Below are 104,680 nucleotides of genomic sequence, written 5' to 3'. Positions count from 1 at the left end.
CAATGACGGATGAAGTTTGTGTCAACCGCTTATACAATGTATTTTGTGTCAATATCGGCTGCCGATTGTGTCAATATCGGCTGCCGATTGTTTCAATTTCGGCTGTTGTTTGTGTCAATATCGGATGTAGTTTGTGTCAATATCTGATGTCGTTTGTGTCAATATCGGCTGTCGTTTGTGTCGATATCGGATGTAGTTTTCGTCACTATCGGATCTCGTTTGCGTCAATATCGGATATCGTTTGTGTCAATATCGGCTGCCGTTTGTGTCAATAACGGATGTCGTTTGTGTATATATCGGATGACGTTTGTGTCAATATCGGATGTCGTTTGTGTCAAAATCTGCAATATCTGCTGCCGATTGTGTCAATATCGGCTGTCGTTTGTGTCAATATCGGATGTCGTTTGTGTCAATATTTGATGTCGTTTGTGTCAATATCGGACATGTCGTTTGTGTCAATATTTGATGTTGTTTGTGTAAATATCGGCTGTCGTTTGTGTCAATATCGGATGTCGTTTGTGTAAATATCGGCTGTCGTTTGTGTCAATATCGGATATCGTTTGTGTCCAGTCCATGGCGGCTGTCGTTTGTGTCAATATCGGACATGTCGTTTGTTTCAATATCGGATGTCGTTTGTGTCAGTATATGATGTTGTTTATGTCAATATATGATGTCGTTTGTGTCAGTATATGATGTTGTTTATGTCAATATATGATGTTGTTTTGTGTCAATATATGGGGTCGTTTGTGTCAATATATGATGTCGTTTGTGTCAATATATGGGGTCGTTTGTGTTAATATATGGGGTCGTTTGTGTCAATATATGATGTCGTTTGTGTTAATATATGATGTTGTTTGTGTTAATATATGATGTTGTTTGTGTCAATATATGGGGTCGTTTGTGTTAATATATGATGTTGTTTGTGTCAATATATGGGGTCGTTTGTGTAAATATATGATGTCGTTTGTGTCAATATATGGGGTCGTTTGTGTCAATATATGAATTCGTTTATGTCAATATGTGATGTCGTTTTCGTCAATATATGGGGTCGTTTGTGTCAATATATGGGGTCGTTTGTGTCAATATATGATGTCGTTTTCGTCAATATATGATGTCGTTTGTGTCAATATATGGGGTCGTTTGTGTCAATATATGATGTCGTTTGTGTCAATATATGATGTCGTTTGTGTTAATATATGATGTCGTTTGTGTCAATATATGGGGTCGTTTGTGTCAATATATGATGTCGTTTGTGTCAATATATGATGTCGTTTGTGTTAATAGATGATGTTGTTTGTGTCAGTATATGGGGTCGTTTGTGTTATTATATGATGTCGTTTGTGTCAATATATGATGTCGTTTGTGTCAATATATGATGTCGTTTGTGTCAATATATGATGTCGTTTGTGTCAATGTCTAGTCCCGTTTTCTGTCAATATCGGTATCGTTTATGTCAATGACGGATGAAGTTTGTGTCAACCGCTTATACAATGTATTTTGTGTCAATATCGGCTGCCGATTGTGTCAATATCGGCTGCCGATTGTTTCAATTTCGGCTGTTGTTTGTGTCAATATCGGATGTAGTTTGTGTCAATATCTGATGTCGTTTGTGTCAATATCGGCTGTCGTTTGTGTCGATATCGGATGTAGTTTTCGTCACTATCGGATCTCGTTTGCGTCAATATCGGATATCGTTTGTGTCAATATCGGCTGCCGTTTGTGTCAATAACGGATGTCGTTTGTGTATATATCGGATGACGTTTGTGTCAATATCGGATGTCGTTTGTGTCAAAATCTGCAATATCTGCTGCCGATTGTGTCAATATCGGCTGTCGTTTGTGTCAATATCGGATGTCGTTTGTGTCAATATTTGATGTCGTTTGTGTCAATATCGGACATGTCGTTTGTGTCAATATTTGATGTTGTTTGTGTAAATATCGGCTGTCGTTTGTGTCAATATCGGATGTCGTTTGTGTAAATATCGGCTGTCGTTTGTGTCAATATCGGATATCGTTTGTGTCCAGTCCATGGCGGCTGTCGTTTGTGTCAATATCGGACATGTCGTTTGTTTCAATATCGGATGTCGTTTGTGTCAGTATATGATGTTGTTTATGTCAATATATGATGTCGTTTGTGTCAGTATATGATGTTGTTTATGTCAATATATGATGTTGTTTTGTGTCAATATATGGGGTCGTTTGTGTCAATATATGATGTCGTTTGTGTCAATATATGGGGTCGTTTGTGTTAATATATGGGGTCGTTTGTGTCAATATATGATGTCGTTTGTGTTAATATATGATGTTGTTTGTGTTAATATATGATGTTGTTTGTGTCAATATATGGGGTCGTTTGTGTTATTATATGATGTTGTTTGTGTCAATATATGGGGTCGTTTGTGTAAATATATGATGTCGTTTGTGTCAATATATGGGGTCGTTTGTGTCAATATATGAATTCGTTTATGTCAATATGTGATGTCGTTTTCGTCAATATATGGGGTCGTTTGTGTCAATATATGGGGTCGTTTGTGTCAATATATGATGTCGTTTTCGTCAATATATGATGTCGTTTGTGTCAATATATGGGGTCGTTTGTGTCAATATATGATGTCGTTTGTGTCAATATATGATGTCGTTTGTGTTAATATATGATGTCGTTTGTGTCAATATATGGGGTCGTTTGTGTCAATATATGATGTCGTTTGTGTCAATATATGATGTCGTTTGTGTTAATAGATGATGTTGTTTGTGTCAGTATATGGGGTCGTTTGTGTTATTATATGATGTCGTTTGTGTCAATATATGATGTCGTTTGTGTCAATATATGATGTCGTTTGTGTCAATATATGATGTCGTTTGTGTCAATATATGGGGTCGTTTGTGTTAATATATGGGGTCGTTTGTGTTAATATATGATGTCGTTTGTGTTAATATATGATGTCGTTTGTGTTAATATATGATGTCGTTTGTGTTAATATGTGATGTCGTTTGTGTTAATATGTGATGTCGTTTGTGTTAATATATAGGGTCGTTTGTGTTAATATATGGGGTCGTTTGTGTTAATATATGGGGTCGTTTGTGATAATATATGATGTCGTTTGTGTCAATATATGATGTCGTTTGTGTTAAGATATGATGTCGTTTGTGTTAATATATGATGTCGTTTGTGTCAATATATGATGTCGTTTGTGTTAATATATGATGTCGTTTGTGTCAATATATGGGGTCGTTTGTGTCAATATATGATGTCGTTTGTGTTAATATATGATGTCGTTTGTGTTAATATATGATGTCGTTTGTGTTAATATATGATGTCGTTTGTGTTAATATATGGGGTCGTTTGTGATAATATATGATGTCGTTTGTGTCAATATATGATGTCGTTTGTGTTAAGATATGATGTCGTTTGTGTTAATATATGATGTCGTTTGTGTCAATATATGATGTCGTTTGTGTTAATATATGATGTCGTTTGTGTCAATATATGATGTCGTTTGTGTTAATATATGGGGTCGTTTGTGTTAATATATGATGTCGTTTGTGTTAATATATGATGTCGTTTGTGTTAATATGTGATGTCGTTTATGTCAATATGTGATGTCGTTTGTGTCAATATATGATGTCGTTTGTGTCAATATATGGGGTCGTTTGTGTCAATATATGATGTCGTTTGTGTTAATATATGATGTCGTTTGTGTTAATATATGATGTCGTTTGTGTCAATATATGGGGTCGTTTGGGTCGTTGGTGTCAATATCTGATGTTGTTTTTGTCAATATATGATGTCGTTTGCATGAATATCTTATATGGTTAGTGTCAATTTAAGATGTATATATATTACACTTCCTGTTGTATTTCGATGATTTCATAATGTAACTAAATCTATCTGGCGTCGAATCGTTTGGTTTCAATTAATTAAGTTTATTCTCGATTGTCATGTCGGTTTTGGGATCTTTCTATAAAGAGTTTTATTTTCCATGTAAATAACAGAAATGCAATGACGTAAGCGGGCTGGTAAAAATGATAAATCGTCATTTCAGTAAAACAATTAATGTGTTTATCCTGGTGAACAATGGGTTGTTAAAACAGTCAAATTTTCAATCATCTTTCTGCGTGTCCGTGTGAAGTAAGGACATCGCGCGCCATTAAAGAAACGTTGACCCCACGTAACGTTAGAATAAACGCATATTTATTAGACAAGTTAATAAGTTTATAAGTTTTAGGTGTGGACAATGGCTAATATTATATGAGAAAAAATGAAACGTCTGCTATCAAACGCAAATAACTATATAAAAACAACAACAAAAACATTAACAACAGATTGTAGATAGCTACAAGAGCAATTTCTTTGGACTACTATAATTTTTCAGAGTTTAAAACAAGAAAAAAACAACATACGTACGGCTTGCACTTAAGCGGGAACTTAGAACATGTCCCTTGAGAATTCCCTTAATTGTTTAGGTTTCTTTTAAGTTCTAAGGCTATGTTGTGGATTGATCCATGACGAGTTAATACAGATGTTTTTCCTACTTCTAAATCTTTGCATGTAATTTGTAAGTTTTTTATACCTTTTTTTCTGCTATTTTTCATTAACAAAAAAAATGTCATTGACACCATCAGTAGCTTGTTGATCTATCGCGGCTTCAGGCTTCAAACGGCTTATTTGAAAGTCATTAAAGGCAACGAATGCAGACCATATAATAAAGTGCTGTGAAGAGTTAATTATTCATATTTTAAAATAGTTTTGATATTGAACTCGCATCCCCGCGGTGATAGATAAGCCCTTTTCTGTATTTATAATTCATGGTCGGGTGTATTGAGTTTCCGAAAGTGCCCCGCTGAGATTTAAACCTGAAATTAGCACTATACCTGTTATGGATTTAATCTTTTACGCTGTAATTCATATTTTTATACATCAACATATCATAAATAATAGTATTTTAAGCGAAAATACCTTGACATAAACAACAGTTCTTTGAAATATAATCAATTTTCCGTAATGAACAGACAAAACAACACGATGGTGATTTGATTTTATGGTGAAATGTTACTTTTCTATTATTTATATGAAACCCTCTCGTAATGTCGACATAGTCAAGGCGACAGAGTGTTCAACTTGTTTGTTGTTGTTGTTTTTCAAGAAAAAAAACGCATTCTCAGTTAAAAAGTGAACAGGTCGACACAATTTTGACATTTGATGTGGAATACATCGTCAAAACGGCATAGAAATTAAACAAGAATACATGATCACGCCATCGGTATAAACGATATACGCTTCCGTTACAAGTGGACAATAATACATGGTCACACAATACATGGTCACACCATCAGTATATACGATAAACGCTTCCGTAACAAGTGGACAAGAATACATGGTCACACCATCAGTATATACGATATACGCTTTCGTAACAAGTGGACAATAATACATGATCACAGCATCAGTATATACGATATACGCTTCCATAGCCTTGAACTACAATGACGTCATAAATAGTGTGCATCTCATGGACTTCACAGTTAAACAATTGCGCAGAAGATCGCTTGAATGCAATCAAAATAAATTGCAATCCTTAAAAATTGAAGTGCAATGTTGTTTTACTATCTGGTGTAGTTCATGGACATACCAGTTTAACAATCGCGCTCAAGATTGCATGAATGCATCAAAATTAAATTCCATCCTTGAAGTGCAATGATGTTACGATATCTTGTGTAGGTCGTTGACTTACCGGTTCCATAATTGCGCTCAAATCACATGAATGCAATCAAATTAAACGTAATAATATCTGGTTTAGCTCATGGACCGAACACTTCATTAATTGCGCTCACGAACACATTTAAAATAAATTCCAACCTTGGAAGTGATGTAGTACTATATTGTGTAGTTCATGGACTTGAATGCAGTTTATTTCATGGAAGCATCAGTTTAACAACTGCGCGTAAGGGTGCATGAATGCAATCAATATGAATTTCTATTTTTGTATAATTCAAATTGTGTCACTCAAACCGAAACAGTAAATAAACCTACGAGAATGTTGCTTTGAACTGTTGGCGTCACGTTAGGACATTGCGATCATCCACCAATAGTACTAGATAGGTTCAAGCAGCTAAAACGTATCGATGGATTGATTTCACGATACCGTCACATAACAAGCCCAAATACACGAATACACAGCATAAACACTTCCTACGAACACGCAGACTTGTCCGGACATTCTCTGACGCTATGTGTGTGGATGTCGAGAACTAAACGACCAGTTTTGCAATTTAAATGAAGTATGCCCGTTACCCGAGTTGCCAATGTAAACCTCGAAAGATACATGCACTAATTTTGTGAGTGATTTAGTAAGTCTGCATGCACTTGTCCGTGTGACATGATAAGGAATACAACTTTGACTCAAAGAAAGCTCGTGTAATCAACGTATTGCTACCAGTGCAATCTTGACTTTAATTCACTAATTTGTTTTCCTGTTCACCATATCAACCTCCTTAACCCATCCCTGGTTGGTACCAGACGACAATTTGAACGTTTTAATAGTGATGTGACCGTTCTGTTACCTGTCGTCTGCTCCCCGTACCCGACCAAACGACAATCTCTCACGAGACCTTTTCACCCTTCAAGCGTCTGATCCGGGTAGTCGAGGTGTTTAAAGGTCATCAGGAAATACGGAAGGTCACACAGGTCAAGGCGTAAATTGTGCCGTTAATGAGGAACGTATTGAAGATGTAGGGGACGATATCTCATTTGCCAGTTTTGGGCTTTGTAAAGTCAATGAAAACACTATTAAACTCGAAACAAGATTAAATTTGCAGTCCAAAGGTTATTATTAGAAACAATATTTAAGGAAAATATTCATTCTATATATGGAAGATTTTGGTGGCGTATAGTTTGAATTACACAATGTTCGTTATTGTTTAAAACTTGCATGGTTGAATATATTTGAGCCAGATCCAAATAAAGGGTTTAAGTCAGAATTTCAAAGAACAGCGTGGGACAGGGACAAGATTCTAAAGGCAAAAAATGCACAATTGAGCGGGCTGTGAAGAACTTGAACAAGAATTTTTCATGATTATGTATTAGATTTAAACTTCTGAATTTTAAGGTTTGGATGTATTTACAATCATACTATAACATTTAATCAAAACAAAAGAAATATGTTACAGTCTTAAGTAGAATGTCCATATTGGTCACCATGAGAGCAGAAGAGTGCTACCAAAAACGGACAGGCACCTTCCTATAACTCCAAGGCCAAAACCCTAAAATAAAAATAATGCATGATACATGTGTTAGCACATTTTGTGCATATAAAGTCATTAAAAGAGGTGATATATAGGCGAAAACTTCATAGCAGTCCATTGTTTATATATTTTGAAAAATAACCAAGTCAGATTCATGTAAATTTGAGAAAACAACAACAACAACAAGAACAACATCAGATTAATGAACATATTAATATGGAATGAGGAAAAGAGCTTCTTATGACATGAGCCTAACGGAACGAACAGAGACTGAGTTAGAACGCGTTAGTCAGCCTGCATAATAGCTGATGTATACCTCACCTGTGGTTCATAAATATTGCTCCATTTTCTCTAATTATGCATTTTATTTTTTTACCACTTATTTATGGAAAGTGGCCTAGTAATTAATTGTCTCGATTTCAGTTGTAATGTTTCATAATGCAGTGTATATTATCATATGATAATGGGATAGAATATACTGTTCGGTCATTTTTGATGAAATAAAAAGTCACGGGACCACCCTTAACACAATGAATATTAATTTGCAAATGTTCTGACGGAAGCAACGTTAATGAAAGCTGAAAAAATGTGTCATATTTTGGGGTTCAGATTTCCGCTTGAAATGGATTATAAGTCGAGTAACTAGATGAACGTAATTACATTAAAATGACATTAAGAAACTGTTAAGTACATTATTATTTAAGTGCATGCAAAACCTCAAAAAAAATCATCACTTTCATTGGCGACCACAGTGCATTTTGGTTCGATATATCATAAGACTTGTTTTTAATATTTGTTGTGTGTTTTCATTTTCATTGTTGTTGTTTTTTGTATATAATTATAGGTTACACATTTTGTTTATTTCAAGAAGTAGTACCATAATCAAAGTGGGCTTACAGTAAAACATCTTAAGTGATACTCGTATTTACAATCAATACATAAACATGTATAACAAACATACATTTTGAGTGATAAAACTTTAACTACTTACTGAATAATGCATTTATGGAAAATAATAATTAATGATAACAAAATTGTAACAGGGTATTTAAATGCTGAAAGCGCAAAAATATCAAGTAACTGGTGAGTTCTAAAAGATTTACAGTGATAAACTATTTAGTCCCTTAAGATAGAAGTACCGTGTTTCCTGCATCTTTCTTTAAAATTAAACACGGTATCCTTCATGAAAACCATTGTTATCGATATCTATTCATCATTTTTGGTAAATTAAAACGATTGTATTAATTGTAGTACATCTTATTTTGGAGTTAGAGTGCATCTTTAACAAGAAAAACGCCTGTGGGAAGAAGATATTTTAAACTTATTTTCAAGCAATCTCCAGTGGTTAATTACATCAGACAAATTAAGCCTTGATTTATTAAAAACCACGACAATGTTTTATACCACGAACTCATTTCAATGTTTAAGGAATGCGGATTTTCTACAAATGAAAATGGTCATAAATGATCGAATATACACCATGACGAGCATTACCACTCACGGATGTTATAAGTCTGCGGTACACGAACCCCCGAACATGCAGAAACTAAGGAGAAAAATAGAAAATACCCTTCCTGTACCGTATATCATATAAAGTATCAAAAATGTTGGAGCAATTTATGAAGCATGCGGTATGAGGCGTCCAACTCGTATTAAACAAATATCACTTAAAGCTGCACTCGCACAGATTGACATTTTTGACATTATATTTAGATTTTATTCCAGAATCAGCTGATTTTGGTACAAGAAAGGCTTGTATTCATTAAACATCAATTTTCGAACGTAAATATAAAAAAGAAACTGCGATACAATATTTTGTCAGCAGTCTTGTAGCACTGCTTTCCAGATATTTACGCAGAATATTGGCTTATTTCAAGACAGAAAAGTTGTCAAAACGGTTAATTTGTGAGAGTGCAGCTTTAAATAAGTTATAATAATAATATTGATTAATTACTCTTTAAAGTTTTCTGTTATTGACAAATATAGTTTAACGAATCAAAATGTCGGCATTCCACTTTTTCACAATTTTAGACTTATATGTCGTATGGCATCCAATCCGTATTAACAAATACATACCATTGTTTTCGCTTGTTATCAGAAACGATTTAGATAAAAAAAAAGCCAATGAGTGTCATGATTTTTGCAGGTCGATTAGTGGCTAGACAAATGTACATCTTCTTAGCTTTTAACTACAATAACAAGTATTGTTAGATCTTCGGCTGTTCTGCCTCGTTAAAGGCTCATTAGCTGTTCTTTTGATGAAATCAAATCAAATCTGTTAAAAACAATCATGTTAAACATATCAAGTCGATAAGTAAAGGCATGATTTTTTTTATAAAGAATAAAAAAATAAAAATATTTTTAATTATTATATAGAATTTAATATTTCGCCATCAGCTGCCTGAGACCATATCAATTGCACTATGGGAGGCTCACGTTGTATTTAAGATATAATTATATAAAAAATAAATTGTGTAGGAGTATGCAAACAGTGAAACAAAAGTTGTGAACACTTTAGTGTGTTTTGCCATTTTAAACATATTCTTTTTCATGATGAAGTACAATTTACCACATAAATTCAATGTTTTTTGTATGTTATTGTTTTGGTTGAAATCAACATTACTTAAACCATATTTTTTCACCATATTTTGCTATCAGGTAGGAGGATAATGGGAAACTAATGTGAAGAGGCTTTCATGAGACCTATTTAGAACCTGCTATTCATTTATTTATTCGTAAAAAAAACAAAAATACTGGCCAGAACAGAGAGTTGCTTTGAGTCATACTTACATGTACTGCATTTGCTAAAACATTGGTTGCGGGGACGGTTGGGAATCTGATTATCCCTTAATACTAATTACCGTGCTTTCTCCATCCGAGTTTCAAAAATCCCGGGTTTTAAACTTTGTCTTACGTCATGATCAGACATTCGGACATTCTCGGCGATTTTGCATCGAATAATTTAATTGCAATTAAAGATCCTTAATAATAAGTTGATTGGTAATTCCGTAACCAAAACGAAGAACTTTTATTCTAACTTTGGCTATTTATGCATCTGCGGGCGACTGTATAAGCGGTAATTCCGTAACCAAAACGAAGAACTTTTATTCTAACTTTGGCTATTTATGCATCTGCGGGCGACTGTATAAGCACAGCGAAGAAACGTTGTCCAGTTGAACGGTAAAACATAAAACTATTTAACAAGCACCTGTTTTCAGTCAAAACAAATAAAATTGCCAAAACAATTATGAAGAAAATTTGGAACAGGCTCTTTATTGTTAAGATGACGTAATATTAAATGCCGATTGTTTCAGGCATATATCTGGAGTCGAGTATTGTTAAAGATGTTACACCATAGAATTCATTTATTTTCTTGAATATTCTCTAAAAACGCCTGCGATATATGCTGGGGCATATACTATGGACGAGGTGGAGAGTGGTATTCATTGTACCGTGATTACGACAGATTGGTGGATTGGCATAATGCAGTATAATATCTTAAAGTTTACCATTCTTACACTATCCAAAAATACCTTCATTTCTTGTGTTTGGTTCAACTCAAACTCTGTTAATTTGAAAAGTTTTCATATTGTGTTTAAAAATAGAGTGCTCGATGTATTTAAACAATCATGGTTTGAAAATGTTAACAACAGTAATACCCTTTGTACTTATAAATACCTTAAGGAACACTTTGGAATTGAATTTTATCTAGATGTTTTACCAAAAACATTAGAAATGGCTTTGTCTAGGCTAAGATTGTCGTCACATAAATGACATATTGAAACAGGAAGATCTTGACGTAATAGAATTGAAAGGACTGGTCGTAATTGTATGTTGTGTAACTTTAACGATATAGAAGACGAATACCACTTTGTCATAATATGCCCTGTGTATAACAATATCAGAAAGGAGTTGATAAAAACAATTTATGTTAGAAACCCAAGTATGTACAAATTTGTTGAATTAATGAAATCTCAAAATATAGTCGAAATACGAAATCTTAGTAAATTCATAAACATTTCTTTTAAGAAAGTCTGTGATCAAAAATATGATCTAGTCTATATAGAAATATATCACATTAGCCTCTCAAATCCCTTTTATCCTGGTATTGCATATATTAAGCATTAACATTTAATTTAGATGTTTACCATTTGTATAAAAAAAAATCAATATTATGTTTTATCTGTGCTTTTTCCTCTTTTCCTTCTTATTTTGCCATGTATCATTGTGACCATAATAATTTCGACATATCATGTTTTGTCAAGAACCTGTTATTTACATGTTTACGACAATAAACAACTCCGTCTTTCTGTCTGTCTGTCTGTCCGTCCGTCCGTCCGTCCGTCCGTCCGTCCGTCCGTCCGTCTGTCTGTCTGTCTGTCTTCATAAATAAACTTAGGTAAAACTATTTTTATTTTTTATATATAAATATCGTTGCTCCAGTCAGGTTTTGAAAAGAGCAGGATGCTAGGTCAGGATGGGCACTTTTGATGCGCATTGAATGAGCCTTTACAGGGCATTTACAAGGGCCAATTTTCAATTCATATGATGTATGAGTTGTAACTACTCTCAAAACTAGTATTTTGTTTTGAATACCCTAGCTATTATTTTTACTCAAGTGTCAAAATTACACAATTCCTGGATCCGCCCGGACAAAATTACGTAAAAATACTAGTCATTAAAAAGGGTTATTAATTAAACAATTTAATTTATGACATTTTAAATAGTGCATTTAAATTGTTCACGTAGTCAAAATTACGTATATTTGTTATTCTATATACCTTCTGAAAATTGACTTGACGATATGTCAAATATCAAATATAGTTCTAAATCACCAAAGGCAGCTCTGTCGAACAAAATGGCACAGCGGGGCATAGTGAAAAGACAGCAAGGTGACGGAAAAGGGCAGCAGGCCTAGATGGGGCATTGAATATTACGTGTTGTGTCCTTTGACACAGAAGGTTGATAGACCTGAACCGGGTGACGAGCAGTTAAAATCAACGATCTTTGACCGTCCAAGTTTTAGCCTGCATATCTTGTCTCGGAACAAAATCGGAAATAATTATTGCATGACTTGCTGGAATATATCCAATTTATCGCATACATTTTTAGATTGAATTGTTTACAAACATGTGGAGTGATCCTGTTATATTACACATGTTTGATGCAGAAAATACGTACTGGTTATCAGGGGCGGATCCAGGACAGGGCGGATCCAGAAATTGACGTTAGAAGGGCGTAACTTATTGGCACAACCATTTGACACTTGCACTTCGCTGAGAACCGAAATTGAAATGATTAATAATGTTGGCAGGGGTTTCTGAGTACTCCTAAACGGAAATGTATAATAATAAAAACAATAATAATAATAATAATAATAATAATAATAATAATAATAATAATAATAATAATAATAATAATAATTAAATATAATGATACAAATTATAATACAAATAATAATAATAATATTAATATTTAAATTATTAATATTAAAATTATTATCATTAATAATAATAATAATAATAATAATAATAATAATAATAATAATAATAATAATAATAATAATAATAATAATTATAATAATTATAATAATAATATAAAAAAAATAATAATAATAATAATTTTAATTATAATAATTTTATTAAAAAAGAACTGAAACGACTCCATCATAAATTATTTGAAAAATGTATTATAATACGACTTATTGCAAAATAATAGACCATTGGTCATAAAATTACACACATAAATTAGAAAGGAAACACATTAAAAACAACAATGAATTAAATAATGCTTGAGTATTTCTATTGAAATGTTTCTACAATGTACCGTCTGCTCGCGAGCGACCCAGGGGATTAGGGAGCGTTTCCCCTGACCTACTTACAAGACCACGTGCTTACTTCCTGAGCATGGGAAATATTTTCTCAGGGTCATAAAAACGAGATCCTTCCTTGTACATTGTGAAAACGTGTTTAATGGCGGGATAAAAGAATACGTAAGTTGTTTAGTTAATTATTTATTTACATGTTTTACTTATATTTTGTGGCGCTTTTAAAATATGTTTGTTCATTTGTGCTCCTGCTTCAGTGGGCAGATTTCAAAACACTACAGGTAATTTTGTTTACAACATCGTGCATGAGTAGCGATCCATGAACATGGGGAATTTCGAATTGAAGTTAGCCATCCATGAGCAGGTTATATAGTTATAAGCATTCGGACACAGGTGGTCGTTGTTTCTCGGTAGATTGTTTATAAAAATCGGCCGAAGTTTCAAACTTTGTTAATGAATGATGTTCTTTTATTTATTTATACATGAAGCGTAGTTCTTTCACTCAATTACATGCACGATTGGTAAAAAGATCAAAATACTGAATTACCACTAATAAAAACTCATTAAGTATGTATCCTCAGCTATACTTTATCAAAAAGTACTTTGTGTTGCTGGTTATTAGCTGTATTGTGTAGTAAATCATAAAATGAGAAAAGGGGCGAAGTGATACTGTGTTTACTTCAATGAGTATTCTTCTACTGCTACCGTCTGGAAGTAATTTATTTTCCCGCGCAAAGAAAAGTGGTTCTCACAGTATGTTGAATGAGTTTTCAAGGTTTACCGTCTGTTTGAACTTTGGTAACGACCTTGTGACACTGGTGTTGTCTTGGATACTAGTGCCCCTCTATGCTAGCTGAATTGTTTTAAATGGCATCATCTTTACATCTATAAATGGTTTGCATCGCTGAATAAATTGCCCCCAGTGTATGAAGACGGACTATACTTTTTTTAAGTTTGAATCTTACTGCCTACCACTGAGAGGTAGCTTAAATTTTCAATAGTCAGAAAAAGTCCAGGTCCCGACATCACAAAAATGCTCACATAAGTCAAATATCAATCTAAATCTCAACTCATTTTACCACATAAAAGCAAAGTATTATTCATTTATTTTATGGTATTGTTTTACAAAAATATTTTCTTATAGAATGTGTTAAGAAAAATCTTTTGTCAATATTTCGAAGAAAACTTATTCTAGGGTAAGAATATAAAACTTATTCTAGGGTAAGAATATAATTTTCTATACATATACTGTTAAAAAACACTGAATTGTACACAAGTACATTTTATGCTATAGAATATTTTTTCTTTGAAATATTGACCAAAGTATCAACACATTCTATGAGAGATTGCTCTTTTAAGATGTGAACACCTGTACGATTTTTTTTAGGTATCTAGGCAAGGCATCAAAACTATTGGGGTTTAAATACATGTCAAATGTCGATCATAACGGTCCGAATCACCCGCTGTCTAATGTCCCCTGTATTCTCATCGCTCCGACTCCAAAACGTCATTTTGATTACTCTCATAGGACATTCACTGTTCTAGCACTTCACATTTTCACGTCCGCATAGCTACAATGTATGTTGCAATCTCAAATGCGAAATTCCACTTATGTTCATACATAATTAGTACCAATTTTCATTTTTATATCTTGACTTATTTCGTATTGCTATGATTTACAAAAGACCCACATCAGTGTTGTCTCATGAATACCACGACACCGTCGACGACAATACTTTTGATATTACATGTTAACCAAGGAATACTTTTTCTAAGACAATGTGCATACTGTCAGCGGTACTCCATCATTATAAAAGACGTCTACGTTGTGACATTGTATTTCTACGATTGTGTGATCATTTGTTAAATTGGTATTAATTTTATACAAACAGAAGTTCAATATACTCTCAATCACTGAAAAGTAATGAAACGATAGTTATTTCTAAGTCCAAGCTACGGCACGTCCTTTATTTAAGCGATCCATGGGTCTTTGCACCGGTAAATGTTATATACGATCTGCAGTCGAACCCTGTTGGCTCGAACTCGCTTGACTCGAATTCATCGTTAGCTCGAACGGGGTGTAAAGGTCTGATTTCTATACACTAAAGGTAAGCATTCCCGCTTGACTCGAATTTCCTGAGGCTTGAGGTAATTTCGACGGCCCTGATAGTCGGAGCCACTGGGATTCGACTGTAACTAGAACACCATTACACTGACTATGGACTTGCATCTGAAGGTGTCGATCCCCCACCAATGGGTTGTTGGCTCGTGCCTCAACTAGGGCCTGTTTTCAGGGCTTTTGGAAAAGTGGACAGCAGTGCTGCAGCTGGATTTATGAAACTGAATAAGTTATCAGGTTGTTTTGGGCTAGTTTGCATATCAAAGCAATTTGATTGGTCATAAATAGTTATTGAATACATAATTATCGACCAATCAATAACGATTTTGGCTAACTTGAACTTAACCGTAGAATTAAACACTTTTATTTAATGGTGTACTGGTTGCTAATCAGGAAGATCCTATACTGAATTGTCGCTTTTATTACTGGGGTTTAGTTTTCCAATCCAGCAGTTTTGGATTGTATGGTCGAATATCGAACCCATTGGTGTAATAAATATATCACCAGAAAAGGGAAGTTTGTACATGTTATCTTGTATTTAGACAGTACTTATGACAAACTCAAACTCAATTGACATGTTTCGTAATTTTTTACCAACTTGTTGGGTTCCGTTACATACGAAAGCAACTAGGCATGGACACTCCAAAATTGACGGGAATAGCCGTATTTTTTCCGCCTCTGAGTAGAACCCTTTTTCACAATAGCTTGAAAAAACCTGCAATCCAAACTGCTTATATGGTGATGAACTGGGGAATTTCGGGCCGACAACTTACCAACTAACCAGGAATAATACAGTAAAGAACGGGGGATGCTTAAGTCGGTTTTTCAAAGAAAATAAGATGGATGTGCCATGGCAGTGTCATTTTCTTATAGTCGTCATTGTGTCGTGGTCGTTTAGCAAAGGCCGTGATGTTGGTCATATCTACGAAAATATTGATGAGCATGTCCTTAAAATCTGATCTTGATGTTTGCCCTGATGACAAACTATCCGTCCAACTTGCAAAATGAGTGTCCCGAAAGAAAAGAAAAACTCGAGCATTGTTAAAGTGAGTTACGACTTTTGTCGGTGAGCAATCGAAATAATTTACGCTATATATAAAGTTCATATAAATATTTAAATCTGATGTTGAGCACTGTGTAAGAAATAATTGCTTTTTCAGATAATATACGTGAACAGGTCAATGTGAAAGAAATAATAAAAAGTATACATGTGCAATTACCGTTAGGGGCATTCCAAAATAAATGATGGAGTGATCTTAAATATGTATTATGTGGTGTCCACATTCAGTGTCGCATTTACCTTTACAGTTGCGGTCTTCTGACGTTACGAACAGGATCTCCCGGCGCTGCTGACGTCTGTGTAGAAGCAACTTACGGTCTTCTGACGTTGTGATCGGGATCTCCTGACGGTATTGATGTCTCTGTAGCAGCAACTTTAGCAAGGAGACGGGATTACCGATGCTTTTGACGCTTGCAGTTGGAGCAACTTATTTAGCCCGTATTCTGTTCCGGGCATCATGTCATGTCAAGGTATGTTATTAAACATGAACAAAACACTACATGTGCAGCGTTTTTTTTTTCGGAGGAAAAAGAGCACCACGGAGCGAACCCCAACGCGTGTCTTTCGTTTGTCTGTACAAAAGAAAATGGCTTTATTAAATAATTATCAAAGACACAGTTATGGGCCTTGTTGTACTGTGTAGTTTGCCAACTACAATCAACATGTTCTCATTTGCATATGTTGAACGGTTTTCTCCAGTTATGACCAACATTCAAGTGTTTGGAAAACGACGATGCCCAGCTCTAAATGAATCAAAGTTGCAAGACCCTGTTAAAAGTTTTCTCACCCCATTAAGGGGGAAAATCACCAACTATATAATGGTATGTCTGTAAGTAATAAGACACTATTGGTGGACACATGGGTCAGCGCGCTCGCATTTGCAATTACATTTTAATGATATAATAAACACTCTTACATACTTATTTTAAGCGGTTGATATCAATGTTTACGATCGCTGCACATGTGAAATACAACCTTGATTAGCCATGCGCCCGATGAATTCACTTGACTGGTCATACAAAACACTAATGGGCTATTTTTATCCTCTGGAAATACCAGTCAAGTGCAGGAGGAAAAACCCACGATCTGTCCGTCACGGAATGTCTACGTCCTCGGTTCTTTGTTGGCATTGTTCGGGGTTCCGCGAGGTTGGCGCCAGGTCTTGCATGCCATGTTGTGTTTGAAATTACTGTGCAAACATGAAACAGGCTTTATTTTGACGGTGCCACATGGCTGATCAGGCGAATCTCGTAATGATTATAACGGGAATTTCTATGGGACGTAGTAAACAGTTGTAGTGGTTTTTCATTCATAAACATGATCGAAGTCTCGCTACGCTGCTTGCGTCCATTGTTTGCGTGTTTGGTCGGAGGTGCATGTTTGCCCTTGGTGCTACTTGGCTGATCAGGCGGAAACGCCATTGACTGAGAGGCTCTCTGGGTTAGTAGGACGCTTAAGAAAGATTGCTACACGGTTTTTAAAACATTTGACTGAAGCTGATTAGAGCTGTTGCAATTGGTCTTGGATGATTTATATCTAAATATTTAACTTTTTATTTAAAAAAAATAAATAACTCCTTTGGATTGAATGTTTCTGCTGTTTGTGCAATATTATACGGTTGCTATATTTTCAATTGAGTCTCTTAGAGTACTACACACTAACTCATGGTAGTCTATGGATGATACACGCTTCCGGGAAGACGATTAGTGTTGAGGCCGAATCGAACATGCGACCCTTGGGTTGACAGCCTATCAAGTACATTACCCCTATATCACGGATCATCCACTCTAGCTTTGACAGTCTGGTTTTATTTGGCTGCTAAATGTGATGATTGAGCTTAATTGCATGGTTGTTGACAAAATGGTAGTTTTAATGTGCTGATATACGATTGCGAAATATAAAACTATAATATTCTTATAAAACACCTTAACTTTCAAATTATAACACAAACGTTACATGTGATTATTGTCAAACACTGCAATAAAGGTCGTCTGTAATTAAAAATTCAGCGGACGTTTCAGGTGTCACCATAAAAAGTCATATTTCTTGTGTCATTCTAAAGCTGTATTAAAACGGATTGCTTTAACTGGCAATATCCATTTCCGTATGGCCAACATTAATATCTTTCAAAAGCTCCAAGATTATTGATATATTCTTTAAAGTTTCGGAAAGCGTCCTAATTTTGTGTTAAGGTTATGAAAGTCTGGGTACTAAATTCTACACCTTGAATAATGGGTATCGAGTTTCAATGGCCAGTCAGACAAAAGCTGTTTTCACATTCGCAACCCGAAATACCACACCTGATCCAATAGCCGTACAGAAATTGCCCAATTATACATTAAGTGCTTGCCATAAGACGGGCTCAAATTGAAATCAGATTTTCCCTATCCAAACTTTCATTATACGAGCTCATTGAAATGGTTTTATGCGGCATTGAGAATGATTTTTAATTTAATAAATTCAATAGGTCGCCATCGTTCTTTTGAAAGTGTATGTTAAACATGTCAGAAAGGGAAAATTCATGAGAAAAAACCCTCGTACATTTTGATAACCAACTTTATGCATAACTTTTATGTATTTATAATTGACTACGTTCTGATCATGTCATTCAGTTTATGCAACAATTTTCTACTTCCTGAACCGATAATTGGCCTTCGATATGCATTTTCATATATGAAACATGAATACAGCAGTCCGACTGTCATCTTATAAATTGCATCATTAAGTGTAACACAAAAATAAACATACTAATTGTAAGGGATGACCATTAGAGAATACATGTTATTCACATATTAAGTCAAAATGTACAACCAACAACACTTGAAAGTGCCTTCAATTGCGATGCTGTGAAGTTCTTATCCCGACGGGGGGGGGGGGGGGGTCCTTTCACATGGCCCCTCAAAATGAAATCAGTACTGGTTTTTGCCTAGGAGATGGAAAAGTGAATCGAACTGAAATAAATTAGTATCAATAGCGATCATATATCTAGTGTGTGAGTTCATGACAATTTCGGGAATAAATATAAACCACTTTTGCAATGATATGAATGCCTCTTGTATAATTCGCAGGACTTATATATAATATCTGCGAGTGTTTAGATCCGACCTCGTGATTGTTGATGAGTACTAAGGAGAAACATTCTTAATACAATAAAGTTATATAATTTATAATTATAATAAATTTGTTTCATATTCAATAAGGTATCTATAAGCGTTTAGCTAAAGAGTTATGGAAGAGTGCTGCACTAATTCCTTTTTTTGGTAGCACCCTTCTGCCCTCATGGAAACCAGCTTGTGTACCGACCTGCCTTCATAGAATTAAATGCTTAAGATAATCAAAAAATACTTTGTCTTGCTTAAAACTTAAATCATTATTATAAATTCATATACACTGGACAAAGACGGCAGTCGAAACCTATCATTCCTTCAATAAAGCACAATTCCTATTGTTTTGTTGTGAACTTCTTAAAGTTCATATTTTTCTCTGCCATATACAATATGCTACTTTTTCCCGAAGAACCCTATCCAACCTGTCCCTTTGAAGACCTGGCTAAAACCCTATTATCTTATTTCAGTTACTTCTCGTTCCACTAAATAATATTAATTCATTTTGTTCTTGTACTTTTGAGTAATATCATTGCATTTAGTTCTGGTACTATGAACTAATATCATTGCATTTAGTTCTGGTACTATGAACTAATATCATTGCATTTAGTTCTGGTACTATGCACTAATATCATTGCATTTAGTTCTGGTACTATGAACTAATATCAATGCATTTAGTTCTTGTCCTATTAAGTCATATTATTAAATATAGTTCTTGTACTATTGAGTGATATCATTGCATTCATTTCTTGTACTTTCCATCTCCTTAATTGACATATATTTGTCATTTAATGCACGTTATACTGTTGCTCCTTGATATATTTCGGAAGATTTTAGCAGTATGATGTATATCGGTGTCACAATATTTAACAAGAAAGTCTTACACTGTTATAGTTTGTTCAAGATCTGTTTGCGAAGAAGTACATAATTTGAACAAATATTGTCATTTGCAGTTTTCCATAGATCTGTTTAACGTTCTTTGCGGTCGTATTTACAGACAACTTCAGTGCGAAAGTTTTGATGTAATATTACCTAACACAATTTTGTATGAATTTATCATTCCGATTTTTTTAATATCCTTCCTTTAGTACAAATAGTACTTTTTATTTAAACATCAAATAATTGATATCTTAAATTTGAATCGCGCAACAACTTCAATAAATTAGACAATAAATGGCAAATAAAAATAATACAATAATCGCTGGTTGAAAAGTGCGGGTTTATTCTTCCCTCTCGAGGCCACCAGGACGTGATTCCAAAGTACCATTGACCTTCACATTCTCTAGATTCCTATCTGGCTGATATTCTCAAATGCTACTTTAAGTCGTTTGTGCATTTCTTACATAACCTTAAATGGATTATTAAATATCTGTGTACATGTTTATTGTTATTGAACAAATAAAACCGCTTATGTTACAATTACTCCAATAAGTGCCAACCACTAGATGTCTAAGCCTATGATTTCTAATTCTGTATTTTTATACATTCCCCTTTTAAATGCTGTAGTTATTTTGCTTTTTATTGAGCATCTCCATTTACAGATCAAAAAGTTGACCTTGAAATTGTTTAACATGAATATCTTACATAAAGTATTTTCTTACTAGACCATAAATCATCGATTTAAGAGACCTAATTAATTCAAAATTCAATGTATTAAGTACACTATTTAAAATATAACAAGACTTCTTCAATCGATCGCTATTGAAAATCAATCTCGTATCTGCATGAATGTTTCCAGCTAGCGACAATTATAAACATTGTCACCGAAGCATGTTTGCAGAAAAGTCCCACCAGATGAACCTCGCTTAATTTGAAGTAGAACAATTTTCTAAAGATATGCAATCAGACGCCATCGAAAACTTTATTAAAGTATAATATTTTGTTAACCTTTAAAGCAAAGGAATGCGGTATATCAGTTTTACCATCAACATATAAAGTTACCTGGGGCAAAAATGGCTGATGACAACCACAATGGCGGGAATGACATTCTCAACCAATCAGATAGCCGCTTTCAATGTAAACAATATGGCAGGTAAAAACTATACCGAATAGGTTTTATGTAAATATGCATACCACCTGCGGAAGTTTTTGTATATTATTTAACTGACATATGTGATAAACCCTTTAAATGTATATTTTCAGATGCCTAATGAATAAAACCAGCCAACAAGCATTCCAAACAGCAAAAAGTCCTAAGAAAAATTGTCAACTTCAGCAATCCGGTAGGCGTGGTCTAGTTTTGTGACGACACCGTTCAACTTGCTACCTGAGCGACAGTACGGCTGAGTGCGCTTTATTAAAACAGGTAGGAGAGAGCACGGTCCAGTTCTTGTTCACGGTTTTGTGACTCTTATTCTAAGTTTTCTTGTCAATCAGCTTCGTCAGACTTGAACAACTCGGAATATATACAATTACATGCCGGCGAAACATGTGTTTCTGTGCTAATTTAACTAATTACGTTTTATACATGCTGACAATACCGGACATTAAGTGTGTCAAACAGGAGTATTAAGAGAATTTAGTGACAAGTGGCGAGTTGTTGACAGTTTGATACTACGTATTTTTTGCTTTAAACGTTACCGCATAATAACTTGTAATGATGAGCGTTGAAGGAGGTTTGGTGCTTATACCGTCAAGTGCAGGCTTTGTGACGTCGGCGGGTTCCTACTCCGGTGGCGTCACGTTCACGTCATCTGCAACAGACACCATCGCGTTAACGGCGATGCCTCTTTCTATGCTTCCCGTTGGTTCCAACATACAGTCAGTTGCTACTACAGATATTGTAGCAGCGGCTGCAGCGGCCACCATCAACAGCACCGAAGCTCAAGACGATGACGACGACGACATGGAACAGGATACCGGAGGTCAAGAATCGAACGGGGAGAACGTAATGCCGACGCAAGTGATAATAGAGCAGGGTTCAGATGATCTGTCGCCTGATAATATGGAAATCAAAACGGAGCCGCCCCCTTTGGAGGCACCGTCTCAGTTACAACCGGTGACGATCCATTCTCATCAACTCCAGACGGCCACGTTAGTTCCGACACACACCATTTTAGAGATGTTGCCACAGGGTCTTATTGAGCATCAACAGCTACTTCAGCAACAGCAGCAACAACTACAACAACAGCACGATCAGTTGTTGCAGTATCAGCAGCAGCAACAACAACAGCTAGAACTACAACAACAGCAGCAGCAGACGTCTCCGAAGGGTGGCAAAGGAGGGAAGTCGCCGAAGGGACAGATGATGAACGGGAACTCAAACGGAAGCGGAGGTAAATGTACACTTAAGTCAACTAACAGAACTAACACATCGCTAAAATATTACTAAATAAACGTTTCAATCCCTCAATTGCACACCGTTCAATTACATGACGGAAACAAAGATTGATCATTGACAACAGCACAATAACGGCATTGAAATTGAATTAAAGGTATCCATAGAAATGATAGAATTACAATCTCTGAATACCCTCAGCCTCTTACAGCCAGAACACGGCGCGTCTCTGTCGCTCTGGTATTTGATTACATGTAACCTGTGTGTTGGTGGAAAATTAAAACCGTGTTTCTTATTGTAAAACACGAATGATGCAGTGTCCAACCAATGTCAAACAAGTACACCATGCTAAACTGTTGGCCTCAATTATATGACAAATCCGAATGACGATTGACGTTCCATGTAACGCTGTCCTCTCGTCTTTAGGAATACGTAAAATCACGGAAAACAGTCGAATTTGTGGCAATTTTGACTCATGGCAAATGCGTCAATTGAGTCTTTAGTACTTAAAATGACACTACTTAAAGGACTCTCGTCTTGAACTACATGTACAGTAGACGTTGTGCACAGCGTTTTAAAGCATAGGCGTCCGTTGCGGCTTTGTAACCAAAGTTTTCTCAATGTATTAATTAGAATATCCATTAAGAGGATACATATCTTCATGTATTGAAAATAAAAAGTTTTCTAACACATTACAATTTTGTAGGATTAGAATCAGCCCTAACACAAATGATCGGCGTTTTAAGAACTGAAATGTCCATGCACCTTGTCTTGAAAGGGAAATGTTCTCTTAAAGAGATTAGTATTTGCGGCGATTTGATGCATGGAAAAGATATTGTTGACTGCTCGAGCGTACATGTTGACATTGGATTTGTGGAATTATTACTAGCCCCAGTGAAGCAGTTCTTAAGGACTTGAAGCAGAACTTTGGCTAGTGAAGCGTCGACTATTACTCGTTGGATTATGGCTCTTAATGCTTATGCAAATATTTATTACTAAGCCAGAGCTGCTCGTTAATATTTTGGGTAATAATATGATTTTCTTAATGTATGCACTTAGCGAGAGAAATAATATTGTTTTTATAACCTGAGAAAGTCATTTCTTACGTAACAAAATATGACTTTGTAACTTAAACATCACAATAAAAGATGAATTTATGAAGATATATCACTGCATTTATGCATACATGGTTGATAAGTAATTAGATCTTAAGCGAACTTAACTATCAAAAAAGTGAGACAGTGTGACGTCAAGGAATATAATGTTTTCATATAATGCACAAAATTATATGCAAAGTTTCCATAGCTGTAAATCTTACACCATGTGTATTCAAATCGTAAACGAGAAATATTTTATGAGATTTTTAACGTGTTTTAAACCAAATTAAATGTAAACAGGTTCTATTTGTACATGCGATTCATTGTTGTCATTCTTCATTACAAAGACGACGATTTGCATAAGGTTATGTTCTTTGGTAAAGGCTTCTATAACTGTTTACTATCGAAATATCATTCATCCCACAAGTGGTCTGCACTCTTATACATTGTGTCACAAACTTCGTATGCTAGCTGACAATGCTCGTTATTTGATGAAGATTGTCACAATTATAGGGAACGGAAACTGTCAATTGATATTATAGTATCACGTTTCTAAAGGACTTGGTTAACCAGACTGATTCTTTGTCAATTAATTTTGATTTTACTGATTGGAAATAATCAAGGACATAAGCATTCTTTAAATCAAAATAGTTCTTAAATTGTGCTTATCTGAATAAAAGCTATGATAAAGCGGCGCTTAAAAGGCGAATGTACTCAGTCATAATTTCATAAAATGTGGTCTAAAATATACAATTCATTTACATATTGTCACATACTTCAAACACAGGCTGAAAACATAATGAAAATAGACATCCATAAGGTAGACTGGTCGATTCATCAGATGTATTCATTAAGATATGAATTTTCCTGAAAACTTTGTAAAGTAATTACCATAAAAGCATACATGATACACCGAATTGAAGTTTCAGTTTTCTATATAACAAGGTTCGAAATGTGATGGGAATATTACCATCACTAGCCTTGTATTAGATTTATTACCTACAAATTCTGATTAAAACGCATTATCAACGTGGTGTGGACGGTTTTGAAATTGAAATTACCAGCTGCATTTTTGTCGAATGTAAATGAAAAAGCAGTGTCATCCTCTTTCATATTTGAAATCGGAGGACATTGAGGCAGTTGACACCTTCCCACAGGGGAACATTTTTATGAAAATGTATATATGCAACTGAATTAAGTTTCGATAAATCATTTTTTAACTCGTCTTTTCTGCGGCGGAAACAAGTCGAGGTATGATCGTAGTCTTGGTATCGGCGTCGGCGTGGTAAAAACTTTAACATTGGTCATTACTAAAAACACACACAAGCTATTCAAATGAAACTTGGTATATATGTTGCCAGCAACGACAGCAACACACTTGTGTTGGCGTTCACTGCGTGGCGTTCTTGATGTAAGTAATGACACAAAATATTGGCCGCAAATTGAAAATGGTCGATGGGTAACACTTCCAGTCATACAGGGCTTATGAGTCACCTTGTAGATCTTCATACACATTGTTATTATATTCCAAGTTCTTAAAAAGTCACATTTTATTGTTAAATTTTACATGTGCAAGGTAATATATATGAAACGTATTCGGCGTAAATTCAGCGAAACATTTCAGAGAGTTTGGATGAATCATGCATGTCTAATATCATACCTTCACATGATGTCTTCACATGATGTGCATAACTTATATGTTTTATTATTATTTCATATTTCATACACCTATGGCCTTGAATGTTTGTCGTTTTACCTTAATTGTGAGTCATATTTATGTCAAATTGTTCTACCATTTGACCAAATTGGTATCAATCCACGTTTCAAGCCTAAGTTTTGTGCATAGTGCCCGTGTCAGTTTTTTTACTTATTAGCTGCATGATTTTGTGAAATATTCCATAATTCATAATTTTATTGCTAGCGAGTCTTTGTAGATTAATACTGCTGTCTAAAAAGCCAGTTATTCAACGAAATTGTTTTTTTGTTTGTTTAAAAACATCTGTCGAATGACATTTCGTACGATGTTTGCACAAGTGTCACTTTTAAGAACTAATTTACATTTATTACATCATGAAAGCTAGATGTTATACTTGCATGATATGAAATAAAATACAATTTTACGTCGTTCATTTCAGGCAATCATTCAGTTTATATATATATTGTATGTGTTATTACGTACGAAAGTTATTCTATTGTAACGTAATATCATATAATATTTATGTTTACCTTACATTATTAAATATATACCAGAAATACATACATTTATAGCAGATCTATATTGAAGTTAACATATGAATTACCTTGATGCCCTTTAAAGGTCATATATTAATGTATAAACGCCATTTTGGGGATTTCTTAACATTGCTCTTGCTTTTGAATACAACGATTTGCACAATGATATATGTATTGGGTGATATGTTCTTATTTCCCCAAAAAATATTTGAGCCATATATTGTGTTAGTTATACGTTAAACATGTCGATCCCCTAACTGCATCCGTATTAGGATTCGTACCCATTTGCGGTCGTACCATCATCTGATAACGCCGCCATTCTGGTTATGGCTAATGGGGTTCATTAAAATTGCAAACGTCATTGTAATCTTGTTAAAATCATGGCTGTACATGGGTTGATGAATGGTTGCTTGACTTTACCTCATAACAAAACACATGTTCACTAAATCACAATGCATCGTCTCCTGAACTGTTTCGTGGGCGTCAATAAAATCATGATGTTTTGACAACGTTTTTAAACATCATCTGCTTATGAATCATTATAATATTATACACAACTTTATGACAACCATTCGGTGTGTTAGGTTGCCTTTTATGTAAACGCCATCCCGAATTTCTCCACCCTTTCAGTGTGTGGGCTTTTTGTGGCTTTTCATTTCTTGTTTCTTACTCTTGGGCCCATTTCAATCATTTCTCATTTTTCCGTAGAAACATACATGAGAACAACAAGATGAAATCAATTATCTCCCAAACTTTGTAATCATTTTTAATATTGGCTAAAATTTAACATACAAAGTGAAACATACATAGCAAAATTACAAAAAATGACACTTAATTTCAGTTTTCGACTAACATTGGCTAAGGTCTTGATTGGAACGGGCCCCAAGTTCCAAGACAAGCCCATGCTTTGAGAAACCCATAGGAACATTAATACCATGAAGAATAGATAGGCTACAAGAGTTTGGCCTTCTAAAAAGTCTTAGGAACCCTTTTGCAAACTTCCACCCATCTAGTATCTTTAAGCATGGCTAAATCTTCAAATATTCCGTATTTCCCACACTAGTTTCCCTTTGAAAGCATGATCGGCCACTTAACACCGGTAATTCTTTATAATCGTCGAAAATAACAGAGTAAGGCTTTCGTTATATTGTTTTGACAAGTTGGACAATAGCGAGACTGCGTTAAGAGCTTATGATGAGACACATCAGTTAGATCCTTCTTGTGGCGGACCTTCAAACAAACGCCAAAGGGAGAAGGTGCTAGATTTACCGATAATTAACGGGTAGTTCGACCCAAGATCTTTGACGATTTAATGATAAATGGCCTAAGGGCGTGTCCACTTGATGACCGGCTACAATCATGGACCGTTATAGCCAGCCTGGCTGGATCTTCATTTGACTGTTGTCTTTGCATTGGAAAGAAGGCGTGTTTTTAATTGTACCAGATTTGGTATGTGGAGTTTTAACATCGCAGTTTTCGAATACTGTGTTTGGTTTTCCTTCGGTTATCAGATGCCCATGTCTCGGTTCGCCGTCTAAGAAGGTCGAACCATAGAAGATTTTAATTGGTTCCTCTGGTACTAAAATTTAACCACTGCTTCCCCTCGGCGTACTTTCGGCATTAAACCCAAATTTTGGACATTTCAGCATTTGGTTTTCTTTTTATCACAACTGTGCTATAATGCTGCAACAATAGGTCGAAACATAATGAAAACATTCCTTTGGTAAAGGCCTTTTCTTTGGAAAGTATTTGAACGGATTATGTAAACCTCCAATAATGTGGTGTTAAATAGGCCTTTTGTGAAGATCAACTGTGTTTAACTTCCTAGGGCTACTTTAAACTACCGAAACACACACACACACATGTTCCCTTCGTTTTCTCTTGCTATTGTCAGCTTGACCGGGGTATAAACTTGAAACTTTCTTCTTCGTGGACAAATCTTGCTGCAAGTTATACATATCCATGGAGAGGACATGTCAATTTCCAATTATCACACTTGATTGCTAATGGTATTTTGACTACGTCGCACCCGGCATGGGTACGGGTTTAATGTTTCCAAATGAATAGGCCTAGTTGAAAAGGTTTTCTTCAAAATATGCATTCATCCCGAATATTTCAGTAAACCAATTCATATTTGGTAAAGAGGGTTATAAGACTTTTAGCTATAAGGTTGCATACAAATTTGTCAAAAGTAGCATTTCGTTTGAATGACATGCTAAAATAAGGAAGAAAAAAATCAGTTAATTTTATATAAATCTATCACATATTACGTTTATCTAATATGAGCCCATGACGTTTTAACAAGTTTTAATGTAAACTTATTCATCGCTCTGACCTTGTTGAAGTACATCTTGGGATGTTGTCTCAAATATGCCAGTTTTTGCATAATTAATTAATTATATGAAAAGTATTTCCTAGAAGCAGTTAAATTTGGTATTTGAATTCTGTTGTTAAAATCAAATTTTAATATTTGACCTTGATGGGCAACACTATGACGTTGACTATAATTTAGCCCGTAAAGAATACTGAAACCCTTACACACCATTTCAGATTAGATCGCGGACGGAAGTCTATTAAAACTGCATGTTGCAAGTGTATTTTGCATTTAACAACATCGCAAAGACAAAACAATGTCAACAACAAACTAACACAAAACTGCATTCACAATAAGGAATTGAAGATACTAAGACTTTGAAGAAACTGATTTTGACTTGAGTATATCTGTTTGTCACTGGCAATGGCTATTAAACGTACACATATGGAGGTAAACAGCATGTATAAATGTAATTTGAAAGCAATGTTAAGTGATGTATTTTATGGCCAAATTAAATGGCTGTAAGTGAAAGTAGAGTTGATTAAAACCCCTGATGTATGCAGTATGCTTTTATCCCAAGCAAGGTACTTTATCTCATAAACCATCGCTTTATATCAAGATCAACTTCTAGCTTAGAATTGGAAGTTAAAAGGAAATTGACGGCCATTTTTATTTCAGCGTTTTGCTAAAAAGTTTCATAAATGGCAATTTTGTTTTTGTAAAGGTTCACTGCTAGATGTAATTTGATAAAATGAAAGTGAGTTTTAAGTTGATTAATGTTTACGTGTTTATGTGAACTTGTTAAGAGATGGTATCTGAAAAGCTATATCGTTGTGGGAAAAGTTTCTTAAATGGGAAAAAATATTCGACACATTTGAAGAAAAATATGTTTATAACTTTGTTTGCTTTTTGCCCACATTACGTTCAATGTATTGTACCAGTAAATGGATAACTTGCTAATGTTTGAGGAATGTTTACTATAGTTTATAATTACAATTGATTCAAAGACATACACAATATTGTTGAACTTAACTGTTTGTTTCATACTTAAATAACAAACTCTCATAAATATTAAATTTTATGTGAACGGTAGATAAAACCTGGGAGACAGTTGCTATTTCAGGCGACACCAGCAGTTTGCACGAAAAATAATGGCGTTTTTGGCCTTGATGAGATGGAAACTAACACCAATGTCGTAAAAGTCCCCAGACGACAATGAATCAGTTGTCGTAAAATATAGGGATCTGCTTGCAAGCTGACAACACATTTATATTTCATTTAACGTCTCGGTTCCTGTTTCATATTGTGTAAATATAAGATTTCCGATGGCCGGATAAAATGTAAATAAACGGTTTGAAGTGTAAGGTGTATCGTGACGCTTTAATTAGATGTCACATCGTCGCGAAACCAGATCCTCTTTAAACCAGTGAAATCCCTTATTTTTGACCAAACTTTCAAGTACTCGACGAAAACATATGTAAAAGGTGCATGGACGAAGACGATGTAACTTTTATAGCGGTTTTCAAACATTGTACCAAATGTCCTTAACAACCTATACATTTGCATCCGCCATTTTGTATTCTTTAAATAGTCAGTGTGTAATAATAGTGCAATCTTTATTGACAGAGGAGATATTAAAATCTTGCACTGAAATAAAATTATTCATACAAAGAAATCATATAAGGTGTAATGATTTCTCAAAACGGCTATAGACATGATTTAACTCCATCCACATTTTACAAATTTATGTTTTGAACATCTTTATAACATCTTAATGGTTATTTTTACGTATATTGCCCATTATATTAATGATGAATGTTAACAGAACTGATTTTAATGCTAATTTTTTATGACAGGATCGGCGTTGTGCTGGCTGATGATTAACGATAACACTGATTTGAATAAATACGTACACTTTAAATGAACATGTTTATATCATATTCAAGTTTCAAGTTAACAAAACTGACGTCTACAACACTGACTTAAGAAAACCAGGTACTAGTTTTCATATATACACGTACACCATATTCTTAAATCAGATGATAAAGTTAATTTCATTTCTAAAAGTGAAGGAGTATATTTGTCTCACACAATATATATTTATAAAATGCCGCATAAAATTGATTGTGTAGATGAAGATGCAAAGTTTGTTTTAAAGATTTAATGTCTTATAGGTCAAATAAGTACTTCTAAGAAAATACGAATTAAAAGAAACCACAAACACCAAAAGTAACAGTACGTCTTAGAAAACAAAATCATTTTTCATTGTGTAAAGTTTGATTGAAATCTGAAAAACCACCTGCCGTCATTAATGTGGCAGATTCATCTATTGTCTTTGTTGTCCATCCTTTCTTTAACGTTGACGAATGCTATAATTTCCCTATCCATCACACACACAATTAACTGTCATTTAAAATCCGTGCGTGATTTTCATCATATGTGCGTAACTGTTATATACATGTGTACGTTTTCTCCTTTTAAATGCGGGTTTGTCTTATTTCACACATTTATGTAAATGGTGGCGTTTGAACAATACTTTTTTCGCAAAAATAAAACATGAAGCCGGTTGATGAAAGCACTGTACATTCCAGTATCAATAAAATAATCTGCCAAAATTCCAGCTCTAGATATATGTTTTAAGTGTTCAACGGCTTGACACAGAATACAGTGGCCCAACTTATGTGTGACAAAGATTAGAATACAGAAGGAAAATCTCTTGCCAGTTGGCTAACTGTCCGTTGCAAGTCAAGTCTTCTTTTCATGGTTATAAGCATTAACAATTGGATCAAGGCAAATACGTGCACCACCGTTACGCCGCTCCAAATGTTCCGCCACTACGGCTAATAGACCGGCAAGAACTAGGTCAGCGTTACGCCATGTACTTTGGCCACTGTCGCTGCTCACCCTAGCAAGTCCTCCAACCACAGTGTTTGGGTTTGCTACTACCAGACCTTGAAAATGTCAATATGTGTTCTATTCTCTCTCTGCTTCGGTTGTTCTTTTTACAACTTTTTATGTTTCGGCTTGGCTTGTATAACGGAAATGTTTTGTCTTGCTTGAAAGATATTGACATGAATGAAACTGAATCCGTAAACAATCGTTGTTGAGCATTAAACTATTCATGAGCCCATGAAAAGGTCGTATTTTACCCCAGATTGAATATGCACTAGGCATTTGAATTGAAATGTGATAGTTATGTTTATTATTAATTATTTATAAAGTTAAAGCCTTTGTCAAATATTTGGTTTGGTTTGTTCAAATTACAACGTTATTGAATTTTCCACAAGGTATTTTAGCATGAGTGAAGCTATTTTACGTTTATACATAGAATTTATTATGAGCCATTTTATTACCAAAACATGTTATATACACCATGGCAAATATACCATTTCTAAAATACACCTGTGGGCATTTTCGAATATAGGCATTATCCATGGCGTGGGTGCAAACATCAGGTTTATTAAAACGCCCGATTAGAGATATAGCATTTCTTTAAATTACCCAAATGCTTCTTAACTTAAGACGAGCAATAGCCCCAGGTGTGGGTTTTATTTAAGAAACTTCTGACTTTCAAGTGTCGGTCGTTTGCTTGAAAATTATGGGCGTTTTGGAATGCGAAAATCCATCTCTGCTATTCAAAGTTTCAGTCGTATATATGTGCGGGCGTCTTCTATTGTGTCAAAAAATTACTAAGTTTTCATTTCACCAATTTGATTTCCATGACAACAAGGTTATTTTATACTAGATGTAGGCAGTCGGCATACAAAGCTCAGGTAATATGACCATAATAATTGTTCATTTCCCATCCCAATGCTTACTTATATTTCATGACATTTGGAAAAGTTAATGAAGTTCCTTTACCCATCATTTTCGTGACAACGATTTTCTCATGTTTATGGAGGTCACTGTTTTAATTAAACCTCAGTAGACAGAGACGGGTGCAGGGTTATACTTGGGTGTGCATGGGGGGCGGGGCTGGGGGGCTTAGGGCGTGCGCCCCCTTCCTCCAATACCTATATCTATAGGCTCCGGATGAAAACGATTTTCGTATTTCTATGGAGGTCACCGTTTTAATTAAACCCCAATAGACAGGGACGGGTTCAGGATTATACGCTACAGGAGATGACCTTGTGGGAGGGGGAGGGGGCGGCAACTTTGGACGTGCGCCTCCTTCCTCCGAAACCTAAAGACTATGGATTTTGGTACGGCGTGCTAAGGTGTCGTTACCCAAGACTGCGTTGTTTAGTTAATTCTAGAATGGTAAATTTTATTGTAACTTATGCATATTTGTGTATACATCAACCTTTTCTCAGTGATTAGTTTCCTGATAAGCACATCTATCATATAGTTGTTTCATTATAATTTAGTTGAATACCATTCGTTATCAAGATATAAAAGGAATTATGTAATGTTTTATTACGTAAAATTTCACACATAAGGGTGTTGACAGGTGACATAAAAACAATAGCATTGACATTTCTTGGATCATTAACAGTGTGCATACTCAATTGACACAGAACTGTGAAAAGAAAAATAATAAGACAAGTAATTATGATAGCATCTTCTGAAAACCTGTATCACTTAAATGGAAAAGTGACAATCACAGAGACGCTTGATGCCCGGGGGCTGGTTTAGATATCGGTTACCGGTCTAAGCGGTATCTCCACTGTCCAGATGCGTTCAGCCCGGGGCACCGCATTTCAAACAATACCGATCAAAATTACACTTTAGAAATTCACTTTTATTTGTACATAAATGACAAAACTTTTGTTTTTCAACATGTGGCATGCGGGGAATTCTTTATCAATGCTTTTAAACAGTTGTAAATTGCTAGAATAATGTCATTGATGCATCAGATTGCCTTGTTTGTTAATGGCTAACATATCTAATCAATTACCATACATTAAGTTTATATTGTTAATGTGAAACGCAACGGGTTCTCAAGCTTCAATTGACCTATCAATATGTATTTCGTTTGAGGTTATTAACTGTTTCAAACTTTGTTTGTTGCTGCATTTAAATATGATTTGGTTTAACTTAAATGCCAATTAATCAGTTTGAAAACGTTCACTGTCCCGTCAGTTGATCTACTACTTTCCATGTATAAGCCTGCGCAAATATTTTAACGTACTATCAGGCGCGTAGCTGCCTTGACGCGAGTACGCGGCTGAATCTACACCATTCTGACAAAAAGATATAACAATTCAGCCAAAGTTGCAGTATGCGTACTTGCTCAGATGTTTGTATGATCCTAAAACTGTCCATTTTCCAGTACTAAATAAAGCGCCTCAGAACGCCCACAATGCACCATGTTGCACCGTTTTTTTTTTTTTGGGGGGGGGGGGGTGGCATGCCCCCGGACCACCCAAACACAATTATGAATCCACATGAATAGAGGGCTAGCTACGTCCCTGACTATATATATATCGCACGGTTGTACAGTTTTCGACACTTTTTGAACAATGACTTTATAAAGATTAATGAATTATATATTGAAAGTTTATAATAATAATAATAATAATAATAATAATAATAATAATAATAATAATAATAATATTAATAATAATAATAACTTTACTTAAAGAAGATAACACATTAAGACATAGGTATCATATTATAAACAAACATAACACACGACTTATTTACAAATTATGTATAATAATATGATAATGCTTATATCCTGGATGCAGGCAGGAACAACACGTATAACCATGTTGTTTATCATTTATATGTTAATTTTATAGTTGGTTTTTCAATGAAACAGAAAATGCTGTCAACTATTAACAATAACTATATTGTCCCATGATTATTAATTATAAAAGAATGTTTTTATTTTATTACACACATCATGTGACCCGCGTTTAAGGCCAAGAGCTAACGGCATGTATAGACTCACAAATGAATCAATCATACGTCGTGCTCTTGACACTGTTCAGTAGCGACTGACCTATATATAGCTACGATAAAATGTACATTTATATTAAAACAGTTTGCTGTCCATAAACGTGCATTGTATATATTGAGGCTATATTTTGATCGGTTGTAGGTAAAACTATGTCCAGTCCGGAATGAGGACGGGCTTTGACAAAGTGGCCTCTGGTTGCCTTGAGGGGTATATAATGGTTTTGTTGTCATGGAAACTAACGCGCAATGTTTTAAGCATCACTAGAAATTCTATTTCTTTAAAATTATCTGTTAAGTGTATTTCCATCAAAATGATAAATTTCTGGCTGGTTGAACTTTTCATCAAAAATGTCAAAGCATGCTTCATTACACTGGTCATAATTAATCAGTCCAGGCCGGGTCTAGCACGGCACTATTTCTGGTTTGCCGAACTTGTCTTCAATTATTACAATAAATTCACAATAAATTGAAATGCCTTGTTTCTCAGGTAAATTGCATTTTTATTGAAATCCGTAAATCTCATGCAAGGCGCCTTATTTCGCGACTTCCTTTCTAGGCCCCTGGAATCGTCTCTAATGAATTTAATCACTTAGTTTGCACCGATCAATCGATTTAATTTGTTTGGGATCTGTTGAGTCTGGGACATCTTCACATCTCTAATCGATATCTTTAGCATTATCCTGAAAGCAACACTTAATTCTGCAATAATATCCTCTGTGATTGTGTTTTTTTTATAGGCGCATGTATCAACGAAGGGTTGACTTAGTTTTTAAGTATTTAAGAATTGGTTACAAACATGCAGAATAGAGGAAATATGATTTAGATAATGACAGCTATCACGTCAAAACTTCAACTGTTGCGTTTTACGTGAATAAAGTGCTTATCTTTTCGTTCGTTTTAATCTTTTGATATAGGGGAGATAACTACTTCATCAAAACTTTAAAGAAACATAATTTGTTACCTCCCTTTTCCTAACAATGAATATTAAAACAGTTAAAATTAAACAACAACAACATTTTCTGCATGACTATTTTGCTATATGTTATGTGTTGATAGCATTCAGTACAATATATTTTTCAAAAGTTTTTGTTAACAATTTCATTTCTTGAAACAAATCGACAAACTTTATTGAAAAGGGAAATAATCGAACTTCGGAAGATGTAGACATAATATCCAAGTTGTACCTCTTTAAAATGTTAGACTGTTAATGGTCGTCCTTAAAATTGCATTTTATTTGGAAGTCGGTTGCCTTGGATACGATCAATTCCCCATTTAACTTTAGTTACGGTCATTGTCTGGAGAAAGGACTAGAACGTTGATTACAAAACAACAGCTCTTGTTTGGACTACCTTTTGTCTGATAATATATAGTACATGATTATGGTATGTTTAACATTCTGTTGTTTTTACCGTCAAAACACTTCTTCTTCAACTCTGTAAGAGGCCGTATTAGACTATTTTAAATAGTTCAACTTGAGTGTACAATTTTGAATTTATTCCTTGTGTGTTTTACAAGCTTTAAAAAGTTGCTGTCATTCTTAAGAATAAAGGTTTCCATATTTTAATTGTATACCCTATTAAAGCAAAACTCTTTATATCAGTGAAATTAAAATAAGAAATCTTTACAAAATTTTGAATTCGTGCACTTTTAACGTTAACATTTAGTTTCAGTTTATTGGCAATATCAGTAAATACATGCAAAAACATTTTGTGAAAACACAAACATAATAATATATACAGATGGCCACACAAGAAAAACAACAACAGAATAATAGATGAATATCTGGCAAAACATATATATTGGAGTTTACGTCAAGTTACGACAAGTCACACGTAAATGTAAGTGCATATATATGAAGATAAACAAACCAATGTCGAAATATGCACTTTTTAACTTTGTCATCCAGCAACCAGGAATATAACTTAGGGATGGTTATTTTTTCCTTTTGCGTCACCACTGTACTAAGTTACGTTTTAGAAAACAAAAAGTGTATTCAAAAATTTCATAGGAGTAATTTACCTATTTCTTGGGCGATATCTCTTGCAACGCAAGTCTTGTCAAGATATTAAAATTTTGTTTAAAGTCTCGATGATTCTGCGATTAGTTTTTTTTTAAATAAACTTTGAAATAAATCAACAAACTAAGTTGATATAAATTGAGAAAACAGTCTTTATCGACTTTGTCATCAAACAGTTAATGTGAAAATCAAAGACGTCCCCTTACTTACAACTACCAAATTATGATAATTTTCCACCATAAATATGCAATTAACCGAGTGGGCTTTCACTTTCTAAAGCTCTGTTTGTCATTTTCAGTCGGTACTAAACTTTCCCATTCGTTTATATGACAACGCTTAAATTTTGTATTTTTAAGGCAAAAGTACAAGTTTTTGGTTTTCGCAAAGCAGGTGGCGCTTTAAATCAAGTTATTGCCGTGCATTTGGTGAGAACTTTTTTCCACATTTGCAATATGTCAAAACCACTATTGAATAGGCCCCTTGGTACTTTTGCTAATTTAAATTATTCTTTTTCATCTGTTACTTATTTTGCAAATGTGTCTTTTTAACCTAATGATTTATAGATTTTATAGTTTTCATTAATGTTATTGTTACTGAAACAGAGTAGAAACAATAAGTATTCCTTTTCATAATTGATCTTTTATTTTCTGTCAAAGTTACAGATTCTGTATGTTTTCGACAAAAATACGAAACAGAATATATTTGTTAGTCGGCATTATCCATCATGTCGTATTTAGTACGAAAACTTTCAGCCATAAAGTCATAGGTGATTAATCTAGCCCCTCCATTGATTTATTTCTATCTATCAATCATAAAGATACTGTTAACAAGAGTTTTATGAATGACCACAAGCCTTCATCCATTTGTATTGTGTATACAGTTACTGGATTCTGCGGCTTTAACAATCAAATGGTTAGTTTGGTACATTGATGATCGAACTTGGGTATCGGTATGGAACATTGACCGAAGCGTATACCACATTTCGTCCATCTTTCACCCTACTGTAATTCTGCTTACTGCTTCGTTCCCTCTCCTCAGATGAACAATTTCTCTTCACCAAGCTTGCTTTTCTCTAAGCTGAGTCTACTCCTACCGTATTGAACTTTGCCACTCCGCTGGTACGGGATTTACCGCGCCTGCTATCGGTAACCAATAAACAAATGAAAACTGCTCAGTGGGCGTCGCCTGAGTGCGCATGGGCGTGTCAGTGACTTGCCTAGCTCCGCCTTTCAATGTCTGAGACCGCAGCTTTGGCGCGAGCAAATAATGCCTCGCTCTGCAACAGTTGACGGATTTTTCAAACGTGCTTGAAAACCCATGACGTATTTAAAGTCATGAAACATGCAAAATTGACATAACACTGTATCTATCCTGACGCTGATTGTGTCCGTATAAACTTGTATTACACTTCGATAACCGTAAAATTGTCAAACATTCAATACGGTTTGTTCAGTGTTCCGTTGGACCATGGTACGTCAGTTTTATGTGTCAAAGATGAAGATGTCATAATATCACTTCACAACACGTTAAAAGACATTAAACAATGTCAGTAACTGATCATGCTGAGTTGAACATTTCTACGGACTCGAAACAAACCACAGCAAGGCAGACAAAAGCAGCGAAAAAAGTAGTTCGATTATTTTTCTCCGATTGCCACATTATTTATTACATTAGTTTGTATTTCTATTGTTTTCTAAGAAAACTAATCCAATTACAGCATGTAGCCGCGTAGTGGCCGGGGGTCGGAATGAATCCCAATTTTTCTTCCAACGATGTACTGCATTAAATAATGTAATTTCTCAGACCAGTGGGCCGGGAAGAGTTCCTATCAGAAACTAATGCAAAGTCTAAAAACCTGCACCTCAGAGGCCCCAACCTTGTGAGGGTTCGTTATTCCATGGCGGAGCAGCCACTTTGTTCCCTTAATTGGCTAGAATAAACTCATATTTGAAATTTCACATTGATGTAAACTTTCTGAATGGACTCGCGGGGGTATGAAATGTTTGTTTGGAATTGCCTTTATCGTGTCGGGATCGATATTAATATCATCCAAAGTGTCATAACGGCGCGAATAAATTCTCCCCACCCGCTCTATTAAATGTCTTTATCCCATCTGCACCTCGATTGAATAAAAATTGAATCCAAACCTGGCAATATTAATTTTCCTTATTTTCAAACCGATGTTTTGATACCAGAGATAGTGCAATTAAACACTTCTCGTTGTACAATAAAAGTCCTTGATTTATTTATGTTTTGAAAGTCACTGCCAAGTTTTATTACCACCGGCAAACGTCAAATTATTACACCCTTGTCTCACATGCATGCCAGCTACCTAGAAAGTCGCAGCACGCCCTTATTTGTCATTACCAGTGAACCTAGAATGTCGACTTTGTATTAACGATGTCGAAGACTGTTTACACTTTCTGAGAAATAATTTCTTTTTTTTCTCCGTAAGTTTTTGTTTTGATTGGCACACTGTCCCCTTTGGCCTCTTCTTCCTGTTGTGTACCAAATCTACGACCCTCAATAGAGATGCCAAGTAATTGCAGGGAATCACTTGATAACAATAAGATGACAGGATTAACTAATGGGGGACCCCTAGATTGTTGCAACATTAAAATTAATGCCAACGGTACGTCATATTACAGGGAAATGTTGTGATTTCTCCCAAACTCTCTCTAGACCAATTTACACATTGTCAGATAACAGGAACACTTAATGTATCAATTTATGAACAATTGTGTTAATCATGTCCCTTAAGTGCGCGTTGATGCTGCTTTAATTCTGTGTCTGATATTTGTATCACGCTGAGAGTGTGGGGTATAACAAAGTTGGAGTGTAGAAAAGATGGCCTTGATCTAATAGGTGAGATTTATGTACTTCTGTAAATCGTAGACACTGCGATCGGCCTTGTTTTAATAGGTGAAAATAATGTATTTCTATGAATCGTAGACTCGGCGATCGGCCTTGTTCTAATAGGTGAGAATATTGTTAATCTATGAATCGTAGACTCGGCGATCGGCCTTGTTCAAATAGGTGAGAACATTGTATTTCTATGAATCGTAGACTCGGCGATCGGCCTTGTTCTAATAGGTGAGAACATTGTATTTCTATGAATCGTAGACTCGGCGATCGGCCTTGTTCTAATAGGTAAGAATATTGTTAATCTATGAATCGTAGACTCAGTGATCGGCCTTGTTCTAATAGGTGAGAATAAAGTATTTTTATGAATCGTAGACTCGGCGATCGGCCTTGTTCAAATAGGTGAGATCATTGTATTTTTGTAAATCGTAGACTCGGCGATCGGCCTTGTTCTTATAGGTGAGAACAATGTATTTTTAGCTCGACTATTCGAAGATTAGGTGGGCTATACTTCTCGCCCCGGCGTCGGCGTCGGCGTCCGGTTAAAGTTTTAGGGCAAGTTGGGATTTTCACCTATAAGTCCAATACCTTTCATTCAATTGAGTTAATACTTCACACACTTGTTCAGGGCCATCACATGATGAGGTTAGATAACTCCATATTATTCTTTACACAGATTATGGCCCCTGATTGACTTTGAAACTTAGGTTAAAGTTTTAGGGCAGGTTGGGATATTTATAAATAACTTCAATACCCTTTGTTCAATTGACTTATTACTTCACACAGTTGTTCAGGACCATCACACAATGAGGTTACATAACTCCATATTATCCTTAATACAAGTTATGACCCCTGATTGACTTAGGTTAAAGTTTTAGGGCAGGTTAAAGTTTTAGGGCAAAGTGGGATTTTCACTTAAAACTCAGATACCATTCATTCAATTGACTTAATACTTCACACAGTTGTTCAGGAGCAACACCCAATGAGGTTACATAACTCCATATCCTTAATACAAGTTATGGCCCCTGATTGACTTAGGTTAAAGTTTTCGGCAAGAAAAAAGTTAAGGGCAAGTTGGGATTTTAATAAAAAAAAACTTATACAACTTTCATTCAATGCACTAATGAAATTCAAAATTATTTACGACCATCTTACAACAAGAAACATTACTCCATTTTAACCCTAAATACAAATTATGGCCCTTGAATATTTTTTTTTTTTTTTAATTTCTTTTGACATGCACATTTTTACATTCTTAACCAGTTTTTTACCAAGGGAAAACAAGGAGGGCTATACTATATAGCCCTTGAATTTTTATTATTATTATTTTTTTTTTTAAATTGAATTCTAATTCCTTTTGAAAGGCATACTTGTATATTCTTTACCACATTTTCATAATAGGATATCAAGTTATTTAAATGACTTGCGTCATTTTTCAGGTGGTGGGAGGGCAGCATCAAAGTCACCTTATGTATTGAATAATTTTAGTTAGGTTTGACATAAACAGACCAAACTTGGTAATATTACATTGTTATTGTATTCACTTCTAAGTCAAAGCGGCGAAGTCGAGCGCGCTGTCTTACGACAGCTCTTATTATGAATCGTAGACTCGGTGATCGGCCTTGTTCTAATAGGTGAGAACATCGTTTTTCTGTAAATCGTAGACTCGGCGATCGGCCTTGTTCTAATATGTGAGAACATCGTTTTTCTGTAAATCGTAGACTCGGCGATCGGCCTTGTTCTAATATATGAGAACATCGTTTTTCTGTAAATCGTAGACTCGGCGATCGGCCTTGTTCTAATATGTGAGAACATCGTTTTTCTGTAAATCGTAGATTCGACGATATGCCTTGTTCTAATAGGTGAGAACATTGTTTTTCCATGAATCGTAGACTCGGCGATCGGCCTTGTTCAAATATGTGAGAACATTGTTTTTCCATGAATGGTAGACTCGGCGATCGGCCTTGTTCAAATATGTGAGAACATTGTTTTTCCATGAATCGTAGACTCGGCGATCGGCCTTGTTCTAATAGGTGAGAACATTGTATTTCTGTAAATCGTAGACTCGGCGATCGGCCTTGTTCTAATAGGTGAGAACATTGTTTTTCTTTAAATCGTAGACTCGGCGATCGGCCTTGTTCTAATAGGTAAGAACATTGTATTTCTGTAAATCGTAGACTCGGCGATCGGCCTTGTTCTAATAGGTGAGAAAATTGTATTTCTATGAATCGTAGACTCGGTGATCGGCCTTGTTCTAATAGGTGAGAACATTGTTTTTCTGTAAATCGTAGACTCGGCGATCGGCCTTGTTCAAATAGGTGAGAACATTGTATTTCTATGAATCGTAGACTCGGCGATCGGCCTTGTTCTAATAGGTGAGAACATTGTATTTCTATGAATCGTAGACTCGGCGATCGGCCTTGTTCTAATAGGTAAGAACATTGTATTTCTGTAAATCGTAGACTCGGCGATATGCCTTGTTCAAATAGCTGAAAAAGTTATGTTTTTTTTCCATAAATCGTAGACTCGGCGATACTTCTGACTAAACATACGAGTCGACTTTAAACAATTATGATGTTTATGTTTAGAAATGCAGACACATAAATAAGAAAGTAAAAATAATATGAAAACGTGCCCCATTACTTTAATACATCCTCTTAAAGTTAAACCTAAAATATGCATAAATAATCATGACTTTGGTGCATCGTGTTTAAATTATACAAGCAATAAATGCAAAAGTTTGTACTTGTTGTGATCAACTCGTTAAAGGCCCACGTTTTATGGGTCCTCTGGGTGACGTTTGTCGGTCGTCGTCGGAACCTGGTACATGCCGACGAATATTTATTACCGTACAAGTCGTGCGACATCGAGTCTCTAACAATTAAAATTGAAATCAATTATTTACACATTAGGCTAACGGCTTTACCGCGTCGCTCATATCTGACCCTTCTGCTAATCAAATATCAAATTTTATGAGCTTTCCTCATTTATATGCAGATAATAGCCGAGAAATATTATATGCAACTGTCTTTGAAATATGGACATTACCTGATCAAAGATAACGCGTGCGATTTCTAATATGGGTAAAAAGCTATAAAAAATAAGTTTTATGTAACATTGAAGAACCATCAATCCAACATTGTTTTATTAATTAGCATGAGTTGTTTTTGGAGACATTTCTTTTTTGTTTTTGAATCATGAATTAATTAAATGTTTCTTGGAAAACTAGGTACAGACCTAAACTATTATAAGCTTCAAATCTAGGTTTTCTTATGATTTATTTAAAGTTGAAATGTGCCTAAAATTGAACCAAATACTGTCTAGGGATATGAATAACGGGCTTATGCCAATGAGGTCATTGCCTCGCTGCATTTTTCACTTGAAACAAATGTATCGCTTCACAAGTCAGGATTTAATTTTCATCATAAAATAAAACAGAATAGCTCATTTGTTATGATGATATTTCATAATAAATCCCGTCTGTGACCAAGAAAGGGCAGGGACAGAAAAGTGGCGGCTTTGACAGCTTGAAAAATAGCTTCACATTGCTCCACATATGAACCTCGCTCGGTTGATTTTGTTTAAACTTTACACCGTTCGAGGGGCGTGAATTCATCTTCCAAAAAAAACTGCTCGAAACGGCGCTTTGGCGTCCTGATTTGATTCCCCAGATTTTCTGCGAGAACCGGGAATGGAATTGGGTGGTTATTCAAAGCCAGAAAGTGGGTGTCAATTACTCGATTAGCATTTTTGATTCAGCATTACAAATCGTGGAAGCCGGTTCGTGGTTAACTATCTCTGCTAAGCCGATGCGGCCCTCTTGTTGGCTACGGAATGTATTATTTCTCACCAGAACGTCAAAATAGCGACAGTGAGCACTATTCAGAGAAATTATTCGTTGCTCTTCATACAATTTTAACATTCACTTGCAAGGAGGGCGAGTTTTGAGATTTATACAGTTGTTAGTCGGTTTTCGTCGGTTTTGCATACATATATGGGGAACTGGGGACGATTTACATAAGTAAGACGTGACTCGGTGTGGCATCAATAGAAAGTCGCCGTCGAACACTGTGCCATCAATAACATTGACACTGATCCGATTCTACCATTGATCTCCTCGGCGGAGGATACCTTTAAAAGACATCTGGAATACCGGAGCTTTCGCCAACTGCAAGAACTCTGATAATTGAAGATTAAAAAGAAAAAATAAGAAAACTTAATGTGATTGAGTGACAATTTGGCTTGAAATTGGTAATTTTGATGAAAACTTTTACTGCAAATATTAAAAAAAACTTCAACGTGATAAAGTGACACTTCGGCGTGATTTTCTTAATTTTAATGTGCATAATTACGGCGTAAAGATTATATCAATTGTAACATTCAACCACTTACTGTTGAAGCGCAAAAAGTGCATGAAATATTTTATATTTTAAGCACCATAAGGTAATCAAGAATATATGCTAATGAGGGGAGAAATGAAAACTTTGACACTAGGACAGTTACGGTGATTGTGTAATTTACGTTAACGTCGTGAATAAAATGCAAAAGTTCTGTACCTGACGCTTGGAGCTCGTTTTCTATATTTCTTAAGCAGAAACTCCCGTATATGATAAATAGTTGAGAATAATTTAGTGATAATAGGAGTAGAGATCGCCGTAAAACAATAAAAAAAACTGTTGTTAAAACGCGCATATTTAAGTAGCAAAATGGGGACGATGTATGGAACGTTACCGCACTGACAGTTTGCGGATTATTTTTTACAGAGGTGTTGTTTTTAGACGCCAATGGTGCATGAGACACGGGACACGAGGCGGTGAAATTCTTACAAATGAGAAATAAATAATTCTAGGCAACCATTTTGCAAAGGGATGCATGATTCTAGCTTAGACATTTTTGATCGAAGACCGTTATATTAGGATCGATATGTTTGAGTAATTGTGCTGTGATAAGTAAATAACAAAGTAAACTTATTCTATTGGAAATTCAATTAACATCTGACACGCGGGGACTTAGAACAAATTCCAGGCGTTTATTAAATATGCAGAGTTATGTAATATCATACCAAGGAGAGATTGTTAAGAAGCGAGTTTAGTGCATTTTGCCCCAAAACGGGCGACGGCCATAACATAGAATCGCAATTTTGAAGAAGGGATTAAGTGCGCACTACCCTGAAGAGGTCTATCAAAACAGGGCATTACTTCTTAAATAGAATTGCGGGCTTTTACCAAGGAGTGGGCTGAGTACGATCACTATGGACATGCTATATTTCGGGGACTCGGTGCCCTACTCCTACCAGGGGGCCTACAAGCAGGGGTTCGGCTACACCCCTGGGGAATTCAACAACTCCTGCGCCTACCAGTCTGTCGGCATGGGTCTGAGCGACATGACCGCCTGTCGGTACAGCTCCCTTCCCGCTATGTCGTCGGCATACGGAATGTACGCCTTCCAGCAGGCCAATTGTGCGAACCTGTTTGCAAGAAAGGCCGGTCGGATCAAAGGTATATAAGGTTCATATTTTGAGAGTATGTTTGTTACATATGTGATGGGGTCAAGGCATAATGCAGCCATTATAGGGCGCGGGTACACCTTTATAAACTCAACAACAACAACGAGTATGTTTGTCAAAACTGTTGGAAAATCAGTGCATGGCGGCCATGCTGTATTTTCTTTGAAATGCGTCCATTGAACATGCCATGTGCAGATCTAAATGTTCTTCAGTTTCACACTTGATATATACAACTTCAGTGTTAATTTATGTTTTGGTGCATTGACATGAACTCTGATGTTTATATTGCACGTGGGCGGGTATTCTTTTAATCAATATGAAATCATAACTCCATAATGTTTGACTGACTAATGTGGGGAGTTGAACATTATTTTGATTGTAATATTATTCTGGTAGTAATTTAGTTGTCAACTATTAGCCTTGTGATATCTGAGACCATCAAGGGCGTTTTATCCCATTTACATATTTTTTCTCCCTTTTACGGACCAATATTCATTTGTTTAACTATTATGTTTTAGCCATTTAAGCGACACCATATTAACCCTAATGTGTATGGATTTAATGTGCAAAACTTGTGAAGGAAAATCCATTTTTGGTACGATTTGTCGGTTGTCATTTTAAATGTAAGATTGCTATCTTAAAGTCAGAAATATTGTTCTGATGGACTTTTGAATAATAAATGTATTTTACATTACAGTGGGTAAACACTCCTTCTGTACCTAAACGTAAACAAAGTTTAATAATATTACCCAAACAATCCTTGAAAAGCTAGTATATGAGTGCATCTTCAAGAGTGAAAAAAACTCAATAAAACACTAAAACCAACAAACTGCTTTGCAGTGGTGTTAGATTTTTTTTCTCAAAAATGTCATAAAAACGAACAAAAAAAAAAGAAAGAAAGGAAAACCACATGAAGCTAGAATTTCCTTGCTCAGGACTCGCTAAAGCTAAAGAAAATAAGATCACGTATTATTCGATTTTTTTTATTTTGATAAATTAAGGAAATAAAATTATAAAATATTTTTTTGCTATTTTATGAATGACCAGTATTGTCACATTGGTCTTTCTACAATTCTATCTGTTTCCCAACAACTATAAAAATACTAAAATAACAGGTTTGACCACTATTGCCTACTCCACTTTTCTACCTTTTGTTTGATGTGAGTTTTATTTATAACTACATCATCAACACGTTCAAATAAGTGAAAGCAGTATATAAATATAGGTATTTGATTGACTATGATAATTATCCAGCCACGGCTATATCACGCTTTAACACCTGGGGATTTTATAGTATATTGGGGATGTATACACTCTGAAAAAATGTTTATTTATTAAAAGCGTAATAAATGATATAAAGTAAAACATTTCTGGACCAATTTTTTGTTCGTTAAAACTCGAATGTGATTTCCACTGTTTATATTGCTTATTTGTTTCCATTTTAATACCAATCGTATATGATAGTATTGTTGTTTTATATATGAATACAAATACAAATTCATATATTTGTATTTATAACAAAAAAAAAATACATCTTGTATCATGTGCAAAAATTCTATTTTTTTATATTTCTGGAACATTTTTTTGTCACTCCTCCCCCCCCCCCCCAAATAAATTTTCCCCCATTTTATTCTTGAATATTCTCACTTCTTGTGCTGCGAAGAAAACATTGGCATACTATTGAGGTAAATTATGTTGTGTTTGAAATTCATTCAACCGTATAAAAGCATTAAATAGGGTACCAAGGCTAGAGTAAAACAAATGGTAAATAAAACATCAATACATCAGCAATAAAAAAAACCCGAACATTTTTTAGATGATCACCATATAGTGAATATGTATCAATAACATCATAGATAATTGTAGAATTTTTTTGTTATGAAATAAGTAGGACACTTTCCTTATTTATTATTTACACAATAAATATATCAAATTTCCCTAACATTTATTACAATAAATATATATGATATACTAAGTTTCCTAAATACTTCATACAATTAGTATATTAAAATTCCCAAATATTTATTAAAACAAACTTATTAGATATACTAAATTTTCTGAATACTTCATACAATATAAAGGTATATTAAACTTCCTAAATATTTGATATAATAAGAATATAATTTTTCCTAAAAAAATATTTGAAACAATAATTACACACATCTTCATAAATACAAAAAACAATAAATATACAAAATTGCCTAAATGCTTATAACAATTAGTATATATAATTTTTCCTAAATACTTTATGCAGTGAATACATTAATTTCCCAAATACATTAGATATACCAGTAGTCAGTTGCTGAATATGCTGGCGCGGATTTCAAGTTGACGTCGGATTAAATCTAAGATTGACAGCACGAGTGCACGTTGACAATATACATGGCGAGCAAATGATTAGTCACGCAAGGTGCCCGTGCAATATGACCCCTAGCGTAACATTCCGGGGTCGCAGACACTTGCTCAATGTCACAGGACTTCCTGGTTTCTCCATCAAGTCCTGAATATTTCTCAATTTCATTTGATTATCTGCAAATTCCAGCCTTTCAACCCTTGCTTTTCAATTGGCACCATTTTCATTCATAGCGTGTATTTTTCAAATTTTCTAGCATGTTCCGTATTTCCAAGAAATAACTCAATTTGATAATTGCTAAAACAAATGGCCAACGAATTAAAGTATTCCGTAGCAAAATGTTGAATCGTATTAAACTAAATAGCAGTATTAATTGTTTTTGCGCGGAAATCTGGGCAGTGCCCAAGGCGTACAAAAATCTCCTGACGAGAGAATAATGATCCCCTTGAGCCCAAGATAGGGTAATTAATTTATGTTTCTTTAATGCAATCAATTAGTAGTTAACTAGATAGAGATTTTGTATAGTTGTCATTGCTTTCAATTGATGCCAGCAAAGTATGGGTTTAATGGATATTGTAGAGGCATTACCATTTTGCCCTCTTTCTGAAAATCAGTAAGGGAATACTTCTGAGGTTATTCGAAATGAAACTAATCTAAGCGATGATAAAAAATAATGAATTATATATCAGTAACTTTGTATTCAGTTTGGAAAGGTTATTCAAACTCTCCCTTCACTGACCCGAGTTTGCTTGAAACATGTCAGTTGGAACAACGAATTCACCAGACATCTGAGGATGCAAAACCAACCATTACCTAGGAGACATGTTTATTCACATATAATGACATGTCTATAAATATGACAAATCTGTCTTTCTGTCTGAGAAAACAGTAATCACGAACAGGAAACAATTCCTGTGTTTTTCATCATGAGGAATAGGCTATTTACTCCCTTGTACACCAACAATCATTTTTACATTATACCAAAATGTCGCCCAATTCAAAACTGGAATTAAAGTTCACCCATCAAAAACAAGATGTCAGGTGCCTTATTAATGAATATGGACACTGTGGCCACTAAAGTAACCACTGTTCTCCCGTCATTTTTTCTCTGTTTTTCTCTGATTGTTGACCATTAACTTGGCTATCCAGTTTCCCTTGAACGACCCGGAACACACCTTTCAGTCCACGAAGGCTGTAAAGGTGTCCCTTAATGCTTGTCCTGACATCAACTTTGACATTCTTCTTGTCGCCGATACTCTCTTGGTATGAATTAAACCACACGAGTCATCCTGATGTTACTTTTTAAAATATCTTTTAATATTTGTATCAGCTTTCAGTTTTACTTTGCAAATTGGATGATCGGATGAGGTCTAATCATTCTAATGATAGGCTAGAATATGACATCTTTATTTACCCGTGCCAACAATGAACCTGCACCGAATTCTCGTGCCGCTTGAGTAGCAAGATCTCCCCAAAGAGGCCTGAACGTTTCTCAATGAATGGTATAACGTTACATTCAAAAGGATCGGGTAACAAAAAATTGCAGCGATGCTCCGAGTTCCTCTTGTCCGTGTGTTTGGGCTTGATGGATTCTGAATGGCTAGATAAGAGAATTTTAAGTGCCGGAACACTGTAAAGATACAACAGCACATAATGAGAAAGATGTAAAACATATAATAGGCAGATAACGGAGGTTTTTGGTTGATGTCGTGCTCATTCTATTCGAGAGCTACAAGGCGTAGCAGTAAGGCTCTTTAGTTGTCTTCAATGAAGTCTTTGTTTTTCCACACTGGATCATGTATATCACCCATTTGTTATGTCTTGTCTGTCTTTCAAGACGAACATCTGTTAATTGTACAAGTTTGAGCATGATAGTGTGGTTAAAATATTTATATAAGACTGTATTTCTTTTGTTTGCATGCAAATTTAGAATTAGTCATACCTGGTTGTTTTGTATCAATAAACATCTTTTGCGTTGTTTTTCTTGTGTCTTAGATTTTTTGCGAAATGTTCTGGACAATGCCTTAAACGTTATAGCTTTTTTGTGTGCGATAATGAATAATCCTTTGTAATTTGTATCAAAATACTTTTAGAAATACAATTTACTTGTTTGAAACCTGTTGTACATCATAATCCACCTTCGTTTACTATATTTATGGCTTTTGAGGTTTGTTCTTCTTGCCTGCCGTCTGCTACAAAATGCAACAAGCGATTTTTGGAAGACATTCTTCCCTTTCTTTATTGGTGTCAAAACTCCCATTTAACGTTAATATTTGATGTGCTCGAACAGAGTGAGTCAATTATAATTAAGACTGGGCATTAAAATCTCTCGCGAATTCAAGTCTGGTAGGAATGTTTGTATTTGAAATATTTGGAGGGTGACCAAGTCAGCTATCATTTAAACAATCGTGGGAAATCTAATTTATATGAACCTACAAAGCAACCGTGGTTTCACTGTTTTAATATTTTGACCTACGGTATAAATCTTTACTTTTTAGTTGAGTCATTTAGGAAATAGTGTCTTGTAAAGCTGTCGTCGTTTTGGTCCCGAAGGCTTTGGAAGCAGACTTTTCGTTTTTAGTTGCCATTCCTTGACTGATTATGTAAGAGGTTCAGTCCCCAAAGGTTCACGATGATATATTTGACCGTTCTCATCTTTTGGGAGATCATTTTAACTTGAGTAGCGTGGTCTTAAATTAAAGGCGCATAAGTTAGAAAGTGGTCTTGGACAGTTTTATATATGGTTTCCACTAAAGGTAATGGCAGAGACTTGTAAACTGTGACATGTAAAGGAAATAGCCGTTGATCAACGGCCACTCTGAAACAAAGACGATGTCGAGGTCTGATTTCCGTAGAATGAACAAAATATCAAATGGCTGCAGCGTATCAAGTTATGCGCGTATAATGGAAGGGTTTCGTGCCAGGATGCATTTAACTCGAGCCCAAATGTCGTTCGGTGCGAACCGGGTTTATGTGTGGGCCATTTCACGGCCTGTTCTCTGATTGTAACATTCAAAACAGCTCTAATATCAAACTGAACAATCCTGAAATCTACTGTCAAATGGTACTCTTTTGTTTTCTGGTATTAAATTGATGGTAGATAAGAAATCGCTGGGTTTGAAATCTTTTGTTTTAGGCATATAAATTGATTTAAGATATTGCCATTTGTTGTATATGTGGACATCGACAAAAAACCTTAACATGTCGAATTTCAGTTTATCTTTGTTTGTTTTATGATCTTAATGTTTAGTCACCGATGTCAATCTGTTGATTTTCCAATATAAATTGAAAAAGAGTTCATATTAAGGTGCTTTTTTGTACTTTACCATTATAAGCAATGTTGAGAAAAAAGGATTTCATAACGAAAGATCGGAAATTGCAAAAATGTTTTTTTGTGAGATCCATCGATTGTTTTAAAAGACTCAGATGTCGCAGGTTGATTATATTAAATGTGTTTAATAATGAGATCGGATGCGATCAATGACTGTTATTGAAATATCTGACCCTTATTAGGTACTTCTTTAAATTCAAGATGCGCCAACTGCTGTTTTGCAATTGTTGACTTATTGTTTCTTGTAGGAAATCACGTCCTCAATACTGCATATTGCCATTGATTTTACAGTATATCGCATTCTTCAACGCGTCATGTTGAGCAGAGATTGTAGAACATGTTGGCTTTTCCAATCCACGATATTAAAACTTGCGACCCAAGTCAGTGTAGCCGAAGATAAGAATGGTAGTTTATGTTATATGACGACGGTGATAATGACAGTGAGATTTGGTTCTAAAAATGATGATTCAGTTTATTAAAATAATAGCAAATGATGTTGAAGACGACCTTAAGGAATTGATTAATACGATACAAATAAGAGTTGTCACGGCAGTTGAATTACAACTGTTCTATTTCGCATGAGAACACGACAAATTTCACCGGATGAAAAAAATAAAAAGTTCGAATTGACAGTCCAGTGTCTATAACGGAACAGGGTCAAAACATCACTAGCTATGTACGGGGCCCTATGACAGGTCCCGTGGGGTACATCTAAATCGAAGCAAAGATAAAAGGGCTCGGGACATGACCGTGTTTACCAATTGTCATCCCAATACATTTGATCTACCTTTGACCGGTGTCCTCCTAATTGTCCCAGGCAGAAAACGGTGCACATGGGAATCAATTCATCATGGCTCAATACTCAGATCGAAATAAATTTATACGGAAATACTCCAAAAATGGTCTAAATACATCAAAGGTATCTTGCACCTTTTTCAATATACCAAAGATGACCCTCTCTTTAGAGACAGAATTACCCAAAACAGCATGAATATTTATAAAGACCTCATCTTTAATGACTTTTTCACTTTTAATATAGGATAGTTGTCTGAGGAAAGTTAAGCGTCTTCAACGGCGAGTAAATAATTATCATATAAATGAGAGCCCCCGTGGCGAAGATATAGAGCCCGGGTTTGTTGTTGTAAAGGCTCGATGTTGGAGCCCATTTCTCCTCTGACACTGGGTTCCTAACTCTCATTACACCGCCGTGAGCCCAGATGTCCTTACATTAAATGCCCAGATGAAATGCATTGAAAATATCTAAATGTTATTTTCATATTTGCGGTAAATAACTGGTATTAAGAAGATTGGTTTATTGAAATCTATGATAGATTCAAGTAAAATATTCATATTTATAATAAACACATATAGTTAGAACGGAATAAACTCTATATGGAATAAATATTTATAAAAAATCCAACAAAGCGCGTTGTCACAATTTATCAAAACATGTTGTTAAAAGGCGCAAACCTGCGAAGCACTTGATGACTTTTAAACAAAGACAAATTCATATTTTATTCATAATTTGAATATTGTGTCATATACCACCGTTGGCGGGTCCGACATGAACATTCTAATGTTTGATATATGATATGTGTGTGGTTACAATGTATTTTTCAAAGAATGTCCATTTACACTGCCGTGTATGCACACGATTCACCACATTATAAGAGGTATGCGTTATTCATAACTGAATACTAAAAATAATACCACAAAATATAGAATATTCAAGATTCATATGTAAAACATAATATATTCCCATATTTCCGGCATTTTTGTATAAAAGTAGCAAATTATAAAGAGAAACTGATTATTTTGAATTCTGTAATCCAAGTCTTGTATGTTTAATATCCACAATAATAATGCTGCATAGAAATCAAATTCATATTTGTATTTAGGGATTCGTACGGCGTTTGCCAAAACTACCATAGATATCTAGAGTTATAATATAAAGTTAGTGTAGCGCAAGAGAGAATTTGAATCAAGGTCTAGCTCAACCTTGTGCTCCTTGCCAAAAATGATGAAGAGCGTGTAGTGGAATTCGTAATCAATGAGAGGGTGGACGATAGTCATTTGTTCGGTTATATTATGACCGACCAAAATGCATACATAAATGCTAATTACATTCTTTCAATGTTAATATCATGACATCTACCCTTTAGTTGTTGCCTTGATTAACCAACTTTTAAATGCCTGAATACTATCTTGAATTATTTTGAAGAGCTATTATTGGAAAGAAAAATACAAAATATTATTTGTATTAGCATCTGTTCAATCATATCTCTGAAATAGAAATATAACTTATTGGCAATCTGTTGCTAATCTATTTGTCATTATTCTACAAAAAATACGAACAAGCGAATTCAAGAAAAGTCTGATCTATACTTAAAAAGATGTTCGCAATGTCATTTTCAATAATTTTGACTTCGGGTAGCCTTGTATCGATGCATGCTTTAACCTGTTGCTATCATAACAAGCGCTGGAGCAGACGATGTAAAAAGTGGGCGCGACTTGTTAGTTTATTAAACGCTCTAAAAGGCAGGCCTATAATGATCGATGAGGCGAACGATTAGCTATCGAATCAGGCACGGACCAATGGAGCCTTTCCATGTTCACCCTGAACATCTACCTCAATAATATTTCATATGATTTATCGAAAAATCCTGGCTTTGAACAAGCAATTGAAAGTGCTCTGCTTGACTACTTTTTTAAAAGACGGTTTTGCATTTAGAATCCATTGTGGCCATCCAAGGATATCACGTTTTTGTCGCACGGAGGCTAGTAAGCTATTAAAAGTGAATGTTTTTGAGCATTAGATGTCTATGTACACAACTTCTATACTCAACATCCTTTGGACTAGATTGATCGTTTAATAATAAGGTTAATTGATCAGTTCATTTAAGGACATATAACTTATTAGCGTTATGATGGACTACTCTGCTCCGTATGCAAGGTATCCAGCGCCGCCTAATTTCAACGTCGCGGATTACTATCAATCCTGTAAAAGTAAGTATCGAAACGATTTATTAGTTTGTTTTAAGTGCAGTCTCTGCATCATTAGTCAACAAAACGTCCAGAGACATTCATGTAACAAGTGTGTGACGTTTTGCCAGGGTAGTTACCGAAACTCCTCCTTCAGCTACTGAAGCTATCCGTTAATCGACGTTTTTTACTCTGGAAGGCTTAATTCTTGCGCAACGGCATGCAACATTTCACTGGTATAATCAAGAGCGGCAATACAAGTATGATCTTTCTTTATAGAAACCAAATAGCATTGATAAAGACGTAACGGTAGTTGTAAAGTCATGTTAGGGTCAACGATAATGTTATTGAAATGGATATTTTCGAAACTGTTCATAATTTGTTCAGACTCTGCTTAAATACATGATTTGGAATCATTGCCTATTAATTCCATTGAAGAGCAAACTGGTCTTAGCGAGAAAAGAACAGCGACTATCATACCAGGCAAACGCGAAGCTACATATTTGTGGTAGCGAGGTTGTAACTTGTATACTTCATTTTAATTGCTAATTGGAATAAAACAACCCTTAATCATTTTACACAATATTTATCTCGCATTCGCGTAATATTAATTGTTTTATTTCACTTTAATCATTTCTCACCTGAGCACACCTAGTCATATTTTACTCGTTTCTCGCATGTTTTATATGAGTTTCCACAAAGTATCTGTTGGACGTGACTTTGTGTTGTTTCGGCCATCCATCTTTGGCGGTCACTTGACGAAGGTTTCATCACCTCAACGATTATCAATCAAGTTTTTCGTGGCAGGGTCATTTTTTAATATTTTCTTTACATAGAATTTGAACAATGGCCCATGTCTTCATCTAAGTAATAAACTAAAGAATATTAAACTCGGACAGACAACTTTCACTCCTTTTATGGCCGAACCTATAAAATACGCAGATGTATTTTGGGAAGACTTTAAACTGTTCCTCAAACGGTTTCTTGTTGCATCGTTTAACTGCCCAGAAAGTCTTCAAATTGACATTAATGTTACCGTGCGAACTGATAGTAAATTTATGAAACTATTTCCCTCCAAAATATGAAAACCTTGTCGATTTCATTGTGTTGTTTTTGTGGTTTTCTGCGATTGTTGACAATTCATTTTTATTAAAATAAATATAATTTGTGGATTTATTGTATTATTTTTTTTGCTATCGTAGTGTTTTCTAAAATGTGCACGAGTTTGTGTAGGTGTTGTCTTGTGACCGCTCTTTTATCGCGTTTAATACGTATATATAAGTTTGATGTTAAATATGGCCATGAACTGCTTTTTATGACATATGTTCGAGTGCAAACTATACCACCCTAAGTTTTGTCTTTGAAAAACGCTCCGATTAATTCTTGCTATTTCTTTTAATGACTTAAATTGTCCTCCCCTGTGAAGTTTCAACATTATTCCGCGTTTTTATTTTGCGATTACATATAATTCGAGGTAAATATTGTTTTATTACTTCTTTGATATGAAACCTTTGGCGAGTAAATACCTGACTATAAAAGCTGGTTGAAAATTATACACAAAGAAATATCATTTTATTTACACCAATTTTGAATGATTCATCATATTTTATGGTAAGTTTTTTGTTGGTAACACATCGTTCGGAGTGTTTGTCAGAGATACCCCTTTGATGTTTTAACATGTTCGGGTGTTTCAATATTTTGCGGACGCTAATGGGTGAAAGTTAGATTGTATCGACCGTCATCATTCATTTCTACTTTCACCTTAATTGACTTTCGGGATACTCTGTGTTAAAATATTCAGTGACTTTTATTTGGAATCTGTGAAATTTCTACACCACCTAATTTGTATTTGACAGGGAGATAGTTCAAGAGAAATTTGCTTTGTTCAGTTCGGTATTCAGAGTCTGATTGAATTTTGACAGTAAATTATACATTATAATGCATTGGTTTGATAACTGTTTTACAAAGGAAAGAGCTAATGATAACGCGAACCTGGTATCAAGCAATTGAAATTCAAGAAATTAATATTTAAATCGCTGAAAATGAGAATTTGATTTAAGTTTCTAAGGCGGGAAGAGAAACAGTTAAACATAGAAGGAAAATAAAACTCAGAAGTTAGAAAAGAAACCAAAATAAAAAATATGGCCGGTAGAACACCGTGGCTTGGTATGCGTTTGTCTGTATCATCATCATCAACTAATTTATAGCAAAATGAGTCGTGCCTGGTTGGCTCCGTATCGGGAAGTCACAGAGCAGAAAATACGAACGACATCGTAGAATAGCGAGGCAGGAAAAATGGCAAGAATCCCTTGAGTTGTTAATTTAATTTTCCAATCATCTACCCCGGTCTTGTCTCGTCGTAGAGAGAGAGAGAGAGAGAGAGAGGAGAGAGACTTTGGTCACGCCGATTGACTTTTTGTTATCATCCATCGATGCTGTAACAACTAACGCTGACGATTAGTATCTTTCTATCTTTGGTCCAGAACCCGTGTATTGCTGAATATTGTACATAAATACTTCTTCCGCGTCACTCTTCATAAGCTTGTTTTTATGTTATTGAAGTTATTAATAAATAATTACATAGTTGGATACGTCGTGAGCGGGTTTGTTTTAAAGTTTATTTCTTATTGACATTTTAATCAATCTGTGACAAGTCAGGGTATGTCTTTTGCGTTCTACCAATTGTATCAGCTAACGTTTCGGTGTCAATTTCAGAGTTCTTAAGCTTAACATGTAGTCTATCAGTAAATTACCGGACAGCAAGTTGAATGCTACTTGTTTTGAGCGTTTACGCATGCCATTTAAGGTTGAAAAGACTACCCGATTGTTTAAAATAAAACATAAGGGTATTAAACTTGAGATTTTGATCTTCCAATCAGTTCTACTGTGAACAGTGTACCCTTACATGTGCAATGAACCCACTCAGACGGGGTTTGCGTTTGTCGCAAAAAATGGGCAGCTCGAACATTTTAGTTTTCTAACGTTGCATTTTTGTCAGGATTATATTGTTTCAAACAGTGTTTCATAAAAGTGGAATAATCTACATAACGGAGTACGCCAAGGACGCTTAACCAGCTCACTTATATCTATTTAATTTATTCTATTTATTGACACTGGTGCTATAAGTTATTATTACAAGTGTGACAGTTATGGATAAAGTATTTGACATGTCGGGCCATATGGCCGGCTACCCTCAGGGCCAGCCCATGGACCAAAGATTTGCGCCCATGCAACAACATTGGGCTCCGTACCCCACCCACACATCATTCAGCCCCTACCATCCCTACCCCCGGGGATTCGATATGTTCCAAGGAAACTTTATGGATGGTGGGTATTTTTAGTGGCAATGAATTCAGATTATATTTGATTTTTTGTACTTTTATAAACTGTTAAATGCATTTCATGGAAATTCTTAAAGTTTATTTATACCATTTTGGAAGTTTCTGGTTGTTATTATTACCTCGTTCCAATACGGTTTATCTGGTACTTTTTGTACATTTGTAATGATACAAGCATGCTATTTTATGTTCGATATATTTCTGTTGTCACTCTCGAGTTACTTGAAATACGTGCCATTTGAAAACAACTCTGGCTCAAAGTGTGTGTGTTCATTTAGAGAAAGTCGTTGGTTATTCAATAAATATAATTGTTTTTGATGTAATTTAAGACAAGCAGATAAGAGAAAAGCCGGCATATTTTACAGTACTTATTGTAAAAAAAGGGTTATGTAACATTTTGATAATGACCCTGGAAACATCTGATGACTGTCGTTATTCATTGTGAAGCTCGTCTTCAAAGGAGGCGAAATCTGTTTTGGTATTATCCGAGCAATATGTTTTACTGTTTTATGCGATAACAGATATGAATCGCTCTATTTTTCTTACCAATTACCACAAGTGAGAGAGCTAAATCAGCTTCATTGCAACCAATATAGAAAGATGTATCGCATGTCGCAGATATAGAGAAAAGATGTTGTCCAAATAAAACAAATATGAAGATAAACGAGTTGTTTTGACAAAAAAGTAAACATTTTAAATTAATAAAGGACATTAGCCCCTTCTTTATCATGCAAATCCATTGTGCAAAATAATATTCGTTAAAGTGCAAAAATGATTTTTTTCAAACATGTTGCTGTTTTTGATTTATTTTATTGAATTCAATGCTGTTTTGTTGTTAATGAAAGGTTTTTGTTTTCCGAACTACTCAAAAAGATTATTTTAATGTAAGCATGCATGTGTATCATAATATTGACTTGATCCATACCTCATCCGAGTTCATTACTGCGATATGAATCAGTTGGAAGTTTGAAAGACATCCATCTGAACTAGTGCCAAATAAGTCAGATATAGAGCAGCTTATCCAAAATATGGCAAAAATATCAATACTATATGATATATGGTTGAACTTGGTGCAAATATATCAATACTTGTATTTGATATATTTTTGAACTTGGTGCCTTTTTTTGGCATACGGGAAAATGAAATATTCGGTTTATATAAATAATGATGGTACCAAATGCTATTTTTGTTTAATTCCTAAAAGGTGTGCAATGTATGGATCTCACCCACAGATGCATTAGCTGCTACATACATGTATGGCAGTCTTAAAGGACTTGCTTTAATATGTTCATGTGTTGATATTTATAATGGTCACAATGCTTATCGGATAGAAAAAAACAAATACTAGGAAGCGAAGTCAGTTCTAAGGATCGTTGTTTTAAATGCAACACTGCTCCTTAGTCAAAGTATTAAAGTGTATTTCAAAACTGTTGCAACATAGATTTATCTTTTAATATTTCTACCATCTTTCTATCTCCAGGTCATGGCGGGGTGAACCAGTTGGGTGGGGTATTTGTGAACGGGCGGCCCTTACCGGATGTCGTTAGACAGCGCATTGTGGAGCTCGCGCACACGGGCGTTCGTCCGTGCGACATCTCGCGCCAGCTCCGCGTCTCGCACGGTTGTGTGAGCAAAATACTCGGCAGGTATGGCCAGCAGAAGTACGTTTATTTTTTATATAGTCACTATATATTACTTGTATTGAAAGTATATGTACTTCCGTCTGTGTTTCGTATATGTCGTAGATGCCTTTAATGTATATTTACATGTTTTAATCGCGTTTTTAAATTTGTTCGCTCTAGATGTTGTTTTGCTTCAAATAACGCTACTTCAGTTTACTATTAAGCAGCTTAAAGCTGCCGCAGATTTTGAAAACTGTTCGACACTGCCACAGAGTGTTCAAAATCATTTTGTCCTTTTATTGAACACATTTTGAAGCTGCCAGGCAGTCTCAAAGTATCTCGAAGCTGCCAGATTTTGTTCAAACTATTTTGGCGCTGCCAAAGCAAATGTTTAATGTTTGAAATATCAGATGTTTAATTTATATGCATTCATAGTATCGCTGTGGTAGTAATTTTCTTTCGTTAGACATAATTTTGTGACTTTGATTTAGAAATAAATCTCTTTAAGATCTATTAATTATGCATTATTATCGTGTTAGATACTTAAGATATATTGTTTTGTAAATATTGTTTTTAGATTGTCTTCGTTTACCCCAGGCAGTTTTGATTATAAGATCGAACATGAAATGATACAGAAGGGACTAGACTAGAAATTCTTCGTTTTAAACATAATCATATTATTATACAAACACGGTTTAATTTCATTTTATAGTTTTGTATTCATATTTATATTATTATATGAATATAAAATGAAATCAAATATCGTGTGTAATGTTTAGGTTAAAAAATCAAGTTAACGACTCAAACTGTTAAATCCAAACTTGAGAATTATCCAGAAACAGTTGACTGCAGTAGAAGTGTGATTTTTAGTCAATGGCTTCTGTCACTCGAAAACGATTGTTGATTCTAAGTTTTTTTTCCTTATTATTCTCGAACATGACGTCAGTTCCTGTTTAAAACCGGATGAAGACCAAAATGGCCGAAATGTTGTTTTGATAAATTTCATGTTGAAGTTTGATTTCTTTCATTATGTTAAAACTTATGAAAGTAAGAATATATCTGAAAACGTCAGAATAACAGGAATTAAATGTAAAACATGTACAAAAGGAATCTAGACTAGCAATATTCATTTTCTGGGACAATATCCCATATCAGCCATCGCATGAGCATATCCATTAATTGATTAAACCATGACTATTGTTTTAATGGAAAGGTGTTAAAACAAATGTTTATTTTGTAAGCAGCAGAGAAAATCAATCAGTAACATCAGTTCGCTTTGAATTAATCTATAACCTGCCTTTTTATCTAAGATAGGGGGCGCTTTTTGCGGGAGTTTCGTGACTTCAGCAATTTAAGAATTATACGTGTTTAAAACAAATTATACTTTTATTGGTTCTCTTATGTACAAATGTGATTGAAAGATTTGATTTTGAAGACTGAATATTAGACAAGGCATTTTGGGCATTTAAATTCTATTTGAAAAGGAACGCTTTATTAGCAGAATTATCTCGCTTCATTTAAATTCATCGTAATTTACATTTAAATGAAAATTTAGTTGTATTCAACTGCATTATACATAATGGTATGTATTTAAGATTTTACTTAAGTCCGGTGTTTAAGATGTCTTATTTAATACGTATCAGTACATTAATTTTCTTGGACGGCAATTGTTTTCAAGTTAATACAATTTCAAAGTCGAGATCAACAACGAATATTAACTAAAGACATGTTTTAAGATGTCGTGTTACATTTCTATATATACAAATTTACTTTGACGGCATTTCCCCTCAAATAATACAATTTTAAGACAAGATTGTGTTGTATAAACCCATCTATCATTCTAGATGCTGAAATGTGTAGTTTATATACTTTTATTACGTGTTTCATAAATGCAAACTTTATATTTCGCCATAAAATGTGATGGCTGAACATAACGATGGATAAAGATCTAGGGAAAGCTATCATATGGAAAATACAATTTCGGTCTTTAAAAGCAATGCTTTCATCATAAACGTTCAAATAAATGAGAACCATTGCTTATGAATCATAAGGTTGATTTTCATGCAGGGGCGGTCCCGGATTCGACGTTAGAGGGGGCGTAACTTAGAGGCGTAAGCTATTGACTTGCGCCCCTCCCTCAGAACCGGAATTTATCTAGTTTGAATTGGTGGTAGGGGTGTTTGGGGGGTACTTCCCCATGTTTTTTTTTTTTTTTGGGGGGGTGTATTTTATTACTTTTTTTTCTCCTATATATAAAATAAAAATAAAACAAACTTTCCCTGGATTAATTCCAGTATGTACATCCTCGTCAGTATAAAGAAAACAAGGATATTATTCGCCCATCGTTGACATTAAAATAGACTGTTTATTCCGCATATTTGTGAATAAAAAATCTCAGCGACTTCAAAACAAATCGATTGTTTTACACAGACGTATCAATCTTGATAAATGAAATTATTCTTTTTGTAGAAATTTAATTTCATTCCTTAAACAATTTGTAAAAGTACTTTAAACACAAAAACCCTTTAGATATACGTATATGAAAGTTAAAAAATATTCCGTTTAAACATATAAGACCGATCATCAATCAGGGATGCTCATCGCTTAAACTCAGCCAGGCTGCACACAACTATTACCTGCTAGATTAACCAGATGTTTATCCCATGCATTTCGTATCAGGCATATATCATAATTAAGAATTTGTCGCTGTAAATTAATTTCACTTTTGATCCCTTTAGTATAGGCTTGTTCAAATAGGCAAAGACAGATGATATCAAATACCGATATAAGCTGAATAAGCCCATTGCAAAGAAACGGTTGCCGTATGAAGTTGTAATTTCTTTACAACTCGCTAATATGTTTTACCTTAACGAGACGCGTTTGTTGTTACGATACCTTTAAATGTTTTTGTATTTTTATCTGTACTATGTACTTCTGCTTCTGTGAATTAATTTAATTCAAACGAAAACAATGTTTTAAACTATTTTGAAAAGTGATAAGTATGACGGATGCTTTGGTATAGGACATGTGTATCACTTTAATCATTTTTATGAATTCTTTGAAGCTTATACATCCATCTTTTTAAACCCTTGTTTGCGGCTACGCATTGGGCTAAGATGGATGGAAAAATCGGTGACAGTAAATTTTGTGGCTAAAAAGATGCGCTCGTGTTATCGCTTTGTTTAGTTAAAGCCACACACCATAAAACACGGTTCATATCATTGGCTGCAACATAAATTTAGTCAATCTGCCCCAAAAAATCGACCACAATATGATCAAATATCATTTACAATTCACCCAATAAATTAAAGTTATCATGCCCGTGCAATTTGACCATAAAACTCAAACCCCTGTAAGAGATCTTTTAAAACGGACATACTATGTAACAAATATTAATTTTCACGACCAAAAAGCTCGCGTGCGAAGCGCCACTGAAACTAAATATGAGAATAAAGAGCGTGCAGATAACGCCAATTCTGTCCAAAATGTACCCAATACCCACCCCGAAGTCTTTGTGGTCAGTATGATGTATTTATTTTGAAACTAGTAATTATTGGAATTATTGAACCTACTGTTTTCTCCTATTACTTCTGGTTGTTTTACTTAACAAAATACTGCTTGTCAGGATAAAGCGGGCTCATTCAGGAGGTATTGTACCGCCCTATGCGCGATGCATGGCAATTTTGGAATGAATAGATCCCATCAATGGCCCCTTAAGTTGATCGCTTGATTAGGGAAGCGACCGTTGCAGATTTTTCTTGTGTTTCATCAATTAGCCATATTGGTTACGATTTGATGGTCGTACTTTTTTAGGAGTTAAAAAAAAGGCAGCAAAATATATCTTTTTATCCAAAATTAGTCTAGAATGAAACCGAGGGTAATGATCAGTAAAGGTCAATGGGGACTCCCGAAATTCGTGTCCTAAGGGTCACACGCAAGCCTACATTGACTGATTCTGATAATGGCTAGGAAGCCCGCAATGCTCTAGATGGCTTGAAACAAAGACTCAACATCTCAACTGCCAATGATTATTGTAACTTGATGAGCATGGCCGGTGTGACTCACCGATCTTTATCTGACCGGTCTGAGGCCCGTCCGTGCTGACAGTTCTACATGAGCACCGTCCTGATGACCAGGGATAACATGAACCAACACCCACAACATACACACAATTCATTTTGATTGTTCTTCCTGTCATCCATACTTGCCGCATTGTATCAGTATTTATAATGAGAAAGTCTCCAAGACATAAAATATATAATTACATGTATATATGGAAAGGTTTTTAGCATTTGGTATATATGCAATGTCTAACACGTCAGTCGCCAAATTTAGAAAGAAAATGACGGAATCGAAAAGAAAACTTATAGTACGAAGAAATCGTGTGACCAATATTGAATCAAATCATTGCCATTAAGACTTTAAGACATGCATTTTTGCTCGTCTGATTTACGAAGAATGAAAGGTAGAAAGGTATTCTAATCGCCTTGTTGTCGTCGTCGGCGTTATGACACTTTTCAGTGGCCGGTTATCCAACGCCGTTCACGGCATTTGCATGTAACTTGGTACACATGTTTCCAGAGACGATACGTTCATGTATAGCAAGGCCCACAACTCTTGCTTGAATAATTGGCGAGTTATGTCTTTTGTTTTAACTGAAGACAGACGAGCGTTATCATTGGTGTTCTTGTTCTTTAAACTACATGCATATCTTTTCTCAGACGTCCTCGGAGGTCTTACAGACACACCTTTGTGATAAATTGCTTGCTAAAACAGTCTCAAGTCTCGTCGTTGAGAACTTGAACTCCCAGTGTTGTGATGTAATGAATTATTCTTCATATCATCACCAGGAAATGAAGTATTATGACTAATAAACACCGACTGAATAATTATGAACGCTATTTTTGTGTAAAAGATGAAAATATGGAAAATAGACTCATTAGAATGTGTTTTTTATGTACCTTTGAAGATATCATTTACATTTTAACGTGCTAACTCTTCTTTCCAGCTAATTTATGTTAACGTTTTAAATATGTGTAATTCGTTGCTATTTCATAAATATAACATTAAGTGTCATACGTTAAAAGCATGTTTTGTTTGAATACTTTAAATAAATTTGTTAAAGATATGAAAACATTTCTTTCTCTCCAAAGAATTTACATAAATATAGAAAACGCATCCAGTATACTCATTGTAATTCTGTTCGCATTTTTGTCTTTTAACTTATAGCGAATCTTTTCCTTCTTAAAATACATCTAGTAAATCACTGATATTCATATATACAATGAAACCCACCCAAACCCACCCACTCAACTTCACCCTTTCTCTCTCACACAGATACTACGAGACGGGTTCTATCAAACCTGGGGTGATCGGCGGCTCCAAGCCAAAGGTGGCGACACCGGCGGTCGTGGACGCCATCACGCACTACAAGGTGGAGAACCCGACCATGTTCGCTTGGGAGATCAGGGACCGTCTGCTCGCCGAGAACGTCTGCACGAATGATAACGTACCCAGTGTCAGCTCTATTAACAGGTAAGGGATCTAGAGTGTGTGTTTGAAGGGGACTCGTTTGAGATGTTTTGTAGGGTGTGGGCTGGAGGGAACTCGTTTGTGATGTTTTGTAGGGTGTGGGCTGGAGGGAACTCGTTTGTGATGTTTTGTAGGGTGTGGGCTGGAAGGAACTCGTTTAAGATGTTCTGTAGGATGTAAGCTTAGAGAGAACTGGTTTATGGGGTTTCGTAGAATGTAAGCTTGGAAGGAACTCATTTAAGATGTTTTGTAAGGCATATAAATGTGACGACCAGAACGACTTAATCAAAATTGTCCTCGTAACGACCGGACCAGACAACATTCGTTCAGAGACCAGTCTTGTCAAAACGGCACAAACAGGGTCCCTTGAACAGAAGGGAACCATTCACCCATGTACAAAAATTGTCTACTTCGAGTTCAGTTTTTTAAAAAAAACCCATAGAATAAAGTTTGGGGACGCGTTCAAATACAAACATATTTAGATCAATTGTGTACAGTCTGTATATAATATGTAGATACTGCGATACCATAGCATTTCAAAGAAACATTACTTAAACCGGATTATCATGCAGACAGCAAACTAAATATATTTATTTACGTAAATTATTTTGAAGCTAGATTTCCTGTTATTAACAGTTAAACGTTGATTTATGAATCAGTATTGTTATCTTTTTGAAACAGATTTGTTGCGTAAGCATACGGTACACATTCTGACATTAACACGTTTTCTACAAGCCTTTTATATCTAGTATTGTCATGTTTATATACTTGAGTCAAACTGTCTAAATTGTCTTAATTTATACCACTGCAATATTTGATATCATGACATGTTTTGTTAAAGTATAAAGAATAGTGTCTACATACAACAGACTGTCCTAAAAATGATGCTTTTAACGCTAGCTTTGTAGCATAGCAATGTCCAAAATGTGACAATTTTAGACATACGCCATCTTGTATTATTCAAATGAATGACGGTTTCCAGCATAAGCCTTAATTATTATAGTCATTTAATTGTACACCTTAAAACCTTTAACAGAAATGACAAGACATGAATTTCTTGACAAGTTGGTTCTTATAATTAAAGAAAGAAATGCACCTCCCTTGTAGCCACCGAATAGAAATGATAATATACATTTAACACCGTTATTCCGAACACCGTTTATCCGAAATTATAATTGAAATCGCGCTATTAGCGTTTCAAACGTTTGAATATGATTTGTATTGTTCAATTAATTTAACATTGATCTTTTCTAAATAAATCGGCATAAATTTCAAAAAATGTTGCCACGCCATTGACCAAAAATAAATTCAACCATAATAAGAGTTTCAATTCAATGCTCTTTAAGGAGCTCTGTATTTGTTCCTATAACATGGATTGTAAATGTCTTTCAGGAGTTGGTATCTTTCTAACATTGTTGGATCAGACATTCATAATTCAAGCATCGTTGAAAAAGTTGCTAATTCATGTAAGGAGAAGCTACCCCCGCAACATTTTTTTCAATTACTACCGAAATTCATTTAAGAACGATACAGAGGGTCTATTTGTTACAAGTTGTAGCATTTTTGCAAGAAACGTTATAATGACAAGCCTCTAATTTGCAACGTGCACCCGATGTTCTACTCTACAATTACATACAATAGTTACAAATTACGCATACAATATCCCCATTATGTGCAACTGATACTTCTTAATCATTTTAAGATACTGGTTTGCCATTTAAAACGGTTCGTTCATGGTTTTGCAATTAGTCTACAGCAAATTAGAAAACCAGATTTATGTATTACTGCACTGCACGAAATTTGTCAAACAACCTTCTGGAAATTTCTGTGACAAATTAATTTTTATATGAATCAGCACGGAAAGGTTTTCATGTGATTGTGTGTTGAATTTTTAGTCGCAAAGAAACATGTCTAAGAAAAGATCTAAATTAACGATGGCTGAGCCACTTGATGTAAACAAGCGTCAAATTTAGACAATTTTACGGAGGAACCGTCTGTCCAAATTACGCGTTAACAACGCTGTTATTGCCTCAGAATGGGCTTGATGTTTAATTATATCTCGCCTCAATATTAGTGCTATTGTGGGCCTGTACCATCACTCATTCCCAATTAAATCACAGCGCACATGAGACCAGTGGATGATTTGACGTCCATCGGACCGGAAGGACCCTCTGGAGCCGTTGTCATGCGCGTATTATACGCAACGTTAACTCACACCTGTCCACAAGATTCCTCTGATGGTTTCATGCTTTGAAAAAGAGTCAACCCTCTGTTATAAGCTTAAAACGAACTCTATTCGATTCACAGACATGTCATATAACAGCCATTACGTCATTTAGCTTTAATATCACGCTTAAAGTTATAAAATTATTTTTATGAAGATCGCGGTTATGTAGGACTGTTGTTTGTTTGTATAATTAGTGTGGTTTGTCCTTTAAGCGTTTTTTGTATACTGAACTTATATAATTTATCACATGGACTAGTTTTTGCAAGAATTGTGTACTTTTAAGTTGATGGTTTTGGCTTTATAGCGCGACTATACACAGCTACACATACTAATGCTTCCATTAACTCATATTTCTATGGTGACATTTCTCTATTAGCTCTTGTAAGCAATAAAGGGAGCGAAAATTTAAATAATGGCTCCGGTAAAACTTGCATTATGATATGTTCAAAGGCATAGTCGTGTTAATAAATTGTGATGATAAGGGCTTTTCTAAACTTTATTTTCCTCTTATCTGATACAGCTAAATAAGCGTAATCAAAATCATTGCATCAAAATGGCAAGAAAATATTTAAAAGTATACTCTAGCAAGTTATTGCCACTTTGTTAATGTTCGCGGTTTTATCGCCTGTTTGATAGTGGTTTTAGTAGCTCGTAATTTGTTTTATATTTTACCATGATTGCTTTTAAAAGTCGTTCGAAGATTGCTTCATCATGCAAAGTTAGTAAATCGAAAAACGTAATTAACACTAACATACTTACGAAACAAATTCAAATTTTCTATAGTGCGCATCTGGAATGATAAGTTTCCCAAGGTTTAAGGTGTTAACAAATTTTATTTAATAAACCTTACCGCATAGGTGATTTACCTATTTAAAATAAATATGCTTAATTTAAATGATGCAAGCCATTTTGAGTATTCTTATGTACGTCGCAAATGTAAAAATCAACATATTTTTGGTATGTAAGTTGGTTCATTATCAGCAAATTCGATCGACTGAATCTTATTGATAAAGAGATATGTAAATGAAACGTGAGTAATTTAACGTTAGAAGAGAGTCAGTAGTTCATTACATGATCACCTTCATTTTCTTAAACATTAACTTACTCCATTTTATGAATGGAGACTTACACGCTAGGTTGTACATCATCGCCTTCTTTAGTGCGAAATCGAGGCTGACCAGCCGTGAAATATGGCGCGTTGTCAGGTTACTGCCACGTGACATATGATCCGGAATACCTCGCTGCGCACCGTTGCTGGGTTACTCATCCGAAGACCGATCTCATCTGGTCTAGTTGTAGGTTATGTTATGAAAGAGAAACGAAAGGTTCTTTCAATACTGCCAACTTAACTATTCAACGTATAATCTTTTATATTAGTTCTAGCTTTGGAAACTGCTTAACAATTTCTAGAATATACCTTAGTTATCATTGTAAGGCCGCATAAGAAGAATTTGCCCTGGTGATTAAGTCAAAGTTTTTTTGTGCATTCAAAGCAATGTTAAATTTTGATCATACATTTGGGTACTTAAGGTGTGTAAACGTCTAGGGCGGTATTCTTAAAACATCTCCAGTAATTTATTAACTGAAGTCAAATTCCTAAAATGCTCATAGTCATACTAAATGAAAAGTATAAGTGCTTTTATACATACAATTATGTATTTTGAATGAAATGAATGGACATAAAGTATTTAAAATATTATGAAGCGATTATATCAAATGAGAAGTGAGGTACTTAACTTAAAAATGAATTCAGTTGGAAATGAATTAAGATGTTTTTTGAACACCGGTACTGGCTTTGATTATTCTGCATTCTGTATCTGATTTGATTTTTAACCGCTGCACACAAAAATGTGCAATTAAACATGTGTCAAAACAATAAGACAAAACTATCATGGTCGCCTTTCGGTACATTAGGATTGTCTTCAAACGTTAATGGCACTTCTAACGAAAATCAGTCATTTGTTTACCTGTAAAGTCAGCTAATGAAAAATTCCGCAAAATGGTTTTTGTTAATACATAATCATATCTGCGATCTTAAAAGACAATAAACGGCAGTAAGCTATGAGTCGAACGTTAGTATCCATTTTCATGAGTTTAGAAATAAGCAAACATTTAAAAACAAAGCCGAATATTTTCTTTTGTTCACTTATCGTTCGTTTTCTTGCTTAATTGAAGGTGTCGGTTAGTCGTTAATTCTTACCATGAGAAATTATATAGATTTTAGGATTTCTTTTGAAAATGTTTTTCCGCTCTTTGAATGAGGTTTTGGAACACACTGATCCTGAAAACAACGAGAAAGCGATAGCTGGTGTTTAAAACCAAAAAGGAGTTGATCTAAGATGTCCTGATACTATAACAAGACACATCAAAGGTCAAAACTGCTGAAAATTACAAAACGCTGGCATTTTTTCAACCGACATGTATGACCTACTCATTTGGATGTTATATGACATGTTGGCTTTGTATTAGCTACACATTTACATGTCATAAGAATACGTTTTGATGCACCTTCTCCACTAATCATATTCGGATGAAATGTTGTTTTCGATGAAAAAAATGGCCGAGGTATTCCAAATGCTACAAATCAACGTAACATTTACGAGAAGAACATGTTTGCTTCGTACTATCTTCATACCATAAGACGTTGGTCCCACCTTCTTCCGATATGTGATTGATTGCTTTTAATATCTACTAATTAAGGCGGCTTGCCAACATTTCGTCGATGTTCTACGAGTTCCTTTGCAACATGTTAACATTTTACAACGCCACTTTTAATGCAATCTGCGAACAAGAAGCAAAACGAAACGTTTTGATGAAGAAAGTCTTGAATAAAGACACTGTTTGGCTATAATGTAAGGTTATAAGAATTCTTAATGGGATCTTAAGGTATGAACACCAACATAGTTGCCCGAAGAGAATTAAGGACAAGCCAGTTCGGACTCCCAACGGCGCTAGACATGGACAACGCATTAACACTTACTGATTTCCTACCAGCTTACATGTTTTAGGGTAATACTATATATATAGAGGAGAAAAAATACCGCGGTTTCTCTTTTGTAGGGAGAAACTTATTCAGTAGAAAGGTGTGTTTTTCTCATCTGTTGAAAGGGTAAATGTTTAAAACGAGTATAGCACAAGAGTCTTTCTTACACATAGCACTGAAAACCCCGGGGATGGGACCAGTAGCCACGTGCAGACGGGTTTAATTGCTGGTATTCATTGAGTACAATGGGTAATAGCGACGGTTGAAAAACGTAAATTACTGGAAGCGAATTCGCAGACTTTCTCAGAATAATGTTTACACCACACTTGGAAGAACCTATGCTTGGTATTCGTATCGGAACAGTTAACGTTATTGCTTAAGCAATATGAAGAGATAACAACGAGCAAATTGTGACACGAAATTTGTAATTATCTCAGACATGATTGCGCCACCTAGCGTTGACAAACGAACATAATTTATCATTGTCTTGTTTTGTAAGAAAACTGCATGCAGATTTATTGACAAACAGTCGCATAAATTTTCAAAAGTGACAACAAGAGGTCTTCGTTTTGACACAACTATGCTGTGATTTAGTGACTTGACTTGATTGTTAGCTGAAAAGTGACATAGTTCATAAACTGTACAGGCGACCCTGACTCTGGAACAATGCTAGCCTCTTGTTTCGTCTCAACAAATGTCCCATGTCTAAAACGTTACATTGCCAGGTGATACGTAAGATGTAATTCTGAGAGAAATTTATTTGACTTCTTAATTTTTTGTTTTCCATATAAATATATTTTATAAGTGGAAATGTCATTAGTGAAGTTTGGAAGAATAATAGTTCTATTATACCAGACTGACAAACAGATGGATTCTGGAATATTACTGTACACACGTTTACTCATGATTGTACCTTAATCAAAGAAAATCTCATAAGAATGGCTTTAAATTACAAACAAGAAGAAGGTCTTGTCTCATGTGTTTGATTTATTTCATAATGGTGATATAATTAATTGCTAATATTTAGACATTTACTCGTTATTAAGTATCTCATTGTACATTAATTTCGAATCAGTATTGTGCTTAACTGTACATATATCAATTTCAACCCCAAGGTCCCTTAGCAAAATGTACACAGTTTCTCATGATAAAGCATTAGCATATATTTGAAACAAAAATGTATACAGCCCATTCTAGGCATGGTTCCATGTTTAGGCGTTTGCGTATAATGTACATGCTAGATATTTGTCTTTTTTGTGAAACATTGGAAGTAGGGCATATTAAAATTGGACTAAACAAATTTACAATTGATATGAATTGAAAAGAAATACATTGTTCAAAATTATGTTTCAGAATTGTCCGAAATCGGGCGTCAGAGAACGCTCGTGGGAAGAACGACGGCGGCTCCCCAGTGTCTGATGGCGTCACCCCGCACGGAAGCCCAAACGGCCAGGGTGCCTACACAATACAGGCAATCATGGGGCTCCAGGGTACCACGCCTCCTCTAACAGACCAGAACGGGAACACCGGCGGTACCAAGCGGAAGCTGGATGACACAGGTAAAATTTTGACCTTAGAACAGTTGCCCTTGACCTTGCCAAGGTCAAGGAAACTGTTGTTTAGGTGACACAGTTGTAAGGTTTAGGAATGACCATGACACTTCTGAGGTATTAATAATAGCTTTTATGGTGCTCCAATAAACTATGTATGATATGTACAACCAATATATTTAACGTTGACCCAAAGTATATCCAGCTATGTATAATATAAGAATAATATAAGCTTTAGGATGACCGTTATTTTACAAAATGTTTATATACATTTTCAACTGAGTAACCCGTTCTTTTTACCAATGGTTTGCGTGGATAGTACGAATAAGGAAGACGCACATTGAAATCAGAAATGATTTTTGCTTTTTACACTAGGATGTGTTTTGATTGTTTTGATATTGAGCAACTATTTTTAAAGATATTTATATAACTTATTTGCTTAAATTTTGCGAGGATAATTTCCATTTGCTTACATTTAACTTTTATCTCAATAGGATCTTATGTTCAAGAATCAACAAATTTGCGACACCACCCAGTTAAATCGTTTAATAATCGCGTATTTATTTATTGAAGGGTATTTCAAAATATATCTGATAATTTATTTATTTGTAAAACGTGGAAATCGCACAGAAAATCGTCGTGACGCCGGGTTTTGAGCGAAAATATGATTAAGCGAAATTGAATGGGAATTTTAGGAGTTGCGATATTAATTTTGATATTTTCTATCGATGTGCGGCCGATCTAACAGCGGGGACGCATTGATTTAGCGAGGAAACTGCAGAGTTTACGATCCCAGAAATGGACTTCTGAATAATTCACACCTTAATAGGATATGTCGAGTAACCTGTATAGACGCCCTTACAAAGCGACACATTTCATAAAAGGGTGCGCATACGATCTTTGAATCAACGTCAAATGTTCACCCGGCTTAATCCCCCCGGCGTAGAATGCTTGCAATTACACAAACTGTGGGCATCAATATGAACCCATTGATGAACGCGAGGATACCGTATTTTTTCCATTATTTTAGTCATTTTGAAAACATTTAATTGAAAAAAATGCCAACTTCCCCAGGAGAAATTCGGCGTCGGTGCTAATCCGCAAAATTCGTGAATAAATTACTAATTTCTGATATACACCCTATGCAAGGTAATTGGATGGAATTCAAATGAGCATATGTCATTAATTCCATTTTTGAAAAACCTTTAAGATAAGCAACTTTGCATTTATTATTTATGAATTAATTTACGTGTCTCTTTCATGATTTCATAACTGTTAACTTGAACTTCTCTGACGTTAAGGTGCGGATTTATATGATTATTTTGTCCCTATTTTTGTTCGTGTCTTTCTTTTTTATTAACTGTTGGATACAAATAACATCTATGTTTTGGGACATAGGGGTATTGACATGTGCTAAATATGTTTATTTATAGATCTATGTTTTGAGACATAAGGGTACTGACATGTGCTAAATATGTTTATTTATAGATCTATGTTTTGAGCCATAAGGGTATTGACATGAGCTAGACATGTTTATTTGAGATCTATGTTTTGGGACATAAGGGTATTGACATGAGCTAAATATGTTTATTTATAGATCTATGTTTTGAGACATAAGGGTATTGACATGAGCTAAATATGTTTATTTGAGATCTATGTTTTGGGACATAAGGGTATTGACATGAGCTAGATATGTTTATTTGAGATCTATGTTTTGAGACATAAGGGTACTGACATGTGCTAAATATGTTTATTTATAGATCTATGTTTGGAGCCATAAGGGTATTGACATGAGCTAGACATGTTTATTTGAGATTTATGTTTGGAGCCATAAGGGTATTGACATGAGCTAGACATGTTTATTTGAGATCTATGTTTTGAGACATAAGGGTATTGACATGAGCTAAATATGTCTATTTGAGATCTATGTTTTGAGACATAAGGGTATTGACATGAGCTAGATATGTCTATTTGAGATCTATGTTTTGGGACATAAGGGTATTGACATGAGCTAGATATGTCTATTTGAGATCTATGTTTTGGGACATAAGGGTATTGACATGAGCTAGACATGTTTATTTGAGATCTATGTTTTGGGACATAAGGGTATTGGCATGAGCTAGATATGTTTATTTGAGATCTATGTTTTGGGACATAAGGGTATTGACATGAGCTAGACATGTTTATTTGAGATCTATGTTTTGGGACATAAGGGTATTGACATGAGCTAGACATGTTTATTTGAGATCTATGTTTTGGGACATAAGGGTATTGACATGAGCTAGATATGTTTATTTGAGATCTATGTTTTGGGACATTAGGGTATTGACATGAGCTAGATATGTTTATTTGAGATCTATGTTTTGGGACATAAGGGTATTGACATGAGCTAGATATGTCTATTTGAGATCTATGTTTTGGGACATAAGGGTATTGACATGAGCTAGATATGTCTATTTGAGATCTATGTTTTGGGACATAAGGGTATTGACATGAGCTAGACATGTTTATTTGAGATCTATGTTTTGGGACATAAGGGTATTGACATGAGCTAGATATGTTTATTTGAGATCTATGTTTTGAGACATAAGGGTATTGACATTTGTTATGCATGTTTATTTGAGATCTAGGTCAGAGGAAAAATGGTATTTTCGAAACTCAGCAATTATTTTAGCATAACAAATTGGCATTCATTAACAGAACCCATCATTATTCTATTTTCCGAAATAGACTTCTTCATAAAATCCAATGAGCGTCATTTTCTGCCATTTATTAGAATATCATCAAATTATCTGTCATCATGTGAAATCAAGAACCATTGTTTTACCACAGAATGTATTGTTTAATATATCAAGTTTCAACTTAATGTCAACAAAATTTGTAAATGAAGGCAAATTTCCATTTATTACAATGATTCGCATGCGGATCGCCCGTATACTTTATCCGGCGAAGAACGCCTTTAAAGACACTGTTATTTTAACGGGACGTTTTTCATTGATGTTTCTGTTTGTATCCGGAAAAATGATTGTTCATTCCTCTCGATAATAAATATCCGGATGTTTGTGGCGATTTTCTCGTCTGACAACTTCGCGCGCCTACCACGTGATCAAAACATGCACGCGCTCGACCGGAAATTGATGTATTGGGTAACGGAATAGGACTGCGCGGCACGAACGCTTTTTTCTCAGCCACCTAGCTAGCCACTTAGCCACACAAATTTATTGTTTTGATTGAAAGAAACTGTCTGTCAAAGATGTGTATAATTCTGAAAACAATTATTGAATGTTTATTCTGCAACAATCTACTGAAACCCATAAAAGTATTTTACAATTCTAATACGATTTCTTCTAGTATGGTGTGGCAATTAAACTATTTTTTCCGAGGTTCTAAGACGTCCCTTTTTGGCAATTCACTTGGTAAAGTATGAAACTTGTGAGAGTTTTGCGCCTTGGGTCAGGTCGATGTTACTAAAATAAAAAAAGGTTTACACTTGGTATCTTTTAAGTCCAATTTAAACAAAGGTGATAACATAATATGTTATGTAAGGATATTTCGAGGTGCAACTGGTATTTTAGATGCACATAAATCGATTATGGGGTGGGAGGGGGTGGGGGGATAATGGCTCTTTTATCGAACTGTGTTGTCGCGCAGAAAAACAAACGATTTTTATAGGCGACGTTTTGCAGGATGCTGTACCATGGCATAATTGTTTCTTTTCTCGTTACAGTTTCAAACGGACATGATTCAGATATCAAGGCCGACCAGCAACTTCTCAACAACAATAATATGGATGTAAGTATAGTCATCAATATCATTCATATCATCAGGAACGTCCATTAATAATCGAATTTTAATTATCACTTTTCAATTTAATTAGCATAGTTTTGTGAGTGTGTGTCTGTTATCTGCGTGTACGGAATATCTACGTCTTGCGTGTTGTTGATCAAAAAGCGTCCCGCCATCCCACAATATATGGCAAAGATATCATGCGTACCATCGATGAATTCATTTCAACAATATTCAAATTTGTTTGTTCTTTTTGCGCATTGAAATGAATTTTGTCTAGCATAAAACCGATCAAAGAAATGCACATGATTAAGTACTGCTATTAAGAATAATACGTGTATTAATCGCTTGTTAATAATATGCGGATCTTAAAGGCCTAGTTAGGGAATGTCTGACTTGCTCCCCTGTGTATAACCCCTGATGTAGCAAAAGAAAGCCAGGTTTCTTATTCAGGGCGTTTCCAAACATATTTTCTAGATTAATATGGCTGGTTCATCTTCAGTTTTTTTTTACTAAATAATGAACAAAGTATCAAATTCTCTTAAAATCTATAAAATATTGGCTATTAATTATTTGTAAAATTTTACTGAAACTCTTTTAATGCTCTTCGCTGACTGTAAAACAGTGATTTATATTACAAATTGCATTAGCGAAATTATAAAACTTTCGATTTCATTGCTTTTCGCAACAATTTTGCAAAAATTAATAACATAAAATCATAATTACACCAATTTATGAAATTTACGATTTCGGGTCACCTTTCATAAAGCTATCAGCAAGTAAATTATTTCGTTTTTTTAATACCACACATCGATTGGATATAAAGACGGACCACAATCTTAAACAAGTTGGATGTAATTGCAATTTACGTGGTATTTAAAAAGAGCATTTGTATATTTACATTTAATACTTCAATAAAAAGAAAACTTATGATCTCTAATTGCGACTTGAAAGTCAAAAGTATGTAAAAATGTACACAGAAATTACATAACACCACTGGTAAAAAACGATCGTTCGTATTTATGATGTGATTCCGTTTGTAATGATCGTGTTGTTTGAGGTATTGACTTCTAACAAGACAATTCGTCATTAAGCTGTTCTTGTCCCCTGTCCCTCTTTGGAAGTAGTTATAAAGTCTGTCTGTGTCAATTGGATGCATAACATGTTTAAATATTTACTATTTGTGCTATGCCTAACAATATAAGGCTCTGTGTACAAGCAACAACAATATGTGTATCATACAATAATATTCTCTTTAGTAAAGAATATTTATAGAAGCAGAAGAAAAAGCTTATTCAATAGTAATATACAACTCACTTCATATTTGAAATCTTTGCATATATAGTCAATATCAACCACGCTTCCATCTAAGAAACATTGAACCTACACAGATGTGTCGTCTCTGAAATTATTTTCATAATAATGAAGATTGTAACGTAAACTAGCGTGTTCGCCAAATCTGTCTGACGTGATGGCGACGGTAAATAAGCTTAACACAGGGGCCCCGATCGGCTGCATTGTGGCTTGACCACACCGTATCCGTCGTGCGCTGTTTACCCTCATCAGTGGACGAGGACAGCCAAAGATAATAATTAATAACCGATATAGTAATAACTATGAATGACCTCCAAATACACAACCGACAGTAGAAAAGAAAAGGGTCATCTCGGGTTAAATCGAGACCGGGAGGAGGCTGTACCCGTCCCCTTGGTTCAGGTTGCAATGATGCAACGAGCCATCCTCATTTAAGTACCAGAGCCCTTGTTTCTTTTCATTAAGAAAAAATGTTATATCAATCTAAGAAAATCTATTTTTCGTGTAGAACATAAAACAACATTTTATATACTATAATTTTTCTGTTTTGAAACAAAAAAGTTTTTATAACTATTTTAAGAACATCAAACACGTTTTACGGTAACATAAAGCACCATTGCATTATTAAAACATACTTAAGACCGGTATAAAGAAAGAAAGAGAGAGATGAATTTCATATATAATAAAAAGTCACACATTAATAATGTTTATATAGATTATAACCAGACACCCACGTGTAATTACATGACTATATAGTGGAGTGATGCGAAAAGATTTTTAATGACATAGATAAGTAAAGCACTTACAACTCTTTCGTTCTCACCCAAAACATGCGTATCGTTATTTTCAGTTATACTACGCCCATCCGCCCTCTAAAACGGGAAGGACGGAAAACGGTGTTATCATGACAGACCAACAAGGCCAGGCGGTGGTCATGTCAAACGGTCAGCTCTACCCCGCGGGCGCCACCCAGGGGCTCCATCCGCCCCCGTATTACGTGAGCGCCAACCCCAATCCCTCACCCATTAAACAAGAATACGCATCCTCTCCCTCCCTTGAGGAACAAGCACGAGGACAACAAGTTCAGCAAAACGATATACAGTCCAATATAGCTCACAATAGAAATTTAGGTAAGTGCAAATATGCTTTTTTGCTAGTGTTAATTTATTGACATGTGCTGCCATTCATTGTCCATTGTTACATGTTGGTGTTACGCTTATTAATAGAGTTTACGAATGCATTGTGTACGTAGAAAGTTGCATGCTCACTTTATATTTGAGTTTAGATCTATGACTCTTAAGGTTTTCGACCCACAAATATGTAAATTTTGGATGACTGGTGACCAAATACTATACAAGTAAATTGTAAACAAATTACTAATATAACAAAAAAGAACTTTTCTGTCTTCAAACATGACAAATAAGTCATTTTATGTCAGATTTCATTTTAAGTAACGATCATACACATGCAGAAACTGAACAATTTTTTGGTCTTGGTCATAGATTCAACATATAAGTCATCAGCAAGTAAATACCTTTCAAATAATACCGACATTTTATGGCCAGGCTTCAAAGTTAAACATAAATGTTAACGGAGCAATCAGAGAATATTCTAATTTGTGGGACGGATTCCTTAAAACAAGTTTGTTTTTAAATAGGAAAGTCAATGCGCACCAAGTGACTAATACCTAGTGTTCAAGGGAACCCATTAATGTCAAAGTAAAAATCGAACGTTGACAATAAACATGAAGTGCTCTATTTTTTCTCCTTCATAATTTAAAAGAATATTAAAAATGCATATCTGCGTTAAATTTTTTCATTAAAGTTAAACATTTAAGTAGTCCCAGGACAGTTCAGATCCATTTTCATCCGCATTTTCTACTGTCTTCATTTATTAATAAGTGTATGTGAACTATAACCATATATATACACACACACACACCCCATAAACGGTACATGTATGCCTTGAATGTCGTGGTATTTAGTGTTGTTATTGTTGTTGTTTGTGTAGCCGCCAGAGGGCCCTCACCAATAGATGCCCAGAACTCGCAACCAGAGAGCCAGCCCCCTGCATATGAAGGTACACTGACCAAAATACTACCAATCGCTTAAAGCCCTTCACTAAGTCTTCACTACCCTCATTAAATGCATACATCGCTTGTCTTGTATACAGCATCATTTGAAAGTGGTTGTCGGATTTCAATACCAACTTTAATATTATTGAGTAAAAACCATAAGCTACCATCAAGAGACGTTTTAGGACTAAACGCGAGAGAAACGTAACTCCATTTTCATATATAATTACGACCGCCGTCTTGCGGTGAGCTCTCGCTTATAGAAGATTAGTTCTTTCTGCCCTATTCCCCACGCGTTGGTGAATTAGTTTGTATTGTATGTTTTCAACTGTTTTTACATTATTATATTATATTGTTATTACAAAGCATGCTTTGAAACCATTTTACAAAATCTTGCTTTCAGACATGTTGCTTCAAACACAATAACCCAAGCAATTATAACCCCACATGTAGTCTGTTCGTGGTTTGCAAAGTGTTGTTCTTGGGGATTAAAGTCTTTTTGACCGTGGTTTTCAATCCAGTGACAATTTTTGTTAAAACCTTGCGGAGCTAATTCACAGGAAAAGATTTGTACCTGGAAATTAACTTTTAATTCTGCACTTTCCTCATCCACGGATCACTTGCAAAAGAACAATACTTGAACAATACTTTGCCCACCAGGAGTTGTTCTAACCTGTTCGTCATGTACTCATATAGACGCTTTCATCGTCATTCCTGATTGTCTGGTCTGTGACGCTACAATCAGAGTCCCCCACAGCGGAGGAAATTGGCCCTCGAACTTTTTAAGTGTTAACTAATTGCCCGTCGGGATTTGCAAAAGTTTTGCTGGACACTGGTTGTGATGCTATCTTTGTAGTACTCCTTTGAGGATACTCTTGAAAAATTAGCGGTTTGTGACCGTATCGGTAAACATATTGGTAAAGAACATTAGAAACAATAATGTATAAGACAAATCTGAAATTGTATTACCTTAACCTGGAATCACAAAATTGCATTTAAATGTTAGAGGGTGAGGGTAATGGGGTCTTTCTAGATGTATAAGAATGCACATTCATCTGCTGTGGGAGGTGTCTGATTTATTTCAAACTTCTGAAATTCGTTACTATTTTTACTAAAATTTATCATGATAATACATCATCACCATTTTCATTTCTAAACCCACAGTCTCAATGCATGTCCGGATCTTCGCGCTGGCGTTCAAAGCTGCAACTCAAGTTTCGTGTTAATTCCATTACAATTTCTACAACAAATAAATCAGCAGTTACTAAAATTGATGTTACGTATCAACAAGCTGATGAACATGTAAAATAACTATCTATGAAATATGAACCAGCGACAGTGATCAGATACGACCACAGACATGATAAAATACAACAAGTGCCGTACATCGTTGCCGCATTCATCTCGCTGCCAAATCGTCCGTCAATTTATCAAATGCTAAGACATATCAGAATGTATCAAAGCGCGTTGCATACCTCGAATCAGGCTTATTTACTGGCCGCTTCTGGAAAAGCCATCAAGTCTCCTGCCGCTTGTCATAGAATCACCTCTCCATCTAAAATCTAGCGTATTAATTCGTAGATAACGCAGAATTCAGACCTGATCGAGAAAGATTAAACTATTCTTCCACACCAGTCAGGATTTGCGACATAATTTATGCTGCTAACAGCCTAGTGTCAGTGGCCAAGTATTTTGACAGTCTTGAAACAAACTTCAGAATACCAGAAATTGACAAAAAATATCTACCATTCTTTTTCTTTGTTGTTCATACTTTCTTCCTCCATACATTGAATCCATATCATCCACGTTAATCAGATCCTATATCATCGAAGTCATATCGGATTGAAGTTCATTTTTTTTTTCAATGCTTACTTATTTCTTAGCCTTTTATTACACTCAATGTTGTGCAAGCATGACCGTTGTTATAGCTCTTTGAAAATCTATTTATGCATGACATTTTTTTACTTTTAGATTTTTTCCTTATTTATCTAATAGAATGGAATTTTTTCTTCATTTTTTAATGTTTCAAATTCAGTTGCAAAGAAGGTTTTTATTATTTCCGATTTTCAGCAGGGACGCATAATACTGAGGCGGGTACGGCCAACTCGGCACCGGGCATGACCAATGTCCCCACTCCCGGGCACACGCCATCCCCTAAACCAGGGACCCCTCACAACGGGGACCTTACTGAACTCACCCCTGTTCAGCCATCTTTGAGTCAAGCTTATACGCCATTACCATCTTTCCCCGCTCAATTTTCAAGTAAGGGCAAGCAATCTTCGCGCAGTTGCCGCAAAGAAAAATAAAGAAAAAATAAAGAAATCGCCCAAAATATTTGCAGAGTTTTTTATTACCAAAAAAAGCACATGAAAACAAATACTGGCAATACCAAAAGCGATTCAACATCATTTCTTTTTGATGTCTCTGATATTAAACTATTCGACAAAAACAACAGAAAAACCGGAAATTTAACACTGAACTATAATTTGATTAAACAAGGAGAATGTGTACCACTGGTCCAATTATATAACCACTGCATGTCTTTGTTATTCGTGTTCTTGCTGCATGCGGCATCAAGTGTGTTAGTACCTTGTCATGTTATTTACGCTCCGACATAGTTTACAGTTACTGACATAAATAACCCAAGCGTCTGACTAAATTGTCTTGACGAGTTTCCGGCCAATTACGTTAATGAAAACTTCACCTTTATTTTGCTTTCAAATCATTGTTACTTGAAAAAGAAGAGATGCAGCTCCTTGATAATGGTGCACGACCTGCTTGCTGGAGTTAATAAATTGCAAAATCCAATAGTCGTATTGGTTAAGGGTCTTGTTACCCATCCTGATAAATCCGGGAATCTGTTTGCAGACCTTCAAATTATTCGATTGTAGGAAATGGAATTTGAATCTTAAGCTAACCTTTCAATATTTACTGATGTTATCGTCGTATTGTGGACCTTGTTTTATTTCGCTTTTAATTTTGTGTCGGTTTCAGTTTCCTTGATATGTTAGCAGTTTTGGGTATCAATATGAGATATTATCATTTTGGAATAAAACGTGATATTCTGCAAATATTTTGAGGATGGTTTTACATAAAAAGTAATTAAATGAAATGATGATGAAGTATTCATAAATCTGATGACCGTAATCAGTTTTGCGTACAAGGACATGTTCTAACCTACAGCTCTAGAAATTGCAGAATAACTTGATAACAGCTGTTTGTTAACCAGTGTTTTGTTCCAAATAATATTTATTTGTTGAATGTTTTGAAAAACTAACACTTTAAAATTGCCTGACAATTACGATACTGGCTTATTTTCAATGGGGTCCGTCAACACCATTCTTAAATGGAATGCATGTTAGTTTTCTGATTGTAAAATGACTTTTCTCATTTACCATAATGTAAAACACTGTAAAAGTGGGCTGGTAAGAAAGAGTTGTTTCTTTTGTAGCACGATTTTCAGATGAAAATTGTATTTCCTATGTAATGTTTTAATGATGGTAAGATGGACCCCATTATTATATCGATTGTTTTTATTGATTTAATTCAAATTTACAAACTTAACTTTTGCACCAAACGCATCACCATCTAAGCCTAACCCCACTATGTCACGTGGTTTTCAGGTCAAGGAAGCACAGGCTTCACGAGCGCCGTGTACACGAACCAGTCCGTCGTGGGCACGGCAGTTCCTTCCATCGTCCTTCCACAAGTTACCTCCGCTGCTCAATACACAGGCTCAATGCCAGGTTGGTACATTTAGACTTCTCAAATAGCATCTATGTATTAAAACGTTACCTCTGCGGCTCAAAACACAAGTTCAATGCCAGGTTGGTACATTCAGACTTGTGAAATAGCATCTATGTATTAAAACGTTACCTCCGCTGCTCAATACACAGGCTCAATGTCAGGTTGGTACATTTAGACTTCTCAAATAGCATCTATGTATTAAAACGTTACCTCTGCGGCTCAATACACAAGCTCAATGCCAGGTTGGTACATTTAGACTTGTCAAATAGCATGTGTGTATTAAAACGTTACCTCCGCTGCTCAATACACAAGCTCAATGCCAGGTTGGTACATTTAGACTTGTCAAATAGCATGTGTGTATTAAAACGTTACCTCCGCTGCTCAATACACAGGCTCAACGCCAGGTTGGTACCTTTAGACTTGTCAAATAGCATCTATGTATTAAAACGTTACCTCCGCTGCTCAATACACAAGCTCAATGCCAGGTTGATTCAATCAGACTTGTCATATTGCATGTGTGTATTAAAACGTTACCTCCGCTGCTCAATACACAGGCTCAATGCCAGGTGGATTCATTTAGAATAACATGTGTGTATGTGTCTTAAAACGTTACATCCGCTGCTAAATGCCAATCTATTTAAGTATTATAAAACATAGATTGATGAAAGAGTTTAATTCAAGTTTCCAATTCTGGATCAGTTGATTTTGAAATTAACATATACTCGGATTCAGATTTTGTTAAAAAATACCAACTCAAACAATAATGGGAAGTATATTTTTTGCTTGAATGGTCAAGGTACTTTGTTTAATCCCTCCCAAATGCCCCCCCCCCCCCAAAAAAAAAAGTCCAGCAGCACTGTTATAAGATATCCACACAACCGTTGATTTTACGTGCGGCTTCATGCTATCAGACAGATTAAATACAGAACCATTGCCCATCGCAAAGGGAAGTTGAGCGTTTACGACAGTAACACTTATTTGATTGTTTCTGTATTTTCGGACAAGGTCTGTTGTTGAAATATTAGTCTTTATGGCTGTCTTAATTCTATTTTGAATCTTCCCCAAAGGACCCTAAATTCTTGATATATTCCTATAAAGTATGACAGTGCAATATTTGTCCAGCATTGTATTAACTGAGTTGGTTTTAAATAATCTATTTATAGCCAACAGTAGTCTCTGATTTGTTCCAGTTAGGCGGATATTCTCGTAAATGCGGACATAACGAGTCGTCATCCCTAGTTTTATTCCATAATTGGAAATGGTCTGATCACTGACCGTATCGTATTTGTTTTGCAATGCAATTTCAGAAGATGACTCCCACTAAAACATTGAGAGATTTATGGTAAAATGATTATGTTGATGCTGCAAGATGGGGCTGTTAATTTGTAATCAATGTACCCTGAGTACTTTATAAGAGGACTGCACCCGTTATGTGGTTGTGGACGGTTCTTGGCGTAACCATTTATAGGAGGGTTTGGTCCTTGGGACGAATACCCACTTGAAATTAGTTCGTTAGCAATAATTATTCATAGCGTTGAGTTTTAATCTAACGACGCAGTAATTAAACATTCACATTAATCGTTCCAATGAATAAGTTTACAATCTTTGAAAAAGGGACAGGTCGGATAGAGAATTCATGGCGATTGATGTCTTATTTAACTTGTATCCTGGGCATTATAATATTCAAGGCACAGTTATTTGAAATTTATATGCTGTTTGTTTAACCAGCGAGTTACAGATTGTATCTAAGAAATAAACACCTCGAGTAATTACAAAGCCTATTTTAACCAACTCCTTTGGTAGTTCATAAAGTATTCAAGCGCAATCATGGACAACTTAAAGGTTGCTGGAGACTTCGTGAAACCGAAGGGAAATGTTTGTTCTTTCACTTGCACCTTATTAATTTGCGATATTTTGTATCTTTTATTCGACACGTTTTTTTGTTGGAAAGGGTTGAATACTTCTTCATCCATTATTTGTATAGCTTGTCAAAGACTTGAAGCATGACTTATCTGTGTTTCACAATTCTTTCGGCATCAATGTCAGATTGCGCGATTTCAAATCTGGGAAACCGTTTGATGTGAAAGTTGGTAGATTTTATACAAAGATTTGAAGCGAAAAAATTCCAAATGCGCTCCGGAAAACGCACCAATACGTCGTGAATTGTCCCATAAATCTAGACCAATGTTCAAATAAAATATACAAAAGTGACAAACAAAAAATCGCCTTGTCTTAAAGAGTATCTTTGTACTTTTCTTTCTGATGTCTACCAGTTTTGTTAAAAAAAGAATGCTCATTAAAAGATGTGTTCTAACTTTCTATCTTCAATGACATACCAATCTTTACAACTGTCACTGCACAAAATAGTGACTTTAAATATTCCAGGAAAAGGGAACTTGTCTTTGTTTGTTTAATGTATTTCTTTGAAGATTTCCTCAAGGACTTTATCTATCGCGCAAAGCAAATTATGATCAATGAAAATTCCCCGTCAAAAGAAGACATCTTGGACGGTCTAAAATCAATCTGCGTATAAAAACCCATGCGATAAGCCCTTATTGTTAAAACATAGTCGATAATAGTGTAGAATGGCTTGTTTATTGCCCGACAAAGGCAAACAGTGAAGAAGAAGAACAAATTGCTAAATTAATATTCAGCACATTAATCAAATGATGTGCCAGAGATAATGTAGAGGCGATCGAAGGAAGCGTAGAAGCGACAATAACGCAGTGTTGATAGGGATGATTTGTTAATAATACAATACCATTAGGTTAGGGAAGGTGCAGGAATAGTTAATATAGTTCTGCGAAGGGTCCGTCGTAATTGGAAAATGGGGATACTTTTACATGGAGATGGTTGTCTCAATTACTGTCAATTTGTTACAAACGCAAACTAATACAAGAAAGAAATGTATGACTGGTTAAAAAAGAATAGTTTATAGAAAAATTGGGTTTGAATAAAATGATTGTAACCGTCATAAAATTGGCTCACTTAAGACAGCCTTGTTAAACATTTCGACCATTAATCAAGAAAGTGTGACACATGCTGAGATTGTTCACAATTGTTTTGATATATTCATTCAATAGACAATTACATAGCTGATTTTGAAACTATTGTTTAAAGTTGGCAATTGCCATTATAAGACAATGGACACCCGTGTTATGTGTCTAGGAATGACTGTCGGATCTGTGTTCTCATATCCAATTTTGACATTGTTCTAGGCCTTTGTTCAATTCGCTTTGTACTTATACCGATGGCGAAATTCGATAATTCCGTTAAACCAAAGACAAAACATTTAATAATTTTACTTATTTGACATTTGATTTCGTTTTTGTTTGAAGAGATATCATTTTTCTCTGTTCAGAGATAAAGCGTACTTTTGAAAGTCATCTATTTTCTGTTAAAACTTAAAGGACAAACACATTGCTTAACTAGGCTATACAACATGACAAATGTCTCTCTTTCTTCCACAACCAACATATATCAAAGCAACACGACCATAATTTTGTTCTTTTGTACACCAAGAACATGTATGAATTTCATTTTTTAGAATATATAACTATCAAAAATGGTTTGAAATTGAGGTATTCTTATTACACGATGTCGACCCTCAGTTTTACAATGAAACGTAAGGATAATACCAGAAGTCAATCATTTAGTATTTATAAACTCTGTTTCGTAACACATTAGCTAGTTAAAGTTGCGTTCGTTCTTCATATAGTTTGTGAGCAAGTAGATACTTTTTAGAGTATGACATTAGATGAATTGTTTTTTTTCAATAGGAATATTGTTTGACATAATATTTACCAATTAGAACTAGTAGTGTTAAACATTATAAAATGTTTTCACCACTCTACCATGACTATATCGAACTTAGAATTAAATGATCATGCATTTTCTATAACTTTTAATTGAGGATGTGTTTTCTCCTTTCAGGTAACACGACAAGCGAGTACTACCAGCACACGGTGCCATATACCCAGTACCAGTCGGTCTCTTACAATAACCCTCAGTGGGCCGCCGTAAGGTACGGGCCCAGTGGAATTATAAGTAAGTTTGGCATGAGTATACAGTCAAAACTCGCTATGTCGGAGTCGTCGGGAACCACGGGAACTACTTAGAGATATCGTAAATTCGATATAACCGAAATACAATATGTTTATAATTGGACCGAAAGAAATTAAAAAAAAACATATGTTCGACATAACCAGAACATAGAGATAACAAGGTTCGACATAGCGAGTTTCGACTGTCACTTCAGCATACTTTTAATGGCTTTTTATTTTTAATAGTTTGACTTGTCTTAAGCTAAAGTTTTTAATTGTGTTAATATCCGAAAAGAAAAAGAACAATAACTTCCAGTGAAATTTTAAATTTTAGATGTGTACAACATTAAAACAGAATAATCCGATAATGCATATTCCATATTCCTTTAGAGAAAGCTTTTAACATTGATTTTAAAAAAACGATTTCAAGAAATCCGTTTTATCTGAATACTCTACCACCCAACACAACACACAGAACCACGAAAGCGAAATGACTAGAACATAAGGGGATAACAATATATACTAATGCAACAAGTTTTGTGACAATAATATTTATTCACGAAGCATGCAATGGTTTTATGAAGAAGTCCTATTTGTAACCAGCCCATGTTTGACTGACCTCCCTATCAGCGCAGTCGCCTTGCCGAGCGACTGAGCGTCAGTGGGCCTCTTTGATGGCCATCAACCAGTTCGATACACACTGCACATAGGTGTCAGTGTATGGCGGTGTTAACTAGGGTTCAAACAATTACTGTCTTTTTGGTAGTAGATAAGTCGACTGAATGAAAATCTAGATTTCAAGTGGAACCCAAACAAAAACTAAACATTATCGTGTGACCTGATGACCATAAGACATTGGCAAAAACAAAACAAACATGGACTAAACTAGACAGAATGGAATGGGTTCATGTATACTATTTATTTTCGCTTCTTGTGTACGTTCAGGGAAAGCTCTAAATTCTGATATTTTGTAAACGATTCCAGCTCGGGCCTGAGATGGAGGCTCTGCAGCCAATTTGTATAACACTGGTTAATTATTTTGTTTGGTAAAGGTCAGCCAAAATGTGTATTATTGATTGGTCAACCTTTATCCAATATTAACTATTAACCAATGGAATCATTTTAATGTTCAAACTAACCGGAATATAGCCATACAGGTTTTATGCAAGTGGCTGATGGCCAATTATATATTGGTCATCGTGTTTAATGTCTTCTTTAGTATTGAAATAGTTTGAAACCTAAACTATGTCAATGTTCAGTTTATTTAGTAAAACAGGAAAACATTTGGAGCCTGACTTGATTCTATATTTATGGCATAAACATTGACTGTGGTTATTATGAGAAACATACTGCCAACTTTATATATACAGCAACGAAATAGCATTCCAAAACATCTCCAAAGCATGACGAAGAAATCAAAATAAATAGTTCAAGACAAAGAGATCATTTCTGGCCAGATATGAATCCAGTGACATATGAGATTATTCCGGAACTTGAAACAATAAATAACCCAAGCAGACGACATGAAATTACATCAATCTGCATAAGAATAATTTGGTTAGCCAGAGGCACGATACCACTGTTTGGTTTGGTCAATGGACAGTGGAACTCTTATATGCATTGCTGTCGTGGTTTTATGGGCTGCAAACTGCGTAAATGGATTATATGCGGTTTATGAGGACTGGATCAAGTTGCCGTATTTTAACTGATTTTGGAGATGTTTATGGCTCCGGTAGCAGGCGTAGACAAGAATTCAGCCACACAATTGGCAACATCGGAAATAATATCCTTTGCGTTTATGAATGCACTTGATTTAATGAATATTAAGTGCGCTGTATTCTTCTCCCATCATTAAATTGAGTGGAGCATTTCTTGAGCAAGCATTAGCCAAGTAACTAATTCTAAATTCTGTGCGCAACAAAATATTTCAATCAGCGATTAATTGTAATGTATGTACATGTATATGGGCTGAACATGTAGGTTACTTTATAACACAGCAAAAACACTATTCTAACAACAAGGACATATTTGGACTGTTTGAAACATATTTTCTATATATGTATTTAAACAATATCTACCTTCTTGCAGATCCTGATTATTATTACCAGACGAATGTAGGGGCACCTGGATCCCGCACAGAACAACCCGCAGGTGTTCCTGCCAGCCCAGAGAAGTCGTAAACATGGTCACCTCCATTGCTGCAAAGAAACGATGTGCCATAAGATATCACGTGACAGACAATACGTCATATTTGACAAGTGACATAACAGGGTCGTGCAGTGTGTTCTGTATAGAAAATTGACACACATTCTTAACACCGATGATGATCTTGAAGAACTTGAGACTGGTGTCTGGTGTTCAAAGCTTTAAAAATGTGACTATAGAGTTACTTGTAAGAAGAAATTTGTTGCAATGGCAGAAATGGAGGTCGCTTGTATTCCAGAGCAGCCGACACGTGTTCATAGAGCCCGCGCATGCACATGTCTGAGTGACGATTTGCAATATATCCCTCCGAGTGTGTACGACAGATTTGGACAGTTCGAAGTAACCAATGCTTTGGTGCAGTTACCATAGCAACTGTATACAAACTGCTGTTTGACGATATACATGTTCTCATGTTTCTTAAAACACATAACATATATTTAGATAGTTGCTTTAATATTTGCAAATAGGTAATATCACATGAAACCATGTTTTTGTAGAGAAAAGCTCAGATGTTTATTTGTTATTATTTGTTTTAAAGTTTTATATTGTGACATTTGTAAATATTTTATACACACATTTTGTATTATAGAATTCAATTATGATTTTTTTGCAACCATTGCAAATATAAGGTACCGACACATACTCAAAATATTGACATAATACTTGTTCAGATTGTTTGGCCTGACAGGGTAGCCGTAGTGTAGTGTGTAACTGTGGTATGTATGGTGTACTAGTTGTGCCACGAATGTTTTATCGTTGCGAAAGAAATTTCGTTGGAACAAAGTAAATATTCGTGGGAGTGTACAGTGCAGGAACGACTGTGTATTAGATTATGAATGTTTTTATTGTGTTTATTCTTTGATAAAATATTTTTGATTTCATTACTATGTAAAACTAAAACAATATAACATATTCAGAGCAATATTTTTCTTTAAAGACTGGCATTACTTTTTTATTGTAAAGGTTTTTCTTTCACTAGAAAACTTACATCCATACAAAGGAAAATCATCTAGTCTTTAGCAACGTTTTATACTTTTATATTTTCATAAGTTGAGTGACATTTTAAGGCATAATTTCTGTATCAGACTAATGAACATGCAATTAAGTCATACTTTTAAACTGACTTTCAAGTACTTACTTTTGTTCATTTTGTTTGAAAAAATGGTATGATTGTATCCATTTTTCAGGGAATATGGTGTGAATCTCATTTAAACATGAATTGTTCAGCTTTACATGCGTTTTCATTGTTTTTATATTCTCTTGAAATTGTTCAGCTATTACATGACCAGAACAACAAAGTCGTTTTTAAAAAAAAAATATTCATACCATAATTTTCCATGAATTTTTTTATCTCATCATATTATACATACCTACATGTATATATGGATACGAGTGAGAGTTTCCATTGCTTACCACTAAATTTTGTCAACTCTTGTATCAATCGCAAAAACTTGGCTATTGTCCAAAGAAATATACTCTCCGAGCTTGCCGCTGGAGATGGCGGAGCTTGCCGGAGATGGCCGTGTTTGCCGGAGAAGGCCGAGTAATTACGATTGCTCCTGTATATTCCACCATTCATGTGTTATTGGCAAAAAACTTGTTTATTTAATGTCTTTAAAAGAAGCTTTTGAAATACTCATGGAATTCTCTTTTTACATGTACATTTACGCATTTTCGTTAGAAATAGCATAATGGTCACTCATTTACCTAGAAATATTCATCGACAGTGCAATATAAGATAACCTTACTCATTTCAAAACGTCGTGTATCAGTCATGGCTCCACACTTCTTGTTCAAACACCAGTAACTACTAAATGTGAATATGTGTTGAAATCAGCTAATACTAACTGTTCCAAGTGTTTCAAGTTTTGATCTCAAAAATATGTCTGTTTGCAATACTTTTAACATTTCAATGATTGTATGTATAGAATCTGACAATGCCAGTTCAGTGACAAACAACTGATAAATATTCGTTTCATTTGTTTTTGAAGAGAATCTTACCTGTACAGCGCTATGTTTTATAATTGAATCAATTTCATTTACTGCTTAACTAAAAGGATTTTTATTTATATCACTATAGAAAGTCAGGGAAGAAAGCTAGACTCTTGCCATAGAATAATGGTTCACCCAAATAATCTTGAACTATGATTTTTTTGTGCTTTTGTATATTCTTTTCAATTTGTCATACTCTAAGCAAGATGAAATTTCAGTGATAGGTAAATATGTTACGTTGTGGGAAATGGGACTTCTACTTACGAAAGTTATGTTAGAAATTTACACATCGAAAGTGCTACGTTTCTTTTGATATCAGAACTGTTTGTATACATATAAAGTTTTATAAGTTTGATGGCGAGATGAGATTGCGCTGATAGCACAGAGCTTGTGACAAGTTGAATGTCGCTAGGGGTCGTTATAATTGTGTACATGAATACATAACGATTGTCATACAAACTGTCATATAATTTTAAGAAAAATAAATATTTGTTACATTGAATATTTTTTACTCTGTGATTTATTTATTTCGCCAGTGACCCTTAAGAAATATTATCAAAAGGGAGGAAGATAGTTATCATCACAGATGATACTGATTTTCAAAGATAGCGAAAGTGGTGGATGCCGCATTTGCATAAATCGGAATAACAATGGGAGGCGAATTCAATATTTTGATTTATATGCAGTACATCATGGCTGCACAAACATAAGTTTTAATATAGGTCGTGAGAAATACGTCTTACGAAACAACTGCCATAAAGTTCGCTATTAAATGTTCGCTTTTACCCCAAATTTGGAGTCTATATAAATTAATATACTGGAAAAATATGAAGTATAGACAATTAAAAGGGTATATTCCAAAACACGTGGCTCGACTAAACAATTAAAAGGGATATTTTTCTTTTTCACTATCTTCTTTATCAGTCAATAAAATAGAGAGCTCTACTTCAAGACAAGTAGGTCAAAAGGCTACCACAATAAAGACATACAAGTTTATAAGTGCGCACCCAAACATGTACGTTTTTTTGTACTCTATGTGAAAAATAAATGAGAATAAAAGTGTGCACACACAATGAAAATAAATCATGGGGGTTACCATGGGAGCATCGGTTTTACAAATTTAAAATTAAATCTCGAGCAAAATAAATCTGTATTCTTCAACTCCATAAATGTTCATATTTAATGCTAACAAAAAATTAAGAATGTTGTGTAAGCTTTAATAAACCAATCAAAAAACTAACGTCAAAAGTTCAGAAATATGCTTTGCCACCGATATTTGGGGACACCCTAGATACAATAGTATTCTCCAGACTTTATGGTGTGTTTTTGTCTGGTAATAAAGATTTGACTATACGATCCGAACAAATATTTGAGAGCCGAAACTACAATTAAAATCTTTGACACAAAGTTCAAAGGGAGGTAACCAATACTCGGAATAAAATGTCAACATATCTTCCAATGATGATTCTTTCAAAATAACGTTTTATAAGGGTGCTTCCGACGTCGCCATAGCAATTATACCATGTGTTTCAAAACCTGAACCCACCTGTGAACAACTGACCTGTTTGTCTTGTAGGGGATAACGAATCACGTTTTTGCATGCTTGCTCCTAATTTGAACACATTTACATCTTGCAAGTCGGCTAAAAACAGGACAGTGGCCATATAAAGATGTAAGATTAGATGTTTAACGTATGTTTATGTATACGAGTAATAACCATACATAAATTGTTTTGGAATCGTGCCTTTTATCAAGACTGTGATGTGACACACAAACAAGATTCATAAAAAAATAAAGCTGGGGTTTATATGCCGAGTTCACTTTGCAGGAGTTACTTTGCAAAATAAGTGATCTTTCAATTTTATTGATATATCAAAGTATTTAGAGTGCTGAAAGACTGTCGATTTAGTAATGAGTATACACGTACGATGTACTTGTAGCATTAGAGGAATGCTTAACGTATAATGTCATTATTATTGCAATATTATTTCAGTGGGAAAATGACGGTCGCAAGCTCGATTCCCCGCCGCACCCTTAAAGAAATACTAATCCTCTTCCTGGAGGAAGGTTAAAAGGGGTTCCCGTGTGACAGTGCTACACACTGGTGCACGTTAAACAACCAGGGTAGCTCTAACCAGGGTATCATTCTGTGTGCGAACTATGCTCCAAAAAGAACTAAAATGATCTAATCAGATCATTCGCCGAATGGTCAAGGCCCGAGTGCGAGCATAAATAAGCTTACACACCACCACCACCAATTGGTTACTTCGACCATACAACCTAAATCAAGTGACCAGACAGGGCGAGGCTCTCATACACAGCATGTAAATGATTTATATTATTATTCCGCGTTTCTCATGGCGTTAAGAAAAATGAAGTTCAATTCTTATAACTTTAATTTAATGTATTTTATTTTGCAGTTTTTGAAAGACTTACCCGATTCAGCTGTTCCACGTCAATGGGCATGCTACGCCGCTAAACCTAGATGATCATTTCTGTGACTGTTTTGTTATTGTTTTTGACATCTATAAGTGAAAGTGCTCGTTCATAATTTGTTCATTTTTGCAGCTGCTTCACCTGGCGGTTTAATGCAATTAGAATGCAGTTTTAAGGGAACGTTATCAAACATGTAATTCTTCAATGGTAAACGCTTGAAACAAATCAATTTCCTTAACGTTTCCTTATACCTTACAAGTTTTTTTCTGAAAACTTTCTTCATTGGTTTCTAAAACCAATTCATGACTATGACTTTTGTACACTGAGGTATGTCGAAAACAGTTTTGCAAAACGCCAATATGAAAGCTGAAAAACATAAATAGCAACATGAGTAAAAGTACTGAAGAAGTACTATGTACACGAAGATATTGCACAAACAAATGTAATTTGCATATTTTAAAGAATAATAGTTTGGCCCTTAATCGCTCATCTATCCCATAATCACAGTGGTGGTTTTCGCTTCTACTTCTTTTTATGTAGTGTGCCTTATATTGAAAACGTGTTGCGGTTTTGAACAGTCAATGAAGTGCGTAAACACTTAGACACCCAATGAACCTTCAGTTTTTGGTTGAACCATGTAGTCATTCATATATTATACAGGATATGAATAAAAATTACAACTCAAACTGCAACAAGCAACAACAGCAATAACAACAGCAGCAGCAGCAGCAACAACAACAACCTCAATAAGCAGAAATTATGATACAATAACTCTTCTTATGACAACAAAACAACAACCACAGCTACTTTTACTTTAATACTATTATAACGGATAATATTTTTTATGTATATATCCAGTTTGATTTACCATTAATGAATGATACTGCCATCTATGAGATGATCAGCACCAACTGAATACACGTGAAGGTTTGCAATATGAAATGTACTCTTAAAACATGAAAAGGAATCATAGAATGGTAACGAATATCAAACTTAATTTGACATGTTAAAACATTCATATGTTTTTCTTTTTCATGGATAATAAATAAAACTAATTATGAACAGTTATGGCTGCCTTATGTTGCAGTGAGCTCATGCATGGATAATGCGGGAACCAATAAAAAAAAATAACAAACTTAATTTCTGTTTTCATCCTCTGTCTGTCCCCATGGGGAAAACAATAATCAAGCTGGGAACACTCTTGTGGAATATTCTCTTTAAACGTTAATACAAAACAGACATGAAACAATAAAGCATTTTATTTATATATGTTAAAGCAAAATGAAAAGCAATGAACTATTTCGAGAAATAGAAGGACCTACATTCTAACATAGCAAAATGATGTTTAATGGTTCTATATCATCTTTTCTTATTTATATTGTTCTGGAAATATTATTTAATTTGATAACAAATGCATTCAAAGGCAATTTACAATGCGATTTACAATGCATGAATGATAACTATATATATTTCACACGTTTAGCCAGTTATAACCCGTATGTGCTTCCATAGTCTAAATAATATCGGCAAACACGACCTGTACGTATGACCGAATAGGAGGTTTATTGCATTATTTTACCATATTTATCCCTTTTTTGATATCCTTACTTAGGTTTACTGATGAAAAACTACACAGAACTTCCATTGTTTTTCAGGCTAAGATATCAACTTGTAGACCGAATGGCTCGACGGGATAAATTCGACTGACCAAACTACTATGGCCAGGGTGAATGCAAACGAGCCCTAAAATGTAGGTCAAATGTCTATCAGGTACAGTTGTCTTACAGTTGGAAAACAATTCTGTATATGTATGGGTTTATTACTTATACTCAAAAGTAGATTAAATACAAAACTCTATCATATCTGCTTATTATGATGTAATGTTGTTATTCTATTTGCAACTGTCAATTCGGACACAGAATCAAATTAAACAAACACTAACTATTTATTTATTAAGATTACCAAGTGTCTGGCTTGAGGCCTTCGTCCATTCCTGGCCAGAAAGTCCATTACTCGTTGAAATATATCAAGCAGGCCTAGACTGATACCACTGGAATTGAAATGAATAATCACTCTAAGAAATGGGCGGAGGAGACCTCCAGATGACATTTGTATTAAAGCTACTGATATGGAACAAATTGACTGTGTTTTTCTTATAGGAAATAAAGAAGAGAAGTCAGACAGATCTAATTGTGCCGGGCGGAAACTAAGGAACGAATAATTATTGAAGATTTTTGTTCCAGCCTTTTTTTGTAGATCAGAACTGGATGAGATATGTGTAGATTGTGAGGGTCCATAATACGTTGTTTTTTTTCATAAATGTTATGCGACACTGATGGTTCATAGTTTTTTTCGTGTTTGCATGTTTGTGTGTGCGCCCGTTCTATTTTCTGCTGATCGACAAAATTGAACTCTTAACATAAACAGTCGAAAAAACAATGAATTCTGTCGAACTTTGTTATCTCGATGTTCTGGTTATGTCGAACTTTATTTATTATACTTTTTTTCAGTTTAATTATGCATTTTTTGAATTTCGAGTATATCGAATGTTTATTATCTCGAAGTATTTCCCGAAGTACTCACGACTTCAACATAGCCAGTTTTAACCGTACGTTGTGTGAGTTCATCTTTTGCCTTTGCCGTTCCTTTTCTTTTGGGCTAGCAAACGAAAAGAAAACTAAACATAAAATAAAACCGCTTAAGATGCATTTTTTGTTTGAGCTGAAGTAGTATCGGTCAGGAATTTAGGTCCAGGTAGATTTTTTATTTTAAAGATAGCTATGGATTCTTTTTGCATTTTTACATAAGGGGTTATTACATTTTGACAATCATACAGGTCATAAACTTGAATAATGAGTGTCTTTTAAGCAGACGGTTTCAAATAAGGATGCCGCTTGCACTGAGACTACTGGAAAGCCTTAATCAAGCCGTGCTCCGTATGCATGCCCAGTATGCCAGGAGCATGCATGCAAGTAATTGAAGCTTTAAAATAATTACAACATGTCAAAATGTAATTCATGTATCAATATAGTACAATGGTTGTTTTTGTTGCATTTATCGTTCTAACCAGAAACATCACCTTTCACTTTTTTTCACAGTATAGTTGGTGGTACTTTTTGGCCAAATTAAAAGAAAATCAACACGAAAAACATAAGCACCGATCTCATTCGTGCAAAAGCTTGCTATCGATTATGATTTAGTTTTGTTGTTCCAATTAGATATCTCGGACAAATGTAATCTCAAAAAATAAATCATTAATTTATGTTGCAAACAACCCAAACAAAACCCCGTCTACTTTTACCTTTCTGTTTCTGCCAACAAATTCGAAATCATCCAATATTCCAATAAAAGGTAATCATAAATGCACTTACTTTTTTCAATTTACCACTATTTCGACTGATCCACGGGAGACCAATCTTACCTACTCAAACGGCGATATAGTCCTATATAGCGGCTCCTGAATATGAAATTGCCAATGAGAACCTTGATCATTTTATAAAACACGCTATTTGTAAAGATAATCTACTTGAACTTGGTTTTCCATTAGAGCATACATCTAAGGATAAGATTTTGAATAATTATGGTTACAGAATTGTTCCGCTATGCAACGTTGTTGATTTGCATTTTGCAAATGGTAGATGTGGTTCTGATGCATACATTGGTAAACCCACCTGTACTTGTGACAGTGTTATAGATTATACTTTTTTGCCTAGAATTAATTTACCTAAAGAAAGACATTTTGATATTTTAGATTTTGATCCATTTTTATCAGACATAGAAACATGCATCATACTAAGAGAAAACATTGTAAACAATGAATTTCAGAAAGAGTCTGTTGTTAATGAATGTATTGTTTTGAACAAACCTACATGGGGTAAGAACTTGGCAGACAGTTTTAAAGACAGTTTTGATAAAACCATTTTAAATGATCTCTCTATTGAAATTGGTCATTTGTTTGACAGTTAAAATTATAATGATGAAGTAATAAATGATGTTACCAATAAAGTCAGCAATCTATTGTTGAAGGCTGCAAATGATTGTGATCTCATCAAAGAGAAGAAAATCTGCACTATTAAATAATAAACAAAATGTAAAATGTAGTAATAAACCATGATTTGATGAAAATGAAGCAATTTAAGAAGTTAGTACTTGTCAAGCAAAAACAATTTTAGAAGGTACAGATCCAGAGTTTTTTCAAGAAGAAATGTATCTAGTTGTAGGAAGTACAAAAAGGAAATGAATAAGAAATTAAATTTGTTCAAAAGTGAGTTTGTTATAAAACTTAAACGGTTAAAAAACAGACCCTTAAGCTCATTGGAATCTGTTAAATAAATATTCTTCTTAAAAAAACAAAAACAAATATTATTAACCAAATATCTAGTGAGCTATTTTTGAACATTTTAGGAAATTAAATGAAAAGGCTGTTAATGTAAATGATGATTTTATAGAACTAGATTTGCAAAATGTTTCAAATACAAATAGTGAACTCAACGCTACTGTGTCAGTAGATGAGATAAAAAAAAAGTTATTGCATTTTTGAAAAATAATAAATCATCTTCATTATTTGATGACATATTCAATGAATATTTAAAAATGTTCATGAATTTATGTTGCCATTGTTTTGTAAGCTTTTATATGTAATTCTTGATATATGGAGTAAAGGCAAAATATTGCCCTTGTACAAAAATAAAGGTGATATAATGGACCCTGATAATTATAGAAGAAAAGAAATTGTGTTGTTATTTTATTGACTACCGCAAAGCGTTCGACTCTGTTAGTAGAGTTACTCTTTGGAAAAAGTTGTTGAGTTATAATCTTGATTGCAAATGCTTTAAAATTATTTACGTACAACATGCATGATAAAGCTAAGTCTCGTGTTAAAGCAAATAACAAATTGTTTTTACTAGTCTGCCCGGTGTCCGTCAAGGTAAAAACTTGTCTTCTGTGCTGTTCTGATTAGTTTTAATGGTTTAAGTGATTTTATGGCGACTCAGTATAATGGTTTACAAACAGCCTGTGATGATTTTGAAAAATACCTTAGTGAAGATGATTTTCTTGTATTTTTAAAGTTATTTCTACTATTATATGCAGACGATACAGTTATTCTGGCTAAAAATGCGGAGATATTACAATTCACTTTGAACGCTATGTTTTGATACTACCAGAGCTGGGGTTTACAAGTAAATACGGCTAAAATAAAGATAGTTATATTATGGAAGAACAAAAGAAGACTAAAAAATATGCCAAATTTTCATTTTGATGGTACTTGTATTAAACTTGTTGATAGTTTCTCATATCTCTGATAATGGAAATTTAAATGATATAAATAATATCTTATCAATCAAGCTAGAAAGGCTTTGTTTTCAGTCGTTAACAAAGCTCGTAAATTATTACTATTAATATGCACCTGGGTCCTTTTGACTCAATGATAGCCCTTACTCTTATGTATGTATCAGTTAACAAAGCTCGTAAATTATAACTGCCTTTTGATATGCAGATGAGTCTTTTTGACTCACTGATAGCCTCTATTCGTATTTATGGATCAGAAGTGTAGGAAATTGGAAATATGGAATTAATTGATCGCTTACAGTTAAAGTTTTGTAAACTCCTCAACCTAAAGGAGTCTACTCCAAACTGTATGGTAAATGGGGAACTTGGAATTTTATCATTTTCTGTACGTATTAAAAGTCAAATTCTTTTTTATTGATGTAATGTTGTTATACATGTCTAAACATTCAAAAATCTGAAATATTTTGTATATAAGTTTGTTTAATATGTATGTTTACAATGTTTAAAATTTTAGCTGGATTCATTTTGTTCATACCACTTTAAATAGCCTTGGATTGTCAAACTTTTGGTTATATCAACATGTTAGTTCTCCAGTTGCTTTCAAAAACCTTGTTTAAAAGCGACTTCGTGACCAGTTTATCCAAAACAGGTTTAGCACAATAGATCAATTAAATAAATGTCAAAATTATGGCATCTTTAACAAGGAATTTTACATTGAAAACTATTTTCGTGTATTATCTCATAACCTTACCAATATATTGCGTAAATTTCGAATTGTTAATCATAAACTGCCTATTGGAAAAGGAAGATATTTGAATAAAGAAAGAAATAGTAGAACATGCAATTTATGCAGTGTTAATCACGATATGATAGGTGATGAATTTCCAATGTTCATTTTTCAATTCAGATAGAAAAAATTTGTATTGACGGTTATTATTACAATAACCCTACCACTTTAAAATTTGATCACCTTATGAATAGTACAAATCAACTAATTTAAGATTATCTTTATTCTGTAAAAAAATTAATACTAAGTAATATCTTTGTTTAGATAATATTTTATGCCAGTGTTCCTTGTTCACATTATATAATTTTATAATCATAATATGTCTCATTCTCCATCTTTGAATTTTTACTTTTTGGTTTGATATTCCACCTAACCCATTATCATTATCATTATTATTTTGTTTTAAACATGTTTTAATGTTCATGTTTATTGCATTGTTTTGTCAGATGCTCTGAATGAGCCTTGATTAATCATCAACAACAACAACAACAACAACAACAACAACAACAACAACAACAAATATCTTTATTACACTCAGGTCATACATACATGACAACTTCAGGACATATAAGTTTAGTCAGCAGTGTCAATAAAAGCTTAATTATACTAATACGAAGAACAATAGCTTTGTCTCGAGTGGCGGAAATAAAATGGTTTTGTATTTTTTTCATGGTCGTACATGTATCGAATATATGTCTTATCATGGAAAAGAGGGAGACAGTTATTTTAAATATATTTACAAAATATGAGGGATAAAGGGATATTCAATATAGTGCCAGATTTCAAAGGCTGTGCCTTGGACAAGCATATCGTATAAATAAATTGCAAACGTTATTGGGGAACTCAGTATAAATAATTCAATTTAACAAAAACCTAGAGAAGTTACACTTGCTGACATGCTTTGCGTATTAAATGGCTACTCTTGTCAATAGTTTAACGTTTGTGTCAGTTAACAGTTCCTTGTATTCAATTGTATTTGGCCTATTTAAATAATAGTTTGGTAGGTATTTTCTTCTGACATTTGAAAAGGATGGGCAAACTAGTAAGTAGTGGTATTCATCACCAAGATCTGACCTACAAATATGACAGTATCTTTCTGCGTAGTCAACATTATTATACCTTCCTATTTCTATCGGGAATTTGTGGTTTGCCATACGGAATTTACTCATAAAGAGTTTCAAATTAGGAGCAAGATTTAAAAAGTATTTTTCTAATTCGAGGGTTTCCTTGAACAGTGAGTAGTTTTTGCCTTTAGAAGAGTTATTCATTACAGAGTGCCAATCTTGTTTAAACTGGTCGATAAGGACTTGTTTAACACATTTATGTAAATTAGGGTTTATATTTGTTGATTGTTCTAACCATACATTGGAAAACCCAGTATTATCTAACATTAATTTTATGTGATCTATCCATTTAAAAGATCTGGAATTATCATTTTGCATAGACTTATAGCAAAAATGTGATAATTTAGTTTGTTTACCTCGAAGAATGGATATCCAGAATTTTGTCATTTTACATGTTATGGTAATTTCTAATGGGTATCGTCCAGTTTCACCATACAGCATATAAGCAGGCGTGCTCATTTTAGTTTTTGTTATTTTTCTGAGAAAACTAAGATGAACTTGCTCAATAATTTTTAGGTTTTCATTGCCCCATACCTCAGCAGAGTATACTAGTATTGGCAATATTGTATGGTCAAATAATTGTAATTGTAAATCTGTCGGTATATCTAGATTGTAAATACTTTTATATAGTAAGTGCATTGCCTTTTTGGCCTGTTCAACTAAATGTATTTTTTGCGTTAAGAAAACTTCCAGAGCTTGAAAAGAATACTCCTAGTAGGTATTTATATTTAGTAACCGTATCTATTATATTTTCTCCTATTTTGAAATTATAGCGAGTCGGCCTATTTGTGCCAAAATCAACTACCTTTGTTTTATCGATATTGACCTTTAAATCAAAAGTACTGCAATAATTATCAAAATCATCAATCATTTTTTGCAAATCTGTTTCAGTTTCGCTAAGTAGCGCTGTATCGTCAGCGTAAAGTAGGGCATGTATTTTAAAATAGGTAACCAAATTTTGTTCGTTGCGTACACTTATGTCGACTCCTGTATTGTTCTGATTGAGAAGGTAGGATGCCAAATCATTTAGAAAAATTGCGAACATTACCGGTGACAAATTTTCTCCTTGTCGGACCCCCTTTTTACTTTCAAAGAATGGTGATAGTATGTCATTATCACCGGAAACAAGGATTTGATATCGCTGTACAAATTGTATATCATACGAATGAATTTGCCTGATATGCCATACTGGAGTAGTTTTCTCCACAAATAAACTCTGTTAATATTGTCAAATGCAGAGGAAAAATCGACATAACAGCAGTATATTTTTTTTTTCTTTCTAGCCCGTAAAGATCTATAAGTTTATACAAAACAAAAATATGATCAGTCGTTGTATAGAATTTTCTTCCAAATATTTATTTAATCTATTATTTAACAGCGATGTGAATAATTTTCCAAGATGACTTAGAATTGTTATTGGTCTGTAATTTTTACAATCTTGCGGGCTTCCTTTATTTTTATAAATGGGCCGAATAATACCCGCTGTCCAAACTTCGGGTATATGACCGGTTTCCAAGATAATATTAAATAATTTTAAATAAATTGGCATAAGTGATGAGCACGTAGCTTTAATGTGTTCGTTAAGGATGCAATCAAATTGAGACGGGCATTTTCCGCTATTCAAATTGTTAATACATTTTTCAATTTCACAACGGGAGAACGGCCGATTTAGTATGTCATTATTTATTGTGCGGTCTAAGGGAGGCAACTCGAAAACAACTTCTTGATTGCTACTATCATTCAGATTTTTAAAATGGTTATACATATCTGATAAGGGGGGGGGGGGGGGGTAGAGAACTGCGAGTTTATTTATTCACTCTGTTAAGATACGACCAGTACTCTTTGGGTTTGTGGGTTTTTAAATTACGAAGTTTACGCGCTGTTATTTCTTTATGCTTACTTATAAATTTATTAATCGCACTTTTATAAGCATGACTAGCATTTCTTAAGGAAAGTTTATTGCGCAAAGAACGGCTTCCTTTATATTTCGATTTAGCCAAATTATATGTACATCTTGTTTTATGACATTCTGGACTAAACCAAGGTTTATTATTATTATTATTATTATTATTATTATTATTATTATTATTATTATTATTATTATTATTATTGACGTTATAGTGGGTTTTGCATTTTGTAAACACCTTTTTAGAACTATTAATGAATAAGCTACTGATTTCGTCAACTGCTACATTTAATTCATTTTTTCCTGTTTGAAAATTCATTGATTCAACCATTTGTATAAGAACAGCCAAGTGTTCTTGATTAATTTGGTTACAAAACATCTCCTTTTCATCAGTTTGCCATTTAGGGCATGTTTTAAGGCTGTGCTCTGACTCAGGTTCGTTTATCGTATTTTTAGTTTTTAGACGTGAGCTTACTGCCAAAGAGACACTTATAAGTGAGTGGCCATCTGACAATAAGTTGTCAGGGTCTTTAATTTCAAAGTTAGAAAATTTGTCTAGCAAAAATTGCTTGAAATACAGTAGTCAATCACAGACAAGCTTTTAAAGGTGTATTCATAAAACTTTCAAACTTTCAACTACATTAGTTCCCTCCAATCAACCTTAAATCACCCAAAGCCTTCAAGGGCACTATTGAGTTTAATAATTCATAAATTTAAGCGAGCCCATGTATATCGTGTATGTCATGTTTCATGTACTTGAAACAAACAACATTTATTAAACACCGTTTAATAGCACGCCATTAACATTATAGCGAAAAATGAGTATCTAGCAACGGCTATGATGACAAGTTAATAAAAAAAATATGTAAGTAAATTCTGCGCAAATAAGGAATTTGAAGAAATGTCTGGTCTGCATTTGTTTACGGACGGAGAACTTCACTATGTAAATAATAATGCACAATTTGTGTAATGGGGCATTTAGTTAGGTTTTGTATTAACTGTCTGTGGTGTGTACAGACTACATCTGAACAAAGGGAGGTAACTATAACCAATTATTTGCTTGTATCGGACGCGATTATCCGGATATGTCCGTGCATCGGTTAAAGAACATGCACTTAAAACGTGTTTAAACAGTTGTTCCCGATTTTATTCGCGTTGATTGTAAAGAAATATTTTATACCTGAACAAAATATGTGAAATGAATCTTGCTTTATGAGAACCAAAAATGATTCCTTTTCCACCTTGAGTCCAGCAAACGACCTAAAAGGCACTGAATCCCACCTACACGATGAGGTTTAGGCCTTATTGGGAATAAAATATGAATGTATCACTCTCCGATCCGTTTCCTCGGCCGAAACCAGAACTTTGTCCTTTTCTTTGAGAGGCCAATAGAACGTTCTCATGGTTGGGAATAAACCCACGACATCTGGGCTGAGAGGCAGACACCTATGCCATCTGGCCACTCTCACCCTGGTGGAGAAGAAATCCACGCCAACTGAGATAAGAGGCGGAAACCTACACTTCTAACACACTTCCACCCTGAAGAGGAATAAATCGAAAACATCTCGGGTGAGAGCCGGTCACCACTAGCACTCTCACTCTGGTGGGGAATAATCGATGTCTTCGTTGAGAGGCGGCCATCTATACTACTAGACCACTCTCACCCTGTTAGGGGATAAACTCGCAACATCTGGGACGAGATACGGTCACCTACACCACTAGACCACTCTCATCCTGTTGGGGGATCAAACGGACGACCTTTACCTGAAAAGGCGGACACCCTTACCGTTTGACTATTTTCACCCTGGTGGGAAAACCCCAACATAATTTGGGGTGAGAGGCAGTCACTTATATTACTAGATAACTAACAGTCTGGTGGGGGATCGAACGCATGATCTCTGGGTGAAGAGGCGGACACCTTTACTACTAGACCACTCTCACCCTGAAATGGAATGAACCATAGACATCTGGGGTGACAGGCTGTCACCTATATTACTATACCACTCTCATTTTAGTAGGAAAAACGATATTTTGGGTGATAGGCGATCACCTCTACCATAAGACCACTTTAAACCTGGTGGGGAATCAAACCCTCGACATCTGGGTGGAGAGGCGGGCACCTTTACCATAGGACTACTCACACTCTGTTGGGAAATGAACCTACGATATATTTGGTGAGAGGCGTTCACCTTTACCACTAGACAGCATTTACCCTTTAAGGAGATACACCCACGACATCTGGCTTGAGATGCGGCCACCTATGACACAAGATCACAATGACGTTGGTTCGGGATCAAACCCATGACCTCTGCCTGGAGAGGCGGACACCTTTACCACCTGACCATTCTCACTCTGGAGGGGAAAACGCCAACATTATTTGGGTTTCAGGGGCGGTCACTAATATTATTAGACAACTTACACTCTGGTGGGGGATCAAACCCACGATCTCTGGGTGGAGAGGCGGACACCTTTACCACTAGACCACTATCACTCTGGTAGGGAATCAATCTGAGAAGCGGTCACCTATACTATTAGACCACTCTCATCCCAGTAGGGAAACGCGATATTTTGGGTGAAAGGCGGTCACAGCTATCATTAAACAACTTTCACCCTCGTGGGGAAACCGATATTTGGGTGAAAGGCGGTCACCTCTACAATTAGACCACTTACAACCTGGTGGGGAACGAACCCTCGACATCTGAGTGGAAAAGCGGACACCTTTATCACAAGACCTCTCCCACCCTGGCGAGGAATGAACCCTAGACATCGGCGTTGTAAGGCGGTCATCTATGCCACTATACCATACTCACCCTGGTGATGAATGACGCACGATATCTTGGTCGAAAGGCGGACCCATATACCGCTAGTTAAATATTGCTCTGGTGGGGGATCAAACCCAAGACATCTGGAGTAAGTGGCGGACACCTTTACCTTAAGACCGCCCACCTTTAACACTAGAACACTCTACCACTACCACTACAACTACCACTACCACCAACACTACTACTACTACTACTACTACTACTACTACTACTACCACTACCACTACCACTACCACTACCACTACCACCACTACGACTACCACTACTACCACTACCACCATTACGACTACCACCACTACGACTACTACTACTACTACTACTACTACTACTACTACTACTACTACTACTACTACTACTACTACTGCTACTGCTACTGCTACTGCTACTGCTACTGCTACTACTACTACAGCTACTGCTCCTATGACGACCACCACCACCACTACTACTACTACTACTTCTTCTACTTCTACTACTACTACTACTGCTTCTACTACAACTAACTACCGCAACCACCACTACCACCACTACTACTACCACCACAACCACCACCACCTCCACCATTACCACCACTACCACCACTATTACTACAACCAGCCTACAACCATTACCACCACTACCATCACTACCATTACCACCACTACCACCACTATCACCACCACTACCACTACCACTACTAC

At 34.9% G+C, this 104,680-nt stretch overlaps 1 protein-coding gene across 7 annotated transcripts; it reads left to right on the top strand.

The window, feature by feature from the left end:
- The first annotated feature begins 16,539 nt into the window (after window positions 1–16,539).
- On the top strand, window positions 16,540–90,141 carry LOC128208334 (paired box protein Pax-5-like). Of its 7 annotated transcripts, none has more exons than XM_052911901.1 (12): window positions 16,543–16,717; window positions 21,494–22,626; window positions 58,045–58,225; window positions 63,524–63,721; window positions 70,282–70,487; window positions 74,206–74,270; window positions 76,429–76,708; window positions 77,589–77,657; window positions 79,726–79,914; window positions 81,276–81,398; window positions 85,333–85,446; window positions 87,531–90,141. In XM_052911901.1, the coding sequence occupies exons 2-12, from the start codon at window positions 21,948–21,950 to the stop codon at window positions 87,620–87,622; spliced, it is 2,196 nt and encodes a 731-aa protein (XP_052767861.1). In that variant the 5' UTR covers window positions 16,543–16,717; window positions 21,494–21,947; the 3' UTR covers window positions 87,623–90,141. The 7 variants fall into 7 exon arrangements, with proteins under 7 accessions (XP_052767883.1, XP_052767861.1, XP_052767876.1 ...); XM_052911894.1 differs by having other exon boundaries at window positions 16,546–16,717; window positions 79,723–79,914; XM_052911908.1 differs by having other exon boundaries at window positions 16,551–16,717; window positions 58,045–58,210; window positions 79,723–79,914.
- Window positions 90,142–104,680: the final 14,539 nt, after the last annotated feature.

The sequence above is a fragment of the Mya arenaria genome, chromosome 2 (genome assembly GCF_026914265.1).
Source record: "Mya arenaria isolate MELC-2E11 chromosome 2, ASM2691426v1".
Taxonomy (NCBI): Eukaryota; Metazoa; Mollusca; class Bivalvia; order Myida; family Myidae; genus Mya; species Mya arenaria.
The sequence above is the reverse complement of the archived record's forward strand: the minus strand, read 5'-3'. Positions and strand labels throughout refer to the sequence as shown.

Excerpts from the sequence above, each read along its gene's own strand:
- LOC128208334 (XM_052911894.1), top strand. The coding sequence starts at position 21,948 with ATGATGAGCGTTGAAGGAGGTTTGGTGCTTATACCGTCAAGTGCAGGC. Across the intron at positions 70,488-74,205 it reads GCGGAAGCTGGATGACACAG|TTTCAAACGGACATGATTCA; the intron begins GTAAAATTTTGA and ends TTCTCGTTACAG. Across the intron at positions 76,709-77,588 it reads AGCTCACAATAGAAATTTAG|CCGCCAGAGGGCCCTCACCA; the intron begins GTAAGTGCAAAT and ends TTGTTTGTGTAG.